Source organism: Sturnus vulgaris, chromosome 14 (assembly GCF_052056855.1).
Source record: "Sturnus vulgaris isolate bStuVul1 chromosome 14, bStuVul1.hap1, whole genome shotgun sequence".
Lineage (NCBI taxonomy): Eukaryota > Metazoa > Chordata > Aves > Passeriformes > Sturnidae > Sturnus > Sturnus vulgaris.
In genome coordinates, this window is record NC_142256.1 from 10,552,655 (window position 1) to 10,693,197 (window position 140,543).

At 54.4% G+C, this 140,543-nt stretch overlaps 1 protein-coding gene across 1 annotated transcript; it reads left to right on the forward strand.

The window, feature by feature from the left end:
• Positions 1–12,749: 12,749 nt before the first annotated feature.
• EFNB1 (ephrin B1) lies at positions 12,750–57,806 on the forward strand. The gene is made up of 5 exons (XM_014887904.2): positions 12,750–12,959; positions 41,298–41,575; positions 55,220–55,312; positions 56,198–56,326; positions 57,289–57,806. Exons 1-5 carry the CDS (start codon positions 12,844–12,846, stop codon positions 57,675–57,677), a joined length of 1,005 nt encoding a protein of 334 aa, XP_014743390.1. The 5' UTR covers positions 12,750–12,843; the 3' UTR covers positions 57,678–57,806.
• Positions 57,807–140,543: the final 82,737 nt, after the last annotated feature.

Consider the following 140,543-nt stretch of genomic DNA (forward strand, 5'->3'; position numbering starts at 1 on the left):
GCCCCATCCAACCTGGCCTTGGACACTTCCAGGGATCAAGGGATCCACAGCTTCTCTGGAACGGGCTGTGAGATCTCCCTGGAGTTTCCTCTTGTCCAGGTGAACTCCCCCAGCTCCCCCAGCCTGGCTCCAGAGTGGCTCCAGCCCTTGGAGCAGCTCCGTGGCCTCCTCTGGGCTCTCTTCAGCAGCTCCAGGTCCTTCCTGTGCTGGGAGCTCAGGCTCTGCAGGTGAGGTCTCACCTGAGCAGGGCAGAATTCCCCCTTCCCTACTTCCCACGCCGGGATCAGCCCAGGCCTCGGGGGTGTTCTGGGTTCCCCTGGGGGCCACGGGCTGGTCCTGTTGGATGTGCCCAACCCTGTTAGTGGAAGTTTGGGATTGGTTTATCCCGATCAAGGATACTGATTCCTGCTGGAATTAGGGATGTGCTGCCCTCGGCGCTGTCTCTCCTCTTTTCTCACCTCTAATGAACTAAACCCATCCCTCTTTGCCATTCACCTCTGGGGGCAGAGTGCGAGGGATTAGAAAATGAGGGCAAAATTTCCTCCTGCTAATTTCTGCAGATTCCCTCCCCTCTTCCTGCTGCCCATTCCCCTCCGGGCCGTGCCAGCTGCCCACCCTTGGCAGTGCCCTGTTCCCTGAGCATCCCACGCCGCAGGATTTGGGATGCCCAGTCCCCCACCGGGATGCCGGGGCAGGGCGGCGGGAGATTCAGCGCATCCCTGCACGATCCCAGCTGGAAGGAGGATGAGGATGAGCCCAGGTGGAAGAAGGATGGGCAGGCAGCGAATTGCGGCCGCGTTTGCATCTCCGTGGGTGTTTTCTTCATTAAAATGCTGTGGGAAGAGGTTACCTCGCCTGCCTCCGTGTTTGTTGTTCCTGAGCTGGAAACGAGAGCTCTTTGTCAGGGAGAATGGGAAGGAATTTTGGCAGGAAAGGCTTTCCGTGGGCTGCCGGGGGCGTGTGGGCACCGGCCGTGGCTGTGGCCACTGCCCACGGAGGGACCGGAGCTTTGGCAGGGGGAGGACGGGGCAGAGGACTTTTGGGCAGTGTGGGCTTGATTTGGGCCACCTCGATGGCAAAATTCAGTGACCCTTTTAATGGCCAAAACCCTCGCAGTGTCTGTCACCTGCGTTTCTGAGGGCATCTCTCTGAGGACTCCTCCGTCCCCCTTATCTCCTGTGGGTGGTTACTGCCAGGAATTATCATCTGCCTCAGAACTGCTTTGATCTGTTGCTCCCGGAAAAGGAAAACACGCTTTTTTTCTCTTTATTTTATTTTAGGCATCGTTTATCAGTGTAGCAACACCTTTAGGTGAAGGGGCTTGCAGGCAGGGCCCCCAAACCATGACCCTCTGAGGAAAAGCCCCTGGAAGGATGGGATGACTCGGGATTGGGGGCAGCAGGGACCCCCCTGTGCACCCCACACAGCCGGGAATCCATCGGGCTCCCCGATGGATGGATCCATCCCGGCTCTCCCGATACTCCCGGTGCCTCCAGGCAAGGCTTACTGGCACTGGACATGCCTTGGAGGCAGCGCTGAAATGGATGCTGCTCACTGAGCTCCTTAATTGCTTTTAGTTGTAGACTTATTAAAGAACAAGATTTAAATAACATCAGGGGGAGGAAGGAAAAAACACCTCAATAAAAACAAGCTGAAGGAGGGAGCAGAGAAGCTTCCCGTGGTGCAGAGCGGAGTTACAGCTAGGAGTCGTCAGCAAAGGCTTCCAGGTTTCCTATTTTTCCTCCAAATCTGCTTTGAGTTTAAGCAAATCCCCGAAGATTGCCCATGAATAGTCATGCGGGAGCTGCCCTTGCCTGTGCTCCAGCCACTACCCCAAAAAACCAGATTCCTGGCAAAAAGGAGATGAGAAAAAGCACCAGGTTTTCCTTGAATATTCCTTATTATTCAGGCGAGGCTTGTAGACACTTGCGCTGAGATCTGATAGGAAAAGATTTGCCCAATTATGGAATGGAAACGGTCCCGGGGGTCGCAGCCAAGGGAGGGAGCGGCTCCCGGGGCTCCAGCCCGGGCAAGACGCCCCTGCCAGGCAGGGAGAGCTGCCCCTGCCCCTCCTGGCACAGCCCCACGCGTGTGGGTGTCGAAGTCGGAGGGAAAAAAAAGAATCCCGAGCACCCGGGGGGGAATCCAACGGCGAAAAGGAGCCAAAACACGGAGGGAAAAGTTCGCTTGGTGTGCTCAGGGGTCGGGGAACGGGAGAAGAATCCCAGGCTCGCCCTGAGTGATGGAGGTAGATCATAGGATTCATCCCAAGAAAACAGCCTGGAAGGGGCTAGGAGAGCTCTTTAGGGTTGGGAGAGGGACTCGTTGTGTCTCCTCGGAGCTGATTGGGATCACGGCGGGACGTGGGGAGAGGGCGCTCAGGAACCCAGCACGAACCGTCCGGGGGTTCTGGGTGGGATGAAGGATTCACTCAGGGCTTGGAATTCACCCCAAATTGCCTCATCTTTTCTTACTAGAAAAGACTTTTCCCCCAACGAATTTTCTAGAAGTTACTCTGGACTTGGATGCTGGGATTTCAAATATCAAAAGAACAAAAAGCCGTAGGTCACGCATTTCTTTCCACTGCATCTGGTAAATTCCACCAGCCATCCCCTTTCTCTGGAATTCAGGTTTTTTCAGTGGAAATGCAGGAGGAAAATGGCTCAAAGAGGAGGAAAATGAGAAAAAAAAAAAAAAGAGAGAAGAATGAAATGGTAAATGGGAGAATGGGAGGATGATGGCAGGGCAGGAGCTCCTGCACCTCTGGAACCAAATGCTCTTTCCTCTGTGCCGAACCCCAAACTGCCTGGTTTGATCCCAGAAATTCTTTTACCCATGTCTGAAGCTGGGGGAAAAAAAAAAAAAGGAGAACAGGGATGTCCCTTGGCCCTCAGACATGTCCCTTGGCCCACAGAGGAGTCATTTGGATCACCAGAGTGTCCCTGGGCTCTCGGGGTGTCCCTGTGGAGCCGGGAATGGCAGGGGGAGCAGGCGGGGAAGGGGCTTGGCCGCACGGGGCCGGTCCCTGCCGTAGCTGCAGCTCGTTAAAGTCTGGCTGGAGGCGAGAGAGATCCCTCGATAAAGATGTGAAGCGAAATCGAGGGTAAGTACAGTAATCTCCCAACTTCCCACCGGGGTGTGAGCGCCCAGGTTGTAAATAGGCTGGAATCAAAGACTCATAAACCATGCAAATTGCTCCGTGTGTGTTTGTCTGTCTCCTTCCCATGTCTTTGCCCCTCACCTCCTTCCTCCGAGTCTCTATCTCTCTATCTCTCCTCTTTCCATGAGCTCTGCTCTGCTCCCGACGAGCCTGTTCGGGCGAGGGAGGGACGCTTTAAAAGGCATTTTTGTGGTTCTGGGCAGCAAGTCAAAAAAAAAAATCTGCTTTTTTTTTCCCCCCTGCCACCCTGCCCCCCTCCCCATTCCAGACTCAGGGACACGTCACCCCAAACCTACACAGCCATCAAAATAAACATTAATTAAGATATTTGCAGCGATCTTCACTGTCACAAATTACCAGCCCCACAAAAGCAGCGCTGCAATTGCTCAGGATGTTCAGTTTATCCCTTTTTGCGATTGCTGAGAGATAAAATTGAATTTCTCCACTTTCCTCTTCTGCCTTTCAGCCCATCCTGCTCTGCACAGGGAGCCAGCGGGGCTGGAAAAACAGTGGCACCACGGAGCTGCATCCCAAAAACCTGCAATGGGGCATGGAGCGATGTCCTAGTGGGAATCACGGAGCCATGATCCCCCTAAATGGGAGGATTATAGAGCCTTGTGCTCTGCGAGAAACTGGGATCCCCTCCTGGCTCCTGGGGGGTCGGGATGGGGTGCGGGGTGCAGGGGGGCTGGGGTGTGGGGATGCGAGGATGCAGGGATTCGGTGGTATTGGGATGTTGGAATGTAGGGGTGCAGGATGGCAGGGAAGGCAGGGGTGTGGGGTGAGGGGATGCAGAGGATTACAGGACTCAGGGAGGCCGGGATGCAGGGGCACAGGGATGCAGGTGGGAAGTACGAGTGCAGAGGTGCAGATGTGCAGGATGTGGGGATGCAGGGGATTAAAGGGGAGACAGGATGCAGGGATGCAACAGCACAGAAATGTAGGAATTCAGGGGCACAGGAATACAGGGATGCAGTGGCACAGAGATGCTGGATTGCAGTGGTGCGGGGGCAATAGGATTGCAGTGGTGCAGGGATGCAGGAGTGTAGGGGTGCAGGGATGCAGGGTTGCAGTGGTGCAGGGATACAGGATTGCAGTGGTGCAGGGATGCAGGGTTGCAGTGGTGCAGGGATACAGGAGTGCAGGGGGTGCCTGGGTGCAGGACTGAGGATGCAGGGATGCAGAAATACAGGGGTGCAGAGCCACGTGGATTCAGGACCACAGGGATACAGGAGTGCAGGGCTATAGGATCGCAGGGTACAGGGGTACAGGGGTACAGCAGTGAGGGGTCCAGGGGGGCAGGATCTCCCTGTCCCGGCTCCCGCAGCCGCCCGGGAAGCAGCGTGGGCCGCTCGGAGCAGGCTGGATGCCAGGAGCCGGAGCTGGCAGGGCAGGGTGGGGAAGCAGGAAAGGGAGCCCCGCTCCTCCTCCCCTCGGGGAGAGCTGTGGCTCTCGGCGGGAGGCTTGTGAGTACACACAGACTCTCTGGAGCCTCCCATGTAAATCCTGGCAGGACGCAGCCAGCTCTGAGCTCATTCACGTGAGATCACCGGCTCGTCCGGGGCACGCGGGTGGGGACGTGTCGGGAGCTCCGAGGGACCCTGCCCCGGGGGGCTGCCCGCCGCTTGGGAGCCGGGAGAAGAGCTCAGCCCATCCAAGCCCTCTCCCTCCAGGTCCCTCTTACAGCAGCACCGTGCTCGTGTGGTCACACACAGCATTCCCCAACCTCCTGCAGCCGGCCGGCAGGAACCTGCCCTCACGCCAGGGTGCCGGCTCTGATCCCAGGGACGGCACGTGGGACACTGGGGGTGGCAGATGTGACACTGGGGACCAGCCCCGGCACTGGGGATGGAAGATCTGGCACTGGGTATCAGGCATGTCCCTTGGGATGGGAGATGGGACACTGGAGAAGGCAGGTGTGACACCGGGAGAATGGCAGGTTTGACCTTGGACATGGAAAGTGTGATCCTGGGGATGGAAAGTAAGACACTGGGAACGGCAGGTCTGACCCTGAGGATGGTGAATTTAACCCTAGGGATGGAAGTTGTGACACTGAGGATGGAAATTGCGACACTGGTCTCATCATAGGGATGGAAGGGAATAGCAGGTCTGGCCCTGAGGATGGCAAGTGTAGCACTGGGAATGGAAGATCCGGCCTTGGAGACAGCAAAATTTGAATTTTCCACCCCGGCCGAGGAGCAGAGGCCACGGCAGGCGAGGGAACAGCCCCGGGAGCGGCGATGCCTCGGGCGCATCCCTCGGCAGCCGCGTGTCCTGGCACAGCCCCGGGCTCCCGGCACTTCCCCTGGGATAGGACACAGCCCCAGGTCACCTCCTGCTCCTCTGCCACCCTCCACCGCTTTTCCTTTGGTGTTCAAACCCTGCGGGAGCTTTGTCTGCAGTTGCGACTTCCCCCGGCCGCTGCCGCTCCAAAGAAAACAGATCCATGTGTTTGAAAATCTCGCCTTACACAGCATTCCTCCAGCTTCTGCTCCTTTTTGGGGCTTCTCCTTCTTTCTCTGGCTCGTTGACCTGAAAATGCACTTTGTGTTTTCCCTGGGAGAGGTGGATGAGGAGAGCTCCGGCATAGCTGCATATTAAACCCCACGGATTTTCCCGAGGTGCCGCTGCCGCTCTCCCGCTCCAACAACTTTTTAATCACTCGCCCCAGATAGACCCGATTAGATTTATTTTTTTTCCCTCCACTAACAAAATCACGGCGTTTCCTGTGCTCCTTTCTGGCTATTTAGGCTCCTTTCATGTCTCCCTGCCTGTGGAAGGACGGCCGGCCCCGCACACCGGGATAGCGGCGGGGATTCAGCGGGAATTCCAGCGACAAGCTGCTTATCTTCCCCGCCAGGTCATTAACGAGCTGGTGGTGCCTTTTGCAGGTCATTAAGAGAGATGTTAAGGAATGACCTCGGCAGTGTCCCCTTGGATATTCCCGCCTCCTTCAGCAAGCTCTGCCCCAATGGGTACATTGTTACCTCATATATATATAAAAATATATATATTTATATCTATAATAGATATTTATATAAAAATATTTATATATGTATACATATATATAATATGTTATATATATAATATGTATGTTAAAAATAAATAAAACTATAAATATATAATATAGTAAAGTGAAAAAATTCCTATATCACATATACATATATAAAATCCACATATACCCACATGTAAATATATACTAATACATATATACCCTCATATCTCTCTACAAAATTACATACATACATATATATATATATATATATACACAGATTAATATGTATCTATAGATGTTTCTTTTCCCACCATATTCCTCGTTTCATCTCCCACTGTGCCATTCAGGGCTGCTCCTTCTCCAGCCAATTTGAGGCATTTTCCTGATATTTCCAACAATAGTGGTCAAAGATTTAAAGGCAGCTCACCAGCAGGTCTCACCTTTGTTCTTGCAGGAGTGAGGTGATTGGCCTCTGGTGGGGTTTTTAGGATGCATTGCTTGGTTTTCTGGGAATATCTGGATGCTCAGGACCCTTCTGTTGCCCTATTTCCATGTTTAGGGTGGCACCAGCTGCCTGCCAGGGATTTTTCTTGTAGTGTTTGTGTTCCCTTTCCCTTTGTCAGCCCTCAGCCCCACTCTGCTCTTTCCCAGGGCACAGCCAAAGTCATGGATTTGCTGGAGATGGGGAATGATGTGTCCTGTCTGAGCCAGGAGGGAATTCAGCCTCTCTCACCCATTTCTGTGGCCTCATTAATCGAAGCCAAAATTCCTCCCTTCCCAGAGGTCCGTAGGAAAGGGAGCTGCTCCAGTGAGGATATTTGGGATTAAACCTCTACTCCAGTTCCATTAAAGCTCCGGATTAAAGTGCTGGACTCCAGACAATGCTTCCCTGACTCCCCCAGCTCCCAGTTTCCATCTCCAGACCAACCCCTTTTCAGCCACCTTTGAATTTTTCCCTTTCTTGCAGGGTTTTATTATTTTTTTTAAATTTTTTTTAAACTCCAAATCCATGACTGGCCACTTCTGCAAGCGATAAAAATCTTATTCCTCGCCTTTGGATTTTTTTTTCCAGGCAATTGTAGCTTGCAACACCTTAATTATCGCGGCTCTGAAAACCGGTTAAAGATTTTAATACTTCCTTCCCCAGCCTATTATGCAGCGACTTCTCAGCCCCATAAAATGTTCCTCTGGAGCCCCATGGCCTCGTGCTGCTGCATTTCCCTGCTCTGTCCTTTCCCAATGGATTAAACACTCCCAGCTCCCCCTTTCCCTCTCCCCTTGGGGCAGGTGGGAAGCGCCCGGATTTCCAGGTGGAAAATGGGGCTTTTTTAAAAAGCGAAATCCTGTGACACAGCCAGCAAAAAATGTTGCATCATTTTAATCAGGCAGCACATCTGCAGAAGGTGCAAGATTCCCGGAGCCTGAGCTCGGGAATGATGGGATAAATCACGGAAAAGGCGAATCCTTGACATCACCTTCATTGCTGGTTTTGATGCTCTGATTTCTCTGCTTCCCTGGCACCCATCCTGCCTGGCTGGCTGTAATTCCATGGGTACGAGGCTCTTTGGATGCCTACGTGCCTTCCATATCCTTAAAAAAAAAAAAAATCCATGTTTTTTTTTTTTTATTATTTTTATTTTATTTTTATTTTTTAACAGAAATGTGGGTTAATCACGAATTTTGGTCCCATCTGTGCAGGGCTCCTTGGAAAAGCACTTTCCAGGGAGAAGGGCTGTGCCTCTGCCAGGGTGTTGGGGATACACGTGCCAGCCCGGTGGGATCTCATCCGTTTCATCCTAGAAAACACTTAGGGGGAATATCTCCCTGGTCCCACGGTGCCTGTGGGATGAGAGGAGTTTATTCCCCACCGATATTTTATTTAGGTGAGTTTTAAATAACTCCAGCGCTTTCCTGGGGGAACCATCCCCCGGATTTCTGCACTAAGCACTTTTTCCTGGTGTTCAGCCGACTTTTTCCTTTTCTTTTCTTTTTTTCTTTTTTTTTTTTAATTTTTTTTCTCTGCTTTATCCCCCTTTTTTTTTTTTGCTCCGAGATTTCTCAGGTAATTTAAATGTGAAGTGGCTGTGGAATACATTGGGCTGCAGCTCATCACTTGATGAGGGACTGATTGGGCTCGGAGAGACTCTGCCAGCAGGGAGGGAGGTGGGAGAGCCGGGAATTTTGGGAATGATGCCGAGTATCACCAGTCCAGTGTTTTTAGAATGGAGCAGGTGGGACAAAATCCCATTTTTGGGGATCAGATCATCCCCAAAAATGTTTTAATGAGGTTTCAAGGGAGGTGAAGAGGGAGGAAAGGGAAGCCAAGAGTCCAGAATCCACATGGGGTGGGAAGGGCACAGTGGGATGTGTGGGAAGGGGGCATGGATAGGGCACGAGGAAGCTCCTGGGCTCAAAAAAAGTGAAGAATTTGGGAATTCAACAATGCTCTGTCTTGTTCCTCACCATTTGCAGGTGAGGACGCTCGGGAGCACAAGGTCTGCGAGTGGCTCTTGGATCTCTTATGGAATGGGAGCCTGGAGCAGCACCCCAGGATGGAGCTGTGTGGGAGCTGAGACCCCCAAAACTCGTGACATTCACATGGGAATGTCCATGCCTGCCCCAGGAATGCCAGGGCAGGGCAGGAAAAGGGAAGGGAGATGGAAATCCCAGTAACTCCTTATGGAAACACAAGGATCACCCACCATGCCTGGGATTTTGGGCATGGATGGGGTTTGTTGTCCCCTAGAGCTGCTCAGAGCCCCCTGGCTCACCCCCCCAGGATATGGATCCTTTCCTTCTCCCACCTGGAGCCCAGCCCAGATCCTGGTGTCACCAGTGCACCTGAGGCAGGGAACCATTTCCCATTTAATTTATAGGATTTTTTTCCCCCCCCTGAAACATCCAAGGAATCTCCCTGGTTGGCCACCATTGATTCCTTCCCATGGCTGGGTGGGAAAATCAGGAGCTCTGTTTCCCTGGGCAGGTGTTTCCTGCTGAGGGACAACACCAGGAGGGTTGGGAAGGAGATTTCCCGTTCTCCCAGGCTGACTCCCACCTCTCCAAGGAGTGCAGACTCCAAGGTGTCCCACTGCCCTGGATGAGACCTGTTCCCGTCCCACGGGGCCTCTCCCACTGTACAAGTGTTTGGTTTGGTGTCGCTGACACATTCCAGAGTGGGCAGAGGCCACAATCCGGGTTTTTCCCGGTGTGCCAGGTGTGGCTGTGCCGAGGAACTCTCCATAAAGTGGTGACCTTTGGAAGCTCGTGCCTGCCTCACCTGTGCCTGCCTCACCTGCTCATTCCCCTCATCCCGAGGATCCACATCCCCCACAGCACCAAACTGGGGAGAGGCCACAGGGTCTGATCCCAAAGTGTTCCCAAAGTGATCCTGAAGGGATCCTGTGCCCTCCTGGCCGGGGTGGGGCACAGGGGGATGTGGCGACATCAGCCTCCCCCTTTCCAAAGGATTCCCGGGCTCTGAATCCCCACCCAAGCCTGTGCAGGGAGAGCGGCATCGCCATGGCAACAGGACCTGATGACATCGGCAGGGATGGAGGGGCAGGAGAGCGGGAACGGGCAGGGGATGGGCAGGGAATGGGCAGGGAATGGGCAGGGAATGGGCAGAGATAGCAGGAACGGGCAGGGAATGGGCAGGGATACCCAGGAAAGGGGCAGGGAGTGGGTAGGGAGAGGGCAGGGAATAGGCTGGGAGACCCAGGAATGGGCAGGGAAAGAAGGAATGGGAAAGGAATAGGAAGGGAGAGCCAGGAACAGGCAGGGAATGGGCAGGGAATGGGAAGGAAGACCCAAGAAAGGACAGGGAGGGGATAGGGAATGGGTAGGGAAAAGGCAGGAAAAGCCAGGAATGGGCAGGGAAAGAAGGAATGGCAAGGAATGGGCAGGGAATGAGCAGGAAATGGGCAGGGACAGCAGGAATGGGCTGGGAGCAGTTAGAGAGAGGGCAGGGAATGGGCAGGGAGAGAAAGAACAGGCAGGGAATGGGCAAAGATACCCATGAATGGGCAGGAAGATCCAGGAAGGTGCAGGGAGTGGGTAGGGAGAGGGCAGGGAAAAGGCAGGAATGGGCAAGGAGAGCCAAGAATGGGAAGGGAGCAGTTAGGGAGAGGGTTGGGAATGGGTGGGGAGACCCAGGAACAGGCAGGGAATGGGCAGGAAGACCTAGAAATGGGCAGGGAGAGGGCAGAGAAAAAGCAGGAATGGGCAGAAAGAGCCAGAAACAGGCAGGGAATGGGCAAGGAGAGGGCAGGGAATGGGCAGGGACACCCAGGAATGGGCAGGGACACCCAGGAATGGGCAGGAAATGAGCCATGAGCGGGCAGGGATCCAAGGCCCCTCTCACACAGCCAGGCACTCAAATATTTTTTTTAAAAAATCACATTTTTGGATTTTTTTTCTCCTCCTTGCTCAGGTATTTCCCTCTCTTTTGGATCGGGATGGCTCCGAAGAATCCAAATCCCGCTGCCCCCTGTGCCCAGGGAGCCCCCACACCCCACGTGCCACCCCCAACATGGAAAGACACAAAAATCACATTGAAAACCTTGAATTTTAAATAAATTTTATTAATATGGAGTCAATTTGACCTTGGTTGTATAATTTTTTTTATAATTTTCTCAATAGAAACGGAACTGACTCCACCAATTTTTTTTTTAATTTTTGAGTTTTAATTTGAATTATTTTAATAAAAACCGAAGGGACTTGGGGGGTTTTGGTTTATTTTTACACTCCAAAGTGACTTTTTGGGTTTGTTTTTCAATTTTCTCAACACAAATGAAAGCGACGCCAAAATTTGTTGGTTTATTTTTGTAACAGAAAGGAACTGACTTGAGGGTTTTTTTTAAATTTCCTTAATAAAAAATGAACAGACTCGGGAGGGGGTTTTATTTTATTTTGTTTTTATTTTATTAATAGAAATTAAACCAACTCCAAAGGGATTTATTATTGTTGTTGTAACAGAAAGTGAAGTGACCCCAAAGATTTTCTTAGTAGGAAGAAAATTAATTCTGGATTTTGGCTCCTCCCTCCCAATGGCCAAACTAAAAAAAAACATTTAAAAATTACAAAAACTCCAAAAAGTCCAGAACACATCCAAAAAATTGCCACAGCAATAAAAAACCCACCTTAATCAAAATTTTAAAAGAACCTCAAAACCCCACAAAAATAAAATAAATTTTAAAAAGTTAAAACAAATAATTAAGGAAGAAAAGCTCCAAACAATTCTGGAGATTAAAAAAAAATAAAAGTTAAAAAAATTAAGTTCAGAAGACTTAAAAATTAAGAAACCTTGGAAAAAAAATTAAAATCTGAAAAAAAAAACCAACAAAAAGCAACCCTAAAAACCATCCCAAACCTTCAAAACTTAAAAAAATCAAGAAGATTTAAGAGGTTTTAAAAATGTAAAAACTTCGAAAAATAAAAAAATCTTTAAAAAATTAAAAAGAAAATAAAAAATGGCAAAAACCTCCAACATACTAAAAAAAAAAAAAAAAAAAAATCAGAAAACTGAAAAAAATACATAAAAAGGGAAAAATTTAAAAAGAGTTTAAAAAAATTGAAAATCTGGGAAAAAAATTAAAATCCTGTAAAAAAGTTAAGAAACCCCAAATCTTTAAAAAAAATGGTAAAAGGCAAATATTTTAAAAACACTTTAAAAAGTCCAGAAGGTTCCAAAAAATCTTTAAACAAAGTTAAAAAAAATCAGAGGTTGCTTTAAAAACCCTCAAAAAAGTAAAAAGAATTTAAAAATCTTTAAAAAACCTGAAAAAAGTTAAAAACTTGAAAAAAACCCCAAAAATTCCCAAAAATGTAAAATATTTTTAAAAACCCTCGGAAAAAAAAAAATCGAAAAATATTGAAAGATCTTTTAAAAAACCTTCGAAAAATGTATAAATATTTAAAAATCTTTAAGAGGCCCTCTAAAACGTCAAAAGAAGTGGAAAATCTTTATTAAAAATTGGAAAAAAATGAATAAAACCTTTGAAAAACCCTCTAAAAATGAAAAAAAACCCAGAAAATCTTCATTAATATTTGTTTTTTAAAAATTAAAAATGTAAATACACTCTAATCCGCTGGACAACAAAAAAATCCCAAACCGGTCAAACCCCTTGAAACCCCTCCCAGTCCAGGGATTTTTTGGAATATTTCGGTTCCGTTCCGGCCCCGCCGCTTCTTCGGGCGTAGCCGGCGCCGTCCGCTGGGGGGCGCTGTAGGATCGCGGCTGAACCGGAGGGCGAGGCCAAGCGCGGCGCGCAGCGAGGGGGGGTGACGGGTTCCACGGGGATGGGGACAAGCCGGTGGGGCGCCCATACCGGCGCTTTGCCAGCTCGTCCCCAACGCTGTCGCCTCTTTACCCTCCCCCCGGTAACCCGGTAGCGACGGCCAGCAACCGGGGGGGGCATTAAAAAAAAGCAAAAATCCTCCGCGCTCCCCTTAAGAACCCACAATGGGCGTGCCCTTCCGCAAGGCCCCCCCCGCTCCCTTCAGCCATTGGCCGCCCGTCCGGGCTGTCCACGCCGCTGCCTGCGCGGAGGGGTAGAGCGGCTGCCGCGGCGGGCGGCGCCTCAGTCGGTGCGGGGCGGGCGGAGGCGGCGGGTAGGGAGCGGAGCGGGAGGAGGCGGCGGCGGAGCGTGATGGGCGCCTGACGCCCGGCCCGTCCCGCCGCCGAGGGACGATGGCGCGGCCCCGCGGCGGGCGGTGGCTGCTGGGTGTCCTGCTGGCCCTGTGCCGCCTCGCCGCGCCGCTCGCCAAGAGCCTGGAGCCGGTGTCGTGGAGCTCCGCGAACCCCAAGTACGTGCGGCGAGAGAAGGGGGAGGGTCGGGAGGGACGCGCCTCGCACCCCCCGCGGGGAAAAAGGCACCGAAACCTTGTTCTAAATGCGAATTTTACGGAAACAGCGAGGTTTTTAAGGTAAAATCGCTCCTGGAGGCTGCGGGCGGCGGACGGAGCGACCCCCGGCTGAGGACGAACCCGCGGCGCCGCGCTGCTTTTCGTACCAAAAAAAAAAAAAAATCCTCCTTTCCTTTTTCCCCCCTGTTTTTAACAATGCTTTTACTTCTCGCAGCTTTTCCTCTCTTGAATTCCGTTTTTATTTTTGAAAACCACGCTTTGTTTCTTGATTTTTTTTTTTTTTCATTTTTCACGCCTTTTTTTTCCCCCCCCGGATCGCCGCTTTCCTCCAGCGTTTGGATTTATTACCTTTTTTTTTTTTTTTTTTTTATTACTATTTTTTTTCTGGGTCTTCTCATCCAAAATCAGCCGCGGAGGAAGGCGAGGGGATTCGTTCCGCCCCCACTTCGGGCTGGGTCCGAACAAAGCGGGCAGTGGGGCTGCTCCGCCTGTACAGACACCTAAATCCTATAAATTTATATATTTTCTTATATAAATCTGTGGATGTGGACGCGGCTGCTGTGCAGGAACAGTATGAAGGGCCAGGAGGAGCAGGAATGGGGGGGTGTTTGGTCGCCCCTACACCAGGGCTGGTGGTCAGGATGGGTCGGTGGCCCTTGCTCAGCTTTATCTTGTAGATCGTGGAATGTTTATTTATCTTACTCCTTTCTCCTTTCAAAAAAATTCCTGCTTTTAGCCTTCTTTCTTTTTCGCCCACCACACTTCTCAAGGCAAAAAATAACCCAAAAATAATCCAAAGAGTTTTTTGAGGGTTGGAAAGAACTGAAACAATTTGGACAACCTTCCTGCGTGGACACGTATTCCAACCAAATGTTTATTTCCTTGGTTTCTTGGTGGGGAAAAAGGAACTTTGCAGGCACACTTTGCGTGTCCCCAGCTCTGGAAGCGCTGGGACGGCGGCTCCGTGGCTTCGTTCTCCTCGGTGTGCTTTTCCTTTCATTTCTTTGGGAGTTTTGTCACTTGGCTGGGAACAGAAAGAGCCTTTTCCCCTCGGGAATTGCCCTGCTGGATTCGTGAGCTTGGCAGGCAAATTGGTTCCAGAAAATAGAGTTTTTATTTGGGAAAAGGCAGCTGGAGGTGGAGGCGGCTCCAGCTTGGTGGTGGAGGATGCCGTGTCACCCCTCTTCCCTTCCTTATCCTGGGTTTTCCTTAAGCTGCTGAGGACTGGGAAGTTGGGAGGAGGCCGTGGCCGTCGGCTGGCACAGGGGTGACGCTCCAGGACTTCCCACTGAGCCCTGGAATGGTGGCATTGGAGATGTCCCTCCCTGGTGGGGTGTCCGGAAAGAGCTTGAGGGGTTCCTTGGTTTTCCCAAACTGAGAGCTTGGTGGTTTTCTGCTCCCAGTTTTTGGAGTTCAGCGGTTTCTGCCTTGGTTCACTCCTAGTTCAGAGCTCAGAGGTTGTCTGGATTTAGTTTTCCCCCAGTTTGTATCTCAGTGGTTGCCCACTCTCAGTTCCCCCCGAATTCAGGAATTGGGGTTGTCCACCTTTCATTTCCCCTAATTCAGAGCTCAGAGTTTATCTGCTTCCAGTTTTCTCCCAGTTTGGAGCTCGTTGGCTGCCCGCTCTCTATTCTCCCCAAATTCAGATCATAGTGTTTGTCTGCCCTCAGTTCTCCCCCAGTTTGGAGCTCTTTGCTTTTCCACCCTCGGTTCTCCAGTTTGGAGCTCTTTGCTTTTCCACCCTCAGTTCTCCCCCAGTTTGAAGCTCAGTGCTTTTCCACCCTCAGTTTGGAGCTCTTTGCTTTTCCACCCTCAGTTCTCCCCCAGTTTGGATCTCGGTGCTTTTCCACCCTCAGTTCTCTCCCAGTTTGGAGCTCAGTGGTTGCCTTTCTCCATTTTCTGGGGATTTGGAGTTTGGGGATTGTCTGCTCTTGGTTGTCCGTGGATGTGGAGCTCGGAGGTGTCTGCCCTGGACACAGCTTTCTGGGAATGTGCCATCCCATATGGGGCTGCTCTGTGAGTGCTTCCCCATCCCTGTGTCCCCACAGGGACAGGAGAGAGTGGGAAGCACCCGAAACGTCAGCGTTTCCACCCAGGAACGGCTCTGCTGGGACATGCACGGGCAAAACTCATGGAAGTGTTTTGCCTCTGTGGGGACTCTCGGGGCCCAGCTGTGATCCCATTCAGATCTCTCCAGTCTGTGCCCCTGTGGAGCGATCCCGGATCCTCGTGTCCGGGATCTGTCTTTGGGATCCGTCGCTTTATTTCCCAGCTCCGAGCTTTGCCGGCTGCGTGGCGTTGGGCAGAGCTTCCACACGGCCGCTCCCAGCAAACCCAGCTGAGGAAACCAGTCTGGGGGTTGATGTGCTGGGCAAAGTCCGGCTCCAGCTGGAGGAAAACTCATGCTCTTGGTTGGATTGGGATCATCTTCCGGACAGATCCATAAAAACCCTTCGCCGTTGTATTTGGGCTTTCAAGCCCCTTCCTGGGGCAGTGTCGGGGCTGTGCCAGCCCCCATCCCACTCTGCTGAGTTTAAACTCTTGTTTTTAGAGTAAAGAGAGCTAAAGCCTTTTAAAATAACACGGCTAAGTGGAATTTTCCAACGGATCCGAGGAGCAAGCGTGGCGCTTCGGGCCCGGCCGGCCTCAGCGCGATTGCTGTAAATAAGGAAAATATTTTCCTGCCCTTTCTGGGCAGCTGGGAGCTGTGGGCTCCAGTTCTACCAGCGAGTCTGGGGCTCCTGGTGTTATCAGAGGGATGCTGATAACACATCCGATAGATGGAATGATTTCCTAATCGAGTTAAGTCAGGCTTAAGCTGTGTGCTGGGTTGGGAAGCCCAGGTCAGCTCCTGGGTGTGTGTCCCAAAGCCAGCAGTGAAATCATCACTCACTTCCCAATGTGAGGATGCTGGGTTTTGAAAGGGAAAAAAAATAGGCCTAGGAATGGTTTTGTTGGAAAAAGTGCTAATTGTCTCAAACCTGTGCTTGAGATGAGCTCACCCTCTGAGCGAGCTTTCTCTAGGATGCCTGCAGAACCCTTTGGAAGGGGGCTTGGAGAAGCAATATGGATTTAATTTATTCCATCGTGTCCAAGGGGGGCTTTGGGGAAAGTGCTTCTGAGATTTACTCGTCCCCTTTGCTGCACAGCTGGGGGGCAGTGGGAGCGTGCTCTCCTTGGACAGCCGGGAATTGCCGGAGGAATTCTGCCTAAATCCTTTCTCAACTCCCTTGGCTGTAATTTGGGAGAAATATTGACCCTGGTGGGCTCCTGTACCGACCGTTAAAGGGAAGCATTCCTAATAAAATATAGTTTGGAAAATTCATTTCAGGCTGGAATTCACCTCCCCAGAAAGTATTTTAATAAGGAGGTGGGGGAAATGGGACACATCATCCAGAGAACGGCTCCTTTCGCCTCTGCTTTTCCCTCTTCCCCTTCTAGAAAGTTTTGCTCAGCTCCGAACTTGTTAAAAACCAAATAAATGCATTTATGTAAGAGAAAAAAAAAAAAGGTGAGGGGAAGAGGAAAAAAAAACCCAGACAAAAGTCTAATCCTTCGTGGTATTTTTATTCTGCCTTTAATGACATGATGGTGTCCCATGGAATTCTGTCAGCACTGGGGTTGAAGCCTGGCAGATCTTTGCCTCTTTTAATGCCGTTTTACGAGGGACAAAGTGCTTGTGGGAAAGCTGTTTCCGAGGGGAAGGGCTGGCCTGGAGCTCCAGAGAGAGGGGCTCGCACTTGTTGGAGCAGATGGAATGGAATTACGGGAGCCACGGGCACAGGAGTGTCAGCATTTGGGCAATAGGGAAAACTTGCTGCTTATTTTTAATTGAAAGTCATTTCTGGCGTGTAGAGACTCCCCCTTCCTGAGGCTGAGAGGTAGGGAATGGCTTTAAATTAAAAATATGGGAGGTTTAAGTTCGGTATTGGGAAGAAATTCTTGGCTGTGAGGGTAGGGAGGCCGTGGCACAAGTTGCCCAGAGAGTTGTGGCTGCTCCATCCCTGAAAGTCCAAAGGCAGGTTGGATAGGGCTTGGAGCAACCTGGGACAATGGGAGATGTCCCTGCCCATGGCAGGAGGTGGGGTGGGGCTGGATGGGCTTTAAGGTCCCCTCCCAACCCAGACCATTCCAGGATTTATGATTCTGTGCTCCCATCAAGAATCCCATAGCCCCCATGTGCACCTTGGCCTTTCCAGGGCTTTTCTTCATCTCCCGAAGGCTGGCTTGGGCAAAGCAAGCCTGGACAGCCTGCTTTCCAGTTGGAGTTTCCCTTTGGAATGGGGGGGATCCTTTGCTGGGTGCCAGGCCTTTGGGAACCCTCCCAGCTCCTGCACCCCACAAGGCAGAACCCCCCATGCCCAGCCCACGTTTCACTGGAGGCATTCTCTCTCTCCCTGTGCCAGGGGGAAAGGAGCACCCAGGGCTCCTTGTGGGTCGTATGGGAATGACTTCATTAACTTAAATTAAAAAAAAAGGGAAGGCAGGGCTGCGGCTCTTGCAGTAGCCGGGTAAATACCGCTGGATTCCATAAAATGGATTTAACTGCTTCCTTTAAAAGAAAAAAAGAGCCGTGATGGGGTGGCTGATTGATTGTAAAAGGAGCCGGAGCTTTCTCCGGAGCAAAACAGCTGCTGCAGCTCCTTGGATCTGCCTGGCAATAGGGCTGGATGGGGCTTCCATGGGGCTTCCATGCCGTTTCTGACTGGGAAAGGCTGGCAGGGGGCTGGCGGGGGCTGCTTCCCTCTGCTGCTCCTGAGCTCTTGTGTCGCTTTGGGGTCTAAGCTGTTCCCTTGAATCCTTATCCCAAACGGGCTGAATGTGGCAGGGCGGGATGTGTCTGTGCCCTTGGTGGTGCAGCCAGGTGGGCTGGGGGGCCCTCTGAGCAGCTTCACGAGGTGTTTAGGGGTCCCCTCAAATAGCTTCTGTGGGGACTCAGGGGGCCCCCGAAGTCCATGTTTTTAGTGATCACGGGGGTCGCAAAGAGCCGGGGTGCACGAGTAGTCCCGTTCATGACGTCCGTCAGGAGCTGTTTAGATTGTCCCCGTAAACCAGAGGCTTAGCAGTGGGGATGATCCCTTGTTTCCATGTAGTATTTGTGTGTCCCAGCTTCCCCCCGGCTCTCCCATAGCTTTGTGCTCGCTGTCCCCGTGGCAGGGCACCCTGTCCTCGGCACAGCGGTGGCCGTGCTGACGGGAAGCCTGTCTGCCCGAGAAGCGCTGGACTCCGGTGGGAAAACATCTTGGAGCGATCAGTAGCACATGCTACTTGGAGTCTGGCAGCTGGAATAGGGTGGGGAGAAACAAAGCTGATTCCGTTCTGTCTCTAATTAATGATTGCTGGGATCGGGGAGCAGGAGCAGAACTCGCTCGGCGCTATCGCGGCGTCACATCTGGGCAGGAATGTGCGGCCCGGCTGTGGGGCTTTTGTTGTGCAGGGCTGAGGGACAGCCCAGATCCTTGCTGCTGTTCCCCGGTGCCTTCACCTTTCCCATCCTTTGCTCTGGGTGGGGTGGTGTGGCAGAGAATCCTGCTCCGGAGAGCCGGAGGGATAGTGGTAGTGGTCCTCCTGCTTGTGGAGAGGGTTGGTGCACAGGGAGGGGTTTTTCTTTCCCTTATGGGTTGTCTCTTGCTTGATCACCAGCTCACTGCCGTGCTGGAGCTTCGGGATCCCATTTGTGGTTGGAGCCCTGCTGACCTGCTCAGGGCTGTGCTGGAACCTTTGGCTTTCATCTCCAGTTGGAGCATCAGAGCTCAGCTCATGGCTGTGCTGGAGCTTTGGGATCCTGTCTCTGGTTAGAGCAGTGGTGCTGGGCTCATGCAGTCTCTGGATCTCATCTCTTATTGGAGCCTCAGTGCTCTGCTCATGGCTGAGCTTTGGAATCCTGGCACTCCTGGCTCCCCCAGCCTGTCCAGGCTTGGTGCCAGAGGAGTTGGACAAGTCGGGGCTAAACGTCCTGCTTGGTGAGGCTGGATTTGTGCACAGTGGGGTTTTCCTGCCCCCTACCCTTCCGTGGAGCAGGTTCTGCTGGAGCTGGAGTGGAAGCTGCGGGCGATCCCCGGAGCGTGGCTCGGGGGCCTCCAGTCCCTCCTCCCGGGAGGATGAGGGGACAGGTTTGGGGGGTTCCTCGTGGTGTTCCAGTGAGCAGTGGCTTCTCTGTGAGCTCTCCCTGCCGGAGCCCCCGGGCGGGATCCGAGCCGGCTCAGGTGCCGGCGTGGCAGTGCTGCCCCGGCCGAGCTGAGCTGAGCTGAGCAGCTGCACTTCAAAAATGCCAGCTATTTATAACCCTGTCTCGGCTGCTCGGGAATAACCTTTTCCTACCCGCAGCCAGCCCTTCCCAGGTGGGCTGCTTGCCCTTTCTGAGGCCATGGGACCAGGCTTTTCCAGGGGGGGCGGCTGTGTGAGGGCAGAGCCCGGGGTTTGGTTGGTATCCGGCCATGAGCTCCCCTCGGTGTTTTTCAAAGGCTCTATCCCTCTCTGGTGCTGTGCCTGCACAGAGATTCCCGTGTGCCATGTCTGCTGGGGCTGGGCTGTGGTGAGAAGCTTGGAGTCACCTGGTCCGACGTGGATTGGTCCTTCCTGGTGCCAATGTGGAGGTGCCCGGTTGGGACACTTGGGAGATGCCACACAAGGTGTCCCAGCTCCTTCTGTCCCAGCACATTTAGGTCAGAGTTTGGGAAGTCCAAAGCCTTGGAATGAGTGCCCTCCCTTGTTGGGGGTCCTGGCTGGTTTTGGTGGCACCCAGGCCTGTGTCACTGCTGGTGATGGGACAGGAACATCCCATGTCCCAGCAATCCCTTTCCTTGTCCCTGGCATCCTGCAGGATGAGCCCGGTCCTGTGTGCCAGCTGCCCTGCCTGGCTTTTGCCATCTCACCTCTTCAAGTAGGTACTTTGGGAAAAGCAAAGTGCCTTTTCATGGCTTATGAGCTATAAACCTCCTTTCACCATTCCCATTGATCCCGGAGTGTGTCCATGTTTTCCTTCTCATTAGGCTGGGAAGCGTCTGCTGTTGCTCACGAGGCGCTGAGGCTCGGCGCCGTCTCCTCTTTACCACTGATTTTTCCCTTTTAATGGATTTCTGAAACGTGGGAGCACGGCCTGGTGTGCGGGTTGGCGGGCAGGGCTGGCAGCCTCGGGATGTGGAGGGATGCAGGGATGTGCTGGTGCTGGGCTCCGCTCTCTTTGTCTGGGCTTGCTGTAGTATCGCAGCCAAACGCGAGAGGGAGGGACGCAGCCCCCTGCTCCCACTGGGATTTCAGGGGGCAAATCCTCAGTGGGGTCTGGAAGGGGAATGGGTACAAAGGCACTGCCCCACTGAGGCAGGGTGGCCGGTGTTCCTGCGCGGGGGGCCGGGCGGCTCCCAGGGATGCCGGCGTGCCCTGCCTGCGGCCGGCCGGGAGCATATGGAAAGGATCTGGGTGTAATATCCCGCGCTGCTCCGCGGCTTTGCTGAAGAGGCCACTTCAGCAGGGGACGCGGCGTGGTTAGTCCTCCCAGCTGACACATCCCAGGCCTTCCTCCAACTTAAAAGAGCTTGAGTTCGCCTTTGAATCTGAGGATTTATAGCCCTTTTAGGCCTCTCCAATAAAAGCACGGCTCCCTCCTCAGACAGAGCCCACCGTCTCCCTCCTCCGGGCTCATTATCCCGGGGATTTGTGTTGCTTGCTCTCGCTCTGTTGTTCGCTACTGCCGCTTTCTTCAGATGTGTGGCCGAGAACTTCAGAGCAGAAAAGCCGAGCTGGAGAAGCCGCGGGGCCCGGCCTCGCTCCAGGTTGGAGCAAGCATGGATCCACATCGAGCGGTGTTCCCAAAGAGAGCCCTTATCTGCTGATGATCCCCTGCAGTTGGGGAGCAGCAGTTCCTCTTTGTTCCCTCAAGGATTGTGAGCAAATGGGATGAGCTCCCATTGCATGGAGAGCTTCAAGCAAATGTCTGCTCCATATGTCCATCCCATCTTCCTCATCCTGGCACATGTGGACACTGGAGCACCCTCAGCCCCACAGATTTCTGCTTTCTAGAGGCCCCTCAAGCCTCAAACTGTTTAAAGGGAGGCTTAGGAAAGAGGCCAGAGAAACGATATAATAATTATTGTATTACAAATTGTTTCCTTTAATGGGCCCTGTCGGATCGTTCAGTCTGCTAAACACATTGTGCCCTCCCCCAGCCCCTTCCCATTGCTCCAGCCTTCCCTCGAAACCCTTCCCTGCCAGAGAATTCCTCCTGGTGAGGAGCTGGGGTGCTGGGATGAGGGATAGGGCTGTAGATGCATCCACCTGCTCCTCGGTTCTCCACTTGTGAAAGCAGATGAGGTGGCTCTGCTTCCGAGGGGGGATCCTCTCCCTGCACGTCCCTGCCTGTTCCCCATGCTCCACAGTTTTGTACTGCCCTGGATGTTGGATATTCCAAGGGCTTTTGGCTGGTGGCACCCCCAGCTGATTCTCGGGGCTCATGGACATTGACTCAAAAACCTCTTGCTGTGCAAGGGCTCCTTCTCTCCCTCCCGTTCTTTCCTGGCGTTCCGGTGTGTGCTGGCAGAGGCTCCCAGGCAGCTTTTTGGCAGCTCCCAGCCCTGAGGGCTGCAGGGTGTAAGGAGAGGAGCCACCAGCGGCTCTGTGAATTTTTTCGTTGCCCCCCAAAGAACGAACGTGTTGGAATTAGGCAGCAGGTTACGTTTCTTCAAGGCCAGGCAGCAAATATGTTTTAAATTTGGCAGCCGACAGCGGAGAACGGGTGGGAGAAATTTTCCAGGTATTGCATTACACTTTCCCCTGAAAGGGCTCTGCTTTGGGGCTGGGGATTAAAGGGAGGAGAGGAGGGGGACCCCCCCTCCCTTTCACGTACTCAGAGCCCTGCTCTGAGGGTGCTGGGGCTGGGATGCCCTCTCTGGGTGCTGCCTATCCTGAGTGATGCCTGCCTCGGGTGATGCCCATCCCGGCTGAGTCAGGCCCTGCTTGGGGCAGAGCTGTGCTACGGGGGATGATCAGGATTAATTTTTGGGCTTCCTCCCTCTGGGTGCGATGGGAAATTTCCAGCATGCTCTGGGCACCGCCCTGGCCTGCCGGGCTCTGCCTGGCCCCCCTCCCCTCCTCTCCTCTTCTGTCCTCCTGTGATGTCTTTAATAAATGCTTTATGCAAGAGCAGACCTGGGATCCACTCCCAGCACGGACCTGGGGCTCGGCCAATTAGTCAATTATTTCAAAAGAAGAAATTAAAAAAGGAAAAAAAAAAAAAAAAAAAGAGATGTTATTTTTATAAGGGAAGGTCTGGCCCATGGCTCAGCCAGCAGCCCCTCTCCTGTGGGAAGAGCTGGGGTGGGAGAAGATGGGGGAGCTTTGCACAGCCCTTCCTTCAGTGACCACAGCCTGCAGTCACTGAATTCCCCATGTCCCTCTCATGTCCCCCCATGTCACCAGGACAGGGAGCTGCCCCTCACACCATGCAAGGGAGGGGATCTTGGCAGCTGCCTGTGCCCCCTGCACCAGGCTGTCCCTCCCAGCCTGTCCCTTGTCCCTGAGCAGCCAGGTGGGTGGTCCATGAGTGTCCATCCCTGCCGGAGCTGGCACTGGTGCATCCCATTGTTCCAGCTTCCTTCGCAGCATGTGAGGAGGAGGAGGACATGTGTCCCCAGGAGGTGGGAAGGGCTGTCCCAGTGCCACTGGGGATGCACAGCCCCTTTCCCTCTCACTGGGCCAAGGAGGCCTGGCTGGATTGGAGTTTCAGGAAGGCGCTTGGAGGTGTGAAGGGCTGGAGGCAGCTGGAATTTCCCCTTCAGCTGTGTTTGGGTTTAAGATTTGTATTATTCTTCATCCATGGAAATTTTGTGAGGCCGAGATCTGGCTGTGCATCCTGGCCGGTTTGTGCCCCCCTTTTCCTGCAACCCCCTTTCCCTGCCCCCCATTAGCAGTGCCTCAGCTCAACTAATTACTGAAATAATTGAGGCAGCAACATCCTGGCAAAGCAGTGGAGGGAGGGGAAAGGAGAGGAGGGTCCCTTGTGCTTCCTGGACCCCCAGCCCTCTCCCACCATTCCATCCTTCGCAGCTTCATGCCTGCTGCTCATTTAATGGCAGTAGAAGAGCTTTTTCCTATTTTTCTTTTTTTTTTTTTTACTTCTCTGAGTTATAGGAAGACTTGCTGGGAGTAGGGGATGGAGGAAAGCCTACTTGTGTTGCCTTGGCTTGGCATTCCCTACCTGCAGGAGCGGTTCTGGGATGCAGGGATGGGGGGGAGGGGGGTCCCACAGGAGTCCATTCCCAGGAGCAGCTCCCGATCCTGGTGAGGTTTCATGCTCGATTCTGCTTTTGATCTCTGCCCTGACTTGGTGAGTTCTGGGTGCTGTTCCCTAATTACCCCCTTCATGTGGGGCTGTGCTGGGTATTTGTGCTCACCCAGTCTCTCCAGAAGAAAAACCCACCCAGCGAGGGTGTGTGCGGGGCGGGGGAGCCCACGTGCTTTTTCAGACCACGGAGGAATCCTCCAGGCTCTCCATATAGCCCTGGGTGCTCCCACCCACGGCAGGCAGTTTCATGCTCCCTGCCTGGTTTCATAACATCCAAGAGAGGCACGAAAGTCTTCGTGAGCCACCTCCCTCTGCCACGTGTGGAGTTTGTGGGCTCAGGAAGGTGGGTAGGGGAGCCCCTGTTTTAGGTGCTGGAGATTTTCTGGATGTGCCAGCCAGCTGTAAAAGTCCTGGTGCCCATCAGCCAGCCTTTCTTGGCTGGGTTTTCCTTTTGGGATGCAAGCTGTATGTTGTCCCTGAGCACAGTGTGGGATGAGAACAATGCCAGGGAGAATGCAGGGACTACCTAGCCTGGGGAGGGGCTGTTCAGGGTGGTGGGGATGGGCTGTGGGATCCTCCTGACTCCGGCTCTCCTAGGCAAGGCCTGCTCCTCCTTATTTTTCCTCTTTGAGGATGGAGGCACGTGGGTTGAGGATAGAAACACATGGTTTGAGGCTGGAGGCGTGCTGGTTTAGGATGGAGCACGTGGTTTGAGGATGGAATTGCATGGGGTGCGTTGGTGGCATGGGGACCCATCCCACAGAGCTCCCAGAAGTTCATCCATGCCTGTAAAACAGTTGGAGGTTTTTGGGGCATCAAACATAGAAGTACAGTGTTGGAAGTGCTGCAGCATCATACCAGGGCACTGGCAAAGGAGATAAATTGCTGTATTCCTTATCTGAGTGGGATTCGTCCTTAAGGTGACTACAGATGCCTGTCTGCTGTGCCCAGTTCTCCTGTGACCTGGCAGGAGGAACCTTGCCCACCCTGCCCTCCATCAGGAAAGTCTCCACTGTCTTGTTGGGATGAGGGGAAAAAAATCTCTTTCCTGGTTTATGACAGAGAGATTGCTGATACTGAGAATGGTTCCTTACAAAAGGAGTGGGTGACAGATACAAGAGCGTTGGGATAATTGCTTCCAGATGCTGCCTCCTCTTGTCTCCGGGGCTGTGTGTGTTCCAGCGTCCTGCCAGCTCCAGTGAGTGAAACCAGGGAGTCATCCCAAAAAACAGGGCTGGCTGGAGCAGTGTCAGACAGCTCGGAATGCAAGGACTCCTGATGTCATCCCAGCTTCTGGTGGCCAGTGTGATCCTGTGTGGCTGTGGAAGCAGGTCAGCTCACAGGGGCTCTCCCAGTTCCTCCTGGGGAACTGGGAGAACTGAAGCTGGGGCTTCAGGAGGAATGCCGAGTGCTGCAGGACTGGGATACGCTCTGGAATTGGCAGCGCCGGCTGCATTGTGCACGGCAGGCGGCTCTCCCGGATCCTGCCTCCCCTTGTGCCATAAACACGGCGTTTTTGGCATCTGGGCTTTCTTGCAGAGAGCCTGGTTGCTGCAACAGCATTAATGATTATTTATTGGCTCTTAATGCCAAATAATGTCAACATCTGGCTGACGCAGCACACACGTTCCTCATTCCATGAGGCATCTCCGAGCGCTCGGCATTGGGTTGGCGTTACATTGGCGTTGGGCTTGTGCGCTTCAGGAATTAGAAGGTAGCAAATGGTGGGGTTGTTTGGATACTCCCCTGAAGGGACAGATTCTTGAAGGGCTTCGCTGCTGACCTTCTCCTTAATTGCTGCTCTGCGGCGCCGGCAGGACCAGCTCAAAGGGAGCAATGAAGCGTCGGCACCGGCGCTCGGCCCAGGGCCCCGCGAGGGGAATGCTGCTCCCTCCCTTCTGCCGGGATGGTGCCTCTCTCCTTGAGATTCCCTGTGCCTGGCAGCTCAGAGCTCCACTCGTAACACCTGTGTTAAGGTTACTACCATTCTAACCTTCATATACACCAGCAGTTGATGCAGGATTTTTCCCAAGGTAACTGGCACAGAGTAAATGCAGCTGATTATAAAGGTACCAGGGAAGAAAAGGGAGGAGAATGGCTTTGCTGTGTGTTCTTGCTGATGGACACAGGCTTTACCCCCCTGCAGCTTTCCCTGCTTTCAGCTCCAGACAGAGCTTGGAAGGAAAGAGAAAGGAAAATGTGAATGGAGGAAAATTTACTTCTCCTCTGATTCCTGTGTGGCTTCTGAAGGTGAGAGTTGAGTCACTTTGCCTGGAACCAGCTCAGCAATTCCACCTCGTCCCCAGAGAGTGTCTGAAGTCACGCAGGGAGAAATAATGCTGGGGGTTAAAAATAGACGCTGACAATAGGAAGGGAGGACTGGAAAAGCTCCGTGTCAGGCAAGGTGGACAGAGCCTGGTGAACAGCATTGGGGTTGTGCACTGCTAGAGCTGGGCGTTACTGGGTTAAACTGGAGTTAAACCTTATTTGCACTCGGAACCTGGAGCGGATTTCAGTCTTGGGCTTGCGTGTCCATCCGGCAGCCTGGGGAAAACACTTGTGCTTTTAAGGGGCTTGGAGAAATGAGGGAAGGATGTGGCACTGCTGAGGCCAAGGTTGGGGAAGGAAACAGCTCAGTGAATCCAGATTGCTGGAGGAGGACAGGTGGGACAGAGCTGGGGCAGAGCAGAGTCTGGCACTGGCACCTGTGGAAGTGTTCCAGCTCCCCTGGCATTTTAAGACTTATCTGCAGAGTGAAGCACTTACACTCGATCATTACCATTTGGGATGTGCAGTCGTGACCAAGCCCAGAGCGCTTTGTCGGGGTCTCCCAGTGCCACCAGTGACCTCCGTGCTTGGAGCAGGCTGTGCAGAGTGCTGCTTGGCCGGGGACAGCAGAGCAGGATGGTGGCTCCTGCAACCCTTGCCCGAGGCTTTTGTTAAAGCTCACTGAAACCATCTGTGGCCACCAGAGCCTGAGCAGAGCCCCGGGCGACAGCGGAGGCTGGGGCAGCGAGTCCCCGTCCCCGCGGAGGGGACACGGCCAGCACCGTCCCCCGGGGCGGCCGCCAAGCAGCAGGCGGGAGGAGATGGGGTCACAGCTCCCGCTGGAGCGGGACCAGGAGCGATTCCGGCTTCTCTCTTCGTTTCCAGCTCTTTTCTTTCTCTCCTGTTCCTTTCCCGCTGGCAGCGCGCTCGGCCCTCTCCTGGTGCTTCGAGGACAATGGGGCTGCGAGGTGGGGCGGGAGGGGGACGGAGATGAAAGGGGAAAACTAAAATCGAAGCATGTCTCGAAAGGGCATTTTGATGTAAATGGGACTTTTTGATAGACTTTGAGAGACACCGGCAGAAAGGGCACCGGCCCCCTTCGGCGTGCTGAGCTCCGGGCTCAGCTCTTTCATTTCCTCAGGAAAAGGGCATTTTTCCACCTCCTGTTGGGTGCAGCCACGGTTCCTCCTGGTGCTCTCCATCTCCCCCCGTGTCCTGGTGTGGAGCCCTGTGTGCGTGTCTTAATGAGCTCCAACAACCGGAGCTCCTGTTCAGATGGTGACAGCAGCGGCTGAAGCTCAGGAAAGGGAGATGGCTGCTTACAGCCCATGGGCGGCCGGGAGGGCCCGGCTCCATCCCACCTTCCTCCCCCCGGGCAGCTCCCTGAAACCTTCCCCCTCCCCGGGGAGGGCTCGTGTTTGATCCATTGCCGTGCTTTTGATCCCAGCCTTTGTCCTTGGCACCATCTTGAAGCTCTCGCGTGTCGGTGGAGATGTGGCCTCGCTGTGAGTCATCCTCCTTCCTTTCTGCTGCTGTTTTATTTTTCCCTTTTCCTTCTCCTAAGAGAGCACTTAGTAAAAGGAAGCAGCGCATTCATCCAGGAAACGGGAGCACAACAAACGCCTGCCGTTTATCCTTTCAAAGGCGTCTCCCTTGAGCTGTTGCTGCTGCTGTGACAGGCTGGGGAGAGAGGCAGCTGCTGGTGGGGGGCCCGGGGATGCTCCACTGTGCATCGTCCCCGGGGTCCCTGGTCCTGCCTGGCCGCGGGGAGCCCTCGGGGGGTCACTTTCCCATGTGCTGGCATCTCCTGTCCCTGCCAAGGTGGGAGGAGGAGAAACGAGGACAGAGCTGCTCCCTGGAGAGAAGTCTGACAGGTCGGGGGGCTGGGAGGGGGGGCCGGGAAGGTCGCTCGGAGCAGGCATCCGTGTCCCTGTGCCGGCACTTGGGAGCCCAGGAGCAGCCCTGTCACTTCTCATCTTGGAGTTGTCGCCTGAGCCCCGGGCTGGACTCGTGTCCTCCCCGCACCTCCCCGCTGCTGCCTTCAGTCGTCTCACACACCGAGCTGTCAGCAGCCCAAAATTTACTGCTGGCATAAACCCATCAAAAAGCCAAACTGTTGGTCGGTAAAAATGGCAAAGCAATTGCAGGGAAACTTGTTTCTTCCTCTGACAACTTCTGAGTCAGTCCTTTAATCTCTAATCTAGGTTTATGGTCATTTTATTGAAATGCTGGGCTCTGTGGAAAACTGACATGTATGACCATCATAAACCAAGAGTTATGGGAGCCCAGAATTGCCTTGATGGTCCAAGTGTCTGCAGGAAGCATTTTTAAAATCCGTAATTGGGATTTATTGGCCATTGTGGCTCAGACTGTCAGGAGAAAATAAAATAATCAGCCTGGGATTTTTTTTCTGCTTCAGCTTTTGACTCTTTCCACATATTCTTAAGTCTTTTGGTGCTTTGCTTCCGTGCTTAATTCCCTTGTAATGGGGGGATGTGGGGAGAGGAGGGAGCCCAGCCCAGTGGATGCCCTGGATCCCATCCTCTCCGTGCAGGCTGCCTGTGCCCTCCTGCCTCTGTGTTCTGCACCTTGGGATGGCTGGGATCTCATCAGTGTCCCGTGGGATGTGGTGGTCATGGACACGTGGGGGGTGTGAATGTGGGGACATGGAGCAACAGGCAAGCCTGGAAGAGACCTCTTGGCTGGTTCCTCATCTGGAGTGGCTGGTTCGATGGATGAGATTTGTGGGTTGCTGAGGTGTTGCTGGAGGTTGATGTAGCAGGAAGTGTATGGTGGGCTGGCAGAGGGAGAGGAGACACTCCCATGTCCTGTCAGAACCAGAGTCAATCAAAGCATCCATTGCCATTGGAGTTAAAACGTGCCAACACCAGAGCTTGAGGCCAAGGGCACATTTTCTACCAGCAGCCCATCTAAGGCAATGCCATGGAGGGGGGAGGGAGATGCTGGAATGGGCTGAACCCATTGGTGTTTGGCAAACCTCGGGAAGGACCTTGGTGTTCCATCTCATGTTCTCTCTTTTCTGGATATGTTGAACTGAGTCACCCTTCAGGGATTTTCTTCCCAGTCTGTGAGTGGCTCCTGTGCTTTGCCTTACGTCTCTCCATGTCCAATGGGGCATGGATTTATCGAGGTTGTGAATGGCCCTCTTCAGTGCTGCCATTCCCTGGCTCACTGGTGCAGGATGCACCCAGCAAAACTCCTGCCCCTTCCCCGTTATCCGCCATTCCCAATTTTCTTTCCATTAACTTGTGACCGCAAGCAACACCCAACAGTGCCAGGTCCAGAGTTACCCTGGAATAATCTGCTGGGCCTGATAAATATCTCTGCTTCTGTTTTGTTAAACAAATATCTCCTTTAATGGCACAGCTTTTTGTTAAGCTTCCTCACATTATCATCCCGCTTAATCATGCAGGGTGACTTCTAAAAGTACTTTTTTAAAAAATGCCACTTTTTATCCAGGTTTTAAAATTGAAACTCATTTTTTATCCAGAGGCAGGATATAAATGAGTCTACTAAAATTAGATTAATCCTAATAAGAATGTCAGTTATCATTTCTGAATACATTAATTTTTTTTTTTTAAATTTTACATGCCTCTTTAGCTATAATTGCTGGTGTAATTTCTTACACAGACATGGTGTGTCCTCATGGTTGACAGAAATACTTAATGCAATGTCGACACTGCACTAAGTTCCAAATTAGTGCGTCGCAGACACTGCCAACGGTTTGAACTTTCTCCTTAATAAGTTAAAAAAAGAGAAAGGCAAAGAAAAAAACTCCTTACATGCAAAGAAATACGTAAATGGATTGAGGGAGTTGGGATAGCTGGAAGCTAGAGCCCTATGAATGGCTTTTCTGGGAGAGGGAAGCAGGAAAGGGATGGAGGAGCTGGGGGTCAGGGAGATTTGGGGTCCAGTGAGGGGTTTGTGGGGTGAATCCTGCCAGGGGCTGGCAGCTGCAGGGCAGGACGGAGGAGCTGAGGGCTGGGGAGGAGATTTGGAGTCTGGTGAGGGATTTGTGTGGGGCTGCAGGGCAGGATGGGGAGGTCCCACAACAGCACCAGTGCTGCTCACCTGGGGTTTTCCCAAGCCAGGATAAAGGACCCCCTTTTTTAGGGGGTACCCCAAAACCATTGCTCCAAGGTGGGGGTTGGTCTCTGCTCTGAGAGCTCCAGTGGGTTTGAGGATTGCTCTGTGTTGAGGATCGGGGACTGGCTCTGCCTGGGGAGTCAGTGGGACAGGCAGACACCAGCTTTGGAATAAACTCCTGTGGGATTGGTGGCATCAGCCCTCTGAGGCTCCCAGCGTGGTGGCACACACGGAGTGAGGCGAGGACTGCTGCTGGGAATGCTGGAGCTAGCGGGATCTTGGGACAAGGCTCTGGGGGATCGCATCTGGCAGCAGAGCAGGGGGGCAGGATGTGGCTGGGGGAGACTTTGGTCTCTCCTGTGGCTCTTGCCAGTTTTCTTCCATGAGTGTGGGTGGCAAGGCGGAGGATTTCGTCTCGGGGGGAGGATTGGGAACACTCCCCGTCCGCAGGCAATTGGAAACTGCTGGCGCTGGAGCGGGACAGGCTGGGTGCTCTGCCCTCCTCCTCCTCCCCAGGCCCAAGGGCTGGGTTATTTTTAGGTTTAAACACGAGCTTTGCTTAGTGCCTTGTGAAAGCTCCCTCTGGGAGTAGGAGCCGTGTGTCCCGGCGGAGTCTGGTGACATCCTTGGAGATGGAAAGAAGCACCAGTCCTGAGATCTCCAGCTCAGTCAGTGCCCGTGACACCAGAGCCAGTGCTGGTTCCTCTCCTCTCCCATTCCCAGCTGGAAGTTGTATGTTGGATTGAAGTTCAGCTGTACATGTAAATGTGGCCTAAAAATAAAAGCAAGTACAAGCCAGATCTCTTTGTACTGGAGGAGGGATTAAAACCTGACACTGCTGTGCTCTCTCTCCTGGCCCCTCCCTCAGCTGCTGCTCTTCCCAACAGCGTTCAGCTGGGAAAACTGGGAGCAGTGGAAGGGCTGCTGAGGGCAGGCACAAGAGTGTCCCAACTCCTTCCAGTGGTGAAACCTTTAGGAGGATCTTTTTGGTGTAGATATGGAGAAAATTTGGGCTGTTGTGCCAGAAGAGCACCTCACAGTAAAGAAGGGGTGTGGGCAGCACTGGGAAGAGGTTCTGGGGATAAAGAGGCAGTTTCTGCCCTGCTGAGTGACATCCAGAGCAGGACTGTGGGGGGACACTGGATCCAGCTTTGCTGCAGAGCTGGCTCTGCAGGCTTTGGTGATGGCTCAGTTCTATGCAGGAGGACAAGAGGGGAGAGAACAAATAAACTTTTGAGGTCCTGTGACTCATCTTTAGCTTTTTCTCCCAGACCTAACCCGGCCCCGTCCACCCCTGTGGAGCGGGGCCAAAGGACCTGGACAGCCGAGTGCAGTGAGCCAGTGGTGGGAGTGGTGTGGGAGTGAGGAACATGGGGTGACCTGGTTTAGCCTGGAGAAGGGAAGGCTCCAGGGAGACCTTGGAACCCCTTCCAGTGCTTAAAGGGCTCTAGGACAGCAGGAGAGGGACTTTGGATGAGGGACAGGACAAGGGAGAATGGCTTCTCACTGCCACAGGGCAGGGTTAGATGGGAAGAAATTCTTCCCTGTTAGAATTGTGAAGCCCTGGCACAGGTTGCCCAGAGAAGCAGTGGCTGCCCCTGGATCCCTGGAAGTGTCCAAGGCTATGTTGGACAGGGCTTGGAGCAACCTGGGATAGTGGAAGGTGTCCCTGCCCATGGCAGGGGTGGAACTGGATGGTCACCAAGGTCCCTTCTAGCTGGGGTTGGGCAGCTGTGGGCAGATGTGCACATGGCCTATGTTGGGATGACAGGTTGGGAAGTTCTTAATAACCCCGAGTGCCGGTGGCAGCCGAGCAAGTTCCCAGTAATGACGCCAGGGTTGAGGGCTGGTGATTTGCAGCTGCCTGGGAAGATGGCGCTTCCAGACGGGAGCCAGAGCTGGAATGGGAGCCGGAGCTGGAATGCCAGAACTCGTTTGGCCACTCCGGGAGCCGGGGGATCAAAGGGCCTGGTGTGAGTCAGGGCGGCGCGGTGGGAATGACGCTGCTCCCCTGGGACCAGGGGCTGGCAGGGCTGGCGAAACCCGGGAGACCTGTCAGGGCAGGGCAGGGCATCCCGCAGCTGGGATGGGGAACCCTCCGCAGGGTTTGCTCCTCCCTGCCCAGTTCCTAACATTGGGATTAATCCTTCAAAACCACAGCATTGCATCCCCGGGCTGAGCCAGAGCCCCAGGGATCTGGGTGGGTGCTGTCACCCAGCCCTCAGTGGCATCTCCAGGGATGGCGACCTGAGCCCTGGGACACAGTGAGGGGCTTCTGGGAGCCAGGGGAAATCCAGGAAACCTTGTGGTTTCTGCTGCTCTCCAGGACATGTGTAGGCTTTATTTTTCTGGTATTTCTCAGAAATATGGGGGAGGCTGGTGCCCCCCTCTACCTTGCTTTGGAGGTGGTTAGTGAAGTGGGAAGCTGAGGGGTTCGGGAAGCCGTCCTGTGCCCCTTGGAATGCAGCAGCAGGAGCACCCAGTCACTGTCCCATGGGGAGATTTGAGATCCCGGCTGCAAACTATGTTTGTGGGGTGCAGGGTTAGGTGGGGTGTCAGGTCCTGGGATTCGGGAAGGAAGGGGCTCCCTCTCTCCTAAGGCCCAACTACCAGCTGTAACTTCAGCTTTTGGCTCTTAGCTTTCAGTTCTTTTTTTTCCGACTGAGTTGGAAAAGTGAGAGGTGGGACGGGGGGCGATCTTGGAAAACACTGGGGTTTGTGTCAGGTCTGGTGTGCTGAGCCCCTCACCCGCCCTTCCCTGTGCCCCCAGCCCTGCTCTGGGGAGGGGGGGCTGCAATTTACCTCCGTTCTGTCCCGACTGGGGTTGATCTGCATGAGAATGAGCGGGGCTTGGCGGGGAGGGCTTGTCTTGGGTTCCTTGGGCATATTCCTGCTTCTTTCCCTTCCAAGTGGGCGCCCGGCCGCCGCCGCAGCCCCTGCCAAAGTAATTCTTTGCTTTGGAACCGGGAGACGAGATCTCCTCCGTTTTACTTCGGAGGGGTCAGGGAAGGAGTGGGAACCCCGCTGATCCAACCGTGTTCCCTTTTAACCTGCCTCTCCCTCTCTCCCCCTCCTGGCCCCCCGTCCTCCGGATGAGCGGGGCTGTAGCCAGGGCACGAGTGGCCAAACCGAAGCCGGAAAACACACAGAGCCGAGCGGGAACATGAGCTGTTTCCGATGGATCATTTAATATCTGCAGCATCCCAAGGCTGGGATTGTGCCACTCCTGGTGCCGTCAGGGTTTTGTGATGCCTGACGTGTGCTGGGCTCTGTCATTCTGCCTCCATGTTCTCCCTGTGGGTTTTAGATGGTGTTTTTTGGGACCGGGTCATGGTGCAGCATCCAGCTGCCAACCTCTGTTTGGGTAGGGATTGGGGTGCGGGTAGGAGAAGGTGAGTGCCCACTGCCCACGCCTCGGCCCCACTGCCACCGCCCAGCCTCATTGTCTCACTTCTCTCTCCATTCCTACGCCAATTAAAGCGCCGTGTTGCCATTCATGGCCCTTATGGTTTTGTTCAGTTGTCTGTCAGCTCTTGTCAAGCCCTGTCCCCTTCCCCTCCCCCGTTTCCAAAAACAAAACCCCTGACAAACCCCCCTTTGAATCCCCTCTTACCTCACTCCCAGCGTGGGGCCCCATTGCCGGGGGATGCCGGCGGCGGCGGCGGGGAGACCGCTCCCCACGCCGCCTTTGTGGGCCGCCGCCGCCCCCCGGCCCTCGGCCTCCCGCTTCTGCCAGCATTAATTAGATAACTCGGCCCCTCTTGATTCCTCCGAGGGGAGATCGGGACGATCCAACTCCAGGGAGAAAATATGGCTTTTCTTCCTCTTTATTTTTTGGCCAAGCCCTTGGTTCCGTCGCTGCTGGAGGTGCTTATTGTGCTGGGAAATAACGGGTTTGGGGGGGGTGAGCCTGCGGGACTCCCGGTGTTCCTCATTCCCTGTCTGGACCCCAGGCGGGCGTGGGCAGGAGCCTGGGGTCCCCTGAGCCCACGCCAGCGGCTGCAGAGAGTGCTGCAGGTGGCAGCAGCAGCCTGCACCAGTGCTCTGGCCCTAATTAAATCTACTCCAAAAATCCCTCAATTAGCAGCAGGTTTTGTTTCCCCCCCTCGCAAGGTTTGTATTGAGATCGTTCGGGTGCAGCGTCCGAGCACATGGAATGTGCGTGGACCTGGGAGGAAGGAGCAGCACATGGCTGCTCCTGGCAGGCCTGGCTGCTGGGAGCCTTCCCTCTCCTCCCCCTTCTGTTCTTCCTCCTCCTTGAGTCATGAGGGTGGTCAGCAGCTGTCCCTGGAAATGGTGGACTGGCATCAGGATACATCCTGGCCGAGCCCACGATGGGACAGAACGTTCTCCTTTTGTGAGCGTTGCCTTTGGTGGTGGTTATCTGTCATCCTCCTTGGGGCTGGTGGGGAGTCTGGCACTTGGATACTCTCCCTGGCCATGCTGTAATTATGGAGATAGCTCAGGGAGAAAGCCCTTCCTGCAACCCTGCTGTGGCACAGGAGGGCTGAGTCACTGGGGCCAGGGATGTCACCAGCTGTGGCGGCAACTGCTGGCTGTGGGTGCTGAGGTGTGGCTGGCATCCTACAGAATCCATGCCAGCTTTCCTGAAGCCTGCTGACCTGTTCTTTCAGCATCCTGATGGCTGGAACCCTCCTCTGATCTTGGCAGGTGGTAACCTTGGTGTGACTCTTCCCTGGGACAAGGGGTCTGGACTGCAGGAGGGGAAAGCAGACCTGTCCACAAGCTGCAGGTTTGCAGTTGAAACCAGGATTCTGCTCCTGACTTCCTGCTTGAGAAACTCAGCAGTTGTGGGTATTTTCTTGGAAAAGTGGGCTCTCTGGTGTGTCCCCCAGATGCTGGGTAGGAGCTTGGTCTTCAGAGCTATGGCAGTGACTGCAACACCTGAACAAAGCTCAAGGAGCTATAGTGAGACCTTCCCTGCATTCCATCTTCCCTGCATCCCACCTTTCCTGCTTTCAGGGCTGCTCGGGGTAAGCAAGGTGCTCTCTCAGCCTTCGGTATTTGAGGCTGCTTGGAGAGAGTTGTGGTCCAAAGTGTTGAACATGAGCTTCTGTTTGCCAAATCTCTGTGTGAAGCTTTGGAGTGGCCTCTTGGCCATTGCCAAAGCCATGGGAATCCCCAGAGCCATCGGTTGTTTCCCTGTGGAGAGGTTTTTGGGGCCACGCTATGACTGGGGCTGGTGTTTGAGTGTGGACAGGCTACACTGCCTTGGGCATCACCCCCTTTCTGGGCAGAGAGGGGCAGTTTGGGTTCATTTTCACCTGCACTTGGTGTTTCCATCCCTTCTACTCAAACCCAACCTTGGTTTGACCATGACCCAGAGTCGGTCACAGCGCGGAGCTTCCTGAGGTGTCTGTGCCAGGGGGCAGCTGGCTTGGGCATCTTGTAACCTCACCTCAAGAAATGTCACCCCTGGCACCCTGTGGGTGTGGGCTAGGGGGGTTACCAGCTTGTGAGGAGCCTCCCAGCTGGCAGGGAAGCAACAAAAGGGTTTTGGGGAGCAGCAGAGCTGGAAAATGGCATCCCAGAGCTGGGGGGGGGTCGGTGAGTGTTGCCATGGAGACTCGTTTATGCCTCACTGATGCGTCGTGTAAATCCGTTTGGAAACGAGAAGGGCCTTTTGTCTTTGGGAGAGTTGAATGGGCCTCATTAAACCCGAGATGAGGAAAAAAAAGGGCCTTAGAGTGTATCTGGGAGGGGGACTGGACGGGACAGCCCCAGGGGGGCTCAGCAGAGGCTGTTCCCTCTCCCAGGGATGGTGAGGAGCTAGAGGGACTGGAAGGTGAAAAATATCTCCTTGAACAGCAGAGACCAAAGGAGTGGAGGAGATATGAGCTGCTTTCAGATACCTGGAATTGCAAGCTCTGTGTGGCCTCCTCAGCTCCAAAGGATAGAGCAGAAATAGAAGAGGGCTGCCGAAGGGCAAGGAAAATAATTATCCATAGATTAGCAGGGGGAAAAAAGATGGCAGGCTCTTCTAAAGGAGACTAATAATAGAGGAGCACATGAAAGGAGTGGGATCTGAGAGTGTGGGGGTTCGTGTGCTCCTATTTACCCTCTTGTGGTGATGAGCGGCGCGATGGACGAGCGAGAAGGCGACAGATACAGAGGGAGGAACCTTTTCATTCCACTTGTAATTAACTTCCTTCCACGGAGTATCTTTGTTCCCAAGAGCTGAATGGGAGTCAAATAGGAGAAAGGGGCTGTGCCTCTGCGTGCTGGCACTACTTTGGGGAAGGGCTTTGGATGTTGGTGGTGTGCTAGGATCAGGTGAGCCTTTGGGATTAGGGTGTAATTCCTGTGGTTTGATTGTCCTTGGCTCTGGAGAGGTGAGGCAGGTGGGGGCTGCACTGTGTCACTGGTACCTCCTGGTCTCAGCAGGAGAACCTCTCCCTGTGACAGGGGGTGTCTGATGTTCTCAGCTCAAGCTCCCTGAGGACCATGTGGTGATGCTGTTTGACCTGTGATGTCCCACTTCGCCTAAGTTAGGTTCCAGTTTTTACAAGTGAGCTTCAGTTCTCTTTCTTGGTGAAAATACAGATTTTGGCAAGGGCAGAGGTGGCTAGGTGTCACCAAGGGAGCTTTGGACAAGCTGTGCAGGGACCATCCAACGGCAGGAGTGTGGTGTGGTTCTGTGACATCAGGGTCTGGAAACAGCTCTGGGAACAGGACTGATTCTTCTGACTGGTGGCAGAGAGTCCCCAGTGCCTGGGCATGGCTGCTGTGTCCCAGAGAAGCTTGGATGAGGGAGGCAGAGAGTGCAGGATTGGATTTGTGTGTGGCTGGACACCACCAAATCACAGGGTTCAGGAGTGTTTTTCAGGATACAACACCCAATTTGAACAGAGCTTTGGCTTTTTTACTGGATCTGGCCCTTCCTTGAGGAGATTCCCAGTGGGTGAGAGTTGTGCTCCATCTGGAAGGACTCACATGCTCTGTTGATGTGGAGAGCTGGGCCCATGGGGGCTTCAGCTGCCCAGACACCAGGAAAACCTCCCAGCTCCTGCAGGTCTCGCTCTGCCGGGCATTGTCAGCCCGCCAGACGTACACGTCCTCCATGTAAGATCCAGTTATTTTTGGATTTCTTTGAAACAAACAGCATTTAGCATATGTCATCTTATATGTATGTCAGCATCAGCTTTAGAACATCTTCTCCAAGGAGAAGATTCTTGGGAAATGTTGCTCTGTTTCTGCCAAGTCTGAAATCAGGTGAGGGGCATTGTATGCTGTGGACGTGGGGAAAGGTGATGCTACCCTGGAGATTTTGTGGTTGACGTGGTGCAAAGAATGTCTGCATCCAGGGAGGAGAGCAGTTGGAAAATGTGTCAACCCATTCTTTTAAAAAATTGTATTTTAAAGCCATTTTTAGGTCTTCCCTAACAAAGAGCTGAAGGACTGTTGGATTTTAAGGTTCTGGATGGCTTATCTGCAGGACACTTGTGTCTGCAGCATTGCTGGGAATGTATTGGCTCATCCATGTGTATCCATGTGTGTCCACATGGAGTAGAGGTGCCTGCATGGGAGGGGGTGTGGAGAAGTAGGGTGTCATTCTCAGTGATTCTCTGGCCAAACTTGCTCGGTTTTCCTCCTTAGCTTGTGTTCCTCCTCCTCTCCCAGCAAACCCTCTTTGGGATACCTCTGACACCGGGCCCTGGCTGAGTCCTTGGCTCTTCCAGCAGCTCCCACCTGTAGTTCCCGGTCACTCCATCAGATCTTGCATTTTGGATCCCCAGGTGGAAGTGAGGGGGGCTCTGCAAGGGATTGGGGGCCCCACCAGCAGCCCCCCAGCTCAGGGCACAGGAGAGGCTGCACTTTAATCCCATCTCCCTGCTCCGGCATCCCGGCATCCTGCTGCCAACAGAGCTCCCGTTGTTTACCCAACTCAGAGGAATCGGTTTACAAGGCTCACAAATCCCCTTTTCACCTTTCCCATCAGAAAACACCTCCCGAAACAATGAGGAAATTGGACGCTGCCACCTGATCGCTCCCAAGGAACCTGTGGGGCCGGGGGCTGGGGGCCTGGAGTGGCGCTGAGGATGAGGATGCCTGGCTGGGATGGCCAGGATTGGCTCTGCTGGTGCCACCCAAATGGTGCCACCCAAAGATCACCTCAGGGGCTTTAAGGGATGAAGCTGCCAGCACTCTCCACCTGCTCAGCTGGCAAAAAAAATACTTGTTTTAAGCTTTAATGGCTCTAGTTAATAATTTCCACCCCCTTGGACGCCAGGAGAAAGAATGCTGGGATGTTACCTGTAAACTGGTGATGGTGCCAATCATAGGATCCCAGAATGGTTTGGGTTGGAAGGGGCCTTAAACCTCATCCAGTTCCAACCCCTGCCATGGACAGGAGCTCCTTCCACTATCCCAAGTTGCTCCAACCTGGCCTTTGACACTTCTAAGGATGGGGCAGGAATAAAGCTGTAGCCATTCTCCTCCTCCTTCTGCATGTTTGGCAAGGTAGAAAAGAGTGATTCTTAATGCTGAGAGTTGTTCCAGCCTTAAGGTTAAGCTAAGTTTTAGTTTTTCTCTTTTTTTTTCCCCTTCCCACCTTAAAACAGTGAAATCAATCTGTGTTTTCCAGAGGAACAGCAGATTCCCCCTTCCCTCCCTGAAATTACAGGTGCTCTGAGGGCATGGTGAATCTCCCTATTAATTTAAGAGTTGCTCTGTTCACTCCTCCGGGTTAAGATAAATCTGAAGACATGTCCTTGTGAAGACAAGTCAAGAGTGTAATTCCTTTTTGTCATCAACCATCCCTTGGAACTAAAATTCCTTGTCTCCAGAACTGGCTGAAACCCTGCGTTCAGGCAACACATGACAATTTTTGGACTTTTTTTCCTCTCTTTTTCATGTGATAAATGTTGTTTTTCACTGTGTATTTTAAAGGAGAATTTCCCTGAGAGCCAGCCTCTGGCATGGTGGGAGCTATTGTTGATCTCCTCTAGGATGATCATCACAAGCTGTTCTTGTGACAAAGCAGAATTTTGGGGGGAAATAATGGTCTCTGTGTGTGGTGAAAAGCTGGAAGAGCTGTGTGAGGGGTTTGCCTCAGGTTTATCTCCTCTCCTGTGCTGCCCAGGCTGTCATCTGGAAGCAGCCCTGCTGTTGGAGAAGAGGGGAAATGGAGGAGAAAAAAATCAGGAAAATTGGAGGACAAAGGGAAAACGGTCTGTGTGCAGGTGGGAATGCGGGTGGTGGGGAACAGCAGTTGGAGGGAACAGCACAAAAGCTCCATGCACAGGGAAGCGGCTTTGTCTTGCTCCATGTTTGTGTGGATCTGGAAGATGTTCCTGGGCTAATTCCCGGACAGCATCTGTGTGCTTCTGGAGCTGAGACTGAACATTCGTGGAAGGGATTTGCCTCCTTGTTTTATCCTTACATAAACCAAAGGTAGGCCTTGGTCCTGAAGTTCCTGAGATGAAGAGGTGCCAGCAGGATGTGGTGCTGGGAGGTTCTCAGCTCCCTCGGTTACTTCATGGCCCCTCCCCTGCTTACAAATCCATTTGGCCTGATCCCAACAGGCTGGTGGCCCAGGGACCGGTTGGTTTGCAGGTGTTGGCCAAGGTTTTGGCCACAGAGGTGTGATAGGTCCTCCTGGTATGGAGATGAGGGTGGATAGGAGCCTTCTCCTCCTGCTCTGGCGGTGCAAGACATCTGCTTGACTTGTTTGTGGCTTCCTGTTTGGCATCTTTTGGGCAGGAGGGAGCTGGCAGGGGCTGGAGGAGGGAGCTTGAGTCACTCCAGAGTCCTGTGCCAGGAAGCCTCTGACTCAGCCCAACCGTGGAGAAAGGAGTGTGGGATCCAGCTGCCTCTCGGGGTGGGAACCCATGCAAGTGTTCACTTGCGCTGCGTGTCTGCGGCCGGGCGGGGAGGGAGGGACAGGGGCTGCTCCCGCCTCCTGCTCCCGCTCCGGCCTTGCGTCAGGGCTCCGGCCGTGGGTGGGGAAGCCTTTATCGCTCCCCGGTCTTTGGAAGTGTGTGCTGGCCACTGGCCAAGTGACCTACTTGGTCGTGTGAAGCAAAGCATGGCTCACCTGCCTGCAGTGCTGGGATGGAGGTGGACTCTGCATCCCACCTGCATCCCTGAAGACTTTCCAGAAGCCAAGTTTCCCATTCGTGGTCACCTTCTGCCTGAATCATGACTTGTACAAAACTCCCTGCAACCTCACGTGGGCAAGGTGCTGCTGGGGTTGGGATGATCTCAGCTGCTCCATTGTGCTGCTTTGGGTATTACTGGAGCTGATGTGGTGGAGCTGCAGCCAAGAAGGGAGGATGGACCCATAACTCCTGTAAATCCAGCTCTGTGATGGGGCTGTGCCTGCCATTCCTGTGCCGTGCCGTGGGTGGCTGGGATGCTCCTCTGACTTGGCAAGCTGCAAGTGAGGTACAGATGATGTCTGTGTGTCTGCCCTGCTGCTGCAGCTGGCACCAAGCTCTGGAGCCTGTGCCAAGGGCACTGAGGGTGCGTGGGCTCCGGCTCTGCCTGCCTGCTCCCAGCCCTGCCTGTGGATCTGCTGGGCTCCTGCAGCCAAAGGCCTGGTGCTGGTTCCAGCTCTGTGGCTTCTTGCTAAGACTTGCATGGAGCCACGGAGCAGGTTGGTCTTGTGTGTTTGATCTTCCTTCCATGGAGCCTGCAGCTCCAGCCGGAGCAGCTGGCTGGGGGAGAAGGTATCCCGGCCCCCATCCAATCTCCGGGGTGGGCTGGGGCAGGGATGGGCTGTGTCCGACAGGGAAGGGGAAGCGTGGCCGTGCAGCCTTGGCAAAGCGCTCGCGTTGTGTTTTGCCGTGCCCAGATTACGTGAGAGAGTTGCAGCACAGATAACTCTGCAGGAAGATCCATTCCCACCTTATCTCCCATCAGGAACGCGTTTAGTTGCCTACATCAAAGTAGATGATCTGCTGCTTCCCTCCTTGCTGCCCTAATCCTCTCCTTCACGCTGAAAAAACCTAATCAGTGCCTTGCCCCACCATAACGAGATCCGAATGTTAATTATCAGCATCTCGCCTTCCTACCCTTCCCAATGCCCTGCCTTCCAGCCCCGAATAGCTTTCCTCCCTCCTTGCTGCTCTCCATCCGGTCCTCCCACGCTCCTGGGCACGCTGTTGAGCCTGGCTCAGTAGAAGTTGTCCTGCAGGATGCTTCCTTCCCTTCCATTTAAGGACAAGAATTCCTCAGGGAGCCAGGGCGTGGACGGGATCCCTCCCTGCGCCCCATTGTCAGGACTTCTCCCTCTGCCTAATTATTGCCTGTCCCTGCAGGAAGCTCCTTGCCTGGCCGTCGGGCAGAGCCGCGGCGTCTCCCAGCCCTTTGTGGGAAGACTCATTCTCAGTTGGATGCCAGGCTTGGGGCTGAGAAGTGTGCCCGCCCTCAGCATGGCTGGCGAGCGGGACTGGCCCAAGCCAGCCCTGTTTTTTTCAGCAGGAACCTCTCCTGGCTCCATGGACAGGCTGGGGTGACAAGAGGAGAGTTTAGTTTTGATGTCAAAACCCATCTTACAGAGGGTTACAAAGTACAAAATACACGGTGTCAGTGTGGGGTGGGCCGGGCTAGTGTGGCCTCTGCTCCAGCACGTGGTAACCTCTTACCCTCCTCTCTTGCAGGTTCATGACTGGGAAGGGGCTGGTCATCTACCCAGAGATTGGGGATAAACTGGACATTATCTGCCCCAAGGCGGAGCCGTCCAAGCCTTACGAGTACTACAAGCTGTACCTGGTGAGGAAGGAGCAGGCGGATGCCTGCAGCACTGTCATGGACCCCAACGTGCTGGTGACGTGCAACCGGCCCGAGCAGGAGATCCGCTTCACCATCAAGTTCCAGGAGTTCAGCCCCAACTACATGGGCCTGGAATTCAAGCGGCAGCAGGATTACTTCATCACATGTGAGTCGCCCTCCTCTTCCTCGCTGCCAGCCCTGGCTCGGGAGGGCTCGGGCGCCTGGAGAGTGTCACCAGGCGCTTGTGTGTGACTTGGCCGGTGCAAAGAGCTGACATGGATGGAAAATATGTCCCGCTGGATGGGAGCAGGGGGAGGAATGTGTCACTGGCCGAGTGGGTCACTGGTCTCTAGCTGGCTGCTGTGCTTGTGTCCCCTGCCCTGCTCATGGCTGGGAGCAGGAGCACATCCCCATCTGGGGTCAGCCCTGGAGTGCTGTCATGCCTGGAGCCTATTTTTGCTGCCTTCTTTGCTGGAAGTGTTGCAGGGTTTTGCTTTGGGGCTGGGGAGAAAGAGGAATAATGATGCTTGTCCTTATTCCTGGGTGTTGCCTCCAAGAGCAGCCCCAGCACCAGGAAATGCTGGTGGTGTCCAGTGTGTGATGTGGTCAAAGTGGCTGAAAAATTCTGCACACTGGCTTGTTCTGTTTGTGTCTTTGTGCACCATGGCATTTTATGCAGGGGAGACAGGAGGCTGGAATTTTCTCGTTGCCTGTGGTCTGTGCGTGCACAGAAATGTATCAGCTTGTGCCTGCTCTGGTGTGGATGGAGGGGGCTCAGCCATGTCTGGGTAGTGCTGCCAGCTCTCTCTTTGTCCCCTCCCCTCCTCCTCAGCCTGGCTGTCCCCACCTGGCTGGGTGCACTGCAAAGGGCACGGTGGCCACGGCTCAGCTGCCCTCGCTGTGTGCCGTGGGCTCTGCGGCGAGCGGCCAGCACAGGGGTCACTGCCTGTGAGAGAGCGAGCTCCCAGCCGTGGGAGCCGTGTGTTCCTGGCTGGAAACAGAGTATTTTTAGCCTGGAATCTTTGGGAGGGGGTGGCAAGGCAGTGGAGACGGGGGGACTGTGCTGTAGCGTGGTGCTGTGGTGAGGCTGCTGGGCTGGATGTCCCCAGCAAGCCTGGCTGGGGCTGTTGGAATCTTGCAGCAGAATAATTTGGAATAAACGTGCTTCAGAGGAAGCAGCCAGGCCTGGCTCTGGCAGGTCAGCCTTGAGCCCTCATCACTTCTGTCATGGCAAATTTTGCTGGGTGGTGACAGGGACTCGCAGGGGACTCTGTTCCCTGTGTGGCTGTGGAGATGCCTAAGTGGCTCCTGGATGGTCAGCCAGGGAAGTTTCCCTAACAGGAGGGGTGACAGCAGGGACGACCTGGCGCCACAACCTGCAGAGCCAGCTCGGCTCTGTGCTGGCAGTGACTGCGGGCTCTGCAGGGCTGAGTCACTGTGGCCAGACCAGGCTCTTCCAGAGCAATGGTCACTGTCACCGTGTAGACACAGGGATGTGTGTCCCATGTCACCTGAGGGGCACCAGATTTGAAGCCACTGGGGGCAGGACACCCTGGTTCCAGCCCAGATGCCCCAGATGGGCTGGGGATGCCAAAAGCCCTGGCACAACTCCCGTGTAGGCTCCCATCTCCATTACCACAGCTGGCACCAGCCTGGTGGCTCTGGGACCCCAAAGTTCAGCCCTTCTGCCATCCTTCAGCTGATAGAAAGCTTGATTGAATACAAGCTTTGCCTGAAGTGGTCAGAAATTTGGAAGAGGCCAAAGTGCCAGGTTTGGGTCAGGCAAACATCTTGAAGCACTCGGTCAGTGGCTCCTCTGTGTTCAGGGGTCAAGTTCAAGCACTGACATGGTCATCAGGCTAATGAGGGCTGAAATTGGGGTCCTCCGAGCTACAGCCCGTGGGACTCTCAGGCTGCAAAGAGCCCTCAAAGAAAAATAGGCTCCCCTAAACGAGCTCAGGAGGTGAACAAAGCACTGAGGAGAAGAAATATGGGATCCCTGTTATGGTAACCAAGTCCATGAGGAAGGTGGAGGCAGAAGGATTTACCAGCCTCTGAATTACCCAAATTTTAAGGAGCTGTTTTGCATTTCACACGAAAACTGAAGTGAAAATCAACCTCCTGGAGCTTTGGGAGGTGCTTTCACAAGCGGCTGCCGGTGCATTGCCGACTCCAAACGCGGCTCCCGCGGGGCCCCCGTGGCTTTGAGCCGATGCCAGCTCCCCTCCAAGGCTGCCAGCACACCTGGGTCACTGCAGGTGACCGGCTCCAGCTCGCTGCAGATCCGACGGGACACACAGCCGGGATTTTGCAAAGACAGCACAGCCCAGCTTGGGAAATCCCGGCTGCGCATCCCGTCGGATGTTGGGCTGAGCCTTTTAAGCTCATTTTTCAATATAAAATCCTATTTATCCTCTTGTTTCCAGTTTCAGGCTGTGTAGGGATGCAGCGAGCGGGGGTGCTTGGAGCATCCCTGTGGGATACCCCCCCTCTCCTCAGGGGGCCGGCAGTGCCCTCTGCCCCTGCCTTGGACCGTTTCTGACTTTAATTTCTCTTGACTCCTCCAAGCTTTGATGCGAAACCCCTCGGAGCTGGGAGCTGCCAGCTGAACTTTGGCCCCTGGGTGGGCTGAGGATGCTCCTGTGATCTGGCCGTACCCTCTGCCGAGCAGCCCCAGGAGTTCTTTCTGCCAAGAAATAAAATAGCCAAAAAAACAAAGTCAAAAGTCTCCTGAGCAGACCACCCACATATTGTCTTTTTTTTTCCCCCCAATTTTTCTCCCCTCCCTTTCCACAAGCTTTGCCTGGACACACAAAAGGTTTTTTTTCTCCCTTTTCATTTCTAAGCCGAGGAAGCAACGCTAGAGCCGAGGGGAGCAGGGCGTGTGCCGCTCATCCCCCACTTGCCCCAGCAGCTGGAAAACCTCCTCACCGGAGCTGGGGGGCTTCCCAGGGTCCCTCCTATTCAGGACCACTCCTTGCCATCGCTTTGGATATGCCAAGTCTTGTTTAGGAGCACTTTTATCATGGAGGGACATGGCCCCAGCCCTCGGCTTAGCAATGAAAAGGCTTTTGAAAGCTGCTGTGCCCTGTCCCCATCCTCTCCAGAGCTTCACACCGACCCTTCCACACCAGCTCCAGGCTTTCCTTAAAAGCATTTTTACTCCTGGAGATGGAGAAGGAAAGGTGATGCTTGTTCCTAAGGCTTTCTATAAAGAACAAGATGCAGCCGCATCTGCCTGCAAGTCCAGTGGAGACAGAGGCTGGGGGGACACGTGGGACTCCAGCAGGACATGGGCACCACCCCCAGGATGAAGTACTGAGAGGGTGAAGGAGCTGGGAATTTGGGAATTGTGTGTTTTATATCATGATATGCTGTGGTTTCTTCCATCCCTGGTCTCCTGGGTGTTTCCCATTTGCCTTTGGTGCCTTGATGGGATTTCCTATCCCCAGTGTCCTGTCCCCTCCCTACAAAATACTTCCCACCGAATGCACTCTCCCCTGCCTGGTGCCTGCACTCCTGGGATGTCGTGGGCAGCTCCGGCCCCACCACAGCTTATCCAGCCCTGCAGGTTCAGCTCCCTCCACCTCCCCTCCTAATTCACTCCAGCTCCTAATTGCGTTTGCTGCTCCTCTTTGAACTTGCTCCAGTTTTACTATCTCTGGTAATGAGGTGCCTGGATAGAGATCCATTAATCCCCATGTCCTGGCAGCAGGGTGACGTGAGGAGGAGCTCCTGGAGTGGCTCCCTGCTATCCCACAGTTCTGGATCAGAGAATCAAAGAATAGTTTGGGTTAGAATGAACTGTTAAATGTCACCTAGTCCATCCCTGGAATTGTCTTATCCCTGGAAGTGTCCAAGGCCAGGTTGGATGGGGCTTGGAGCAGCCTGGTTTAGTGGAAGGTGTCCCTGCCCATGGCAGGGGATGAACTGGATGGACTCCCATAATTCCCAGCTCCTTCTCTGTTTTTTCTGGGGCTGGTAGTGGTCCTGGCAGCCCCTTCTGTGTTCAGTGGGGTGTGAAGACCCCCTGGCAAACCTTGCTCAGCCTCAGGGTGCACTCCAGGCAGCTGTTTGCAGATGTGGTAGTGGTACCGAGGTATTCTTCCAGGTGTTCTTCCTCAGTATCCAACCTGTCCCATGAGCCTCTTTAAAGCACAGAGCCCTTGTTTGATGACAATGCTGAGGGAAAAGCAAGGTCCTAGTAGATGTTTCCTCATAAATCCGAGACGTTTGCTGTTTATTGTGAGTCCTTAAGCCCTTCAATCCATTTTTGATGTAATAACGTCCGTAATCCAATCCAACGCTTTTTGGCAGCGGGATGCAGTGAGAGCGGATCTATTACCCTGAGTGTTGTGTTAAAACCCTTGTCTTGCATTTCTGTTTTTAGATGCAATTAGTCTTAACCTGGCAAGAGTTATTTGTTGTAAACCATCGCTGCTGCTGCGATGCGGCTTCGTCCCTGGGCCACGCTCTGTCAGCATTTTCCTGCAGCTCAGCATGGGGAAGGGGGTCACCTATACCCTGCCAGCTGCCAGGATCATCCTTCCTCCTCGGAAGCTTTTTTGGGACACGTTGCCATACTCGCTTTTCTGGCTGTGCTCCTCCAGCTTCCGTTGGTTTGGGAAGCCTTCAGCCTGTGCCAGCGCGTGTGTGCGGAGCCGCTCGCGCTCCTTCCTGCATTTCTTGGGATTTGATAAATTCCCTCCCTGGTTCCTTGGGCTGGGGGCTGTGCCAGGGGGGGCTTTGTCAGCTTGCCAGCTCTTTGCTGGTGCCATTTGAATGTGGCCACTTTCATGTGCTCCTCATCCTCCTTCCCACAACTTGTTTGGTGGAGGGGAGTTGAAAGCCCAAGGGCCGTTTGATGCCATGATGGGAGCTGTGAACTTCTGCTGATAAAACTCCAATTAAGCAGCTTCCTCATTCTTCACCCAAAGGGGCCCAGCTTGCGACACACCCGGGCCAAGCAGAGCCAGCCTGGTGGCATCCATCTGGTTTTGAGGCTTTGCTCCTCCATCCCCATCCCGCTGGGAGCCGCTGGCAGAGGATGGTGTTGCCGCGTGGGAGCCGTGGCCGGACACAAACGGCTCTAACGGTGTCCTGCTCCCGACTTCAAAGCCCAGGCCCTGGCCATGTCAAACCCAAATAATGGCCCTTAGACAACACGCGGTTCCTTGTCTTGCAGGCTTGTCTGAAGAGCGTGACCACAGTAAATGTGATTTTGTTGAGCCCTGTCCCTTAAGCCTTTGCCTCTTTTCTCTTCTCCTCCTCCCTCCTGACCTTTTCGGCTCAGTGCTGTCCCCGGACAGCCCCTGGCAGCTGATCTCATGGCTCAGCCTTTCACGGCCCTAATAGGGATGAAAAGCCCCCTCAGAAAGGGCCGGTGTCCCGCGCCCGGCCGGGAGGTAAATACCCCGTGCTTTGATCTGCTCTGGGGCCAGGGGGGCCCTGCCTGCCACAAACCCTGCCCGGGGGTCCCTGCCTGCCATAACCACCCACCCAGGGGTCCCCATGCCTGCTCAACTCCCTGGCTGCTGGGCAGCCCAGCTCTGCTTGGCACAGCAAAGGGCTCTGGAGCTGGGCACTGGGTGCTCTCTGCCTGGGAAATTGGGCTGGTTGCATCCCAGGATGCTCTTCCCCAGGAGAAGTGATTTCTAAGAGCATCTCTAACATTGTCACAACTTATTAGGAGAAAACAAAATGTGTTTAACTCCTCATTGCTCTTGAACACTGAGGTGACAGTAGAGATGCCGTGCGGGGTGATGGCAGTGAAGAGGTGACATCTCCCCCTGCATCACCTGCCTTACCCTGCTCTGCCCCCCTGTTCCTGGGACACTGGGAATCTGCCTGTCCCCCTCAAAAGTGCTCTCTTGGCAGCTGTGGTGAGATGCTCACACCAAAGCAGGTTTTTTGGTGCATCCTGTCTTCCCTTTCCTCATCCTGGCTCTTCCAGCCCCTGCTCCTCCTGCCATGTCTGCAGCAAATCCTAGGGCATCTCCTGGAGCTGCAGCTGCATGGATTGTGGTGGACCTGGCTCTTCAGTTATGGTCACCTCCTAGGACTTCCTCTGGGACACTGGAAGAGATTAAAATTGGTTGCTTTTGGATTAAACATTGAGTAGGAGACTCTCAAGGCAGAAGGAGATTTCAGCTTGATGAGGAGTTGAGACAAATCCTGGCATACTGGTGTGTCTGGGAAGCTGTGCATGGAAAAGTGCAGGCAGCTACTTCCTTGGCTTATTTTTTAAAATAACCATATCATAAAGACCCTTTCCCTGGGCTTTTCTCCTGGGATCCCTATTGCAATCCACTGCTCCTGTAGTGCTGGGAAGAGGCTTGTTGACATCACTGCAGCTCTGAACTGGTGTGGAGGGGTCTGTAATGGTGGATGCTGGCTGTGTGAGAGTGGGTGCTGGGACGTGGTGGTGGGTGCTGGTGATGGTGGGTGCTGGTGATGGTGGGTGCTGTCTGTCGGACCAAGAGCTCACTGGGGGCTTCAGAAAGCACCACCACACTTGGACCCTGAGATGTGCAGAGTGCAGAGAGTCTGACATTAATGAACTGTGACATGCCACCCTTTCCCATCCCTAATTTCTAGGGATCTGTGTCTATCCACTGTGGGACACATATTGAGAAAGTAAGAAAATTACAGCCTGAAAAATATTCCAGGCTGGAGCTTTTCAGCTCTGTTCCCAGCAGATAAGCTGGTCCAGCTCAAGGCTAGGGAGAATTTCTCCCAGGGTGATATCTTGGTCAAAATAAAAAGGAATTAATAACAAGATAGAACACCTGTTGTGGTGCGTGACCAGGCCCTGGGAATGGGGTGTCTTCTCTGAACCAATCACCTTTTCTCTACTCTTGGAATTGCGAGTCATGCTATAAAACCAAGTGTGTTTCTGAATAAACTTGTCTCTTTCTTCCTGTCATGAAAGACGTGTCTTGAAAGCTGTGCATCTTGTTTCCGTTCCGTTGCATTTAAAGGGTTAAAACCCCTTTCCACAGCTACAATCCACCCCTCAGCCAGACCACCTCAGGTGTGTGGCACCTTTAGCAGGTCACCTTTCTGGGGAGGATTGGTATCATCCTCCCTTCAAAGTCTTTTTGCCCCGGGATTGATGTTTTTGCTGCTGCTCTGTAATGCCTGAGCTCTTTGATCCCACCTGGCAGTGTGGAGTGGGAGTTACACACCTCATGGAGAGGAGGCTGCAGGAGCAGTGGAATCTGGGGGCAGATGCAGTAGGATCAGCTCTAATTTGGGGGTAGAGAGTCCCCTTCCTCCACTCATTACTCAGTGAGGAGGCAAATCCTTGTCTGGAGAGTCAGGGGTTTACTGGAAATTTCCAAACCCTGCTACTCAGGGTGTTGCTGGAGACTATTTGATCAATGCACTGGTGTCTGCCTGGAGCAGACCATGCAATCCCCAGGAGCAATGGATCATCTCCTGCTCCAGTTGTTGTGGGGTGCAGCACTGGGAGCAGAAAGTGATCCTGACCGAGCTGGGCTCTGATGGCTTCATGGCCACGCTGGGAGCAGTGCCTGGGCTGGCTCCTCTTGCAGGCAGGGGATTATTTGCAATTCTGGGCCAGGAGTTTCACCGATGTCACCTCCCCAGTTCCAGATATTCCTGGTGGTTATGCAAAGTTTGCCTGTAATTGCAGTGGGGTTTCCTCACGGCTGTCCCACAGCACCCAAAGCTTCTGTCCCTCCCCACTGCCTGGCACCTCCTCGGCTCCCTGGGCTCTCCCAGGCGACTGGAGCTTCCAAAAGATCTGCACATGAAGCTGTCCCTCTGTCAGCCTCTCTGTCCCTGATAACCTGAAGTTTTCTCTGAGCCCCTGGGAGCACGAATGGAGCCCAGCTCAGGTGGGCAGCTGGGGGATGGCACTGTCTCCATCCCCTTCCAAAAGGATTTCTCAGTCATCTCCCAGATGTTTTGCTACCTAACAGGAGAGATTTACACCCTGTTAAAAGGCAGTAAGTGCTTTCCTCCCCTCCTGCTCCCAGCGGGGCCCACAAATGGTTCTGGCAGAGCATCAGGTGGGGAATTTAGTGGCACTTTCATCCTGACCTGTCTCCAGTTGCTTGGGGCAACCACAGAGACTGCACAAATCACCTTCCTCTCCCAGTGACGTGCTCTTTCTTCGGAAGGGATGGACAGACCTGAAGACAAAGGGTTTATTTAGTGCCATGGTCCCCCTGAGCTGGTCAGGTAGCAGGATGGGGACACTGGGAGTTTCCACAGCTCATCCACATGAACAGTGTTGATGATAAAGGGCTTGAGTGAGTCACCGTGCTGTGGTCCTGCAGCCAAGATGTGCTTTCCAGCCTGGATGAGGTTCCCTGCAATCCAGCAGTGACTCTTAATTATGATACTAATTAGGGTTGGGTATAATTTTCCACCAGAAAGCTGTTTTAATGGGAAATTAGCTTTTCACTTAAGCATTACTTGGGTTAAAGTGTCTTTTTCCAGTGGATACTTAAGTGTTTGCGTGTTCTCCCTTTGCCCCAGGAAAGAATGGGAGAGAGTGGAGCTGTAGGGGGTGAGGATGAGTGTGGTGGATGGTGTCCTTCCTTATTCCAGCTGTAACTGTGAGTGTCCCTCTGCCCTCTATAAGGAATGGGGTTAATTTAACCCTTTAATTTGATTTTGGGGATGCTGACCCTGGCCAGGGAAAGCCAAACCCCACGTGATGGTTCTCATTCCTATTTCCAGAAGTTGGACTGGCGATTTTCCCACTGTGTTTGCTGGAGGAGGGAGTGTGAACAGCAGATTCCCAGTGCTCCGTGGGCTGCCTGCAGCGACAGGCTCCTCACCTGCCCTGTACAGCTGTGGGGAAGGACACAGCAATCCCAGCTGGCTTCATGGCATGGACCTGGGCCTGGCAGTGCCCTGATGCCAGGCAGGAGAGCAGAAGGGGCCCTCCCGCGGTCAGCAGTGCTGGTGGAGCAGCCCCCATGGCTCTTGTCTTTCCATGTGGTTGGAGCAGCTCTGGAGCAGCTCTGGAGCTGGCAGGAGTGGCTGTGAAACCCAAGCCTTGCACCTCCTGTGCTGTGCAGGGACGGGACAGGGCCGGGCTGGCTCACACAGGCATTTCAGGGGCTGCAGGGCCCCTTCCCGGCGCAGCTGCCTCGGGAAGGCTGGGAGAAGGCTGGAAGGAGGCTGGAAAGAGGCTGGAAGGAGGCTGGAAGGAGGCTGCCGGCCCCGCTGGCAGTGTGACAGTGTGGGGTGGGCTCCCTCTGCACAGCCCCTGCCCCAGTGCTGGCAGCAGCCCCAGCCAATGTGCTGGAGCTCAGGGAACGGGCTGGGGGATGTGTGCAGGGTGGGGACCTCGCGTCCCCACAGTGGGGCTGGCTAGGAAGTGACACCAATATTAATATTAATAGTACCAATAACGGCATGCCCTGAGCTGGAGCTGCATGGCCCTGATGCCTGGGAGGAGCAGGAGGAGGAGGAGCTGGGGCTGTAACCAAGCTGTGCTCCCCGGAGGCCCCAGGGAGTTGGTGTGCAGTGGAGCAGGCAGGTGCCTCTGCTCTGTGACCTGGAAGTGGCTCCGTGTCCCCTGGGGTGCCTGCTTGGGATGGGGGGGGAAGGAGCTCAGAGCCCTAGCTGGGTTGGGCTCCAGGGCAGCACCTCTGTGTCGGTACCGAGGGGGTGGAAAATCTGGAGAGGGGAGGTGGCAGGAGCTGGGATTTTATTTGAACTGCAGTCTGCTTGTGCATTCCTGCAGGGATCTCTGGCAGTGTCAGAGATGTGGGAGCACATCTCCAGAGTGACCTGTAGGGGCTTCACCTGTGCCAGGAGGGGCTTTCAGCCCAGGGGTGCCCAAGCTGGGCTGAGGCTGCTCTGCATCAGCTGCCCCTTGGCAGGGTCAGTCCCGTGGCTCCGGCAGGACTGGGGTCAGGCTATGGGGCACTGGTGGGATGCTGCCACCTCTCCTGAAGTGATGGAAACAAGAACCTTGTGCAAGATTTAGGAGTGAAGGGGTGGTGGGGATGGCGGCCGGGCTGTGGCCACGCTGTGCCTGGCTGAGGCTGGAGCAGGGCTGAGCTGCACAGATGGAAGAGTGATTAAGAGCAATAAAAGGAAAGAGACTTGGATTCGCTACAGTCTCAGCACATTAATTGTGCTTTGGGGCCCAAATCATAACGCAGCCCTGCTAGAGGGAATCCAGCAGAGAAACCAAACATCTCACTCTGGCCAAGGCTGACCATTTAAGAGACCCTTGCCTTCATCTCTTGCCAGGTATTACTTCCAGCATCTCCCATCTGCCAAAACCCGAGTTCTCCTTTGAAATATTTTTAGGGGAGGGAGAAAAGCTCTGGTGACACTGAGTGCTGGCGCTGGGGAGGCAGCAGGGGCAGCACATGGCATTGCTGGCTTGGAGACCATGGGGTTGTTGGGGGTCTCAGCCATCTGTCCCAGCTCCGTGGTGTGTGTGTGTCACTGGGCTGGATGGGCGTGTGGGATTCCAGGAGTGGAGGTCCTGACTGGCTTCCATGGTGGCTGAGCATCTCCTCTAAATTGACAAGCAATTACATGGTTAATGGTATCACTGTTAAATCCTCATCACTCAGCAGCCCGGGGCTTAATGCTCCATTAGGGCAGAGGCATCTGATGGCTCTCCGGGCTGGGAGCGGCCTTTGGAAGTCAGCCTTTGGAAGTCAGCCTTTGGAAGTCACTGGCCAGAGGTTATTTTTGCTCTCCTACTACAGCCAACCTACGAATCCATCCAGAATGGAATAGGGCAGGAGAATGTTCCTATACACTCAGTGTTGCTGGGGCTGGCTGGATTGAGCCTTGCTGGTGTGGCATGGAGAGGTGACAGCGTTGTTTGAGAGCTGCCATTTCCTATTCCATGGGTATTCCCAGCTCCCTGCCTGACTTCCTTTGTCATGTCACAGCTCTGCCTCCTGCTGCTGCCCTGCAGGTGCCTCTCTGCAGCTCGGGGCTCCCCCAGCTCTCCTGCAGCCGCTGCCTTGCCTGTGGATTTAACATTTTCCTCCCTGGGTTTTTGACTCTGGATTCCATCTGCTGAGGATTGGTGGTGTCACCACGGCTCACCCTAACCGTGGCAGTGAGTGGCACGGGCACCTGGGGAATCCATCAAGTGCCACCTGGATCCCAGTCTGGATCCACTGGAGCTGGGCTGAGCTGAGCCTGGAGCCTTCTGCTGGGAAAGCAGGAAACAGAGCAGGAGGAGCAGCTCTTCATCGCTGGGCTTCACAGAGAATTGCACTGGAGGAGCCTTTCCTGATGGATAAAGGATCTGCTGCTCTCACATCACCCTACCCTGCATGTTCTCATCAAACTCTCTGGACTCTGCACCATTTTCATGGATTTGGGGATTTAGGATTTTGACTTTTGGAAGTCCAACCAGCTGTGTGGAGCATCCAGCTTCTCTCTGGTCCGTTGTGGATTTACAGACTGTGGAAGCTTATGTCCTTGTTTCCAGAGGCCATTCCAACACCATCACTGTGGGTTTTACAAACGTTTTTCCTTCTTTTCGTTCCCTCAAGCAACTGCTTCATTTTTCCACTTGGTTCCCTCTCAAAGCTACTTCCTCCCTCATCATTTCCATGGCCAGAACAAGAAGAAACTTTGTGTCCAAGTGTGGGGTGGGAAGAAGGATGCTCAGCTGCGTCCCTTCGTCCATCCCTGGGGCTCCAGCTGCTCCCTCTGTCCTCTTTGGACCTTTATTATTTTTGTTGTATGTGGATGGAATGTCTCCACACTTATTTGGAGGAACTGCTTCCTTTGTGGGATCTTCTGGTTTCCCCCACTTGAACCACGCTCGCTTGTTACCTCATTTTGTTATAATTAGTTAATTATTTATAAATCAGACCTCGTGAGGCCTCACAGGGACTGGTTTTTACAGACTGCTGCCTTCTCCCTCGACGGATGAGCCTCTTCAAGATGCAACAACCCATGGCATGGAGCTGGGAAGCTGGGAAACAGTTCAAGGAGCTGCTTCAGGGCTGTGAGCTGGGATGGATCTGCTGATTTCACCCCCAAACCGGTGCCTCCGGCTTGGGAGAACTGGGCTGCCGAGCTTTCTGCTGGAGTTCACTCCCAGTGTGTTTTTATGGGGAGTCTGAGCTCAGGTCCATCCTGTTTGGATTCCAGAGAACTCGTGCAGGCTGTCGGGGGCGTTTCTCCACATTCCCAGGCGTTTGCGTGGGGCTCGGTGCTGACAGTGCTGCTGCTGGAACGGCCGCCAGCAGCTCCCAGCTGGATGCACCATCCCAGCTGGATGCACCACCCCAGCTGCATGCACCATCCCAGCTAGATGCTCCATCCCAGCTGCATGCACCATCCCAGCTAGATGCTCCATCCCAGCTGCATGCACCATCCCAGCTGCATGCACGGCTCCATCCCGGGAACCGCTGGCAGGGGGGACCCTGCTGTGGGAGAGGTGATAACTCAGCAAATGGCCCAAGGACTTTCTGATTAGGAAAACATTTGCTGGGGTTTCAGGCAAGAGCTTTGATTGCATAGAGGTGTTTGGAAAGAGCTGATGGACTTGGAGGCTGCTTCCCAGCAGGATCTGGGTGTGCTTTGCAGAGTATCCCAGCTCATGGAGGCACCCAGCCTCCTGCTGTGGGAAGGCAAATGTGGAAAAATGACCTTGCTCCGTACTCAGCCTCTTCCTGTCCCCTCACCAACACCCAGCGGGGTCCAGTGGATTTATCCCAAGTTTCTGTCAGTCACCTGCCCTCCCAGACCTGCTTTTTTGCAGGATGGGGGCAGGAATTGGGCTGCACAGGGAACCTGAAACCCCAGGGCTGAGCTTTGGCCTTGAGGCTCGGGGAGGTGTTGGCTGTGCGGTGCTGGCCAAGTCCTGCCTTGTGTCTGGAAAATTATCCCTGGACTCCTTGATTCTCCATTGCATTGCCTTCCCCAAGCTGTTGCTGAGCTCTTCCCAGGTTTCCCTGCTTCCTTGGGTGAATTGATCCCTGTGGTTGGATTTGGTGGAGCACTGGGATGATTTGTGTTTGCTGTGATGGAGGGAGGTGATGGGGGGTGGGAGCCATCCTGGTCCCTGGGCAGATCTGGCTCCATGCCAGGCACAGTGACCACATCCAGGGCCCTGGCGGGGTCAGAAAACAGTTTTTTGAGTCTGTTTAGCAGAATCTGCCATTTAGGCGCTTAATCCTGAAATCCTTGTGTTTGGGTTTATTCTCTCTTGTGTCCCTCCTGCCCTGATCCCCGCAGAGGGCTGGAGGATGGGGGACCTTCCCTGTGCTCCCATGGGATCCAAGGGCTGAAAACTCCATGCTGGCTCCAGCAAAAAGTTAATGTGAATTTAAGTGACTTCTGCCCTGCAATTAGAGCCCCCAGAGCCCACTGGGGCTCTGAGTTTACATTCTTCACCGAGGCACAGGGTGTAATTAGAGATGTATAATTTAAACTGTGCATATGCAAGTGTTCCCATTCTGCACCAGGAGCAAAGGAAATTATCCAGGAATTAAAGGGGGAGGAGGGTGCAGGCGTGGAGAATGGCTCACTTGTGTGGATGTGGCAGTGAGAGGAAGCTGCAGGGATCATGTCCTCGCTGCTGCAGGCAGCTTTAGAAGGGGCAGGAGCTGGGAATTCGGTGGGCTCTGGATTGGGGTGTGAAGATGTGGCTGTGATGGGGGGTCAGGAGTGAATACCTGGGGTAGGAGGTGCCAGGGGATAACTGGGACCTGCTTGGCAGTGCCAGGGGACAGTGGAGACCTGCACAGTAATGCCAGGGAGCAGCAAAGAGCTGCCCAGCAGTGCCCCTCCAGCTCCTAGGATCCTGTCTAACATTCCCTCTCTTTTCTTGCAGCCACTTCCAATGGCACGCTGGATGGCCTGGAGAACCGGGAGGGAGGGGTCTGCCAGACACGCTCCATGAAGATTGTCATGAAAGTGGGGCAGGGTGAGTCCTCCTGTTCCCTCTTCCTCTGGGGGATGTGAGAGTTCAAGATTCCAGGGAAATTGAGGCCAGGCCAGCTGCTCATGGGAACACTCCTGGGTTAGTTCGACAGAATTTCAATTTTAGGATCTTTTCTCCTGCCTTTTTTCTCTTGCCAACATGGTGCATGTGTGGAGCACTGGGGTTGAAAGGGAACGATTGTTCCCGGTTACCTTGTGGGCCATATCCCAGTGGGAAGTGAGCTGGGCACAGGACCCATGAGTCCTGTGAGTGCCTCGGGGGGCTGGCACAGGCAGTGCCCCTGTGACTTCCCAGGCATCCAGGGGGGGGATTGTAGCTGGCCAGGCATCAGGGATTGGGCTTGGTGGCTTTCAGCTGTGGAGGCCACCAGGCTGTGGGGACTCTGGTGGCAGTGGGACACAAAGGGTATTACCAACGAGGTCTTCTCGTGGAGCTCCTGCTCCCCACCACCTCCATCCTGAGCTGCTTCCCCACCCTAGTGATGCCCTGGGCTCATTTCAACCCTGACTCGGATGCGCAGCTCCTGATTCTGCTTTTCATTATTGTGTTTGCACGTCGGGGCCAATATTTATAATAAACAGGCAAAGCTGTGCTGCAGCCTTGGCCTCCTGCCTTCCCTTCCTCCTGCTGCCCGAGCAAGAAACCTGTCCCAGCCCACGCACGGGAGCTCTGAAAACAGCAAACCAGGGAATTAGGGTGGGGACCTGCTTCCCACAAGCCCTGGAGCAGCTCAGCCTTGCTCTGTTGCTCTGGGCATCTCCCAGTGCTCCTGTGCCCCTTGGGAGTGGCTGACAAATGGGGGGAACAAGCTGCTACCTTCCAGGTTGCATCAAGGCATCTCATCCATCCTTCCCTCCCCTTTCCCAGATCCAAATGCAGTGATCCCAGAGCAGCTGACGACGAGTCGGCCGAGCAAGGAGTCGGATGACACCGTGAAGATCGTCACACAGAGCCCACGCAGCAAGGTCCCGGCAGTGGAGGAGCCTGGTAAGCCAGGTGGGTATTCCAGGGATCCCCAGGAGAAGGGTGGGGCTCTGCATGCCATGGGGCCAGTGAAGCCCCTCCAAGCTGAGCTTGTTTCTTGGATGCCAGGGATACCAGACTCTCCGGATCTAGGATCTGGGTGGGTTTGCCCTAAGTGTTGTGCCCATCTCTGCTGTCCTGCTGCAGTCCCAAGCCCAGGGTGCAGAGCAGCTCGGGTGTGTTTTCCCAGCTCCTGGCAGAGTTTGGCAGGGAAGTGCTGTTTCCACACTCTTCCTCCTCCTCCTCCTCTTCCCATGTGTTCCTCTCAGTACATCTGAGAGGGCTTGGAGGAGGTGAGGTCCTCGGCTGTGAGAGCCCTTTAAAGGTAGTTTTCCTGAGTTCTGATCCCTCTGAGAGCAAAGTGGAATCAGATGAAGCTGGGAAGAGTCTTTGTTTTCTTCCTGCCTGGATCAGCCCCTGAGTGCTGCCCCTGCAGGGGCTGTGGCTGCCCTGGCCCAGGGGTCAGTAAGTGGAGACTGGGGGGATCTGGGTGTCAGAGCCCATGTTCACCAGGGCATCCCAGTCTGTTGTGGGGAGTAAAGGTTCCCCAGATCTGGAATGGTGTCATGTGGCCATGATCAACACTCTGCTCCATAGGCTGGGAGATGGGGAGCAGTGGTGCAGGATGGGGAACAGGGCGTGTGGTGGATGCCTGGAGCTCTGTGAATGCCTGGAGCTCCTGCCTGCCCTGCCCAGTCCTTCCCAGGGATGTGTGGGTCTGGCTGGGGTGGGAAGGAGGGGGAGCAAGTGCCATCCCCTTGGAGGTGGGGGGCTCCCCTCCTTAGGAGCATGGGAGGAGAATGCTGTGCTGAGTTTGGGGGGCAGAGAAGGCTTCCAATGGGCAGCTCATCCCCCTGCTCCACAGGTGTGATCCATGCATGGACAGGGCACAGATCTGGTTGCCTCTCTGACCCCCCTCTCCCCTTGCCTTGCAGGCCCCGTCAATCAGGACGGCCAGGAGACCCAAGGTCCCAGCGATGGCTTCCTGAGCTCCAAGGTGGCCGTGTTCGCCGCCATCGGCGCCGGCTGCGTCATCTTCATCCTCATCATCATCTTCCTCGTTGTGCTCCTGATCAAGATCCGCAAGCGGCACCGGAAGCACACGCAGCAGCGAGCCGCAGCCTTGTCCCTCAGCACCTTGGCCAGCCCCAAATGCAGCGGGAACGCGGGCTCGGAGCCCAGCGACATCATCATCCCCTTACGGACTACAGAGAACAACTACTGCCCGCACTACGAGAAGGTGAGCGGGGACTACGGGCACCCCGTCTACATCGTACAGGAGATGCCCCCGCAGAGCCCAGCCAACATTTACTACAAGGTGTGAGGAGCAGCCTGGGAAGGGCCGATGCAGCAGCGCGGGAGCGCCGGGCGCGGGGCTGGCGCCGCAGGGAGGAAGCGAAACGTCCCCACCCCGGCACGGTGCAGGCAGCGCCGGGAGCGGCGCCGGGGAGCGGAGGGCTCAACGCTCACGTGCTGATTCTCCCCTTTGTATTTAGTTTTGTAGTTCTCAGCTTTTGTAATCCCGAGACTCTGAGGGTGAGCCTTCAGCCTCCTCCTCTTCTTCTCCAGACTGTGGCCGGCCGTGGGGGGGCGGGCGCCGTGCCTTTCCGTGCTCGGGACACCGCTGGCAAACCCGGAGACTCCACCTCCCCTTTGTGGTTTGGGATTTCCCCGCGTCACCCCTCGGGCCCTGCAGGAAGTGCCCGCCAGCGCTGCAGGGTCCCGGAGCCTGGAGCGACGCCGGGGCCTCGGTCCCAGGAGCAGCGAGCGCACAGGGGGATGAGGAGGAGGAGGATGCTTTGCCAAGGTGCCAAGATGCAGACAACTGTGCAGGGAGGAAGCTGGCAAACCCGATTTACTACTACTACTATTATTATTATTATAATTATTTTAATTTTTTTGTAACATTTTTATTTTTGTGAATTCCGGGCGGGACTCCGGCCCGCCACCTCCGGGCACACGCCGTCACCTCCTTCCAGCACATCATCCTGCCGGCCACGGGGCAGATCCCGTTCCCCCCACAGCCCCTGGAAACTTTTGTGTTCGTAGCTGTTGACTCTTGTTTTAGTCTCTTTATAAAAAGAAAGAAAGAAAAAAAAAAAATTCTATCTCCACCCTGTCTCAAGCATTCAGTGCGTGAGGGGCTGGACACTGCTCCTGCCCCACGCAGAGCAGCTGTGGCCTGGCAGCTCTTCCCGACCCCTCTGGAGCATCCCACTGTGGAAAAAAAGCCTTTGGCTTTCTATCAGGCTGAGGCTGAGCCTGCTGGAAGCAAAGTAGGGGGTGGCAGGGGGAAGCTGCGGCCCCTCCCAAGCTGGCCATACTGCAGGTGGTTGTCCTTGGAAAGGAAAACTGGAAAACAAAGGTTCCCTTGCAGCTTGTGCCGGGGGTTTCAGGAGGAGGCTGGTGCTTGGGACTGGAAGCCCCCAAGAGGCTGGAGCACCAGGCTTGGTTTGGTTGGAAGCTGAGCCAAAGGCTTTTCCATCCTCCTGGTTTACCTGAAGAATCCAGTGCCCCTCAGCAGGACCTGCTTTGGGGACCAGCCCCTGCTGTGCCTGTTCCTGCCCTGCTCCTGGTGCAGGAGCATTCCCTGTCCTGCCACCTCCCAGGGGTCCCAAGCCCGGGCTCCCCTGCCCTTGCCTTGCCCATCTCCTGCCCCAAACTGGAAGGGGTTGAGCCTGGCTGGTGGGATCATTCCAGGCTTCCTCTTCCTGGGAGGAGCCACCAGCCCCACGGCGGATGTCAGTGAGCCCAGTGGGGCTGGCAGTGCCCTGTCACTGCCTGTGCTCGGGCTGTCCCCCCTTCCTCATTTTCTTTTCCTTCCAGCAGTAGCTGCTTTTGCTCAGGGAGCAGGAGTGGGGCCGACAGGGCTGTTCCTGCCCGGGCTGTTCCCGCCTGTCCCCAGGGCCCCGAATCCCGCGTTAGGAAGTGCCCAAAGAGCGAGGGAGCTGCTCTGCTAAAGTGCCTTGACAAGGAGCGGGCGGGGGCGGGGGCAGAGCAGGGACAGGGGACCATGGACTGGGAGGATCCGGTGACTTGGGGGGATCCAGTGACCCGGCTGCTGTGCTGGGGTTTGGCCCTGAGCGGGATGGGAGCATCCTGTGGTGTCACATTGTTGGGTTCGTGGTTTAGGGCAGGAATTTGGGCTGGAGCGGAGCGGGGTGTCCCAGCTCCCCTCCTGCCCTTGGCATCCTGAGGTGGTTCTGATTCCAGGGCCCAGACTGGCTGCTTCCCTCGGGAGAGATGCACCCCAGTGGTGCTCCCCCCACTTCCCCATCCCAGCACTGCTTCCTCGTGTAGCACCTTCCATCCCTCTCTCCTCTGTGGGATCCACTGCCCATCCTGGCCTGGGAGCCGCCCCCACCAGGACCCCCATTCCCCGATGGGGAAATCCCAGAGAATCGTGTCTTAAAAAAATCCCCTTTCCCTCTTCCCCCTGCCAAACCTTAGCCTGTGTTTCCCGAAGTGGGCAGAGCCCTGGCTGGGTGGTGGTGGCAGTGGTGGTGGTGACAGTGACAGTGGAATCTGTTAGGAATAGTGACCGGAGTGCAAGGGGAAGTGAGGGGACGATGTAGTTTTGGTTTGGTTTTGGTGGAGAAGGGACAGAGTCTGGCCACAGGTTGTACCAGAATTGATCTGACAGTGCTGGCGGCTTTTCATGGTGGCCATCCACAGCTGAGGTCTCCATCAGTCCCACTCCTGCTGCTGGGAACAGCTGCAAAACCTTGTAAATATGTGAAGAAATGGTGAAATCAGAACTCATGGTTTTTGCTGAGCACCTCGGGCTGCTGGGTCCTGGATCAGAGTGTGTCCCTCGGGTTCTTTTCTTGGAAAGAATTGAAATTTGGTTGATTTTTCCTTTTTTTTTTTTTTTTTTTTTTGGATTTTTTTGTTCCCCCCCTCCTTTTGTTTGTGTAAATACTAGTCTTTTTTGGAAAAAATAATGTAAAGATGTTTTGTATAAACTCCGAATTATTTTCTGGTTGCTTTTTCTTAGAAAAACAAATGAGAACTTAAAAAAAAAAAAGATGAAAAAAAAAAGAAATTTTAACCACAAGAACGGGTGTAAAACATTGTCATAGAGCTCAGCCTGGAGCCTGTGGGCTGTGCTGGAGTGTAGGAACTGCCGGGATTGGGACTGGGGACCTGCCCTCGATATAATGCAGGATCAGATGGGCTCCAAGCAGAGAGTGAGGCAGGAATCTGGGATTCTGTTCTATCCCAAAATCTGTGGCTCAATCCCAGTGAGTCCCAGAGTTCTGAGCCCTGCCCTGGCTAAGGGCAGAGACTTGGGGACACATGGTGACCTAAAGGAGCATCAAATTTATCTGCTTTCTTATCTTTAACCAAAAAATCTCGGACTTGGGGATGCAGAACTCAATGCAGGATCCTGAGATCTTGTTCTGCTTTTCTGGGCCTGTGGGGCTGCTGTTGGTGCAGATCCCTTTCCCAGCTATCCCTGTTTCCTGGTTGCCTATTTTGCCAGCTCACCATGGCCTCATGTCTTCTTGGTGCCTGAGCTGGGGTGGCTTCTCCTCAGTGCAGGGTCCCTGCCCAGGGGTGGTGGCCATCCCTGGAGCCATCTCCAGTGTCATGTGGCACTTGTCGTGGGCAGCTGGAAGGCTTCAGGGACTGGGACTAGTTCTCCCAGTTGCTTCCAGAAGCTGGGCTATGAACCTGCATTATATCGACAGAGTGTTCCTGGGAGGTTCCAGAGGTGCTGGAGCAGGGATGGACATCCCTCTCCATCCCTCTCTCCATCCCGTTCCGGCAGCACCACACCCTGCCCGTCCTCACCGCGCTCCCACATTTCAGAGCTGTGCCACCTCCACATCCCACAGCGTCACATCCGCGCCGTCCCCTGTCCCGAGGGGCCCGGCCCTGCCATCAACCAGCCGGGGCTGCCGCTGCCCCACCCCTGTGCCACCCCCGGAGCACCGGGCTGCCGGATTTTCCCTGTCCGCCCTTCACTGCCCTTAGCCCAGAGGTGGATGCGGAGCTGCAGCCGGGTGTGCTCCTGTGCAGGGCACAGGGCTGGGGCCGAGCGGGAATGGTTGGGAACCGGGCACGGAGGGAACGAGGCCCCTCTGTGCTGGCACCTCCTCGGCTTCAGGGGCATATCCTGGCTCCAGCCTTGGCATCCCTGTGCTGGTTGATCCTCCTCGGCTCCTGGTGGGGCTCCAGCGGTGCTGGGATCCCCTCGGCCGCGCTCCCGGCGCTGCAGATTTTCTTTCTTTGTGTCATGTTCCTGGTTTTGATTCCTTTCGCCTTCTCCCAGCTCTCCCGCCCAGTAGCATATCATCGGCATCGGTAACAGCTCTGTGGCAGCTGAACTCCATGGAGCCGTGATGGAACCTGATATATTGTTAAATAAAAGGGTTTTTTTCCTATGGAATCCTGGCTGTCTCCCGTGTGCTTTCTTCCTGCCCCAGGTTTGAAACTGCAGCCTGAGCTGAAGAGATCTGGGAAGAACTGGCTGAGACAGATCCTCACTGGCTGGTCCTATAGGGACCTGGTGGGTTTGGTTTCGTTGGGAAAAGTTTGGAGATTTTTGTCCAATATTTACAGCATGAACTTGAGATTGAATGAACTCAGGGTTGGATATGGTTGAGCCACTCCATGGATATGGTTGGACCTGGTGATCTGAAAGGTCTTTTCCAATCCAGTTGATTCTGTGTTTCCATGGCTCTGTCCCTGCAGCTGGAGGCTCCTGGGGGCCACTGGGTTCCACTCAGGCTTGAGGGGCTGCTCCTGCACTCCGGAGCAGGCAGAGCCTATTGGGAGCTGCTGGTGGGTGGCACAGGACAGGGATGTCCCATTCCTGGCAGGAATGAGCCTGCTCCAGATAGACACATGGAAAAGGAGGAAGGGAGTGAGGCCAACTCCTCCTCACCCTGGAGTTGCTTTAGGGGTGAATGGAGTCATGGAAGTTCCTGCCTGGTACAAACCACACCTGCTCCAGTCCAGGTTGTCCTGTCAGGAATTGTGGGAGCTGGATTCTGGGGTGACCACTGGCGTATGTGAAGGAATGGGTCTGGTTTATGTGATCTCAAGAGTTAAAATGGGGCTCAGGCACCAACCAAGAGAGGCTGGAGAAAACTCATCCAACCCAGAGGGGTGAGGTGAGCCTTGGAGATGGAACACAATAGGATAGTTCAGAGCTGCTTGGGCACAACCAGAACTTCCAGGACCATGCCAAGAGCGTGCTGGAGTGAGCAGGGAATGCCAGGATGGGGGTCGGGAATGGGGGAGGCCCTGGGGTGCACCAGCCAGGCTCAAATGTGGTTTGCTGGTTTGAAAATCCTCCCTCTCTGCGTGCTTTGATCCCAGTGGGAATGAAATAAGGCTTTTAATTCTAAACAGCTTCGCTGGGCCCTGGTGCCCGCAGGGAGAACTGGAAGTGCCAAACATGCTGGGACCTGCCAGCAGAGGGAAAAGTGCTTTAACAGGTTCCTGGAACCCACCCCCGGCCGGGAGCAGGAGCATGGGAGGGTCCCCCTGGCTCCGGGGCTGCTCCGGGTGGGACCAGCACGGGCTGGGGGGTGCAGAGCCTGCCAGCCCCACGGCGTCACCCCTGGTGCTCCATGGGGTCACTCCTGGTGCTCCATGGGGTCACTCCTGGTGCTCCATGTGTGTCCCGAGGCAGCTGCAGAGAGGTTCACATAGGGCAGGGATGTGCTGGAGCTGCTTCTCCTCCTGATCCCACCCCAGTGCGAGAGCCTGCAGAAGTCCACATGCTGGGAATGGTTTCGTTGGGAGCACCCTTGTCCCTGTCTGTGCTGGGAGGGGACATCAAACCCTCGTGCCAGTGCCCACGGGGACATGGTGGCTCTGCTCTGCTCCCAGCGGCCAGCTGGCAGTGAGGGATCGGCAGGATCCTACCCAGGAGCCTCTGGATCTGGAAAGATCATTAAAGCTGCAGAGCTGCTGATGGTTTTGGATGTCCATCAGGACTGGAGGAGTTATTTTAATTATTTCACATAAAGGAGCTTTTTGTCGAGTTTATTAACTCGCCCTTGGCCGGATCCCACTCGGGAGTGGAGCAGCTGCCAGGTCAGCAGAGCTGGAGTATTTGGGGGGATTGGGATGCTGGGGGTGGCCATGTCCCTGGTGCAGGAGCATTTAGGGGGTTGGGATGCTGGGGGGCACCGTGTTCCTGGTGCAGGAGCTTTAGGGGGATTGGGATGGCAGGGTCACCTCAGGTGCAGGAGCAGTGTATCATGGCCAGGGTGGAACCCCCATGGAAAGGGAGCCCATATGGGAAGCACCTGTATGGCCTGATTAAGGAATGGGAAGCTCCAAGCCCCTTGGAGGAAGGTGAGCAGGGAATGATGGATCTGTAGCACTTCCAGCTCCAGTTTGAGACCAGGCTCAGCTGGAGATGGGACATTGGGGCTGCTGTGGGGCTCAGAATGAGCTCTGGTGTGGGGGAGCATGAGGCAGGACACCTTCAGGACTCCCAGAACATCAGCTCCATGTGATGGGGCTGTGCTGGTGGCACTGGTGCTGACAGGGTGCTCTCCCTCTTCCACTCATCCCCTCCCTCCTAATCCCAGCACTGCCAAGGCATTGCCGTCCCGGGAGCTTCCCACTCCCCTCAAGGCCCTGAGCAGCAGTTGCTGCTGCCCATCCATGGACGAGCTGGCCCCAGAAGGTAGCAGAGATGGAGCTGGAGCACCAATGTCTCCAGCCCCTGCTCTTCCCAGCCTTGGCTGTATTCCCTGGATCTCAGCAGGGCTGAGGGTGAACAGGACAATGTAACCCAGGTTTCCTTTCCAGTATCACACCCCATTCTCCCATTGCTGCAGCCCATTCCTGGCCTCATCCACCCTTCCCATCCCACTCAGCCTCCTCCTCTGGCATTTCCACTCCAAGGAGAACATCTGACCCCCCCCCCAGCCTGGAAGGGGCTGGATAACAGCAATTCCTGTTCATAAACCTTGGCTGGACCAGCTGTGGCCAAGATTGGGAAGTTTATCCTTGTTTTCCCTACAGTATATCCAAAATAACTAACAGGTTTTCCTGGTCAGGCGCTGGGCTTTTCCCACAGCCAGGCTTTCTGCTGCATCCACTGGCTCGTCTGCACCTGGTTTCCAAGGAGAGGAGCCTGGAAGATCCATTAGGCTGTCGTGGAATGCAACGAGTCCCGCGGGCTCCGTAATAAGAGCAATAACGGGAATGCACTGGGGGGCTGTTTGTCACAGGGATGGGATGGGATGGGATGGGATGGGATGGGATGGGATGGGATGGGACAGGGATGGGGACAGGTAGAGGATGGGATGAAGATGGGAATGTGGATGGTGTTAGACACTGAATGGGATGGGAGTAGGGGAAGGGTGAGGAAGAGAAGGAAAAGAGCACAGCTGGCGCTGGCAAGGCAGCGGGTCGGGCTCCAGCACTCTCCCTGCGTTCCTGTGCCACTGCCAGCCCCATCCCTGTGCCAGGGCAGCCATCTGTGCCCGAGGCAGAGCAGATCCGGGCGGAGCGGGGCCGGCGCCGCTCGCACAAAGGCCCCGCAGTTGGACCCAGCGGAGCTCAAGTGCTTGGAGAAAAGCGTCACACGCTGCCAAGGTTTTTCCTCCGCAGGCAGGCCCCGAGCCAGCAGGGATGGTTGCAGCCTTTTTCCCCTGGCAGCGCTTCCAGCATCCTGAAAAGGCTCTTCCCTGGTCATATCCCAGCCAGCAGGGATGTGCAGAGGCTCCTGTGATTGACCTCCCTGGGTTTGCCAGCAACCCACTGGGATAACCATGAGGAAAAGGCTGGGCTGGAGGGCTCACAGGGCTGGAAAAGGCAGAGGAGTGTGCTGGGAAGCCATGGGGGAATGAAGAGGAAACTTTGTCCCAGTGAAACAGGGAGCTTCGGGATAAATCCTGTAGGTTTTGGTTCGTTAAGAAGGAATGAACACAGCTCTACAGCAAACATCAGTTAATTATGTGCAAGGTTTTAATGTTGCTGAAACACAACCCTTGGAGAGGGTCCCCCAGCTGCTGGAAAGGGGTCTGAAGGAAACACAGAGCTTTTCTTTTTGTTTTCGGTGGAGGATGAGAGAAAAATGGGAAATATCAGTGCTGTGGCCACCCTGAGAGCTGCTGCTGAGCCAGCCCAGGATCACACTAGTGTTGGGGTATTCTGCCTCTCTGCAATCCTGGGATCCTGACAGGGGCTTGTTCTACCACTCACTAATCCCTGCATGCTGTGGAGGGGGTTCTCTCTCCTCTGAGCCAGCCCAGGATCCTGCTGGGAGGTTGCCCCATTTCAATGGTCACTCTGTGCTTCTCCCCTGTTCCCCAGGGCACAGGGAATAAGGACACCGTGACTGCAGGGAGTCCTGGGGAAAGTGTGATCCAGGCTCCCATCGCTTCACCCCATACCTGTGGAGAGATGTGGCTGAGCCTTTGTCATCTCCTGTGTCCCAAGGCCAGCACCCAGAGCTCAGGGATGGGATTTAGGCAGAGCCAGGACAAGCTGTACCCCCGTTCCCATCCTGCAGCTCCTGTTCCCATCCCAGTGATCGCCTCCAGCCTTGGACCTGCCCTGGGCTGGGAAGGGCTGAGCGAGGCTTTGGTTTCAGCCGAGCTCCCCCCTAATTCCTGCAGCCTGGTGTAATCCTCCCCAGCGAGCCCAGCGCCAGGTTCCTGCTGGAAATTGGCTCTGGCTGAGGCTCTGGGGTCTTTGTAGGGAAGCTGAGCCAGAAGGAAAAGCGAGCTGGAGACTCCAAAGGGCTGGGGGGGGGGCTGTGCTCTCTTCCACCTGAGGGCTGGAGGAGCTCAGGTGGGGACGTGGCCCAGCTGGTGTCTGGAGTGGGGTGGAAAAAGCCCTGAATCCTGCTGAGACCTGGGGTGGGATCATCCCTGTGGCAGGGGGCAGGGGATGGGGTGCTGTGAAGTGCCAGCCATGCCCAGCAGCAGGCAAAAGAATTCCTGGTGTGCCCAGGAGGGGCCCCAGCTGGAGATGGGCCTCTGCTGGTGCAGGTGGAGGTGGGGAGGGATACAGGGAATATCTGGGAAGATTAACTGGTAGGTGAACCCGCAGCCAGAACACAGAGGGAGCTGCCTGTGGGGTTATTTGCATCAACAAAGGGGCTTTCCTGCTGCCACAGCCCCATTGGAAAATTGGGGTGGAGGGCTTCCCGTGGGACCCCTGGAGTCCCCCCAGCTGCAGCTCTGCCAATGCCCAGCTCGCTCCAGGGCTGGGGCTGCAGGAACTTGGAAGGATGGCAGCTCCCATCCTGCATCCATCACTTTGTCCTGGCTGGAAACGAGAGAGCAGCTCGTGAGGAGGATGCGGGATGAGCTGTGGCTTCCCACTGCTTAATTTAAAATGGGATTGGCCATTAATTATGGATTTACAGGGCCAGGCTGGGGGGACCTGCAGGGGCTGGATCACAGCGAGGGTTTGAGGGGACGGGGGAAAAGTTTTCCCAGAGGATGGATGGGAAGGGCTGAGCTTCATCCCAGCTGGAGAAGGCAACTCTGAGCAGGCAGAGGTGGGTCCTGCTGGGGTGTCCATCCCACCCCCTCCCCAGCTGCACCCCTGCCATAGCCTGACACCTCTCCTCGCCCTCCCTGGCCTTCCAACAATAATCCCGATGCCGGCTGGGCTTTGCTGCTCTTGGACGCGGGAGTGGGGCCGGAGCGTTCGGCTCGTAAGGCGATATCCCGATATCCCGGCAGCCGGAGCAGCCGAACAAAGGCGCAGTGTCTGCGGCCCCCCGGGTCACCCGGAAACCCGTCCCAGCCTGGGGGGAAAGGGTTAAGGAAGGCTGAGCCTCCAAACATCCCGCGATCCTTCTCAAAACCAACAGAGGGGTCATTAGCTCCTGATAAACGGGAAAGATGAGCCTGGGTGTCCTTTGGGGGTGCAGAGGGCTGGGGTGGGGTGTGTGGTGCAGGGGCAGCGAGGCTGAGGGGGCTCATCCCGAATCCCAGGAAATCCCAGGCCATGAACACCTCACTCACAGCTCAGGCAGAGGCAGCAAAGCCTGAGGGGTGAGGATTTTATTCCACGTCTTATCATAGGATCACAGAATCATTAAGGTGGGAAAATCCCGCTGAGATCATGGAGTCCAACCGTTCTGCCAGGGCTGTTGTGTCCCCAAGTGTCACTTCCACAGGTTTTTTTAACACTTCCAGGGATGGTGATTCCATTTCTTCCCGGGGCAACCTGTTCCAGGGCCTGACCACCCTTTCAGCAAAGAAAATCCTGCAGGGTCTCTCAGAGTCAGTTTTGCACCTTCCTGGTGATCCCAGCAGCTGGAGGTGGATTTCCAGACACAGAACCCCAATGGGAATGCAGGAATTCCCACCAGGAATACCCTTTGGATGTTGGGACCCCCTCATTCAGCTGGGGATGGACAGGGGGCTTGGCAGGAGCCAAAAAGGCTCTCCAGGAGCAGCAGTGGGTCTGCCCTGCCTGGAGATTCTCCATGAGATTCTCATGGGATGGATGCTCCATGGGATTCTCCATGGGATGTTCCATGGGACACTCCGTAAGATACTCCATGACAAAGGTGCTCCATGGGATGCTCCATGAGATTCTCCATGCGATGGATGCTCCATGGGATGCTCCATGGGATGTTCCATGGGATGTTCCATGGGATGGATGCTCCATGGGATGCTCCATGAGATGCTCCATGGGATGTTCCATGGGATGCTCCATGGGATGCTCCATGGGATGTTCCATGGGATGGATGCTCCATGGGATCCTCCATGGGATGCTCCAGCTCTGCCACATCCCGCGCTCCCTCCTCTCTTCCCCGCGGCACCGCTGGCTGCGGGAGCGAGGCGGGGAGGGACGGGGGGTGAATCCTGCCCTGAATGCGAGAGAAAAGAGAAAGGCCCTTTCAGGGAGTGCAGCCAAGCACGGAGCGCGGCCGGAGCGCGGCTGGAGCGGGGAGGCCCCGCGGCCCCGGCGGGACGGGCGGGGAGGACAGAGCTGGAGCACGGCGGGGTCTGCTGAGCCCCAGGGCGAGGAAAATCTCTGGAGGAAGGGAAGGTGGAGGCTTCCTGGGAGACCAGGAATTGCAGCTGGACCCTTTGCATCACCCTGACCCAGCAGCGGGGCTGCTCCTACTCTGGGTGGGGTTTTCCAGCCAGGATGGGCACCTCGGCTGTGGAGCCCCTCCCTTCTCCAGCGTCAGGGGATGGTGGTGGAGCAAAAGGATCCTCAGCCGTGTGGGATTCATCCCGCCAGGAGCAGGAGAAGCAGCTGGGAATGCTCTCAGCTCACCCCAGAGTGGTGAGCTGCGGTGGAGGGCCCTTGGGGAGCTTGGCTCTCTCCCTCCATTAACAAAGTGAGGAAACCATTCCTTCCCCTCCAACAGGTTTTTAAAGGAATGGCTTTGCCCCAGAAGTCACATAATTAACATTTCCCACTTCATTGTGTCCTCTGAGCAGGCCGGTGCTGCTCAGTGTCCCATGCCCAGCTCCCCAGTTCCAGCACCAAACTTGGAACTGGATCTGCTGTGGTCACTTTGTTTCTACCAGAGTGGGGTGAAACGTGTCCGATTAATGCTGTGCTCAACAAAAATATGCAGTTTTGGACTGGCCTGGACTATTCATTCGTTCTGGGTTCGTGGCCAAAAGAAAGGATTTTTAAAAATATAAAAATGTCTCACTTCAACATTTTTTAAATCAAATATTTTGGCTTTGCCTTTGGAGTCAGAACTGGGAGATCAGGTGAAGCCATAGGGAGCACTTTCAAAAACATTTTTTCCAACCTAACTCTGCCTTCCCAAACAAACTTGGCCTTTTCTCTGGCTGTATTTAACGTGGGATTGTTTGTTTATCCTCATGCAGACCACGGCGTTTGCTTTTGTGGTGTTTCTTGTTTGTTCTGGGATCCTTGAAATGATTTGGGTTTTGTTATTATTTGCTCGCTGAAGGAAACCCCAAATCTGTTATTTTCACGCTTCTTGTTGCAGTGTGTTTTTTTCCAGCATTTTCCTATTACCCACCAGCAGGAAGAGGAATTTGGGGTATCACTTCCCATGGATGGACCTTTGTGGGGTGGTTGGTTGGTTTTGGGTTGTGTGCTTTAGGGGTTTTTAGGTTTTTTTAGGGTTTAAGTGTGCCGGGGCCGAGAGGGGAGGCCGTGGGAGCCACGGGAAGGAGATCCCCAGGGATGTGTCCTGCTCACCCTCTCCTCAGGGCACTCTGCAAGATCCCCGGGGTCTTTTCCAAGCTAAGGAAATCCAGGATTCCGCGTCGATTCTGAGCTGGACGGCGGGTGATGCTCTATGGGGAGCAAAGGGGGGTTCCCGTGTGAGCTGAGCCTCATCCCTGCCCCCTTCCCCCGTGTGTCCCTGCCCACCCCGTGCCCGCTGTCCCTGATGTGTCCTGGCAGCCGCCGCCTCCGGCTCCGAGCGAGTGACGAGATGAGTCCTGACGGCCCGGCCACGTTACACAATGGGCTGTGCTGGGGAGGGGCCGGGGGCTGCGGGGACCGGGACCCCCCCACGGACACCGCCGAGCCTCGTCCTGCTCCGCTTCCCGCTCCGCTCCGTGGGGTTTTCCATGGGGATGCTGCGCCGGTCACTGCGGATGCTCTGCCGGTCACTGGCCTTGTGGGCTGCGAGCAGCGAGCCGTGGCTGAGGGAGAGGATGGTGGGGGAGGAAGTTTTGCTTGTCCAAAGCCTCCTTTTCCCTGCTTCTCACCGCTTCCCAGATCCTGGCCCTGCTGGAGCAGCAGCTCCCCGGCATCCCTGTGCCGCCTGCGTCCCCCGGGACTGGCTGGGCTGGTGTGACAGGCGTGAACGGAGTGGTGGTGACATAGCTACGTGTCCTCATTCTTCACTGTGGCCTCTGTGTGCAACTTTTAATTGCTTTTGTGCCGTGGGTGGCGAGTCCGGCAGCCCAGGATCCGCGGCGCCAGCGGAGCCGGCTCTTCCTCGCTATTGTCGGTGCTCCTGGAATGTTGGAGCCCTGGCACAGCTCCCCCCTGGAGAGACCCCCGAGCCAGGCAGGGATCACCCCCCCGGACTGGGGTAAAGACACCTCCAAGCCGCTCCAGGTTCAGGGAGGAGTTTGTAGCCATTTCCATCCTCCCTGTCCTCTCATCCTCCCTGTCCCCGCATCCTCCTGGCCCCAGGCTGGCGGCAGCGCGGGGCGAGGGGCAGGGAGCTGGAATGGTGAGGGGGATGCTCATGGCCAGCTGAAGATCCTCAATGGCTGGCTAGACTTGGCATGAAACATTCATTGGAGGCAGCCCCATCCCGCTGGCCACGGGACAAGCCATCAGCTGGCAGGGGACGGGAAGGAGCTGTGTCCCCCACGGTGGGGACAGGGGGATGGCACCAGGCATGGAGAGCCCCCACAGCCCTCCTCCTCCACGGCCTCCAAATGCTCGGGCCTGGTGGGAGGCTGCGGGTTCCTTCCGGGAAGAGCAGAAGGGTCCTGCAGATCTCAGCATCCTCCTTGGCTGGTGGCTCGGCCACCTGGAAAACGACGGGAATCAGCCTGGTTTGGATCCTGCCTCCCCATCCGGGATGTCTTGCACGTGCACGGGGGGTGGAGGAGGGGGCCGGGTCTTCTTGGCCCTCTTGGTCCTCTTGGCACTCATGTCCCAGGACAGGGTCACCCCACCTTTGCTGGCATCCCTGGGCGAGGTGAGGAGCAGGATGCTCCCGCATGGACACCTCGCGGTCCCCATCTGTGCCATGGGGTCTCGTCCATCTGTCAGTGGGTCCAGTTCCCAGCTGGAGCATCAAGGACACACCACTCCCGTGGGTTCCTGAGCCCCGGGAAGATCAGCCTGGAGCTCTCATGGCAAATCTCGGAGCTCACCGGGAGCCCAGGGCTGCACCATGTGCTGAGTGAGGAGGGTGAGAGACCTGGAGCAGCCCTGGGAAATGTGGCAGTTCCTGCACCTCCTGCAGCTCTGTGCTCACTGAAATCAGTGTTACTGGGAATCTCAGCCTCTCCTCTGATCCCTGCAGCTCCACGGAGTGAGTCTGGAATTGGGAGCCACAGCTGATGGCATCCAACAGGCGCTTCCTTCTATGGCTGAGGCAAACAGTTCATTACTACTACTATTATTATTATTATTATTATTATTATTATTATTATTATTAATCTGGGGCTGAGCCCTCCGACTGTCCTCTCCCTCCCCCCACTCTCCTCTCCTTTGGGCTCCCTGGGATTCTGCTCACCCTGGGAGAAAAGGAGCTGTGACATCCTCAGTGTGCAGACACTGAGCCCCTGCGGGGGAAGGTGCCAACCCCATCCCAGGGACCACAGGGAATACATTTCCCCCGGCTTTTTCAAAGCTGCAAAGATGTCACAGTCCTTCCTGAGGCAAAAAAATTCTGGTGGCAATAATGGACATGGCAGAGCCCCGTGCTGCTCTGTTGTCACCCTCTGAGCCTGCCCTCCTGCTGGTGCTGGGGTCCTGCTCCCAGGATGGATGGTGCCAGAGCAGGATTCTGCCATGGATCCCTCCTGGTACCCTCAGGGCAGGATGGATGTGGGGAAACCTCAGGAGGGGCTGCACAGACCTGGGAGAGAAGCTGTGGGAAAAACAGCCCTGGTCTGCCAGCGATTTTGGGGGCAGGAAAAGGAATTCTGTCCCAGATTCTCTGGGGTTTGGGTGCTGCTGGCCCTGGGTGATGGCAGCACCAAAACTGGAAATCATTACCAGTGCTGAGCATCCTGTGAGGAGGGACCAGTGCTCCTCATCCCATCCTGGAATTCTGGGCAGCAGCTTTTGTCCAGCACTGGGCAATGCCAGGGCATAGAATTGCAGAATCCTGGAATATCTGGATTGGGACAGACCTTAAATCTCATCCCATTCCACCCCTGCCATGGCAGGGACCCCTCCCACTATCCCAGGAAGCTCCAAGCCCCATCCAGGTGAGCAGGAGATGGGAAGCCGGCAGCGTTCTGGCTCTCTCTGGAGCTCCAGCTCAGTCCTCAAAACCAGGTCACAGCATCCTTGTCCTGTTTCCACCACCCAGTCCCAGCTGATCCCTGCATCTCCCCACCCTCCTCCTGGTCCTCTCAGGCCACGGATGCTGGAAGGTCTCAGTGGCTGTACCCGCTCTGTGCGTTTTCCTGGGGCTGCTGTGGTGCCTCTGACATCCAGCTGGGAGCTGGGCTGCTGTCCAGGCACAGGAGCCTCAGTGGGGCTGTGATTTACCACCATCATCTCAGTGCCACGGGCAGGGCTGCCCTCAGCCCTTCCCACAGCTGCTTTAATGACCTACTTTTAATCCAGGGCCTGCATTGAATTAGAGGCAGCACAGCCTGGGTGAGGTTTTGTTTGGCTTTTCTGGGGTGGGTTTTTCCCCCCTGTTTGGGCAGTGCAAAGTGGGAGCCCCTTCACTCTCGGGGACTCTTTCAACTCCGCTCTTTGAAAGACTCCCCCAGAACTGCTTCTCTCTTTAGTGCTGTGATTAAGCTCCTCTCCCCACCCCTGTATCAAATCCAGCTGCAGAGCTGAAGAGATTCTTGGCAGGAGACTCAAGACAGAAACAATACTTCAAGTGGAGAAGGGGGGCCGGGGGCCAGAGCTCTTCCCAAAGCCCTGGAGAGCTCTGGGGCTTCATTAAGGGGATTTTTGCAGCCTGTGGTCAGAAAATCCTTCAACTTTGTAGCTATAAAAAGTAAATTTCCATCATCTGTTTTGCCCAAGCAAATGAAGGTGAGCATTCCGTGCTGGCGCCTTGGCTGGATCCATCCTGGGGTCACCTGAGGGAAAAGCTCTCTGAGATCCTCGAGTCCAATCATTCCCTAGTGCTGCCAAGGCCACCACTGATTGTGTCCCCAAGTGCCACATCCCCAAGTCTCTTAAATCCCCCCATTGCCTTGGGCAGCCTGTGGCAGGCCTTGACAACATTTCCCATGACAAAATCTTCTCAATATCCAACAAAACCTCCCCTGGCACAGCTTAAGGCTGTTTCCCCTCATCCTGTGTTTTTTTCCTTGGGAAGCAGTGGCTCGGGTGGCCCTGGGTGCCCACGGATGGGTGACACTCTCTGCACATCCCAGCATGGAAAAACCTTGGGCAGCTTGGGAAGATGGAGCCCACAGGAGCCTTCCAGACTTTGGGAAGTCAATAACAATTGGGTGGGAGGGCAGGAAGGGGTTATTAAAAGTTGTTTGTAGACTTGGCAAGGAGGGAATGGGGTTGATCCTTGCCAGAGGCTGCCCACCATAAAATCCCAGAATGGTTTGGGTTTGAAGGGACCTTAAAACTCGTCTTATTCCACCCCCTGCCATGGGACACCTTCCACTGGACCAAGCCCTGTCCAGCCTGGCCTTGACCCAGTTGGAGAAGGGAGGAGCGAGGCCTCCATGGTGCTCAGCAGGATGTGCCACTCCAAAGGACCTGGGATCAAAAGGCAGCTGGACATCATCCCTCAGGAAAAAAAACAGGGAGGTTTAAAACGTCAGTGGCAGGAATATTGGCTGGCCTAGGGTGGCACATCCCTCCCCAGAGGTTCCTGCCCTCATGCCAAGCCTCTCTCCGCCTCTGGAAGGGCATCCCATGGCATTGGAGGGACAGGGAGCCAGGGAGGGAACATCCAGGGCATCAGCAGCCGGTTTGGGAGGTGAGGCTGCCCCGGGCAAGAGGCAAGAGCAGACCCAGAGCAGGAATGAATGTGAGAAAAGCAGACTTTGCTCTGGGTGGGGAATCACCGAGGGATTAAAGGTTTAATAAGATCAGAGGGACAAAGCAATAATTAGCCTAAATTATGCTGTAATTTAGGAAATTAAAAACAAAGCCTCTCATGTCAGAGGAATAACTCTGCCAACAAAGTGGGGGAAGAGCTGAGGAGCAAAGGGGGACGTGACAACTCGGGGCAAGGAAATCAGAGGAGCGGCCGCAGCTTGGCCCAGGAGGGGCGATGGAACGAGGGAGGGATGGAAGGAGGAGGGAGCCTGGAGGGTGGGGGGCTCAGCCCTGACCCCCAGGGTGTGCTGGGTGTGCAGGCTGGGACAGGCAGGCGGCTGCAGCTCTGCCTTCCCTTCCCTTCCCTGCCCTCCCCTCCCTGCCTGCAGGAGCAGGAGTGGGGCTGGAGCTCAGCCCCGGGCACTGGGGGGGGGTCCCCACTTCCATCATCCAGGCCCGGTGTGTTCCCACTGTGTCCCCTGGGCTCTGAGGGGCTGCTGGCTGACAAAGCCCCTCCTGGCCTGGAAAAACCCAACCACCCCCGGGATGGGAGCTGGGGAAGTGGCTCCAGGCTGGGAGCAGCGTTTTCACTGGTGCTCAGGAATTCGCCTGGAGAGACAATCAGCTCAGCCCCCAAGCCTTAGCTCATTACAATAACATCAAGATTAAATGGGATATAGGAACAGCTGTCCTAAAGCTCCTTAAAGGATCTGAACAGATGTAACAAAAATAGATTTACATTTAATATATTAAGTTTTTCCTCCCTTAACATTTAGATAATTTGGTTTTTTTAATAGTGTTTTATCTCTGCCTGGGCCTTCCCCAGCCCTCTGTTAGCTCCAATCCCTTGTTCTGCAGCACAGGCATGAGGAAAAGCCCCATTCCAGGGAGCAGGGATGCTGAACTGGCCGTTTTGGGTACATTCACATTTGGATCAGCTGCCCAGCTGCAAATGAGATAAATGTGCAGAGCAGAACTAGGGCAGTAAATGCTCAGAGCAACTTTGGACCTGACCCTGCTGAGCCTGGGCTGCTGCAGGCGCCTGCCTGTGGCTCAGGGAGCTGATTCCAGGCTCTGTGTCACCGGATCTGCCTGGTGACAGGGGATGCAGGGGCAGAGGTTTGCTCGGCTTCACAAAAGGGAGCTTGGGAAGAGGTGGAATGACTCCCCGGAAATTTGGGGGAGAAGAAGACAAATAGGGAGGGAAGGCATTTAACTCCAGTGGTTATATCAGTGCAAGATCAAATGGTTCTAAATTGGTGAAGAATTAATTTAGGGTGGGAATAAGGGAAAGGTTCTAACCAGGGGATGGGTGGAAGTTTGGAGCAGCCCTTGGGGAAAAGAGCCTGGCAGGGTCTGGAAAGGAGCTCAAACAGTTTCAAAGAAATCGTAGAATGGTTTGGGCTGAAAAAGGACTTTAAAGGTCCTTTCATTCCACCCCCTGCCATGGGCAGGGACACCTTCCAGGTGCTCCAAGACCAATCCAGCCTGGCCTTGGATATTTCCAGGGATGGAGCAGCCACAGCTCCTCTGGGCAGCCTGTGCTCTCACCATCATCATAGTAAAAAAAACCCAACGAACTTTCCTTATATCCTATCTAATTCTTCCCTTTTTATTTTTAAACCATCTCCCCTTGGCCTGTCACAAGAGTCCCTGCCCAAATCACTGTCCTCACCTTTCCTACAGGTCTCCTTTAAGGACTGAAATTTTATGGAGGCATTTTTTGTTGCTGGACATGAAAACACCAAACACAGGGAAATTTATCAGGAATTTGAGTCAGCCTGAAGGGCCTGGAGGGAGGTGATTAATTTTTGTGTGAATTATCAGGGGTTCTTATTCCTTCACCTCTGGTATCAGTGAACAGAGCTCTGACCTTCCAGGGCTGGGAGCCAGGGTTTGCTGTTTGCATGGGACAGCAGGGAATGTCACACACAGGGAATGTCACCGGCAGGAATGTCAGAGCATCCCTCAGCCATGGGGTGTGGAGCATCCATGTGCCAGCTGTGGATCCTGGTTCTCCTTCCCCTCTCCCAGAGATGCTCCATGGCCCTCCCTACTCCTTCACCACCACCTGTCCCCTTCACTACTCCTTTCCTTCCTTTGTCCCTTCCTTCCCCTCGCTCCCATCCCCTTCTCCTCGTCAGCCGTTTCCTTTCCCCCCGGAGGAGGTAATTTTGCTGCCGTGTCCTGCGCATCCATCACCGGCACAGCCGCGCTCCCGGCCCTTCCCTGGGACTCGGCTCTTGCTGGAGGATCTGCCAGTAAATTGCTTGGATGGCAAACGAGCACCTGGGCTCATTACAGCCGAGTCGGGGACATGGTAATTACCTGCCTGCGAGGGACAGCGGCCCCGGGAATGCTCACCGGGATGGATACAGGCTCAGGGACAGCCCAGCGTCGGGAGAGACCTCAGGGACTTCGAGAGGGGTGAGCTGAGCCCTGCGACAGAGCCCTAAACCCCACCCTGAGCCCTGAACCCCTGCAGTCCCTCATGGGGGGAGTGTCGGGATTTTCGGCAGCTCCAGAGCAGGGAGGGATATTCCAGCTGGGGTTGGGCTATCACGACTCTCCCCTGGCTCTTCCCTTGTGCCTCCTGGGCAGCTTTGCCTCCTGGAGAGGAGGACGGTGGGGACACGCTGCCTGTCCAAGGGCACTGCCGGACACGGGATTTGTCCTTCCCGTCCCGGGGCCGGGGAGGAACAGGAGGAGGTGATGGTCTCCTTCTCAAATGACAGCTTTTCTGCTGAGCACTTTGTTCTCTCCTTGAGGGCGGCTGCTGAAGGGCTGCCAGGCTGGGTGGTGGCCACTCTCCCTCTCTGAAGGATTTCAGGAGCATCCTCCGTGCTGCGGGGGAAAGCAGCAGCCCAAGGCTCTGCCGGGACGGCGCGGGGCCAGCTCCCTCCAGGACAGGTTTTAGCCCAATTTCCAGCCCCTGTGCCATAGACACCATCTGCCAGGGCCAGCCCGGCGTGTCTCACAGTCCCCCTCAGCCCCCGGCCCCCGGCCCCTCCCAGCCCCGTCTCTCGGCGGTGGCTGGGGCTCGGTTTTCCAGCGCTGCTGGGCACACGCCGCACCCCCAGAGTGTCCATCTGTCCTCCAGTAATAACTTGGAGTCTGCTGCCTAATTTTAACCAAATCTGACAGCTCTTTCGAGCACGTCATTCCAGAAAGTCTCCAGCGAGACAGATGCATGGTAGCGAGGCAGCTTCCGATGGGAAGCTCCAACGCTCAGGGAAACGTAAGCAGGGATTTGAGGCTGAAACTGCTTTTCCTGGGCAGGGGAAGGAGCTGTGTGGAGTTGGACCCTTTGTGCCCCACGGCCGGGCTGCATCAGGGCCCCCCACGGGGCAGGACCTTAAAGGGGGTCTTTGGATAAAGACAAAGTGTCTCAGCTTTCCCGCAGCCCCCGCAGCCCCCTCCCCACTGTCCCAGCCCCCCGCCCGTCTGTCAGCTCCTTTCCCCGGCCCGGGCGTTCTTCAGCACCAGCCTATTCCTCCGTGATGAAACGGCCACTCAGCCGCTGCCGGCGAGAGACAGTGACCTTGTGTGTCCCCTCTCGGTCTCCTGGAACAGCAGCTGAAAGATGGGGACAAGGTCAGTGACTCCTGCCGGCAGGTTTATTGCCGAGGAGGGGCGGGAGCTCGGCTCCAGGTTCAGCTGCCGAGGTTCCAGCAGCACACACAGAACCAGCCCCGCATCTCCCCGGCTCGGGGGTGCTCCAGGATGAAGGGGAGCAGCGTTCACTGCAAGGGCACGGGGTTGATTCGGGATGGAGGACTGGATGTGTCTTTATTCCCTCCATCCCTCTGTGTTGGTTTTTCTCCACCCTCGTGGCCGCTGCGCCGTGGTGGTGGCGGGGAGCATCCCCCGGTGCGTGCAGCAAGGTCAGAGACCACCCCACGGCTCTGTCCCCTTCCCTCTCCCTCATCCTTCTCTTCCCATTGCGTCAGGATGAGCTCAGCCCTCCCTCGCCCTCGGGCGCGGTGTCGGCAGCGGTGGCCGGGGTGGAAAATCTCCGCGGCTCCTCAGGTGGGAACTGGGTCATCCGGAGCGATGGGAGCGATGGGAGCGATGGGAGCCGGGCCGGCACTCGCGGCACCGGGCCGGTGATTCACAGGGTGCCGGCTGCTCCCTCTGAGCCAGGGCTGATTCAGCAGCGACGGGGAGCTCTGCTGCTGCAGGCCCGGCCTTTGGGCCACCCTCTTTTCGCTGGAAATGTAAAGGATGGGGTATTTTTATAGTTTAAAGGATTGCTTTCATGTTAGAGAGGGAGGGAGAATCCCAGAGCAGCAGCCACACATCCAGCACAGCCCTGGGAGCGCTGGGCAGTTCCCTGTGATGGTGCTGCATCTGCTGGGCCCGGAGCATCACCCACCTCCCTGGGAAAATTGGAATTCCAGGAGAATTTGGCAGAGCAAAGGTCTGGTCCTGGCAGTGAGGGTCTCTGGCGTGTACCCCGAGGTGCCACCACACACCCTGAGGTGTCACCGTGCACCCCAGGGAGCCACAGTGTGACCTCCGGGCAGGAATGTCCCCTGTGGGACCTCCCCTCCCTGGCCACTCTGTCACCCACAGATCCAGACATCGCCGTGACAGGGCCTTGGGGACAAATACCCGGTTTGCAACAAAATCCTGCTTCAAAGAGTTCCCAGCACCCCCGTGATATAAAAAGAACTCGCCTGTCTGTAACAGTATTAAATCCATCACCGGGAGATTAAATTCTAAAGGGATTTTGGCTTTCAATATAAACAGCAGATTCTTAAGTGCCTCTTCATTTTCTGCGTTTAGGAAAGACACAGAAAGGCCTAAAATCCTCCCAAATCCCTTGGCATGGCTGAGCCCGGAGCTGGCACTCCCGGGGCTGGTTCGTGACTCCCAGCGCTGATGGGGCTGCGATTCCTGACCAAGCACCTCGGGAACCGGAGAGCTGGAAGGTCCCCAGGTCCCTCGGGGCAGCGACACGGCAGAAATACCGGGAGAATTCCGGGAGCTGCATGTCTGGAGCTGGGAAGGAGCTGGGGAGCTGCTGCGGAGGGGGAGCGGAGGCTGCAGAGCGGGCACGGAGCATCCCAAAAGGATGACGGGATGATGGGATGATGGGATGATGGGATGAAGGAGGTGTGGGGCAGCTGCCCCCCGGGGCCAGGTGCGAGGTGCCACGTTCCTCCCGAGATCCGGCTGGAAATTTCCCGAGCACATCCCAGACAAGGCCGGAATGACGAAGCCTTGACGAGACACCAGCCCCGGGCCAAATTCCTGCTCAGGCTCTTTGTCTTTGGCTGGGTGTGGCCCCGGGCCGGAAGGGAGGGCACGGGGTGGGGTCCCCTCTGTCTGGGGGTGCCACCCGTGCCCCGCTTTCATCTCCCCCACCCCCAGAGCCTCTCTCGGGGCCGCTGGTTGGGGGTGCTGGGCTCGACACCTCCCTGCAGGAGCTGAGCTCCCAGACATTCCCCCCGGGCAAGGTGAGCCCGGCTGGCTCCCATCCCCTGAGTCACTCCAGGCTCACGCGGCTCTGGCAGCAGCCGGGGCAGAGCTGGCAGTGCCACCTCATCCGGCATCGCCTGGTCCTGCCACTCGGGAAGCATCTGGAACACGGCAGTGGAAGAGGTTTCTCCCCTGTCTATGCCTTGTTCATCTTCTGACTTCTCAGAAGAGTGCCTTGAATTGGTTTAATTTCGTTTTCTTTTATTAAGTCTTATTTACCGAGTTGTTTTTTTTTTTTTTCTTTGCAAAACTGAAAACTGACTCTAAAACTGCAGCGATTCTCCATGGCCCCATTCCACCTTGACTGGCCAAGCTTCTCATTGTCCTTGTCTTGGATGCTCCAATGGTCCCCCATCAGCAGAAGCCAGTGTGGAGGCACAGGGTGTTCATTTGAGTTTTTTGGAGGTGGATGCTTTTTTTCAGGGATTCTCCCTCATCTTTTCCTGCCAAAGCCACCCCTGTTGCCCCATTGCCTCATTCCATGCTGGACCCACCCTTGGCTCTGGCTCACAGGCAGTAAGGGGTTAACGGAAACGCTGCTTTGAAGGTGATTTCTCCTTTATTAAAAAATCCCCAACCAAAGCAATGTAATTCCATAGGAAAATAACCCAGCCCGGGAACGAGGAACCACCTGAAGGCTCACGCTGGCTCTGAACTCCTTTTCTCCCCGACTCCAGTATCTCGTTGTGCATATTTGCCATAAAAGCAGCCACAAGGAGCTGTTGGGTCATGTAAAATCCTGCCCCAGTGGCCACAGCCCGCAGCAGCCGTGCCCTGAGCTGTGTTATCCCAGCTGGCACCGCTTCCCTGGCACGGCACAGATGGAGCTGCCTCACAGCCTGGAGGATCCAGAGGGATGGGGAGTGGGCTGGGGGGGCTGAGCCTGCCCAATGGACAAGGGAAACCTGTCCCTGGAGATGCTGCCTCTCATGGAGAGGCTGAGCTTGGTGCAGCTGGGACAGGGATTTGTGTTGGAGTTGGATCCCTGGCCATCCTGGTGGGAATGGAGAGCCCTTCCCAACAGCAAGTGGAGGCAAATACGACCTGTAAGGTCCAGGGTTGGTATTCTGGAAGTGTTCCAGGATAGATTGGATGGTGTTTGGAGCGACCTGGTCCAGTGGGAGATGTCCCTGTCCATGGCAGGGGGTGGCACTGGATGGGCTTTTAGGTCCCTTCCAACCAAACCCCTCCTGTGATTCATTCTAGGATTTTGTGATTCATTTTATGATTCCATGGTTCTCTATAAACAAACCCTTCTGAAATCTTCCTTACAAAGTCTAAAATATCAACAGACTTATTTACCCTCCAACTCCTCCTCCGTACCAAACACTGAAATATGAATTCCCTTCCTCCCTGTTACAAAACATGACACGAAGTGGGAATTTGTTCTCCCAATCTCCACCGCTATTAAAAAATAAATGCATGAATTTGCATCTCTCTTCCCTCGCACACCTCAGCAATAAACCAGGATATCTCTTTATATCATCTTTCCCCTCTTTCCCATCTCCAATATCCGTGGGGTCACAGCAGGGCCACTTCTACAAAATGAAAACCTCTCTAAGACCAAAGAGTTCAATCCCCTCCAGCGTGCTCCAGCTTCCAGGTAAACCCCGGCTCTGGTCCCTCCCTGTGGCACTGGGGGCTGGAACAGCAATTCCAAAGCTGGAAGCAGCAAACCCAGCGCTGGGATGTGCTGGGAGCTGTTTGCAATCAACCCCAGCACTGGAGTCAATGCACATGAAAGGGATTTGGAGCAATTATGGAGAGCGGAGAAATTAGTAAAGAATCAGAGGCTGTTCCTGAACAATTCCCAGGCAGGAAGAAAGGGGAAAAAAACAAAAAGGGCAAAACGCTTGGAATAAGTTGTTTGCTATAAATAGTCTGCCCGGTTCGAGGAGCTGGTGACAAACAGCGGCGGGGGAAGGCGAGGATAATGCAGCACAAACTGTACTTTGTTCATTTATTTGACAAGTGTAGCTAAGTTTTAATTATTTATGATTAGGCTTCATAATGTGCTCGCACATGTTCTGAGGAATATTTTCATCTTGGTAATCTGAGCTCTTGCTCCAGCACTGTCCGGGCTCTGAAATCCCCACAGCTCTGCAGGGAGCCCAGGAACTTCCAGGAAAAGGGAATCCATGCAGATCATCCCATCCCGCTGTGTTTGTAACCCAGGTAAAGCCCGGGATGCTGGAAAACCCGGAATTGTGAACCTGACAATACGCCTTTAATCTTTGTCACTTCACATGCCAAATCCCAGAAGTGCTGAATTATTAAGTCTAAAGTTCCAAAATAAACTCGCTCTCCGAAGATTATTTCCATATAATTTGAAATTTCCTGCTCTAATAACTCCTGCGCTGGGTCTGTCTCCTGCCCTAATCCTGTTTGGAGAGGCTGAGCCCAGCCCTGGGCCGGGCTGAGCCCCTGGGGTGGGCTCACCTTCCCCTTCCCTCCCCAGATAAACCCCCAGCCCCCAGCTGCTGACGGCTTAATTATTGCCTGCGATAATTAGCACGAGGAACCAGCCCGAGTCCTCTCCAAAGTCATTTCACTGAGGAAATCAATCTGATCCCTCCCAAAGGGCTCCGCTGCCAAACTTAATTCCAAATAATTGAACGGGAAACTCCTTTAATGTTTCAAAGGGGGAAATGTGAGGAGGTGGTGACCGGGTCCTGGCACCCTGTGGATGCCCACCGGGATCGGGCATTCCCTTCCAGGGATCTCGGGAATGGGAATAGCCCAAAGCAGAAATTCTGGGATCAGGCATCCTCTCACAGGGATCCTGGGATCGGGAATTCCCTCACAGGGATCTCGGGAATGGGCACAGCCCATTGCAGGAATTCTGGGATCGGGCATCCTCTCACAGGGATCCTGGGATCGGGAATTCCTTCACAGGGATCTTGGGATCGGGAATTGCCTAAAAGAGATCCTGGGATCAGGAATTCCCTCACAGAGATCTCAGAACTGGGCAGCTCCTTGCAGGGATTCTGGGATTGGGAATTCCCTCACAGGGATCCCAGGATTCGGCATTCCCTCACAGGGATCTCAGGATTGGGCAGCCCCTTGAAGGAATCCCGGGATCGGGTAGCACCTCACAGGGATTTTGGGGCTGGGCACAGCCCATTGCAGGAATTCCGGGATCGGGCATTCACTCACGGGGATCCTGGGATCGGGAATTCCCTCACAGGAATCCCGGGATCAGGCAGCACCTTCCAGGGACCAGTGATCCTGGGATCACACAGCTCCTCACAGGGACCCCAACTCACTGGGGCTGTGCTCTGTGAGTTCTTGAATCACCCTCTATCCCTGCTCCAGAAACCCAAATCCCACCTGAAGATTCTCCAAAAGCTGTGGAATGTCCCTGGGATTGGAATTCCCCAGGCAGGGAGCAGCAGGAAGCGGCTGCCGTGGGCTGTGGGTGGGCAGAGGGATTGGACCAAACCAAAGCTATTTTTGCCATGAAAAGGAGAACTGCGCCTTTGGTCCCTGGATTATGGATCTGTGTGTTTTTCCCCCTGCAGTAACTGGAGAATAGAAATAAAATACTGAATTATTAACTCTAATTACCCCCAGAATTACTTCAATAACAGTGCAATTTCACAGACGGCTGCTGCGAGGACAATATGCAGGGATAAAAGGAGGAGAGAATCCACTTCCACCACAGGAATGTTTGCAATTTATTATTTTCACATTAACCCTTCTTTTATTTTTTTTTTTTGGTTCCCTCATCTTTTCCTTCACGGTGGTCAAATTTCAAACGCTCCGAAGCATCATCCCGATGTGTGGCTTTGTTTCAGGAGTGTCCCGAGCCCTCCAAGCTGCAGAGCTGGGCTGGAGATTGCACAGGGATGAAGCCACAGGGGTGGAGAGGCAGGGATGGAGCAGCAAGGATGGAATCCCAGGGATGGATGGCAAGGATAAAGCTGCAGGGACACAGAGGCAGGGATGGACTGGCAGGAATGAAGGTCCAGGGACTGAGCTGCAGGGATGGAGCAGGAGTTGGAATGGCAGGGATGGAGCTGCAGGGATGGAGCTTCAGGGATGGAGCAGGAGATGGAATGGCAGGGATGGAGCTTCAGGGATGCTCCTGCCCTACATCCTTCCCTGCCCTGCTGCCCATCCCAGCAGTTGGATATGGGAGCTCTCAGCTGTGGGGGATCTGCAGCCTCAGCAAGGTTGGGGATGCACTCAGAGCAGCTTTCCTGGGTTTTGTTCCAAATCCAGACCTGATCCCACTGAATTCCAGATGAGCGCCTGTGTTGAGGCCAGGTCCTCTCCTCTGTCTCTGCAGGTGCAGCTGATTTGATTTTCATTCTCTTCCTGAATTTACACAGGCTCTGAGAAGGTTCTGCTCAATGAAAAAACTTTGGGAATTTGGGAAAATGAGACTTGAAACAGGGAGATATTCCCTAGTGCTCATGGTCCAGATCCAACTGCAACACTGGGACAGGAAGAGCCTCTCTCCTCACAGGGATCCCTGGCATTCTCTTGCTGGTGCCTTTACCCAGGTAGCTACATTTGGGATGTCCAAGATAATTTTCCATGGGATTTGAAGCTCTTGTTCCCAGCCTGGCTCTCTGTTGGGTACCCGGACAGGAGCAGCACTTGGCATGGCTGGGATGCTCGGGCACCATTCCCAGGCAGGTTAATCCTGAGCAATCTGTGCTCTGCTCTGGACCTGAACTGTGGCTCAAGGCCGTGTCCCACAGCTTTTCACAAGCACTAAATCAAAGGGGGCTCCTGCGAGGGGGAAGAAAGGGAAAAAAAGCATTTTCCACTGGAATGTGCCCAGCCGGGAAACTCAAAGCAGGAGCAGCCGGTGGCAAGCAGGCAGCTGGCAAAGGGCTGGCAGGGCTGGCATGGCCTGGGCCTGACCTGCCAACAGCCTCTCAGGGCTGGATTCAGGGAAAAAAGGAATCCACACCAAAAACATGGTGACTTGGAGAGCAGCTCCGTGCTCTTTGCTCTGCGTTGGGAATGCAGCGTCTCCATGGGGCAGGGAGTCAGTGCAGTGTGACCCGGTGACAGGGGACAGAGCTGGCAGGGGGGATGCCAAGGTGAGAAGGTGGAAGGAGGTGTGTGAGGGTCACAGGGTGGGTGATGGCACCACAGAGGGGCAAATCAGCCTTGGCAAGGGTGGGGGGAGGGATGGGATCGAGGGATCCATCCATGGGGGAGCAGGATGGGAGAAATCACAGAATCCAGAATGGTTTGTGTTGGGATGGACCTTAAAGCTCATCTTGTTCCACCCCCTGCCAGGGTCAGGGATACCTGCCACTATCACAGGTTGCTCCAAGCTCTGTCCAGCCTGGCCTTGGACACTTCCAGGGATCCAGAGGCAGCCACAGCTTCTCTGGGAAACCCAACTTATCCCCAAGCACATGCAAACCCTTTCCTGGGATGAAGCCTCGATCCCACCTCCATGCCCATCCTGAGCTGCTGGAGACTGTTCCAGTGTCCTGGTGCAGTGGATGGGGTAATGCTGGCAGGGCCACCCAGAGCACTGTGCCATTGGTCACCTCCCCCTGGGGTCACCTCCCTGGGGCCGCCCTCTCTACTCCTGTGTTACCTCTCCAGCTCCCATCCTGACTCCCGGCAGGAGCTTCCAGATGCTGAACGAGCCACAGGGACTGGGACAGTTCCCACCCACAGGCACGTTCTGCATCTCCAGTCCCTGATTCCATCCTCTTTGTGCTGCTGGTCCCAGTAAGGAGCAGAAGAGAGCAGCAGGTTCCCCTCTCCACATGCCCAGCCTTTCCCAGCCTGTTCATCCCTCTTGCCAACAAGAACTCCAGTGAAGAACATCCCGCTTTTCCCCGGAGCAGACACTCGGGCAGGGATCAGCTCTTTGAGGAGCTGGCTTGGAGACAGGAAGGGAAATCCCCGGGCCCTGGCAGGCTGCTGCAGGAGCACCGGGAGCTCTGCACTCCGGGGCTTTTGAGGAGTTTGCTCCTCTTTCCATGGTTTTGCTGGTGAGCAGCTGCTTCTCCCGAGGACACAGCTGGCTCTGGGAATCTTCTGCATGGAGACCGAGGGAGCCAGTCTCCCCCTCCACTTATGTTCCCACTTTCCAATTTGAATTCACTTTACTGCCTTTCCTGGCGTTTCTTTCTCAAAAGCTGGTTCATCCCCTCCTGCAGCACCCTCCCCAGAGTCAGTCCCAAGGTAGTTCCCATCCTCAAGGTCTTTCCAAGGCTGCTCCAGCCACGCTGTTACCTCTTGGAATGCTGCGTGCTGCCTTCCCGCAATCCCTGCCGGCCTCACTCCATCATCCTTTTGCCACCAGGAAATCATTGTGCCTGATAATGCATTAAAGTGATTGTTATTTCAGTGATCGTGCTCATATTTCCCTCTTTGTTTTCCTGCCAGGCTTGAGGGGAAACCTCAGCAGATAAATCAGGGCTGGGAGCAGGTGTGGGAGCAGCTTTTCCCGTGCTGCTGGGATCACATGGATGCTTTGAAGCACGGACCACTGGCTCCAGCACCTGCATGGATCCCTGGAGGGATGGCGTTCCCAGTGTCCCACTGCCACCTCCGTCACCATGGAAATGCTGTCCTGTTCCTTTATCCCACCACTGTGGGGCAGGGGATGGGGCTGAACTCCCAGTCTGGGGCTGGGCTGCCTCTCCTTCTGTGGGGTCCACAACAGGAATGTGGTCCTGGGATGGGTGGGAGCAGTGGGATCTGTCCCAGGATGCTGCGGAGCACTGCTCTCCTGGGAAAAAGCAGCTGCTTTGGGAGGCAGGAGCCCTCCAGCCTGGGAACCAGCAGGGCAGGGGGAGGCACAGGGTGCCCAGACGTGCTCCCTGAGGTTCCCCACAGCTGAGAGCTCTCCCGAGGCCGGAGCACTCAATGGGAGCTTTCAATCCTCCCTTCCCTGTCCCTCCTCACCATGCCCTGCAGCCAAGCCAGAACCCCCTCTTTGTTCCCTCTTTAAAAATAAATCATTTTGGGATGAATTCCATGCCAGTGAACAATGCCAGCCCGGCCGTGGCAGGGATGTAAGGGTCCATTATTCCACGGGGATGAGGGGCAGCCGCAGGCAAAGCAGCTCCCGGGATGCTGAGCACCCTGCCCTGCTGCATTGTGGAAGGGATGTCCCCTCTCTGAGAGCTGCTGTCACCTCCCCTGCACTGCTGGAGGGACCCCAGACTGCACCCCATGGGCTGGGACCCCCTCAGCTCCTTCCAACCAGAGCCTGGCATTGTCCTGGCAGAGTCCTTCCTTACTGGGAAAGACTGGGATACCCCGGAGGAAGGACTGGGACTGCAAGGCAGGGTGGAGGGGGAAAGGGGCCCATTCCCAAAACACGGATAGCTTTGATAATTAGCCAGGACTGGGAAGGGGAATGATGAAAGGTGGGAAGGATTTGTTTAAGCACGGGGTGTTTTATTGCTTTCCTCACTCAAAGTTCGCTCTTTAAAGTGGTTGGAAGATTTTTGCTCTTGTTTTGCCTCAGATGTTGAACTGTAATTACAGCCAACGCACCAAAATACCTGGAATATGAATAAACCATGGAAAAGCTGCTCCCAGGGATTCGTTCTGCCCCAAGCTCTCCCCACCTTGCTGCTGCACAGGGGGTCCTGGTGGGTCCCAGCTCAGCCTGGGGCTGCTGGCACATCCTGGTCATGCCCATGGGCAAAGCCAAGGCTGGGCAGATCCTGGCATGAAAGTTAGAGAGGAACTAGGGGGAAATTTGCCACCCTTTCTGAGCCCAGAATTGCTGAGATCCTTCACCATCCTCTTCCTCATGGCTGTACCTGGAGGCAACAGCAAGACTGAACACAAATGGTGTTTTCTGGAAGCTGGAGCTTCTCTTCCCAGCCCCTCCAGCTGCTGGAATCCAGGGATGGGGGACAAAGACGTGTGGCACGGGACACCCCCAGCCCAGCACGCTCAGCACCTGCCTCCACACACTCCTTCCCAGCCACAATTATGGAAGGGATCATTCCCCTGTGTGCTAATTGTGCTGGAGTTCCTCTCCCAGGAGGAAATCCCAGCAGTGCCCCATGGTTTGTGCCCCTTCCCCACGTGGTCCATGAGGATGTGGTTGAATTTTCCAGGTCAGGGAGCCAGGGCAGTGATGCTGCTCACCTGCAGGAGTGGCTGGAGCTGGCAGGGGACCAGCAGGGATGGGGAGACAGTCATCGTGTGGCCAGGGGCTGCTTGGCTCAGCCTGTCCCTGTTGGGATCTGGAGGGATGAGGATCTGGGGAATCTGGGGGGTCTGAGATGTGGAAAGAGGTGGCAGGGAAGTGTCAGATCCACTGGAGAGAGTGAGATGTCCTGTCTTGGCCTGGCAGGGGAGAAACAAAGAGAGGATGAGAGCCACATGCCCCTGGCAGCCCTGACCCAGGAATTCTCCTGTTATCAATTGTTTTAATGGATTTATTATTCATAGCCCTCCATAAGTGCTCAGGGTTTAATAGGCAAACAAAGCCTGAGGGTGATGCCCTGAGGCACAACATTCCCATCAACAGCTCTGACAGCTCCCAGGCCTGCCCCACTCAGCCCCTTCCCACACTGGGAAGGGAATGGGAACATTCCCTTCGTGCACAGACAAGGAATGTCCCCCAGCAGCCAGGGGACCACAACTCAGCACCACTCACTCCAAACCAGGGCGATGCTGTAGAAAGCTGGGTAGGAAAGAGCCCAATTAAGATAAAATCACAGGAAACTGATTATTAATTAGCAAGTAATTAGTTATCTCTGTGCCATCTGGAGGGCTGGATCTGTCTGTGTGGCACAGGATTGTCTGCTGGGTGTCCCCCACCAGGCAGCTGCCCTGTGTCACTGGTGGAGGCACTCGCTGGAGCCCAGACCTCCTCTGGAATCTCTGCTCCAGGCACTGCTCTCTCTTTGTGTCTCAGGAGGAGGCACAGAGGCATCTGATGCTGCATTATCCCTTTTTTTTTCTAGGTTATTCTGCCAGGCTATGAAGGGAGAGCTGTCCCGTGGGCCCATCCTTGGTGCAAGGGGACCTGAGATATCGAAGAGCTCAGAGTTGGAGAATCCAGAATGGTTTGAGTTGGAAGGGACCTTAAAATTCATCTTGTTGCACCCTGCCATGGGCAGGGACACTTTCCACTATCCCAGGTTGCTCCAAGCCCCGTCCAATCTGGCCTTGGAAACTTCCCAGGATGGGACAGCCATGAGCATCTTCTGCTGGAAGCTGTAAGAGCTGACAGTCAAGCAAGGCTCATCTGTGCTGGTGTTTTAAATTTTCAGCCTCAAACTTCAGGCTAAGGCAGAGACCCCAAATCCAGGAGCCACCCCCCCCCCCCCCCCCCATTTGCTGCCAAGATTTGGGGGGGCTCAGCCCCTCACCAGGGAGGTGCCATGTCCAGGAGCAGCCGTGCTGTGCCGGATTTCAATGTGCTCATTCCTACACTCATTCTTCATCCTTCCTCTGTTCCAGAAGTGCCACCTGGTCTGTGACCGTCAACTCCCTCCTTTCTGTGCCCTCTCCTGCCTCCCTCAGCCTCATCCCAGCTCCCTCAGCCTCCAAGGAGTGCCAGGAGAGGTTTCCACACACAGGAGTGATCGATGCCATTCCTGACAGCGCCTAAGGAGCAGGAGGGGACCCACAGCCAGAGGGTCTCATTTCCCTCACAGGACTTCTCTGGAGGGAATTCTCTGGCAAACAGCACCAGTACAAAACCCGAAGGTTTTTCTAAAAGGATTACAAGGCTTGGAAGACAGAATGAAGGCAAACACTGTCTGGGTGTTCCAGGGTTGGTGCAGCCCGTGTCCCACCCCGTGGGGATGGAGCTGTGTCCCACCCCGTGGGGCTGGTGGGACAGGATGGGATCCCCTGGCCAGGCAAAGCTGTGCTCTGCCCGTCTGGCTCCATTGTTCAGCTCTTGGCTGCTGGGAGCATCGTCTGAGCCTTTCCCACCCTTGGGAGGTTTTTCTGGGGGTGTCTCCTCCTCCACGGCTGTGTGACCCGCGGGGCCAGGACGTGGCGCTGCCAGAGCTCTGCATTTCGGCAGCTCCCGAGCTCTGCTGCTCCTGCCCCATTCCAAGGCCTCCTGCAATAAAGACAGTCCTGAAATGGAGCCAAGGACTTGTCTTTGGCTCTCCCTGTGGTAACAACTTGGAGGACTCGAGGCCTTTGCAAGACCTTCCGAAGGCTTTGCTAATGAACCCCTCCCCGTGCCACACATTTCATCACAGACCCGGAGAGAAACCACACGAGTCCACGGAGAGGCATTTCTGCTGCTCCAGAGACGGCAAAAATGCTCCCATGCAAATGTGTCTGGGATTTGCTTCCATTTTGGAGCCCAAAGCAGCTCTGTGCCTCCCATTTTCTGCTTGCCAGAGCTGCCCTGGGCAGAACTGGAAAACTGATGCTGTGGATTGTCTTTCTTCTGGGAAGAAAACAGGAGGGAGCAGCTGACTTGGGACTTGGAGGGGATCAAAGCCCTGCCCAAAGGGAAGGGGGAGCTAGGCTCTTTCTGTCAGTTTCTGAATTATCTCTGGGTCCCTGAGGACATCCCCTAACAGGACACAGGATTTTTCCACTGTCATGGGATTTTTCCTGTCTCCCCACAGCAAAGCACAGACCGGCTGATGGTGACTCTGTGTCCTTGGTGTCACCTCTGTGGTGTAATGAACATTCCTGGGGCAGGGAGAGCCTCCCGTGGCTCATGGGCACTGTCAGATCCACATCAGCCTTCCCAAGCTCCCCAGGTATCCCATTACTGTGCATCCATGGGATCCCTCCCTGCTCCTCTCCACCTGCTGGGATTCCCCACTCCAGGTTGTTCCAAACCCCATCCACGCCAGGATGGATGGAGGTCAGTCTGGGAGATGGAGTTCTGGGGTTGTGGAGACACACACAGAGGCCTCTCCTGGCTTCCAGAGGGAGGATGAGGCAGCCATTCCCCATCACTCCCTGATTTCTGGGCTTGGGATGGCCCTTGCTGCCCATCTGTGGGAATCCAGAGAGGAGCAGCTGAAGGAAGATCCCAGAAGAGAGGAGGAGAAGGTGCAGCTCCAGGCATTGGGAGATGCTGGTGTGAACCTCCCCCACCCTCATCCCTGCCTTCATCCACAACGGATCAGGCACTTCCTGCTCTGCCTTAATTCCTGCCATTTGTAAATCTGAGTCCTGCCAAAGTGGTCTCGAGACCTAATTCCTATTTATTACTCCTTTTGAAAGAGAGGAGCTGCTCCATGAATACTGAATATCCAGAGAGATGGACTGATGCCACCAGAATTCCCTCAGCTGGCGAGGGCGAGGTTTGCAAATCCCAGGTGGAATCCTGCCCCACCCCTTCTCCAACTGCTCCAAAATTTGACTGAATTTTTGTGCCCATGTTGATTTTCTTCCATTTTTTTTGGCTCTTGCTTCTCTCCCGATGAGGTTTTGCCCTCTGCAAACAGAGCAGGGAAGAGCCAAGAGCAGGTGGCTGAATCCATCAAATAAATGGGAAACTTCCTAGGAGCACCAGTGAGCCTGGGCCAGAGCCAGGATCGTCTGTTGATATTTTAATGACTATAAATGCAATTAAGGAGGAGAAAGAGGAGCATTAAATGAAATAAAATAACTTAAGCTTGGAGATTCTGAGCTGGTGGGTTCGTGCCCCTCTCTTGGTTTTGCATAGGTGAGGGGAAGGTGTTGTTGAATCACCTTTACCCTCAGAGCTCCTGTCCCATCCCTTTGTCCCTCTGTTGCTTGTTCTGGTGGGGATTGAATAATCCTGGCCTTGGTTCTCACCCACACTGAGCACAGAGCTGCAGCACCAGACAATCCCAAGTCCTCCAACATCTCATGCTGTTGATATTCAACATGTGGGATGGGATATTCAACATGTGCTCTCTCTCTGCTGGTCTTGTCAGGCTGAGCCTCATCCCAGCTGCTGATGGGACATTCCACCCCTGGGAAGGTCCAATGTTCTGCTGGAAGAAGCATTTTGCCATGAAGAAGGATTTTGCCGTGAGGGTGGAGAGGCCCTGGCACAGGCTGCCCAGGGAAGCTGTGGCTGCCCCTGGATCCCTGGAAGTGTCCAAGGTCAAGCTGGACAGGGCTTGCAGCAACCTGGGGTGGTGGGAGGTGTCCCTGCCCATGGCAGGGATGGAATGAGATAATTTCCACCCCAAACTATTTTGATTCCATGATTCCATGTGATCTTAACCAGCAGTGCTCAAGACTGTGGTGGTATCTGTGGCCAAACTCGCTTGGCTCCTGGACAACCTGGAAAAGCCAAGGACACCTATTTTGCAGCTGGATCAGTGTTATCTTCATTTAGGAGAGTCCCTGGTGGTCCCAAATCACTGTGGGATTGACAGCTTGACATTTTCTGGATCCAACCAGGAGCCAGCAGCTTCCCGGTGTGGGAGCACTGCCCTCAGACACGGTGCCTCTGTGTCTGCCAGTGCTGTATCTCCCGGATCTGCTCCTGAGCCTTTCCAAGGGCAAGAACAGGACAAGGGGGTTTTGCTGGGCCTGGACTAATTGCCAGGTTTCCCTCATGCTGGCCTGTGCCATGCTGAGCCACTCCTTCCCATCAGCTCCAGCGTTCCTAATGAAGTCCCGTGGGTTTCCCACCTTCGCTCGCCCCTTCTGCAACAGTCACTGCTCCTGAAGAATTTAAAGCTCCTTTTGTTCAGGACTAAAAGTGCCTGAAAATAATCATTAAAAATGAAATTCAATTAATTGAAAAGGGAGCCATTCCAAGCTGGCTTCCTTCTAGCCCTGACAGATTTTCCATCTGGGTTCGCTTCACCTTGGGCTGGGTATGAACCTGCATCGCCCAGAGATGCCTGGGGGAGGTTTCTTTGTGTAGGGATGTCTTGGGGGATGGTGGTTGTCCCCAGCATGCACACTTCCCATGAGGACACAGCAGAGCAGAAGTGATCTGCTATGGTATCCCAGTTGTATGTTATCAGCTGACTTTTTCCCTCTTCACCAAAAATCAATTATTCCAAAACGAGCACATCAGTCCTGGCTCGTCCTCCCCTTCCCAATGTGGGCATCTCTGCTATGGGGCAACAGGACTGGGCTCTATCTCTGAGGCTTTCCATGCAAAATCCAGGGTGATATATGCTCCAGCCTGTCCTGGGTTATTTTCTGCCCCTTTCAGAAAATTCTAACCTCATTCATGGATTTCCAGGCCAGAAGGGACCACTGTGACCAGCCAGGCTGACCCCCTGCATTCCACAGCCTTGGCAGAGACCCCATTGCTCGTGCTCAAATCGAAACACATTTTTGAGAAAGATCCTCAGTCTCTGTGAAAAGCCTTTGAGTGATGGAGATCCCTCTCTGTCCCCAGGGATTCGTTCCAACACTTAATTGCTCTGACGGCTCAAAATGTGCTTCTTATTTCTAATCTGGATTTGTCTTGTTTCAGCTTCCAAGGAGGGATGTTGTAATGCCTTTTCCTGCTAGATTAAAGAGCCGGCTGCTATCAGAAATCTCTTCTCCGTGCATATGCTCGTGGCCCGTGAGCAAAGCACCTCTTGGTCTCCTCAATAAACCAAACAGCCGGAGCTTCTTCGCTCTGTCACTGTAATGCACATTTTCCACTGCCTTGACTCACTCCCAGCTCGTTCCTGGACCCGTTCCAAGTCCTCCTGCTCCGGCTGGAAGTGCAGACGAGAGCACTGAAGGCAGCATCCTCCTCGTGCCATGTGGCCTGGTAGGGGTGGTTCTCCCTCTTCCTTTGTGGCTCAGCCAAGGATGACGCTCCTCTCCTGAGCCTGGATTCGTGCTGCTCCAGCTGCGGGGTTGTGGCACCTCGGCACTGCCAGCTCCGATTGTCACAGGAGTGGGACACGACCGATTGTCCGTGGATGCACTTCCCAGGTCTGCAGGACCCAGCTATTTCAGGTCTGATGAACCAGAGATGTTCCAGACAGTCTGAGCTGTACCCCTGTCTCTGCTGGAGGCTTGGAGAGCTGCCCAGGAGGGGAAAAGCAGAGGGAACCCAACCACCCATGTCCACCCACAGAGTTTCCTCTGAATCCTGGCCTTTTCACCCAGTTTCCCAACTTCGGTGCTGACACGAGGTAGAATTTATAAAGGCCAAGCCGAGCTCGGCAGGGTTTGGTTGGGGTGGCTGTGGGAAAAGGGAGGGGGAGAGGAAGGGCTGGAATTTGTCCAGTTCATCGTTAAAAGTCAGCGTGGTGGGATTCACCCCTGGCTCATTAGCACTGGGACTCTTGGAGGTGCTGGAGCTGTGGGAGCAGCTCCCTGTGAGATTAATCATCTGTTACCCATCCGGGCTGGACTTTGGCCTCCTTTCCAAAGCCTGTCCTGTTCCTGTTCCCTACCCACCGCCGGCCAGAGGTCGGTATCCCTCTTCCCTGCAAACAATGGAGCTGGGGCTGCAGCAGCCAGAGCAGCTGCTGATGGTTGCCAGCTGTGTTGCCTTAACATCTTCCCATTATCTCCGGCCTGCTGGCTAACCCCATCCTGGGGGAAGCTTTGGCCTGGCTTTGGCAGAGGAAGGAGTCTCCCTCTCCCTCCCAGCATGGAAATTTGGCCGGAGGATGACTCGCTCTGCCCTAAACATCTGCTGCTGGCTTGGCGGGAGCAGGGCTGCAGCTGGCACGGCCGTGGGGTGGTCAGGAACACCCACAGGAACATCCACAGGAGCATCCAGAGGAACACACACAGGAACACACACAGGAACACACACAGCCTCTGATGCCATGCCCTGCCATTCCTGGGGCTGGGACACCAGGCAGAGCCTGGGATGTGGGGCAGAAAGACTGAGCATACATGGAGGGGCCTTCACCATGGGGAAGGCTGTTCACCTGGGACATCCCTTCATCCTGTCTTGGAGGATCCAAAGGTTCCTCTCAGCCCTTTGACAAACTCTGCTCTGTGAAGATCAGACACTCTGGATGAAAGTGCCAGAGCCTGGATCAGTGAAGGGAGGGATTAAGCCCCTGAGCTGGTCCTGACCAATGAGGCACAGCATGGGATGGGACATGGAGCAGCCAGACCAGCAGGGCTGGATAAACGGGCAGTGCCTTTGGCTACAGACCTGCCCATGAGGTGCTGGAGGAAGCAGGAGCAGGGAAGTGGGATGCTGTGGGATGGGATTGATGCACATTGGGTACACAGGGAGCCATCCTAGAATGGTTTGGGTTGGAAGGGACCTTTCAAGACCATCCAGACCAATCATCTTGTAGGGATCTTCCACTAGACCAGGGTGCTCAAAACCCTGCCCAATCTGACCTTGGATGATTCCAGGGATAGGACATCTCCCACCTCTCTTGGCACCCTGTGCTGGTGTTTTACCTCCTGGTGGTGCACAGAGGGGTTTAATCCTCTGAAAATGTGGATGCTGATGGAGCTGCAACACTCCCAGTGTTCCAGAGACTGTCTCACATGAATGCCATGTGCTCTTGTTATTATGGAGCAGGATGGGATGTGGGAGCTGCTGATTCCTCCCTGTGCTCCCTGCTCCTGCTGGGAGAGAGAACCTGAGCCCGTGGATCCAGCCCAGTGTCTGGATGTGGCACTTTTCCTGAGTCCCCACATGGCTTTCCAAGTCCATGGCTGTGGAGCAGCGGGAGGGAGCCGGGGGGAGGCCGTGTGGAGGGGCCCTGCCAAAGCTGGAGCACGAGAGGGAAAACGAGAGTCCCGAATAATTTGAGAACCTGACCGTCTCTCGCTGTTCAGGTTTTGTGAACATCCTTAACGGAAACACATGTGGAACGAGCTCTCTGCGGATCTACCCGAGAAGGCTTTTCCGTTTTTGCTGCGTTTGCAAACTGCAGACGACTCCTTCTCTCTCCACCTCAGTGAACTACTGAGCAGGGACCCTGGACTCGCTCCTCCATTTTCATCCAGAGCCTCTGCCAGCGTCATAAACCCAGTAAAACATTATGGCACTTTGCACCCACTGGGAAACCAAATGTATTTTAATGTAGATTTAATAGATTTCAGGTCTTTCTGTTATTAAATTTGCTTTTCATTCACCCCCTCCCCCTCTCTTTGGTGCCTGAGACTCAATGGGAAATTTGAAGTGTATTAAAGCAGCATCTCGCAGAAACAAATCCAGATGGCCTGGTACAAATCAGGGAAAAAAATCGCATCAGAATCCATTAGAATCCCAGCCCAAATGCAAGGCACATTCCGACAGGCAGAGCCCTCCCCGTTCCTCAGCTCCTCACTCCCTGACAGCCAGGAAACATGTGCTTTCTCCTCTGGCTTCTTGGGAAGAAGATGGATCTGACAGCCTGGAAGCTGCTGGCCAGATTCCCCTGTCGAGAGCACTGGTGAAAATAGGCACTGGAAAGGTTGAGGTCAGCTGGGGTGTTCTGGTTTTTCCTCGCTTAAACTGGGAGCAGAAGGTGACCCTCAAGCTCTGGCTGACTCAGAGGAGGGGATGGTGCAAACCTCTGGTCCCATGGGATGATGATCCAGGGGCTTTTCTTCCTTCAGGACCAGCCTGCACCTCCAGCCAGCACCAGCTGACTCTGCCCACTGGTTTTCCAATGCCATTTCCAATGGATGCTGCTTTTGGGATTGCACACACAGCTCAGTGGAGATGGGACCCCAAGGGGTCTCAATGGCTTTGGTTCCTCTCCCTGCTGACTCCCAGGTAACACAGCACAGGATCATGGAATCAGGGCATGGTTTGGGTGGGAAGAGGCCTTTAAAGGTCATCCATGGGCAGGGACACCTTCCACTCTCCCAGGTTGCTCCAGCCCTGTACACTTCCATGGATGGGGCACCCACAGCTTCTCTGGGCAGCCTGTTGGAGATGGAAATGGGTGGGAATCATCCTCCTACCTGGGTGTCTGCTGCCAGCAGAAGATGTTGGATAGATAGATGATGGAACCCTGTCCATTCCCTACCAGCACACGTATCCCAGGAGCAAGGCTCCTCTGGAGCCTGCAGGGTGGTCGGGATTGCAGGGAGATGCTTTGCCAGGTGAACAACCACCATTCCCCATTCTCCACACTTCATTAGTGCTTCCAACCATTCCAGGGAGGAAGGACAGCCCCAGTCTCCAGGTGAGAATAGATTGTTTCCTTTTCTGCTGGAGCCAGCACCGGTGGGACGCAGAGGCAGGAGGGAGCTGAGGCGAGGGCCGGAGCAGGCAGGATTATTTATTTCATCTGCACTGACATTTGTGGAGTGCTCCTCGGTGGAATTCTGCTCTGGTCTCCATGCCCGCTCCTCCAGCTCCAATCCCCACATGGCCCTGCTCTGTTTGCCTTCAAATATTCAAGCAAACAGAATGAGTTACAAGGAGGAATGGCCATGGAAACAGTGAATTTTAAGGCCCTCTTGTAAAATATTCATAGAAAGCAAATTTTGAATTAATACAAAATGTGTGTGCTGAAGCCCTGGTGCTCAGAGTCATCTACTCAGGGAAGAGAAATAATCCCAGCTGACCTATAGGGCCAATAAAGCAGCTTGACTTTGGAATTCTCGCAGTAAACTGCCTGTGAACAAGACACAGGCCAAGAATTATGTGCAGAAATTATTCATTAAGGGCCTAATCCAAAACCCAGCTAAGTCAGTGGAAAGATCCCCCTATGTTAGGCCCCAAATAATTCTGGATAATGAATACATTGGAGAAAACAGCGATCCTTTCCCAGATAACTCAATGAGCAGAAAAAAAAAGGAGCAGAACTTCCCGGAGCACAGGCAGAGGCTGTAAATAATGACCTGAGTGGATCTTTCCTGCTCCACATCTGCTCCTCCCCGGCCACCAGAGAGGTGGTGGGAGCTGGGGGATGCACAACACCCCTTCCTTCATGGCTGCAGCTCCCACAGGGGTAGGGATCAACACGAGACACCTCTCATGGAGACAATGCCAACCTGGCCCCACGCATCCCCTTCCATCCACGGGGCTCCTGGGAAAGGCAGGTGATGGATATAGAGGGATAAGGGCAAATCCTCTGTGCTCACTGCTCCCCCCGCCGCTGGGCTCATCCCTTCCCGAGGAAATCAGGCTGAAGAGATGGTTATGAGTTGTGGCTTCTCCGAGGATCTAATTGCAAAGTACCCTGGGAGAGGCAGGAGGCACGGAAATATATTATTACTGCTATTGTTGTTATTATTATTATTATTACTATTCCTATTAGAGCACGGCAGCAATTCCATCAACAGATCCCGGGGACACCGTAAAACACAGGAGCAAGGATTGAAGTTGCCCGGGGGCCTCAGAGCTGGAACGACCCAATTAATAGCTGTATATTTTTATGGCCACATTTAACACTACACATTAATCCCACAAATCTTGCCATATTATTAAATGCTGCTTTTTATCCTGCTTTGGGTTTGTTTGTGTTTAGAATGATGCCGGTGGCAGGGAAGTCAGATTTGTCCCTGAAAATTGGGCCCCATCTCCAGAGTGATGGAGGGGAATAAACAAGGGGGTGTAAACAGCCAGACTGTGAGGGATGAATGGTGGAGGGAATCATTCCCTTGTCCTACTGGGATGGATTTGGGACACCGAGCAGGCAGTGACGGGGAACCAGAGACCCGGGAATGGTGGCACTGGTGGAGGAAATGGCTTAAAAAAACTGAGGAGAGCCAGCAGCACGTTGTATTTGTCAGCTATCTGGATAAAACATATCTGCATCCAATATCAATGTAATGGGAAGCCAGTGTCAGGGAGGGTGACCCCCAGTCCATCTGGATGCAATTCCAGCTTCACATCTGAAAATCAAATACATATTTTTGAAGCCTATCAGACAGAAAAGGCTCCTTTTTTTGCCTTTCCCTCTGTGTGTGCCTGGCTCTGATGTGTGGGGATGTTAATGGGGTTATTGTGGCAGGGTGTGACACAGGGGACCGAGTCCCCTTCCCCTGTCTGGGTCAGCCCCGTGGAGAGGGCTGGAGTCCCTTATGGGTTCACAAGCAGGGCAAGGCACCCCTCCGGCTCTTCTTGGGACCCAGCACCGGGAAAGGTTTCCTTTCCTTCGCTCGAGGTCACGGCTACGCAGCAAGAGTGGAAATTCACCTTCAGAGATTCCCTTGTGCTCTGTATAGCTCGGAAAATTTGGAGGAAGAAAGCTGTTCCAGGGCTGGCAGGTCCTCCCCAGCTCCTCTTCCAGGTTTGATGGGATTTCATGCGTTTGAACGCTCACAGAAACACAGCTTTGGAGCGGGGGAGAGCCGGGAGGAGCCAGGCGAGTGCTACCAGCAGCAGGGAATGTTGCAGCCGGGAAGGGCTGAGCCGGTGCGTGTGAGCATCCATGGAAAAGCCGCGCTCCGCCAACCCGGGCACGGCGCAGGCCCCACGTGCCTGATGGCAGGCGGCCAAGGCAAACGCCATGGTACATGAACTACAAGTAAACACAGCTTGAGTTTCACATGTCAAATATGCTCAACAAACTGCTGGCGGATAATCTACAGGCCAAGGAACCAGACAGAAAACGTAGATGATGAATCAGTTGCAATGATGAATAAATTAGGGGCTGGAGCAGTTTGCCCATAGGCGGCTCGGAGAGGCCGACGAGGAAAAACGCGGCACGCACACAGCTCGCCCAGAGCTCGCTTTTCTTCCGAGCCAAAGCTCTCCCTGGTGGCCCTGAGGGCTGGGCAGGCTCTGTGCTGCCTCTTCGGGGCTTTGCATGGATGAAAAGAGGCAGTTTGTGCTCAGGAGGAGCCATTACAGAGCCTGTGCAGAGCACCCTGGGTGGCTGCCACCAGGGCAGCATCGCTGTGGCCATGAGCAGCCTCTTCTTCATCCCTTTTTTTTTGGCTCATCTCCTTTTACCTGGGTCCAGCTTGGGGTGATCGGTTGGTGTGGCTGTGGGTTGGCTCACGAAGACGGAGGGTGGTGGTCAAGGGACCAGTGGGGAAGGAGGCAGAGGTTGCACCAGGGAATCTCCCACTTGATGGTTTCCAACACGCCATTCTCCCACTCAACTCTCTCCCAATGCTCTCCCATCCAATTCCCTCTCACTCAACTCTCTCCCACCCAACTCTCTTCCACTCAACTCTCCCATTCTCCCACCTGCTGTTCTCCACCCAACTCTTCCACCCTACTCTCACCCAACTCTCTCCCACCCGGTTCTTACCCAACTCTCCCACACCAGCGTGAAGTTTCCAGCCCCCGCTGATTCAATTGGCCAGAGCTGCCCATGGCAGCTGGAAAGCAACGTTCCCATCTCCAGAACTCAAACAGGAAGATTCATTAACCGTAAAAATATACAGAGCCCCAGCCCTTCAAAAGCTTGCAATTTATTTTACTCAAGGCAGCCAAACTTTATATAATGGGACATGAATGCTGGGATCAGAGAAGGGGCTGGGAGTGAGCGCGGGGACAGCAGCGGGGTCGGAGGATGAAGGGGAAGAGGAAGGTGGCTCTTAATGAAAGGACAGGCTTGGGGGGAGCTGGGAAGAAGGGGATTGTCCAGGAGGATGGAGAAGGTGGGGGCAATGTGAATGATTGATGAGCAGGCTAGCAGAGCAATCAACGTGCCACTTTATCCCAACAACAACCCCGGAGCCGTTGGTATTTATCCAGGCCCCAGCCTGATTATTATTTTAAGGGAGATTTCTCTAATCAAAACTCCAAAATCACACGCAGGCTTTGCTGATTAATATTCCATGATAACAGCAGTGGGGCACATCTGGCAAAGGAGCTGCAATTTCTGCACTACTGGTGTCCATTTGGTAGGAGAATAAAATCCACATCCTCAGTGCTGCCGGGCCACTCTGGATTCCCATCCTAGGGCATGGCTGGCACATTGCTGGATCTCAGTAATACCTAACTGGCACAATCCAGAGCCTTGGGAAGAGGTGTCATGGCTGAAGTTCTGCCCATGTGACCATTCCCACTTCGGGAAGCTTCAGTTGAGCTGTTTGATGGCTGCACCACTCTGCTTGTCCCTGGTGAGAAGCAAGCAATGTTAATGGGATTTTTTTTGGAAGCCAGCATGGAAACAGTCTCACCTCATATTATAAAACCCAACAAATACGTGCAAGGCAGCAGGGCAAGGAAATTCCATCTGGGATGTTGGTGCTGGGAGCTCTGCTCTCTGATTCCACTGTACAGACAGGGATGCACAGGCTGGAAACAGCATTTGCCTGGCATTACATGGCTTTTTTGGAATAATTCCTCTTTCCCAATGGAGATGGTGGGTCTGGGTCAGCTTCTGCCCCTGCACTGTTGTGGAGAGGAAATGTCTGGAATCTTCCTCACTCCAGCTGGTGGGAAGTCAGCTCTGATTTGGATGGGATGCATTCCAAGGGATGATAGCCTTGACTTGGACAGGATGTGATCCATGGGATGATAGCCTTGATTTGGGCAGGACGTGTTCCATGGGATGATGCCTTGGCTTGGACGCGATGTGATCCACGGGATGATAGCCTTGATTTGAGCAGGATATGTTCCATGGGATGATGGCCTTGATTTGGGCAGGATACAGTCCCCTGAGAGGGATTGAGAACCAGCTCCTTTCTATTGGCAAGTGGGAGTTATATCCATTTTTTCCCAGGGATGCTGTAGGAATCCCAGGCTGGAAGTGACAATTCCTTTCTCATGTTGCTGGGAGGTTGCTTCTTATTCCCCTAAGAGGAGTAGATGGGAGAGAGGTCTTGTATTTTCCAAATGGAGGCATAAACTGACTCCTTTACTTCCTGAGCACTTTGGAGCATGGTGGCATGAACAGAACTGGAAATGCCTTATGGGGAGAATATCCTCATGGGAATCTGGTGTAATAAGAATCTCATGAGATTTCCATCTCAGCTAGAAAGCTGAAATGGGCTGGGGAGAAGCTTTGAATAAAAAACTTCTGCATTTGGATGCTTTAACCAAAGCTCCCTTGGTATAAGGGGCTGTTGCTCACCAGCTGAATGGTGATCCTGGATGGCAAATCATGGAATCCCAGGATGGTTTGGGTTGGAAGAGACCTTAATGATCCAATTATTTCATCCCCTGCCATGGGCAGGGACACCTTCCACTATCCCAGTTTACTCCAAGCCCCATCCAACCTGGCCTTGGAAACTTCCAGGGATTCAGGGGCAGCCACAGCTTCTCTGGGCAACCTGTGCCACAGCCTCCCCACACTCACAGGAGGGAATTTTCTCCTAATAAGAAGGAATTGCCTGTGGGAGACTCTCCTGCCCTTCCCTGCATTTCAGTCAGTGCTGACCTCAGGAGTCTGAGCTCAGGAATGCTGGGGACCATTTGCCCTCTCTGCTGTCCTTGTCCCCAAAAGCTGCAGCTCAGAGCAGAACAGCTCTGAGTATGGGACGTGGTGGGGCTGGAGGGGATGGCTCTGTCTTGTTCTTGGTTTCCGTGTTGCTCCAAGTTTGGTTCCTCTCCAAGCCGAGGTACCTGGAGCTGGGCTGCAGCCAGCGCACAGGTTATGCATTATCGGGGATTTATGAGCCATGATTTATGGGCCAGTGGCTGGGCTGCTGTTCCATACCCTCACTGAGGAGGCCAATTTTATGCCTAAACTCTATTCTTGGATCGCTGTACCTCCAGAAACAGTGGTTAAAGGAAAAGCGCTTCCCAATCACCCACTGTTCCCAGAGCTGGGGAGCAGAACAGGGGCTGGTTTGGTGCCATTTCATGAGTTTCAGTGCCAGGAGGGAGCTCCTGGGAGGGCTGGTTAGGTTATCCAGACAGAAAACTTGATCTCAAGACCCCTCCTTCCCCAAAAAAGACCCTGCCGGCCGCAGCAGAGCGGGATGCCACACGGCTGGCCGGAGGTGGCGATGGCTGTGGCGGGTGGCTCGTCCCCGGATCCCATCTCCTGCCGCTCCCCGGCAGCTGCCCCCGAGCCGAAAGCGAATCCCTGCCGGCAGCGTGGGGGGAAAGGGTCAAGGATCGCTCCGTTCCCTGATGGACACGGACCATCTGTCCCCTCCGTCCTTGACATTCCAGCAGAGCCGTTCCGCCGCTCTCCGCCTGTGACCCGCTGGAAATTTCGCGTGTCCTGCCGGCCATCAGGAAACGTGCCACGGCCTGGGGACACAGCTGCTGCCGGTGTCAGGGGGAGGCTGCGCTGGGGGACACGGCCACCCCACACCTGTCTGCGCTCGCCGGGTGACGCGGGGCCGCTTTCATCCCGCGGCCGGGGTCGCGCTCAGGCTCCGCTCCGCAGCGCCCGGGGTCAGGGCTGGAGGGGCATTGCCACCTGGCTCCCATTAGGAGGGCTCCGTGCTCCGGAAGAGGGCTATGTCATTCTCTCACTCCTGCCAATTATCCCGCTAGGTCTCTATTAGCCTGCCCAAAGCCAGCCCTCCCCATCCCGAGCTCTGACAGCCCGGCAGACGCGGCCGTGCAGAGGCTCTTTCCCGGCTGTCTCCAGGTTGTGGCTGTGGAAAAGGCTGATCCCGCCTTCCTCTTCTCGCGGCAATCGGGCTCATTTTCATTCTTTCCTCCTGTTTTTTTTCCCCTTTCCTCCCTACTTGGCTGGGCAGACATGTGGCTGGGTAAGATGCCGTCGGAACCATGAGTCTGGAGTCCAGATCCCTCCAAAATTTAGGCACGAGGGTGGTTGTGAGCATAACAAGCCATAACCCCCTCTGTACACAGCGCCCTGGCTCAAGGGGAGCTATGCCCATCCGGAGATGCCACCTCCAAGCCTCCCATTATGGGATTTGGAGCAGAAAAGCAGCTCCTGGAGGTTGTGAGGGTTTTTTTCATCTGCTTCTGGACTGCTCCACCACCAGCTCTCTGCTCCTGGGGAACAAATCAAGTAGCAAACCACTGAGGTTTGCTGCATGGCTGCCCTCCCCACGGTTCCCCAGGTAAGTGTTGCTGTAATAGGATTTGCTCCACATCCCTGGAAACCCCCCGGAGGAGGATGTGGGGTTTTCAGCACGTTAACTCCTTCATGCACCACAGAGGGTGAAACCCCAGCACGGCCACATCAAGCCCTGGGCTCTGCTGAGAGCCTTGGCCAGGGCACTGCAGCTGTGGGAAGCAGCTGGTGAGTTTTGGGAGATGGAGGGAGGGAGAGAGAGAAAGGTCATGGGGAAAACCATCCCGTGGGAACACGGCAGCTGTGGGAAGCAGAGCCTGTACATGGGGAACACCAACAACTTCCCCCACAGGGCAAGGGACACCAGGGCAAGGGACAGGCTCTGCCCCCAGCATAGCCAGCTTCACCAAACCTAATGATCTTTGCTGTTTTTCCCTGTTCTCATCCCATTGTTTAACAGCAGAAAATGCCAGATCAGATCCCTTCAGCCAGAGGGCTGAATTTGGGAATAAATTGCCCCTCTCCCACAGAGGGGTTTCAGGGTGCCTGTGTGACCAGGCATTCCAGGAAAGGAACACCCATGGGAGTGCAACCACCTTGTGTGGGGACCATGAAAGTGCAGGGAAGCAGAGACCTGACCTGCTGGCAGGTATGGAGGTGGGAAGGTGCTGTGAGAGCAGATTTGGGTGCCCAGGGCTCCTCAGCCCACAGCAGGATGGCTCCATCCCAACCTCCCCAGCGTCCCCTCCCACATCATCCCTGCTTTGGCCTTGGGAAAGGGTTTGTGTTTATCCCAAACAGCCGTGACTTGTCTTCACGCCAAGCTAGAGGTTATTTGAGGCTGCTGTCTCGTTCATCAGATCCTCATGTTTCATTAAAAGAAATTAAGAAATCCTCCAATTCAGAATAGCAACAGCCTGCAGTAGGAGAAACCCCTCAGTGCCTGAAGAGGCAATTCCCAGTGTGGAGCACTCTGGGCAAGGCTGAACTCCACCTCTTGTCCAGGGCCTTCCTGAGCTCAGCTTGGCCACAGGGTGCTGACCTGCAGGAGGATGCCTGAGGTATCCCTGCTCTGCTGCCAGCTGTGTCCCCATGAGAGCTGAGACATGGCTCTGGTCACCCATCTCTCTCTCTGGGGTGTTCATCCTGCCCAGGGGCTAGTGCAGGGGATGGGAGACACCCAGGACTTGGCCAGGAGCTCTTGGGGGGGTCTCACCCGTGCAGCCCATGGAGGGGAAGCTGTGGGGCTCTGGAGTGGCCTCACCCCGGGGGTGTGGGGCCGTGGGACCCTGGGGCTGCTGGGCCCCCAGACTGGAGCAACTGGAAATGGGGAAGATTCACAGCACAGAGACTGAGACTATAAAGGGAGCTGAGGAAGCTCATAAGGAGGTGTAAATTGGAACAATATGGGCTGTGTCGTGTCCTGATTTGGCTTCGGGGAATTAAGAGCTAATCTTTTCCCTGAGACTGGGATTGCTGGAGTTGTGCATGCGGCACACGAGGGAGTTTGGGATCGCTGAGCAAAGCCGATGCAGGAGATGCAGGGCTGAGGTTTGGGATGATGAGTTTTACATTTGCTCTTTCTGTGGTTATTGAGGGGCACGTTTAAAGTAAAAGCCTCCTCCTGCAGATCTGCTTTGTTAATAAAGGATCCCTGTGTGCACTCAGACGAGAGAAATAGGGACCAAACTGGTGCCAGTGGGCTGGAAATGGGTGGCACCATGTTGCAAACTGTAATCTAGGAGAGCTCAAATGCCAGAAATCAAAGCAATTTCACTTGGAATGGGGGGACTGAGTCTGGATGGAGGCTGGGATGGGAAAGGAGAGGTGGGTGATGCTGCAGCTCCAGCCCTTAGCCTAAAGTGGGGCTTTGCCTCCTGGGCAGAGATTTGCCTCCTGCCCACATCGCTCCTGTGCATGAGATGTGAAATGAAAATGAATCTGTATAATGCTTAAAGCCAGGGCTGGGAGCAACCTGGTATAGTGGAAGATGTCCCTGCCCATGACAGGGGGTGGGACTGGATGGGCTTTACATTCCCTTCCCTTCCAAATCATTCTGGGGCTGTGATTCTGTAAATGTGAGCTCCATCAATGAACACACACAAAGACATTAAGAAACTCCAATTCTCACTGAAAACTTGGCATTGCAATGATATAACACAGCAATACTCCATGGACTCCATCCATGTGAACGCTCTTCAGGAACATTTGGCTTGAGAGGTTTTTTTTTCATTTGCGTTTTCTCCAAAACTGCTCTTCCTGCTCTCACGAAGGTTTTGGGGCCTCTCCCGTGCAGCCCCCACGCCGTGCCCTGGCAGGAGGCTCCGGCTGCAGCCCTGTCTGTGCCCCAGCCCCTGCACCCTCCTCCTCCTCTCCCAGCAAGTTCCTTTGCTATCTAGGTCAAAGATTAGCAACAGCAATAAAAAAAAGAGGAGAGAAAGCAAAAGCCAGCAGCGCGCCTTTCATGCGGACATTATTTGCTGCTCGGCACAGAAAACACATCCCCCCCCTGCACTTCAGGCTCAGCTTTTCCACACCGGGCTGAGCAGGAGGAGGAGGAGGAGAAGGAGAAGGAGGAGGTTGTTGCGTGCCTGTGGAGGGATCAGCAAGGCCAGCCTGCAGGCAGGACTGTCCCAGCCCCAGGAGCACATTCCCAACCCTCCCACACCTTGGCCAACCTGGCTGATGATGCCCATGGCTCCTCTGGGGAGGGGGACAAGCCTGGCCCCCCCATGGGCAGCCCACAAAACCCCCTGGGGCATGGAAGAGCTTTCCCTGGAAATAAATCCCTCCCCTGCAAAGCACGTGTGCTCCTGCTCCAAGGGATCAGTGTCCTTGGGCTGTGCTGGGTGCTGAGGGTGCTGGACAAACCTGGGAGGGTGCTGGGGGTTCTAGGCAGCTCCAAGAGGGTGCTCAGGGTAGTGGGCAGCTCCAGAGGGTGCTGGACAACCTTTGGAGGGTGCTGGGGGTAGTTGGCAGTCTCAGGAGGATGCTGAGCAGCATTGTGGAGGTATTGGGGATGGTTGATAGCCCCAGGAGAGTGCTGGACAGTCCCAGAGAGGTGCTGAGGCTGGTTGGCAGCCCCAGGAGGGTGCTTGACAACCCCAGGAGGGTGCTGGGGGTGGTTGACAGTCCCAGGAGGGTGCTGGACAGCCCTAGGAGGGTGCTGGAGCTAGTTGATAGCCCCAGGAGGGTGCTGGACAGTCCCAGGAAGGTGCTGGGGGTGGTTGGGAGCCCCAGGAGGGTGCTGGGCTCAGGTGGTGGCAGCCCAAGGCAGCGTGGCCCTGCCTGCCAGCCCAGATTGTTTCAGCCCAGCGCCTGCACAAGTGGGTTTGCTAAAGCTGCAAGTTGATCTCATGGAAGGAAATTGAATTGTCGGCGGGGCTGGGTTTTATCTGGGCTTTGGGCTCCGCTGCCTGGCTCGGCCTATTAAGGTTTGCTCGTCAGATTACAGACACAGCTCGGGGTGAGAGGTCACGTTTAAATCGTGCCTCTTTCCTTTCTCGTCAGCAACAGCAGCACTGAGGGGCTGGAGAGGTTTGGGGGAGCTGAGGGTGGGTGGATGAGTCCCTGGACAGCTGCCCGTGGGCACTGCAGGGTGAGCTGGGAGATGTCAGGTGAGGGATCTTGTTCCTAAATGTGTTTTTCTCCCAGCCACAAATGTAGGTGACCTACTATTTTTATGCCCAAAAAACTAGGAAGGGAAAGGCAATGCTAAAAATGACCTTTCTCCTCTAATCACAAGGCTCTGGGAGCTGGAGATTTAAGGGAATTTATAAATAGAGTCAGAAGGTGCCCACTGATACCTAAAGTGATGTGTGTGGGGACGCTCCTCAGCACTCTGGGAAGCTGTGGCTGCCAGGACTGGCCAGAATGGGATGGCTGGCTAGTGGCTTGTTAGTGGTGATGGAGCCTGGCTGTCCCCTTCCTGTCCCCCCAGTGCCCCTGGGTTAAGATTCTTTAATGACCTTAATCACCAGTTCATTTACAGCAGTCACTTTCCCCAGCACTGCCCTCCCCCAGCATGGGAACAACATCTGCTCCCCCACATTGCCCCTGGAAACTGCCCCTATTCCACACCACAAAAAATATCCAGGGCATTAAAGTCGGGATGTTTTATAGGGGACTTGTCAGGCAGCTCCAATCCAGGCTCTGACCTACTTAAAAGTTGTCCTAATCAGGGGAGGCATTTGTGTGTGTGCTGAGTTCACATCTCCACTTCCATGTGTCACCCTGGCGCTAGGAAATGGAAATGGGAATTATTTACAGAACGGAGGAGTCACATTGTGGAAGAGGAGGAGGAGGAGGAGTTCCTGTGTCTGTGCAGGAACAGCCCTGTGGGGATGGGAAGAAATGAGGATGAGGAAGGGGGTCTGGAATCAACCGTGGCTCCTCTCACTCATGTTCTGTGGCACTGGAGCCGTCTGGAAATGTAGGATGCTATGGAGGCTGTGCCTGGAGGAGGAGGAGGAGAAGGAAGAGGAGGAAGAAGGGTGCTCACTGCCCAGCAGGGATAGGATTCTTGAGTTCAGTTGCCCTTCCTGCCACAGATTTCCCGTGGGATGAGCTGGGTGTGGCTCCCCACAGATAACCAGGAGTTCCCAGCCCCTCCCAGCACCTGAGCTGGCAGGGCTGGGGTGGGGGAAGTCACTTTGGGGTGAAGGAGGGTCCCACTCAGCTCGCTGAGTGTCACCTGATGACACATCCCATCCCAGATGTGTCCTGCACCACAGGGAACAACCTGGAGCACCGATGCCAGGTCAATGCCAAGGGATGTTGGATCCCAGAAACCTGGGGTTTTTGAGCTTTCTGTGCTGTCTGGCACTGACCCCCTGGAGAACAGTGAGACCTTGGAGAAGGCTTCTAAATTTGAGTGATGAAGTTAAAATCATGGGTGTGTAGTGAAATAGAAGTGTGCGATTTCACATGGTGAAGGGTTTTAAATTTGAGATTTTTATAGTATAGTAATAGGAATGGGACAAGATGGAGGATTTTGGGTGTTGTCTCTTTCAGTGTTCTTCTTCCTTCTTCTTCATGGGTTTCAGGCAGTAGTTTCTGGTTGGTCAGTCAGTGTCACACTACAGGTCATAGGAATCTAGTTATTGGGTTAAAAGGATGAATAATATAGGTGTTAATTCTCTGTTGGACTGTTTAGCTTTAAGAGACCTTGTAGCAGCTGGATCTTGCTCCATTTTCCTCACTTCTAGCAGGTATCTAGAAGTACTGTTGAACACTCTGTACTTTTTGATGAAATTTAATAAACAACGAAGCCCAAACACAAGAAAATTTGTTTCCATCGTGTATTTTTTAATCCTGGCTCTGAGCGAAGGCAAAAGAAACTGAGACAAACCACTAATTAAGTGGTGCAAAACTCCCACCTCTGTTACAAAGGGATTTGGTGCCCCTCTGCTCTGCTGGGACAGCTCAGTTCTTCCTTGGCATGGGCCAGGATCATCGGGATCATCTCCATGTGGGATCCTCTGTGCTCCCCACTCCCTGTCCAGCGTGTGCTGGGAGGATGAGCCACCACTGACACAGCACCCCAAATTCCCACAACATGTGCCTGCAGCCCGCAGCAAGTCAGGAGATGGAACATGGATAGACCACATCCTCCCTCCTCCGGGAGCAGGGGGAGGGAAAGGCCCCATCCTGCCCTGGGGGTGCTGATTCAGCCTCCTGGGATCCTGCACCCAGCACAGGCATGGGGTGAGGGGCAGCTTTTGCTCCAGAATGTGGAGCAGAACTCTCAGTCTGGATGGGATGCTGGCACTGCCTGGCTCCCACTGGGATCCTGGGCACCCTCCAGGTGGGACAAACATTGGGAGCTGCCCCTCACTGCAGGGACTACAGAGGGGGAAAGGAGCCTCCTTGGCAAGGCCAGGGATCTGCTGAGGAGGTGTTGGGAATTTAAATGTTCCCAGTTAAAGTTTAAATTTAAAATTAAATTTAAAATTAAATCCCATTTCTGTATCACCATTTGGCATCACACAGGGAAAAGGGGCACCCAAGTAGGGAATGGGGGCACCCACGCAGGGAAGAGCAGCACCCAGCCCCAAGTTCCTGGGAGTCAGGAGCCAGCCAAGTCCTGGTCCCTGCCCTGGCCACGGAAGTGAAGCCTCTGGCTGGAACATTCTGTTATCCTTGGCTGTTTTGGAACTTGTCTGTGCTCACCCTTGGTTCCCACTCCCAGAGGTGTTTGGACAAAATAATAGGAGCTGGGGGAAAATGGAGCCTCAACCCCTTGGAGAAGGGACAAAACCAGGCCCTGCTGGGCAGTGCAGCCTCCGAATTCCCAAATTCCTGCCCTCACTCTCAGAGCTTGGTGGGACACTGGGCTGCAGACATCAAAGGGGCAGTTTAATGGCCTGTGCTGGGGTATCTGCAGCTTCCCACTGCCCCCAAGGCTCTCAATCCTTAATTAAACTGTGCACAGCATTCCTTCCCCATCACACCTCATAAAAACGGGAACCCAGCACACCCGGGCTGGGCTGCTCCAGGATAATGATCCAGCATGGAGCTGCTGTGGATCCTCAGAGAGCCTGAGGGGGACATGAGGGCTCCTTTCTGTGTCCCTCGCTTTGGTTCGTGTGCAAATAAGTCTGAATCCAGCATAATGAGAGGGAAAAACAGCAGCAGGATTGGGAATGTGGTCAGGAGTGTGACTGAGGAGCCACAAGAGCTGGGACCTGCAAGGACATGGCTGTGGAGGGCAGGGACAGCCCAGCACTGTGATTTCTGCCAGGATTAAACACAGGAATTTGGCAAATTTTGGATCCACAAGGCTGTTGGAAGTCAGGGATTCAAAGGAGAACATGAGATAGGAATTTTAACCATGATTCTGTAGAGCTCCCAACATGTGGAACTAAAATCTTCCATCTCCCAGGCTCTATTCAGGCCAGGAAAACATGGATCTCTCTTTTTCTATGCTCACACAGAATGTAAGGAGTTTTTCTGGAGCAGCAGCTCGTCCCTTTGTCCAGAGCCATCCCTGGAGGGATTTAAAAAGCTGTGGTACCCTGGGACATGGGTGAGTGGTGGCCTTGGCAATGCAATGGGCTCAGAGGGCTTTTCCTAGCTCAGTGCTCCTAGGACAGGGACTCTCCAGGCTGGAAAATCTCTGGGTGATGCCTGGCCAGGTCTTCCAGCATGGGCAGCAGTTGGAGGGCTCTGCTGCTCTGGCCTGGGCCACCGTCCCCCTTTAATGTGTTCTACACATGTGATGAATATCGAAGGAATTTGTTTTTTAAAGCCTGTTTTGATTGAAATCGCACAGAAAGCGCCTCATGCTTGGGGCCTTCCTGTGAGTTATTATTATTTTTTTCATTTTGGGGCAAGATTATGTTTCTTAGGCAAACAGGAAAAACAACAGGGAAAAAAGGCTCTGTTTGTTTCTTTAGCTTGGAGCTCAATCTTGGAGCGGTTCCCTGTGGTGAGGACCATGGAGCAGCAGCACTGTGGCATCACAGGGTCCTGCTGGTGGTGATGGTTGGACTCCACGAGTTTAAAGGTCTTTTCCAACCTAAATGATTCCATCATTTGGTGATTCTATGACGTGGGAGGGACTGGTTGGGGTAACACTGTTGTCCCCTGAATACAAACCCTCGTCCTCTGTCCTTCCTTGAGGTCCAGCTGTGCCCCCATCCCAAGGATCTGCCTTGAGGTGGCCCCCAGCAGCCCCTGCAAGCCCTTCCAGGAAACTTTGGCAAGTGGCAAGCAGGATTTAGCCAGTGGGATACCTGTGGGAGGCATTTCCCTCTCTTCCTCCTCCTCTGGAGAAGGAGGAGGGGGTGACCGGAGCTGCTGGAGGCCCTGCAGGGTTTGGGGCCACGGGTGGGAGCAGGAACCCCTCTTGGTGGGAACGAGGAGGCGTTTGCAGGTCATTCCAGCATGTTGTCCCAGTCAAATATTTGTCTAGTTAATAAATATATTGTTGTTTTTTGCAGCGAGGAAATGAGGAGACTGCGAAGAAAAATAATGAAAGGCCTTTCTTGTGCAGGCCCTCTCTGCGAGGAGCTGGATCAGGCCCTCGCCTTCTCCTTGGCCCTCCCGCTCCCAGAAACCCTGCTGCGGATTTCACAACGGCGTGATTGACAAGATTAGGAATTATCTCCCCCTCTCCCTACATATAAGGTTACTGCTGCTCCAGGCACAGTGTGAAATTCCCCTTGCCGGAGCTCATTAAATGGGTCAATGGACGCGTTCCAGCTTCTCTGCAGTTCACAAAGGGCTGAGTCCTGGCCACCCCACCAAACCCTGTCCCAGGCTGTTGACGAGTAAGTGCTTCCATATGGCTCACCTCAGCATCTCCCGAAAGATAACACACAGCTAATGGCTTGCAGATTCCACGGATGCTCGTCGGGAAACGCGCAGGGACGGGGGGCTCAGGGCTGCCTTCAATCACAGCTGATTGGGACCGAGGGGACCCACGGGCTCCCTGCCAGCCCCTGGCCCCCACAGACCCTCCCCCAGGCTGGGGGCACCGGGAAAGGGCAGTGGGTTCATGGAGATGCCTCGGGATTGGGAGCAGGAGAAAGGTGAGCGGCAGCAACAGGAGGGTGAGGTGGTGCCCTCTGAGATCTCATGGATCTTCACAGCTCCTGGGATGAGGAACTGCAGGTATCCAACAGTGACAAGAGCTGTTTCTTGTCCTGGATGCACCCCCAGGACATCCAGATGCCTTCAGGCCAGAAAGCCACGGATGTGGGATTGGTGATGTGAAGACAATAAAATGCAAGGAAAGCATTCCTGCAGGGATATTTGCCTTTCTTCCCTTCTTTTGTTTCTAATGATACTTCAGAATTGGATATCGGGAAGAAATTCTTCCCAGTGAAGGTGGTGAGGGTCTGGGATAGAATTCCCAGAGAAGCTGTGGCTGCTCCATCCCTGGAAGTGTCCAAGGCCAGGCTGGACAGGACTTGGAGCAACCTGGGATAGTGGAAGGTGTCCCTGTCCATGGCAGAAGGTGGGATGGGATGAGCTTTAAGGTCCTTTCCAACCCAAACCATCCTGTGATTGTGGGATTCAGTGATTCAGTGACTCAGTGAATCAGTGACAAGGACACTTCTCTGAATCACATTTACTGTGAGGAACGAAATTACAAATTTCTCTCTGGCATTCATCCCTGCCCATGAATCCCTGCAGAGCAGATGCTCAGAAACTCATCCTTGTCACCCAGCCATAGGCATGGCCTGGCATTTCTCCTCTCCTGCAGTTGGGTGGCTCCTGTCACTCCCTGGCACAGGGAACATTTCAGACGCACCCAAACACGCCATTCCAAATGCTGCTGTTGAATATTTGAGGATACAATTTATATTTCATGAGCCTGTGTGCAGAATTCATGTGGAAGAGACACAATGGGGTCGGGAGCTCCTGTGAGTCAAAGCATCCCTGTGTCACAGCAGGCACTGGGGAACGTGGGTGTCTCTGCTCAAACTGCTCCAGCACCCAGCAGTGCTGTCACCCTGTCCCCACCTGCAGGGAGATGGTTTGGGGTGCTCTGAGATACAAATCCCTGTGCTGGAATATGTTAGAACACAGTCACAGCTTGGCAAGCAGGATTTTCTCAGCTCTCCCATCAGCTGGAGCCACCCAGCGATGCTGTTGTGATGCTGTAGGTGATGAAGGCTTGGGATGAAGTTCTTGTAATCCCCAAAAATGTCTGTGTGTGACACAGAAGGGTTTGGGAGGATCACTCGGCTCATGAAGCAGGGATGGAATGCACTGGTGGAGGAGCTGTGCCCTGGCTGCTTTATGGGCTCCAAATTTCCCAGCTTGGCATCATCACCCACTGAGGTCCCTCCATGCAGGGTATTTGTGTGACTAACAGCCCATTAAAGTCCTGCTCCTGGATCCCAGCGCTGATTCACTGGAATCAGGATGGTGGAAGTGCCCTTGACACCTTTCTGGGGGGTTCTGGCTCCCCAGAACCATGGACTCTGCTCTGAGGGGGCTCCCAGGCACGGCTCCACCTCTGCAGGCTGGGCTGAGCCTCACTCTGCGTTCCCAGTGCATGGGATGGGGGAAGCCTGGCTCTGGGGAAGCTCTCCCTGCTCCGGGCTTCTCTCTAGGGTAATCCCACAGGTCTCTCCAGCACAGGCCTCTCAGAGGGAAGGCTCCCTCTGGGATCATCTTTTCCCCTCCCAGAACCACTCACTGAGTGGCCCCATGACACTGTGGGATCTCTTCCAGGTGAGCTGCATGAACAGCCAGGTTTGGAGAGAGGAACTGTTGTCCCAGGAGGGAAAAGGGCATCCCTGTAATCCCTGAAGGATTACAGATCCCCTCAGCATTGAGGCTCTGCTTTCTGCCTTCCCCTCCTTCAGTGAGAGGCTGGAAACCCCCACCCCCGTCTGCTTTACACGCTGGAGCTGAAATAAATGAAATTACCTTTAATTATTCTCATTACTTTCCCCGGGAATGCTGGAGTGAAAGGCAGCATTTAGTTGTGAGCTACAGCAGGGCTCTGCCCTTCCTCCTGCCCCCCAAAACACTGCCAGGGGCCCCTGGCTCCTGCCTCCAGCCCCTGGACACACACGGAGCTGCTGTTCCATCCCGGCAGGATGAAAGGAGGGGACAGGAGGGGAAGGACCCGGACAGGGTGGAGGGCGAGGGGGAGCAGGGGTCAGGGCTGGGGGCTGGCAGGGTCAGGGGTCACAGCCAGGCAGGGCTGACCTGCCCCTTTCCAGACCACCTCCAGCTGGAGGAACTCTTGGAGAGGGGGGAGAGGGGCAGTGCAGGAGACTGGGGGGGTTCTCACACCTTCACGGCCCATCACAGACCAGCAGGAGGTGTCCGGCCCCGGGGCACTTCCACCACATTGCATTCCCTGTTTGTCCAGCCTGGGAGGTGCTGGGGGATGGATCCTACCCCCCCACAACTGGGAAAATGGGACACATTCCCAGGTGAGAGGCGCTGCCTGAGCTCCCCATGCTTGGAGAGGAACTGACTATTTTTCTTCCTTGTTTGAGGATTTCTGGACCTGCAACTTCGTGACGTGCTGGCTGACACCTTCCAGCAGGTGTTTGCTGGGATATTTAAGTCCACAGGTCAGGCAGGCTGGCTCAGGGGGGGCTGTGAGGCTCCAGGGGGGTTCCTTGTCAGGGACACCCCCCTCATGTCTGTCCAGCAGTGAATTGGGACCACAGGGATCAGCAGCTCCTGCTGGCTTCTCAGAGCAGGCACCACACTGATACACTTGGCTCTTCTTTCCCCACCTCCTAGTGTGGAAAAAGAGGATTTTCCTCTTTCTAGCAGCAAGGCTGAGGAGAAATTCCTTATCTCCTGATCTGTGAAGGAAGGAGCATCTACCTTTGTGCCCAGCGGAGAAGAAAAAGCAAATGAGACCCCCACCCCATGGGACTTCCCAAAATAGACCTTCCAAGAAATCTGAGACGTGGGGAAGGGGAACTGGGGGGCTGGGAGCTCCATTCCAGATGGACACTGGGCCATTCTTTTGGAGAAGGTCTTGTTCCCCTCCAAGGTCAGCCATAAGTGACACCAAACCCAGCGGGGCCGTTGGGAAGGAACCCCGAGACACGTTCGCTGTCAAATGGAATCTATTAACAGGGATTAGAGGCTTTTTCCCTCAATCCCCCTGTGACACCATGATGGGCTGAAATTGCTGTGAAAACATCATTATTAAAAATGGGCCTATTAGTATTAGAATGGACAGAAGCTCCTTGCTAAATTTAGCAGCAGCCACCAGAGCAGGGAGTAGAGGGGAATTGGCACCAGCAGCCCCAGGAAGGGGCTCTGGGAAACCTGGATGAGGTGGGAGCAGGGGGGGCTGGGGCATCACCAGCCCAATGCTCAGCACGGGGAGCAGAGTGGTTGCTGGGAAATGCAGCAAACACACCATCATCAGTGCTCCAAGTGCATCCAAGAAGCTGGAGATGCTCCAGACATTGCACATCGTGCTCCTTCAGGGAGCTGATCTGGCTGAGAGCATCACCAGGGACAGAGGGACACAGCTCGGGGCTCCGAGGTCCAGCACCTCTAAATGGTTTAAGTGGAGGCTGGAGGCTCTCAGGAGCTGGCAGGAGGACACATCCCTTTGTGTCCCAGGAGGACACATCCCTCTGTGTCCCCCAGGAGGACACATCCCATCCCTGAGCCTGTTGGATTGGAGGCTTGGCACTGCCAAGCACAACCTGGTGCATCCCAGGATGCCTTGAAGCTAAGGAGCTTTTCCTGGGCTGGGCTGGAGGACAGGAATTGGGCATGGGGAGAACTGGGAGAACCTGGCACAGCAGAGCTCTGACAGCACCAGGGAGGGCACAGGGGCCTCTCCAGGATGGAGCTAATCCCTAATTCCCTGGAATTTTAGGTAGGTTATTTTTTATTGCTGGGAAAGCAAAGCTGATGAAATCACACTGATGATTCCTGCCCATTCCATGCATTGATGGACTCCAAGACCATCTCTCCCTTCAGATCCCTGGAGATCCTGGGGCTTGGGAAGCTCCTGGGATATGGGATCAGCTCCTGGCTGCTACATCCCATCCTGGTGGGAATTTGGTGCAAGGTTTCACAGCAATGAGCAGCACTTCCAAATCTTCACCTGCACGGGGACAGGATGGACATGGCTTTGTCACAGTGTGTAACCCCTGAGGGACACAGGGCAGCCTGGGGGGACCCCACACCCCGGGGATTGAAAACAGGCTCCACTGTTTGGGAAGTGCCTCTCTGGAGCCAGCTTGGTTCCGTGGGAGGGCTCAGCCTAAATTGTTGACAGGTTGGTTTTCCTACTGAGAAATGCAGTTTTATGGAAATCAAAGTGTTCCCGGGGAATCTGCTGGTTCTGACAAAGTTTTTGAGAGGAATGTGTCTGAACAAATCACTTTAACTCTCTTGTTTTATTTTTCACAGAGGTAAAAATAACTCCTTGGATCTTTAGGTGCTATAAATCCCATACAATACAATTAATCTAATATTTATAATATCGCATCTTGCATTGACTTTGTCAACTGCAACATTTAGCTGTTGACAAAAGGACTCAAAAATTCTCTTTCATAAAGCAGCCAGGCTCGCTCCCGGAATCCGAGAATGGAATTCCTCATGGGGGGCAGGCTCTGCTTGGGAAACAATCTGAGGATGAAAGCCCCAGAGCTGGGGGTGGTGGCTTGGGGGGCTGGTGGTGTTCAGCCCTGGAGGGAGGGATTGAGGGTGGGTATGAGAGCTAAGCCCCTGACACAGCATCCCCCAGTTGGAGTTCCAGGGATTTAACCCGAGTTTGTTTAGTCCCAGCCCTTCCCAGGCTGCTGCAGAGCACCAGATGGTATCCGATCCCCAGCCCTTAATGTTGGCTTTGATAATCAGCTCCATGTCATTAGGATAATTAAGGCTCATTTGTGTGCAGGCTTTCCTTCAATGTTTGCTGCTCTCCTTCCTTCCCTTCTTCCCTCCCTTTCCCTTGCTTTCTTGATTTTTCCCTTCCCTTCCCTTCCCTTCCCTTCCCTTCCCTTCCCTTCCCTTCCCTTCCCTTCCCTTCCCTTCCCTTCCCTTCCCTTCCCTTCCCTTCCCTTCCCTTCCCTTCCCTTCCCTTCCCTTCCCTTCCCTTCCCTTCCCTTCCCTTCCCTTCCCTTCCCTTCCCTATCTCTGCCTTGGGCTCCCAGATTCTGTCTGGGAACAGAATTTTTGGCAGGACCTTGAGCAATAGGACCGGGGGTGATGGTTTTAAACTAAAAAAGGGAAGATTTATATGGGATATGAGGAAGAAGCTGGCCACAGTGACAGTGAAGAGGCTTCTGGCACAGAGAAGCTGTGGCTGCCTCTGGATCCCTGGAAGTGTCCAAGGCCAGGTTGGATGGGCCTTGGAGCAACCTGGCATAGTAGCAGGTGTGCCTGGTTATGGCAGGGAGTGGAAAAAGATGAGCTTTTTTCCCTCCCAATCCAAGGTACTCCACGATTCTCTGAAATCCACACTCCCTCTGGACTCCACTCCCTGCTGGCAAGGCTGATCTCACAACTCTGCTGATAAAAGATGCTCGAGGACATCACAACCCCCTCGTGGCAGCTGGGCTGTGCTTCCTCCTCAGCCTTCTGAGGCCACAAAAGTCCTTCAGAGCCACTTCTCCCTCAATCCCCATCCTCTGGGAACAGCTCTCACACTGCTCAAGGACCAGCTCTGTCTGATTTGTGGGAGATGGACAAGCAGACAGGACAGACAATGCAATCCCTATCTGGGTTTACAAACCTCTTGTTTATGACTCCCAAATTCCCCTGGAAAGCCCACATCCCTGTGGATGGCATGTCCATCTCCAGCTCTCTGTGTGTGTCCAATGCCTTCCCAAGGCCACAGAATTCATGGATGGGCACCAGAAAAGCCATTGTGCCAGTGAACCCCCGGGCACATCCACTTTGGAAAAGGGGCTTTTTAATTAACCATAGGAGTAAAGCTGTGGCCAGTCCGTAACCATGGCAATGCAGAGCCAATCCCAGAGGATGGCAGACCAGCTGGAATATTTTTTGGATGGCAAAGCTTCAGCCCAACGTTTAATGGTGTTCGACTCTATTCAGGGAAACAATTACATGCTCCATTTTCAATGGAGTCAGCTGAACAATGGAGTCAATGAGGCAATTCCAGCACAGGCTCCTCTGCTCTGCCAGGCTGGAGCTGCCTTCCAAGGGCAGGTGTGGGGACACCTGGGGGCTGCATGTGACAAGATCCACCCTCACACATGATGCCACAGGTGCTCCCACTGGTGGTGGCCCCAGCACGTCCTCCTGGGCTTCCTTGGGTGGCCCAACCACTCAGCTCTTGTCCCAGCCATGACCAGGGTTGGGTGGTTGGAAAATGGCACGAGGGACACCTTGGCTGCCTCCCTGGCTCTGCACACCTGGAGTGGGATGTGTCCCTTGCTGGTTTTCCCCCTGCTCACTTTAGGGTCTCAGTCTCTCTCTTGGGGTGTTTCAACCTGGAGAAAAGGAGGCTCAGGGGGAGCCTTCTGGTGCACAACTCCCTGACAGGAGGGGACAGCTGGGGGGGATCAGGGAACAAGGACATGATGAGAGGAAATGGTCTCAGTCTGTGCCAGGGGATATTTACATTGGATAGTAGGAAATTTCTTTATAGAAAAGGTGGTCAGGTCCTGGAACAGGGCAGTTACCAAATCACCATCCCTGGAAGTGTCCAAAAAAGGTGTGGATGTGGCACTTGGGGACATGGATTAACATGGGTGGCCTTAGCAGTGCTGGGGGAATAGTTGGACTCAGTCTCAGAGAGCTTTTCCCACCTGAATGATTCCATAATGCTTTGTTCCTCTCTTCCTGTGTGACAAAGCCATCCCTCTGTTTCTCACCTCCCTTTCCCAGAGCTCCGTGACCTCCTTTCTCCTTCAGGAATATCCTGTTCCCTCTCCGTGTGTCACCACCCTTGCACACCTACCCCGTGGCCTCCAGACACGCCGGCCACAGAAATGCCTTTTAAGGCCTGCTGGGATTTAATTAATTGCTGCCTTTATTTTATTAGGATAAAAAATGCAGGTCTGGAAAATCTTTCTGAGGATGACATCAGTGTCTTCAGCTGAGTTTGGATTTGGTTGGTGTTATTTTAGTTATTCAAGGAATGTGAGGAGTAGGGGAGCCTGATGACTCCTTCCCTGCCGCCACGCCTTGCTCGGGCTTGTTTTTCCCTCTCCTTGACCTCAGCACATCTTTGGAATGACAATCCACCCTGACCTTCTCCATTCTGTCCTTTTCCTCCAAGGAACTTGTCGGTTCCCATGGTGGTTCAGCTGATCCCTGATACTTGGGGCAGCCTTCTCCTCTGTGGTATTCCCTGAGGTTTATCATCCCCCCTTTTCCCTATCCCAGCCCTTTCACCTCCAGCTTTAAAACCATGGGCAGGGCCAGCAGTGAATGGACAAGCCCGCTCTTGCACAACTGCTCCATGAGAACATTCCTTGGGTTCGCCATGAGCGTTTCCTCAGCGGTTTAAAGCAGAGGGGCTCTTTGGGGTGCCCATGCCCAGAATTTTTCCAGCCTCTTGAGGTCGGGAAGACAAGCCCACAGTGTTGATTGTTTTTTAAGTGCCATCTTCCAGCTGGGCTCCCAAATCCCTGGTTATTCCTGAAGATTCAGGCTGCTGCTCTCCCAGTGACTCAGCTCGCATTGATGGACAAGATTAATTAGGGTTACTCAAACGAGGGTTACTCAACTGGATATTCATCCCCATAGGAAGAGCTCTGTCTCCTCACTCACCCTTCCTGACTCTTTTGGGAAAGCCAACTCCAGGATTTATTGCAGGATCCGGCGTGTCCCATCTTGAAGGGAAAGATTTGCCTCCGGGGCAGGAGGGAACCATCCAAGACCCTCCTCTTCCTCCTTCTCTTCCTCCTCTGACTCTGCCCTTTCTCCACCAGTCCGTGGACCTCTGGCAACACCAGACTCCTGGGGCTTGGAAAGGGCCTGGAAAAGAGAGAAGAAAAACAGTTTTTTCCTGAGGTTGTCACATTTCTGCTGGCACTTCTTGGCCTGGGGAGGGTGGTGAAAGATGGGATGGAGAAGCTGCCTGGGAATGGTGGGACAGCCTTGAAATGACCCCCTGAGAGAAACTCCACCAAAAAATGAGTTTGGCCTCTGCTTCCATCATTGAGCTCAGTAGGAGAGAATAAAAGAGAGAAAAAGAGGGAAAAGGGAAGAGCCAGGCTGGGCTGAGAACAAATTGTTTATCTGTATTTTCCATGAAGCATCAGCAGTTCTTTAAAGAGGACAAAACCAGAGGGACCTTCCAGAGAAATCCTTGTAGGGGCTGTTGAGGTCTAATTAGTTTCTATATTTGACCAATGTAAAAGTTTATCTTGAAGCCTCCTGTATTTTTTAAATATGACATCAATGTCTTCGGTTTGGCTTTGATATTCCTTAACGACCAGGTTTTATTATTCTTCTTTTTTCAAAACTTTTTCAAGAAAATAAAAGGGGAATATTTATTCAAGGCATAAAAATACCCCTGAATTCTGATGGCTTTGGCAGAGAAGTGGTGGCGGCCCCGTTGCTTTTCCATGTGATAAATCCTCCTGCTGCCGTGCTGCTCCCACCCCAGATCCAAGGATTGTTTAATTTTTAGCTCGATTTTGAAAACCCAAAATGTTTGGAGCCCAGTTAATGTCGTATTAATTTTCTAAGGCAGCAAGGCAAAGTGGCTCCTAACATAAATATTTTACCAACCATTTATAAATAGCGTGGCTGCTCGAAAAGAACAACACCGTTGATCAGGAAGCTTTGGAGGCTCCGTGCTCGATGCCAGAGGGATGGAGGGATTCAGGGTGGGAGATGTCGGCAGCCACTCCAATGTGCTGGAAGCTTTTCAGAGCTGGAATTTGGTTCCTGTTTCCCCCCTATTTTTCGTGTCCTGGAGTTGATTGTGCAGCTGTTCCTGACTGTGGGGAAATCCGTTCCTGACATGCTCCCATCCTTGTCATGCCTGGATGAAGGCTGGATCTTGTCGGCACTGCTGGAATTGGCACTGAAATAATGAGGGCACCACAAATCCTTTCTGGGTTCAGTTCTCCAGTCCTGACCTGAGGATTCAACAAATTCTTCTCCTGTTGATGTTGGAATTCTCTTTGGATCAGCAGCGCAGCTCTCTCCATTCCATACCCACCCCAGGATCTTCCATGTGCCAAGAGATGGGATGGAGGGATGGAAAGAATTGGAGGAGGAGACACAGAGAGGGAAAGACTTCATAAAATTCACTTTTCAATGAGTGAAAACAACATTACTCAAACCCTGGCTCTTTGTGGGGAGGATAATCCCCCTTTCAGATGTTAACGGGAATTAAAATAAGGATTTGGCTCTTCTCTCTTCAGAGCAGGAACAGTAATTCTGTAAGTACATCTTGGGAAGCTTTCCAAAGCATTGGGAAGGGACAGTAATAAAACTGGACAGGTACCTTGGAGAGCAGGGATGGGATGTAATGGCCAAGGGCCTGCATGGACCTGGCCCTGCATCCTCTACTCCTGCCTCTGGAGCAGGGCAAGGGAGAGAGGATCCAGGGTGGAAAATGATTACAGGAAAAGGCATGAGATGGGATGGGATGGGATGGGATGGGATGGGATGGGATGGGATGAAATTGGGAAGCCTCTTTACCAAGCTGAGCTCTGGGAATGGTGGGAGGTGTGGAATGTGCAGTGGAGGCAGAAGCACAGCAGAAGGAAGAGGCTTCCCAATTTCATCCCAGAGGCAGAGCCTTTGAGTTTCACTTGGATCAGAGAAGCCAAATGCCTGTCCCTGACCCTTGCAGTGCTTTCCTTCAACTGGAGGCCGAGCTGATAATTCTCTCCCTTAGGAAAATTCAACACGGAGGCAGAGCTATTTCCTCCTCAGATTGTGGGATTTTATGGCTGTTTGCACAATTCCTGGATCACGTCAGCCAGGAGCAAGCTGGGATGAGATCCCCACCTTTCTGGGAACATGTGGGAAAAGCAAACACAAAGATATGACCTTCCCTCAATGCTGGTTTCACCCAGGGCAGTCAGGGCACTTTCCCTGCCTTCCATCTCCATCCCTCTTTCTGCAGGAATTCTGTGGAATATTTCTCTTCCCAGACTTGATACTGTGTCCTTGCCATCACCGGGTTCACATGGACAATCTGGCATATGAGGAATTGCAGGAGCCAAGCCACTTCCTGCCCATGGAAGCAGCACTGGGAGGAAGATGTCAGGCGGTGACGGGAAGCACCATGAGTGTGGTCGGCAGTATCCAGGGATCCCGGGATGTAAACACCAAACACACACAGGGCTGCCAGAGCGGAGGGGATAAAATGAATAGCACAGGCTCCATGCCAGCTTCCCGGTGGCACATGGAGTTTGGGGCTGGCACAGGGTTTGGGGGGACAGGGAATGCCTGGAGTGTTTGGGGAAATTTGGGTATTGTGGTTTGAGTCTCCCAGGTCCCCCAGACTTCCCGGGAGGGGTCTCCAACCCGAGCTGGGGGCAGAGGATCCATGCAAAACTTCCTGCCAAAATGCTGGCAGCCCTCTGGGCTCCTCCTGGAATGTGGCAGCAGCTCCATCCCGAGCAGCTGGGGCAGGAGCGAGGTTCCTGCAGCCCAACAATAGCACAGCCCTGGGGCTCTCTGCCACCCCGCTGTCCCCGGACATGCTGGGGACGCTGGGACACCAATCCAAGCCTGGATGTTTCCTGCATCCTCCCCTCCTGTCCCCCCAGCCTGTCTTGTCTGCATCCGATGCTCCAGCAAGTATTAATAGAGTTGCAAAGTCTGACGTCTCAAAGGAATCCCCTGTTGGGAAAAAGCTGCTCCGGGAGCTGATGGTGGAATGGCTCATCCCTTCCACCACGGCATTCCCGGCTGCTCCCGGCACAAGCCCTGGGCGTCACAGGGCTCCTGGATTTCAACCTGAATTCCAGGGGTTTGGGGGTGCACCGCATCCGCCCCTTTGAGCATTTAATGGGGTTTTACTCCGGGTAGTTTTACAACTTTAATGCACTTAGCACTAATTTGGGGAAGTTTAATGCCAAACACATAAATGTTGGATGGGAGACGGCCGAGGTGTTTTACGGCCTCTGGGAATTACCCAAAGTATGTGGGGCTCGTTTTGGCTTCTGATATCACTCAGCACAAAATTCCCGGTGCCTGGCCGGGTGCCAGGTGCTGGGGCTGATGGATGGTGGTGGCACTCTCAGAGCGGTGACCGTGGCCATACATAAACCCCAGAGCCAGGCAAGGGCTCAAAGCCTCGTTAAAGCCTTCCCTAATCTGGCAGGATCAGATTTGCCTGGTGCACTCAGAGCTGCTCCCACTCCCAGCCTCTGGTTTGTGTGGTCGCCTCAGTTCGTGTTGTGGGGAAAGCGGAGACGGCTTTGGTGCAAGGAAAACACCTCGGGAGGCTGGGAGGGGGAATCCACTGGGAAAACGGAGCAGGACGTGATGGAGCAGGGACCAGCCAGGCCAGCACTGTGTCTCTGCCCATCCCATCACACCTCTTCCATCTCCAGGAGTCCGTTCCTCTGCATCCCGTGGGCTGGGGGATGGAAATGCCTGTTTTCCACATGGCAGTGTCTCCCATGCAGTGAAGGATTGCTCCACTGTCAAGGCCAAAGTTAGGACAAACTGGCTGAGCCCTGGATGCAGCGAGCCTGGAGCAACAGGGAGGATAAATCCAGTGGGATAAAGGATATGCAAAAGCCTGGGGCAGGAGGATGGACACACAGCTGCCATGTCCTCAGGAGGAGTTTTGAAGGACTGTGGAAAAGTTGCTGCCTCTTTGGAGGAAAGGATTTGTGGCTTTGAGCCCAGCCTTACTTCCTAGGCTCGGAAATCAGCCTCATTTTTAACAACCTTTTCATGGGAAAGCCAGTGGAGACAAGGATGGCTTGGAAAAAGAGATCCCAGCAAACATCCTGATGGATGCCCAGGTGGGGGTGCCAAGAGGAGAGGGAACTGCTCTGTCTGGATCATGTTCTGGGAGCAGGCACTTCCCCAGCGTTCAGGATGCTCCTCTCTCCTGGAGAAGGAGATGACCTTCAGCCCTTCCTCCATGCAGGAGGATCAGCAGCTCCCTGGGAGCCAGGAGCCGGGAGCCATCCTGCACAGCTTGCCCTGGGCACAGGGAATGAGCAGGGGAAGTTCCACCTATAGCCAAGGAAGAAACTACACCCCAAAACATTGGTTTCTTGCTTAGTCCTTTAATTTAGCAAATGAGCTGCTCATTCCCGGGGTGAGCAGACTCTCCCTTCCCCAGCTAATCCCAGGGAAGCTGCTATGACTGGAAGAAGTTTTGGGTACTCTCCTTGTCCCAGATTCACTTGCTATGAGTCAGAAAAGTCTTTTCCCAGCCTTGTCCTTCAGGTAACTCCTGTGAATGGTGCCTACTGAGCAGGCTCCAAGCATTAATTTATCAGTCATGTCCAGTCTGTCATTCTGCTTCCAGGATTTGGGCTGAGCTGAGCCAAAGGCATTTGATGCCTTATCCAGGGCCAGCAGTGAAACTAGCTGGGTCACTTGGGGCACCAATTCCCAGCCCTGTGCTTCCTCCAGGGAGATGTGGCAGCTCCCACTGCAAAGGCTGGGATAGCTCTGTGGTTGGAGTGGGGGAACTGAGGAGCAGGAGGAGGAGGAGGAGGAGGAAGGGAGGAAGGTTGGGGTTAGAGCTGAATTAACGTCAGCGTGTCAGTTGCTTCATTGCACCCTCCCACCTGCATTGCTGCCTGGGGCTTCCAAAGGGTGACCCAGCTGGAGCCTCAGGAGCTCCATGTGATCCCAGCAGCTGAGCTGGGACAGGGAGAGGGGATGGGATGGCACGGAATGGGTCATGTACCAACCCCACCTCTCTGGCAGCTGTCACAGAAGGTGTCAGACAGATTCCCGGGTGCCTGTGCTGCTCCTGACCTTGCAACCAGATTTTCCCACCTTTCCTTTTGCTCCAGGTGGAACCTGCTGCTTTATCATCACAGGCCAAGGGGCAGATCAGCCCCACAGCTCTGGCAGAGCAGTTGGGAGCAGTTGCCCCCACACAGCCTGGTTAATCCGGTTATCCTGTAACCAAAGAGCTTATCTGCTCCTGGAGTTCTGCCAGGGACTTCTGCTTCCTCAGCACACAGCCCTGGGCAAGGGACTGCCCTGGACTGTGCAGTGACCCCAGCACAGCTTGTCTGAGCCATCCTGGCACTGATTTCCATCAAGGCACATCCCAGACACTCGGCCAAGCAGGGGCACTTCGCTGTTCCCAGGCATCCCTGTCGAATTCCACCGGAGCAGCCAACCTCACCATGAACAGTGACCTGCTGCCCACCAGGATCGCTGTCTCAGCTCCCATCCCTGCTCCTCAGCTCCACAGGGAGTCCAGGCAAGTCCTGGCATCTTTCCTGCAGGCAGGATTAGCTCCCTTTCCCACTGGAGGAGAGGAACATGGAGCGCTGGCAGTGCTTGTGCCTGATACCTCGGACAAACTCTTCCACCTCTGGTTCTGCAGAGCCACTTGTGCTTGGGGAAGGTTTTAAACCCATTGCAGTGGCTACATTCTCCCTGGGGAATTCCCTCACAGCCCTGCTAATCCTTCCTTAATTTTATGCCTCTTTTAATTACTTATAAACCACCCCAAAATGAAATTGCATCAAGTAAATTCATGCTCCCAGGAGAGCCCCAAGAAGCTGCAGGGAGTTCAGAGGGAATATAGGCCATGTCCCTGGGATGCTCCAGGAGCTTTGGCAGGAGGTGCCCAGGAGTCTCATTTCCCTTCCTTCTAGGAGTCTAATTCATGGTCTCCTGGTCGGGATGGGGAGGAAGAGGGTGAGCTGGGAGTGCCTTCCTTTGGTCTACTGTGGCACAGGCAAGAGGGGTAGATATGAGGGAGACCCTCTGCCTGCTGAGAGGTGGGAAAAGGAGAAAAACATGGAAAACCTATGGCAGGGCACAGGTGGGCCCCATGGCAGATTTTGCTCCGTGTCCCAGCACAAACCACATGGGCACACAGACCCTGCTGCTCCAGGGCCATCGGAGCTGCCTTGGCACCTCGGGAGCAAACACCTCCCTTCCTCGGCAGCTGGAAAAGTTTTTTCTTTTGTTTTCACTCTACACAAGCCTTGCCCTTCTTGCTCCACTGCTGGCTGTGACTCAGAGCTGTGCAAGAGGCAGCAGGAGGGGCTTGGGGCTGCTGGACCAGTCCAGGGCACACACGGACCTGCCAGGACCCTGCCGTGGCCAGCTCAGGGCACACACGGACCTGCCCGGACCGTGCCCCGGCCAGCCCAGGGCACACACGGACTTGCCCGGTGCCAGACCGGCCCCAGGACCTGCACACAGACAGGGATCAAGCAGAAAAAAGCTCTTGGCCAAATGTTTTCCCAGGACAGAGGTTGGGGATGGCACAGGGACGCTGCAGCATCCTGGCTGCTAGTCCTTGTGTCCCTCTCTGCCTTCTCCTAAAGTGCTGCTTTGGGGCTGCCACTGTCACCAGTGTCCCTGTCTCATGTCATTGATCCACAGCTGCATGGGGGCCTCCTTGCTGTCATAGATTCATGGAATAGTTTGTGTTGAAAGGGATCTTAGGGATCATCCAGTTTCACTACCTGCCACTGGACCAACCTTGTCCCTCCTCCACTCTTTCAATCCCAGCACATCCCTCAGCCACTGTCCCCTGGGGGCAGAGGGGAAGGATCTCCAGGACCTTGTCCTGCCACGCGCTGTGGGTCATCCCTGCTCCATCCAGCCTGGCTGGGATCCCTGCCATGGGGAGCACAGCTCCAAGGAAAAGCTTGGAAAGCCCAAGGGGATTTCTGCAAAGGGCTGGCCTGACCCACAGAGCTGGTGTGACACAGAGCTGGCACCAGCAGTTCCTGCCTCTGTCCCCTTGGATATGGGAACTCCCCGGTCTGGAGGAGAGCAAGGATCTGTGCATTGGCTGGGTCCCCGTCGGGGTGTCCTGGCAGTGGGGTCTCTGCTCCATTGGTGTCCCCACCCGGCCACACGGACACACACCTTCTCAGTGACAAGGACCAGGAGAGATCAGACAATCCCCCCGGGGGGCTGGCAGACAGCTCCAGCTCCGCCTGGCTGAGCGGAATGTTAAAACAGGCTTGGGAATCCATCCCTGCGGGATGCGGGATTGGCCCCCACACCACAAACCCCACAGAGTTCTGGGGGTGACACTGGGGCACAGGAAAACCAGCAGAGCTCCAGTAAAACCAGTGCCACAGGCTGGGCTGGGTGGGCAGCAGTGAGGGGTGCAGGGACAGCCCCTGCGCCATCCCGCTGCCAGCTCCAGCATTCCCATGCCACCTGCATGTGAATGAAGGGAAAATAGGACATCAGTGACTCCGGGCAGGGATGGAAATGGTTCTTCAGGCTGGCTGGGAGGGCCACCCCGATGCCGCTTGCTCACACCTCACATCAGGAGAGCAAAATGTTAATTGGAAAGGTCCAAAGTCCCAGCCCTGCTTGCTGCTGCTCCGAGTGCTGCGGGAACACGAGGTGACAGCAAATGTCACCAAATGTCCCCCCAGCGCCTGGGAAATGTCCCCTGGGACACGGGACCAAGCTGGGAAAGCCCCAGCCTGCTGGGCAGGGGGTGCTGCCCCAGCACAGGGACACATCCCGCCGGGAGAAGGGTCAAAGCCAGCAGGGAGAGACAGAGCCAGGAGGGGGACGGGACAATCAATGCAGGATGTGACACTGCAGACCCTGACCCAGCTGCTGCTCAAACACACCAAGCCACAAGTCCTTGGCATTCCCACGTCTCGCCGGGCTCAGGGTCAGGTTCACAGTAAAGGTGAAGCCAGGGAGCTCTGACACCTCTTAATCAATCCATGGGAGAGGGAGGGGTTCAGATCTTCAAATTTCACCTGAATATAATACTGGAAAAACTGTCATTTAATAAATAAAGGAATTGCCTTTTAAAAATCTCACTCACAAAGCTTGGAAGTGTTTTTTGAAGCATTTTGGGTTGATTTTGATGTTTCAACTCAGAGGAAAAATGCTAAAACTGAACTGAGACCCCTGGACCTCACAGTGTTTTCATAATTATTCACCAAACACGTCGATGAAATATAAATGTTTCCACAAAGCCCTTGTAGCGTGTGGAATCAGCATTTCCTGACTCCAGCATTCCTGGAGTGTGGAAATGGAAAATCGGAAAGTGTTTGGTCACCTCTCAAAAATGCCTCCTCTGAGCTGATCATGCCCACCCTGCTCCTGCTGTCCTTTTCCTTGGAACACCTAGGCTGCTGCTCCCAGCCCAGCTCTGTGCAGAGGACATTGGATGGGGGGGAAAGAAATATTGGGGAAGCTCAAGTGGATAATTTTAATTTGCTTCCCTGCTGGGAAGCAGAAGGCTGGGGGCTGTTCCCAAGTTAGGAACCCCTTGTCTTGCCCAGCTCCCTCCCAGGCTCTCCCAGGATTCCAGAGCTGTGTCAGGATCCCATAATGTGTTGGATCAGACCAGGAGGCTCCTCCACTCCAGAGTGGGATGTCAGGGGTCAGAGGATGAAGCCTCCTTGCTCCAGGTACCCAGCAGAGATCCGGGGCAGCAGCCAGCAGTGCCACCTCCAAGGCTTCCTCAGCTCAGGCAGGAGTTGGGAATCTCCCTGGTGGGGTGAGCTCAGAGATGCCACAACATTTTCTCTCCCTTCAGAGACTTCTCAGCCTCTTTACCCAGACCATTCCTGGTTTTGGGGTGCTTTTGAAAAGCCATGCTCCAACAGAGCAGCAGCAGGATGGGATGTTTGGCTCCCTGTGCTGTTGAGGGGACACAGAGGGAATTGGGATGACCCTGATGAGTGGGGTGGAGGGGAACATGGTGAGAGATGGATGGACTCCACGAGAGCCTCCACGGAGCTTTTCGGGCAGGATCTTTCCATTGTGGTGGAGGTGCAGAGTCCTGAGCTCTAAAGGCTCCTGGCCCTTCCCAGGGCTCTGCAGCCCCCCCAGCCCCCCCATGCCAGCTCCATGGCTGCTCCCAGTGCTGGGGCCATGAGCTCTGGCATCCAGGAGCAAGTGCTGGCACAGGGAGCTGGGCCATCTCACCTCTGGTGATTAATTATCCCCTGAGCCTGCCGCCTCCTTCACCTCCAGCCATAATTCAAAGGCTCTTTAAAAAGCCGTGTTTTTCTTCTCCCTGTACCATTTAATTAGTTACACATGTCCCCGGGACAAGTTGGGTTGGGTTTTTTTTTTTTTAATGGAGCACTTGGAAAATTAAAAAGAAAAGGTGATAAGGCTTCCTCATTCCCGGCTACCCTCTGCTCCCAGCTCCCGGGGTGTTGGTGCCTTCATTTCCAGGGATGGATGGGGGTGCCCGAGGGGAGCAGCCCCTGATCTCTGCCCTGTGAGGGGCTGGAGGGATGCTGGGTGCTCGCTGGCCGCTGCTCCCTGCAGGAAGAGAAGCTGCCCACACCCCACTGCCCGCACCCCGTGCTCCAGGAGCATTCCCTGCTCCTTCCCCATCTGCACCCATCTTTGGGAAGAAAAGGAGGAGAAAATCCCAAACCTGCCCAGAAGGATCAAAGCCCAGAGCTTTCTGGCCCAATCCTGCTGCTATGGACAGTGCCAGCCCTTTTCTCTGCTTTTTTACACTGCAGGATCCAGCCCTGCTCCAGGTGAAAACGAGGGGTCCTGTTTCCCATTTATATAAATAAATACCGAAATTCCTATAAATATCTCCATATATAGAGATATCTCCTCCTATGCAGGACTCCTCTAAGTCCTCATGGCTTCACTGGATTTCTTGTTGAAGGTCAACACAGAATTCCAGAATGGTTTGGGTTGGAAGGATCCTAAAGCCCATCTCAAGGAAGGCAGGACCTGCCAGCAGCCCTGCTGGTGTCCCTTCAGCTCGAGGCTGGCCATCCTTGGCCATCCCCAGGAAAAGGGACCCTCTTGCATGAGGGGTCGTATCTGTTCCCCCCCATCCTGGCCAGAGAATTTGGACCCAGCCCAGGCTCTGTTTGTTCAGGATATGCTGTTCCCTGTCAGTGCTCCAACGCTTTTGTTTCCATCCAAAAACACAAGACAAAACACAAGTGGGGAGAGCTCAGACGGCCTCAGCCCAGCCCTGGAGCGGGTGCTGTGAATTCATCCGGAGTGAAATCTCTGTTTGGAGATAAGTGCAGGAATTCAGCCTGGGATGAGGGGTTTGCAAAGCCCCTGCCAGGAAACGTTTGCTTTAAAGGAGGAAAATTCCCCAGCCCAGCTGTCTCCTCCCCATTGCCATCATGACCAGCCTGTGCCCAGTGTCCTGCACGCTGCCACTGGCACGTGGCACAGGGGACAGTGGCCAGCTCATGCCATAGCCCCCCTATTGCCCTCTGCAGTGTGGGGGTGCTCCCAGGCTGTTCCAGGTCTCCCCCAAACTTTATCCCCAAACTGGATGACCCCGGTGTTGCATCTTGGAATCTCATGGCTCCCATCCTCGTGGGATGTGGTGGGAGAGGTTTCAGCTCCTCATTGATGCCTTGAGGCACTCCCAAATCCACCTGGGCTTTCACTCTGGAAAACCATGGGGGGATGAGCCCTGAGCCCCTTCCCAGTGAGCTGGAGATGAATCCTGGCTGGAACCCACCCAGTTCTGCTCTGTGCACTGCTGAGCTCTGGCCACACCACACTCCACATCCCTCACCTGCCTGGAGTGAGAGAGAGGAAAGAAAAAGGGAGGGAGAGAAAGGTCCCCAGGAAATGGGGATTTATGGTCACTTGTGACAAGTGCGAGGGACTCACAGAGACCTCCGGGTTTTATGAGCAACGTTTGAGGCTTGACTGGCTGCTTAAACACAGCTCAGCTAATCCCAGCACAGCGTAGCCAGCACAAATTGGAAAAGGTTTAGTGGGAAGACAAGGGGAAAATGAGAGCATAAAACGTATTTTACATCGTGTCAGAGGAATATGTAATTTACAGTAAAAGGATGTTAAACAAACACCAGAGGCAGCCACGGGAGTGGAGACAGAGCAGAGGAGCTGCTTTCCTTTGGGCAGCTACGGGGGGGATTCTCCCGAGTGTGGAGAAAGGGATCAGCTGGGAGTGGCATTTGTGCTCCTCTCCAGAGACATCCTGGCAGTGGGACAGTGGCACCTGGCAGTGCCAGGGCAGGGACAGAGGACACCACTCCTGTGGTGAGGCAGCACAGGAGGAGAACTCTCAGGGCTCTTCATTTTTACCTGGACCTCTCTTTACTGGGTTGTGTCTCTGCCTCAGCCCCTCCTGTGCTGCCCCAGCTGGGGAATGGCTTCCCACTGCCATGAGCAGGGTTAGATGGGATATTGGGAGGAAATATTCACCACCTGCAAGGGTGGTGAAGCACTGGCACATGTTGCCCAGAGCAGATACGGCTGCCCCATCCCTGGAAGCATTTAAGGCCAGGTTGGAGTAACCTGGGATAGTGGAAGGTGTCTCTGCCCATGGAACGAGGTGGCACTGGATGGCCTTAACCTTCCAACCCAAAGCATTCCATGGTTCTGTGGCACAGAACCCCCAGCCCCCGGAGAGTCCAGGCAGGCACGGGCAGGTGACTGTACCAGGTACGTGCTTCCCTTGAGCAGCAGCTCATCCAGCTGCTCCCTCTCACCTGCCCGTGGGAGGAGATAGAAACCAGCCCAGGTGGGAGCACAGCCTTTGCTGCAGGGGCTCTGGGAAGCTGCATTTCCTGGAGAAAGGAGCTTCCTTCTCCATCCACCTCCATTAGCATTGCTGAAGAGAAGTGTCAGGTCGTGGCTGGAAGAAGAGCAGCTCTGGCAGAATAACGAGTGGCTGCAGGCCAGGCTGGGCTCCCAAAGGCTGTAGGAGCTTGGGGCTGATGCTGCTTCCCCTCCCTGGCTGCCCTGCCCTGTCCCTGCCAGGTGTTTCTGTGCTGGTGCCAACACCTCGTCACCTCCTTGCCATGACCCTTTTCCAGCAGTGAAGCACAATTAGGAAGCTGCTTTTTCCCCTGCTGTGTCCAGCAGCTGCTTCCCTCCACTCTGCTGGCTCTGACCTTCCTCTTCTCCTCTGCCATGGAGCAGCCCTAGACCACCAGGAACAGGCAGAGCAGGATGCTGGATTGTCACTCCTGAGGACACAGTGTCCCCATTCCCACCTCTCAGCCAGGGGTGGCATTGGGGGGTCAGAAAAGTCACCCCCCCTGACCAACAGAGCTCTGTGGTGCCTCTGTGGCTTCCTGCCTGCAGAAATTCCGGCTTTCCTTCACCAAGGGCTCCGTCCTGGCTCTCCCCAGCAGCCGCAGGCTACCAGGAAATTTATTAGACTTGTAAAACTTCAGGGCTCAAATCTAATTGTCTCCTTCTCCCCCTGCTCCCTGGGGGGAAGCTCCTTGATTTAAGCCCCAATTCCAAGCCCAGCCAGCGTGTCAGCACTCAGAGTTCAAAGTCAAATGAGCCATTTGTGCCAGGGCCAAGGGATAATTACAGCTCCTGGGGACTGGGGACCTGGAGCAGCTCCTGTCCTGACAGAGGAGCACCATGCCTTGTTTGGGGACACCAGTCCAGCTCACTGGAGCTGACTGGGACAGAGCTGAGACATCCCAGGTCACCGTGGCAGCAGGAATGTGGTGTTTGTTCAGCAGCACAAGCATCCCCTGCAGGTGAACACAATTCCTCTGCCATGGGCTCTGCCCAGCCCCAAAATTTGTAAAGGATCACAGAAACATCTGTGGGGGCACGGAGGTTGGATTAATGGCACGAGCACATCTGGTTTACTCAGCCACAAAAAGCAGCCCCTGATGGGTGGGAAATGGAGCTGGGTGGGGATAAAAGGTAGTTCAGAAATGAAGCAGTTGAAGGCTTGGCTTGGGGTTTAACCCCAGCCCCACTCAGTGATACAGGGTTAGCCCTTCCTCCAAGTCTTCCTCCTGTGCTTGGGATGAAGGCTGCCCTTGGCATGAGGGCTGGGAGTTGAGGAAAGAGGAGGGCTGGGATGGTTCCTGCACTGGGGGAGTTTTGAGCTGGACCAAAACTGGTGAAGCCATGGAGGAAGCAATGTTCTACTGCAGGCTTGGGGATGATCCAACTGCTGTAATTCCCTGCAGAACTCCTACCTAGTGCCCTTGCTGAGCCTGTTGTGCCTCTCTGAGCAGTGATGGGACACTGCTTCCAGCCCTGCCTGCTCCTTGTCCCCACAGAGCATGAGGCTTTTTGTGAGGCTGAGTGCCTTCATCTGATCCCTTGAGCTCCCTAAATCCCTTCAGCCTTTTCCATGGCTTCCCACAGTCTGTTTAATTGGGCAGTTCTGTGCTTATCTGGGGGTTATCCTGGCAGGGAGAGGGCTCCATGGCATGCTGTTATCCCAGGTTCTGTGTCACCGGCTCCATCAGCCACAGCCACCGGGGGTTTGTTGCCTGAAGCAGTTTTATTCCAGCAAATTATAAACTCCAGGAGATTTTGCAGCTCTGCTTGGGGCCCACCTGGCAAGAGCAATCACATTTCGCTTCCCTGTTGAAGATAAACTTTATTTTTCTGTTCCTCAACTTTCCCTGGGCTATGCTGGCCGTGGCAGAGCCACTGGGCTGAACACTTTCCTTCGCTGCACATCCCATCCCCATTCCAGCTTGGAGAGGCCATGGGGGTGCTGCAGGGCAAGAGCAGCATCCCTGGAAATGTCCAAGGCCAGGTTGGATGGGGCTTGGAGAAACCTGGGCTAGTGGAAGGTGTCCCTGCCTGTGGCAAGAAGGGGAATGAAATGGGCTTTAAGGTCTCCTCCAACCCCAACAATTCCATGATTCCCAAAAGCTGATGTTGAGCCCAGGGAATGCAGCTGCTGCTCCTGAGGGCTCAGACCTCGCCCTATGCAAGGATCCCATGTGGTGTGTGAACTTGCAGCCTTCCCTGACTCCCGGTTTCCTGGGCCTCACATGCTGCTCCCCAGCAATTTGCAAATCAAGAAAGGAAGTTAAAATTCCGTCTCCAGAAATAGCTGATTCCTGGGTTTGCAGCTTGTCTGGGAGCTGCTGGCAATTTTGTCATTTGTAGTTGGGAGAAAGGAGGAGGGGGGAAAAAAGGGAGAAATAAGAAAATGCAAAATTCACCGAGAGCAGAAAGCTGAAGTCTGGATGGAGCCAGGAACTACAGGAGGAGCCCAGGAGATGCTTGGAGGTGTCCAACACCCTCTGAGCCACGGTCCCCAGGCACTGTGCCATGGAGGGGAGGTGACAACAGCCCCTTCCTGGACAGCTCTGCAGTGCCAATCCATCACAGTGCCTCTCATCCAGAGAAATGAATGGATACAGCACCGGGAGTGGATCAGGGGAGATTTATGGGGAGGGATTAAAAGAACTAAATATCCAGAGCTGGGTGGGGAGATGTTTAAAGGAAAGGGCGCGTGTGAGCAGGCAGGGAGTGAAAAGTGTAATAACACTCTATAAATATTTGAAGGTGGAGGCACCAGAAGCAGATTGATTTATTTGTGGCTGTGGAAATGAGATGAGGCTATAAAGGAGGGATGGGAGAAGCCAGAGCAGTTTCCCTGAGAAGAAGGAGCACGGATCCCATCACCTGGAGGCAGATGGAGGTGCTGAGAGGACACAGGGAATGTGAGATGCCTGATTCGGGCTGAGTGGCCCCTGGTGCTGTGGTTCAGAGCACGATGCTGGTGGAGATGGACTCTGTCAACTCCATCAAGCTCGAGTCTGGGGGCTTTTCCATTCATCTCTTCCCAAACAGCACCCAACAACGCCTGAACTGTTCCTCCTCCTCCTCCTCCTCCTCCTCTTCCCCCCCAGCCCCTCATGCTGCCAAGCTGTTCATGTGTAAGAAGAACATCTTGGGCAGGACTCGCGCTCCGAGTCCTTCCCGCTTTCTTGGCGGCCCCCCGGCCCCCTCCCAGCTCGGTGTCACGTTGTCCCTGCCGAGTGTGCCACGCTGGGTGGCAGAGCCTGGCTGGCATCGGCGGCGCCGCGAACACGACAGATGGGAGCGAGGAAGGCTCGCTCCGCCTGTGCCAGGGTGAAAATGGCTCAGCTGCAAATGAATATTTCCAGAAACCTCTCCTTCCCTGCTTTATAATTATGAGCAGATTTTCTTGGGGATAAAAGGGAGGCTGGTTTCAAAAAAGAACTGACCCTGTGTGGGAAGAACGGTTTTCTTCTTGGAAAAATTATGGTGCCTTGAGCGAGTTTAACTCTTCTGCTTCCTCCAGGCAGGAGAGGATTCTCTGCATCCAAATTCCCATCAGTCAGCTCCGAGCCTGAGGCTTGGCTCCAGCAACCTCCCAGCACAGGAACAGGAGGCTATTTTAAACTAGTCAGTTCCTCTTTCAGGCTCTGTTGGGGGGGCTGTGACCCCATGGGAAGCCCCTCCTTGGAAGCTTCTGGAACATCTGTGGCAGGCAGGACTCCTCACATGAAGGTCTCTGAGCCGGCTGGGAGGCACTGGTGCAAGGTGGGACGTGGTGGTGTTGCCTGGCGATGGCCGTGGGGGTCCCTGCTCTGCTCTGTGGTGCCCACCAGGGCTATTCCATGAAGAATTCCTGCTGGGGAGACCACCCTGAATTGGATTTGTGTATTGAAACCCAACCTGGAATTCTCTGGAAGGAACCTGGTGCTGCCCAGTGGGGGCACTGGGCTCCATCCCACGTGTGGGAGCTTGTGCCAATGCTCATTCCATGGGGATGGAGGGAGGGGAGGCAGCTAGGAGTGAGCTGGGAGATTCCATGGTCACATCACACAATTCCATGGTCGCATCACACATGTCCATGGTGACATCACACACATCCATGGTGACGTGACACAATTCCATGGTCACATCATACATGTCCATGGTGATGTCACACACATCCACAATGACGTGACACAATTCCATGGCCACATCATACATGTCCATGGTGATGTCACACACGTCCTTTGTGATATCACAGAATTCCATGGTGACACATCCATCACACACATCCATGGTGATGTGACACAATTCCATGGTCACATCATACATGTCCATGGTGATGTCACACACGTCCTTTGTGATATCACAGAATTCCACGGTGACACATCCATCACGCACATCCATGGTGACATCACAGATGTCCATGGTGATATCACACACGTCCATGTCACATCAAACGTGCCCATGGTCACATCACAGAATTCCATGGTCGCATTCCATCACACACATCCATGGTGACATCACAGATGTACACAGTCAGGTCAAACATGTCCATATCACATCACAGAATTCCGTGTTACACAAATCCATGGTCACACCAAAGATGTCCATGGTCACATCAAAGATGTCCATGGTCACATCAAAGATGTCCATGGTCTCGTCAGTGTGACCAGCACCCCACAGGCTGGGAGCTCTGGGACACAGGATCCCTTTCCCTGTACCCAAACCGCCTCCTCTATGTCAGAAACGCCCTGGAAAATTCGCGTGACAGACGCGAGAGGCAAAGGGGTCCTTGGAAGTTTTCCCCAGCATGAGGGAAGCTCTTGAAGTTGATTCCTAGAACAGGCACCTTATTAGGGAGCGTCGGGGCGAACTTTGAACAGCTCTTACATGGAAACAGATCTGCCTCTCGAGCAGCAGTTTGCTGTGTTCCTTTTGATAACGATAATGATCTTACATTGCGGCGCTGCCTTTCATCTCGCCCGATCTTAATGAGCTTTACAGACAAATGTGCAAGCGATACGGGCAGATCCATTCTCCTGACAATGCCAGCACTGGATGTGGCAGGTGTCTGGGAATCAGCCCGCGCCGGAGCGGGAGGAACGGGGGTTTGTTTTGATTTCTCCTTATTTATTGAAAATGCAGGCAGCGTTTTAGAGAAGAGGGATTTGGCAAGCTCGGATTTGGCCAGGACAACAAAGTTGTCTCTCTGTCTTTCCTTTTGGAGCCGTTCCTCTCCTCCATCCATATTTCAGCTGCCGTGGTGCCAGGGAAGGGATTGCTTCCCGGCGGCTCGAGCGGCTGCCTGGCGTGGAGGCTCAGGGCTCCGGGGCTCTGCCGAGTGTTTCATGTGTTTCAGAGGTGCCAGGAGAAAGGAGATGTGCCAGAATAGCCCATGGCCTGTGCCCACAGAGCTCAGTTGGGCTTGGACTGAGGTGCTGCATCCGTCACAGCCTCTCCCTGCAGTTCTGCTCCCAGTTTTTTCTCCCTGTTTCTCACCCATGCCCCAAGTGATGGGGTGGGATCTGCTCCCTCATCCAGCAGGATATTTCCAGCCACTATTTTGAATCACCTTGAACGCCGGGCTCTGTGTCCCCAGAGTCTCATCTGTTCCCAATCCATCAGGCCAAATTTAGCATTGCCATGAGGAGCTGTCCTCAGCATAACACATCTCCTCCATCTCCTCCCCATCCATGAGGGCACTGCTCCGTTCCTCCCCATAGCAACCAGCTCAGAAGCCTTCAGTGGAAAGGCAAGAGCTGGGAACATCTCAATGCCCCCAGGTTCAGTTTTGAGCCAATATTCTGCCTAATGATCCCAGGCCAAGGGGAAAACTGCTGCTGCTCAGGAAGGCTCAGGAGCCTTCCCCATCCATAAGGCTGGAATCCTCCTCCTCATCATTTATGATTTTTCCCCAGGAAATAGCTGTCCCCCCATCCAGCACCCAGCCAGGGCTGTGTGTGAGTGGTGCTGTCCCTCCCCTCCTGGGGACATCCCAGCTCGTTCAGGATGTGCCCCACTCCTTTCAGCCCTTTGGTTCACAAATGCTTTCAACCCTTCAGGGTTTGTGTGGAAGTGAATTCCTTTTCTCTCCTCTGGTTCTCTTCCTCTCAAGCTGACCCCTCCTGAGAGCCCTTTTATCCTCCTGTATCTCCATTTCCACCTCTTTTTTGGGGGGCTGTGGTGGGGTTAACCCTTCCTTTGCTGTCTGGGGTTTGTAAAAATGCTGCTGCCCAGGGTGTTTGAGGTTGAAAGCAAACCCTTGTGCCCTCAGGATACAGAGCCCCTGCCAAGGGGCCCACAGGAGGCTGGTGTGGGACATCCTGGCCCAGAGGTTTTAATCTCATGTTCTCTCCAGGGGTTTTAATTCCCTGGAGAGCAGGGAATTCAGAAATGGGTCTGGGGGAAGATGTTTTGTGGCCAACAAGAAGGGCTCTGTAGAGGGATGAGATAAATGCTTGTTTGCTCTAATAAAAATTCATTAGTAAAGCTGATGGACAGCAAAGGACACAAACACTGACTCTCCTGAGTGCTGATGTGTGATGGGAATGCTGGAGTGGTTATCAGAACCTGTCATTCTGCTGTGGATTTGGGAATTGTCCAGTCCAGGACTGTCAGGCTGATGCGACCATTCACGTGGCATTTGGTACAACTGCCCCATCCCTGGAAGTGTCCAAGGCCAGGTTGGACAAGGCTTGGACAGACCTGGATAGTGGAAAGTGTCCCTGCCCATGGCAGGGGTGGGATGAGCTGAGTTTTAAGGTTGTTTCCCACCCAAACAGTTCTGGAATTCCATGACTTTACAGCTTCCATGGATTTCCCGTGTCTGCAGCCATTGCCTCACCCTGACTAATGAACAGTGGCATAAAAGGAAGCAGTTTGCAGGAAATTTCGGATTGTCCAAGCCCAGTCTGGTGGCCTTGGCTCTCTGCTTGTTTACATGGAGACAATTGATGCTGCCACATTTGTATTTGGAGCACTGTGAGAAAGGCTGAAATCTTTCCAAACCTGTTTTTCTCTGAGAATTAGAAAACCACAAAAAAAAACCCAGAAGAAAAGCTCTCAAAAAAAGACAAACACAACCAGATTGGGGAGTGTTTTCATCCATGTCAACTTCCATGAAGCTCCTCTCTCCTTTATTCCCCCACCCAATATGAGCATCCCTGAATCAGCAGTCAAAAGCTGGGTGTCAACATCCCAGGGCTCAGGAGAGGATCCTGCAGCTCTGGATTGGTTCTTTCTTCCCTCTCTCCAGCTCCAGCACTAGGCCTGTGGTGCCAGCATTGGGTTAAATACCCAATTAATCCCTCCCACTTCCCAGTTAATCACTGTGGTTGTTGTGAGTGGGAGCCTTTGGGATCCAGCAGCTCCTCTTCCTCCTCTTCTGCCCAGCTGGCCTGGGCTGACTCCAGGGCCACTTTTGGGGGCTGCCACTGCCAAAAAATCTGGCCTGAGATCCCTTGGGAATGGGAGTGCTGTGTTTGCTGCCTCCAGGTGATCCATCACTCTGGATTTTGGCTGGAAGAGGAGGGACAAAGGGAATAATTGGGACAAAATGGACAAAACCTAATGACCACAAGCAGGGATGTAAGGATTTCTATGGAAAGAAGATTAAGAATTGAGGAAAAAGCTGCCTCTTGGATGATGCCAAACAAGGCTCCAGGGGTGAGAGGTTTTCCAGGTGTTGGGTGTGAACTCATGGCTTATCCCACATGTGGGAGATCTCACAACTGGCAGGTGCATCCCTCTCCTCCTGCTCCAGCCCCAGCATTCCCTCAGCTCCCTGGGATGTGGGAAGATGCTGAACCCACCTTTCCTCACCACTTGAGCATGGAAAAGCAGCATCCAGCACCTCGTGCAACTTTGTTGGCAGGGAAGAGAGCAAGTGCCAGGGAATTTTGTTGGCTCCTCATCCTCTCTGGCATGGGAGTAGTGCTGATACTCAAGCTGAGCTTGGGATGAATTCAGCCAAATTCCTTAATCCCTGAAAATGGGGAAGCCTCCTCTCTGCCTTGGACTTTATGGTTGGTGTCTGGATGATGCACCAGAGGTGACCCAGAGGCACACGAGCATTGTCACCCCAGATGTGCTCATGGCATGAACAGTATAAACTCATTACACGCTGCTGCTGCTGCTGGTTTGATTATTGGAATTTGTGACCTTAAAGGTCTTTTCCAACCTTAACAATTCCATGACTTATAATTCCCCTCTCCCTGTACTTTTAGGGTTTAAAAACCTGATTTTATCTGAGATGGTTAATGCCTCTTCCCAGCTCCTCCAGCAACCAGGTGAATGTCACCGGCCCTGTTTTACAGCAGAGGGGACACATGGCCTGTGGAGAGTCAATGTCAGAGGCAGGGTCACACCCCGAGAGCCAGTCCGTCCTCTGCTCCCTGCAGCAAGGATTTTTCTTGGAGCAACATCCCCCCTGTGTGAGCTGGGGCTATAAAGAACAAATAAAGTGCTGTGCAAGCCAAAGGAAACGGCATCGTTTAAAATCTGCACAAGGTTAAAAGGCACGGGGAGGACATGGAATGTGCGGATGGATGGCAGGAGAGCAGGCAGGATCATACCCAGGGGCTGCAGAGCGCCAGCCAAATCAGCCAAGTGCAGAAGGAACAGGGAAATCGGGCTCCTCACCTGCTCCAGAGCTATCCCAGGGGATGCAGAGCAGCGTTCCCGAGGGAAGCGCTGATGGATGGGTTTTTCCAGCGCCCTGCAGAGTCATCCCGAGCAATTATCTGGGAGTGATGCCCTGCTGGCAGTGACAGCTCCCAGCTCCGCTCCCACCGTCCGGCGCATCCCCAGCTGGAAGCAGCGCAGCCGCTGCCGGGGCTGAGTCTCCAGGGGCTCAGGCGCGGCTGGAGGGGTTCGGGGAGCGTTTAGAGCCGATTGCTCTCGCAGCCCCGCAGGCACGGCCTGGGGCAAGTTGCCTTCCCAAATTAGGCCGCTGTCAGGTTTGGCGGCTGAGGTTTCGGTTCATTTTCTTCCTGGCTCGCTCCGAGCAGCCCCATGTGGATTCCCGGGCCAGGATGCAAAGTGTCTGGGCAGCGCTCGGTCGTGCTCCCTGCTGAGCTGTTAACACGGATTTTCCATAAATATTCAGGACTGTGAGAGGTATCCAGGATGCTCCTGCAGTCAAGGCTCACTGGATCTTGACTGTTGCTGCCATTGGCTTCCCATGGCTTCTTGGGCAAAGCAGCCTTTGGCTCCTTGGAGAAATCTTTTTATTTCCCTACAGCCGAGTGTCTGGGTGAGTAATGGGAGAAGGCTCGTCCAGGAAGGGAAAAACCATAGAGTCATGGAATGGGTTGGGTTGGAATTGACGCTAAAGATCATCCAATTTCACCCCTGCCATGGGCAGGGACACCTTCTGCTATCCCAGGTTGCTCCATATCGTCCCACCTTGCCATGAACACTTCCAG

Bases quoted from the DNA above. Each gene is read 5' to 3' on its own strand.
- EFNB1 (XM_014887904.2), top strand. From the start codon at position 12,844: ATGGCGCGGCCCCGCGGCGGGCGGTGGCTGCTGGGTGTCCTGCTGGCC. The intron at 41,576-55,219 runs GTGAGTCGCCCT...CTTTTCTTGCAG, and splicing joins GCAGGATTACTTCATCACAT to CCACTTCCAATGGCACGCTG. The intron at 55,313-56,197 runs GTGAGTCCTCCT...CCCCTTTCCCAG, and splicing joins TGTCATGAAAGTGGGGCAGG to ATCCAAATGCAGTGATCCCA.